This window comes from Phaseolus vulgaris, chromosome 5, assembly GCF_000499845.2.
Source record: "Phaseolus vulgaris cultivar G19833 chromosome 5, P. vulgaris v2.0, whole genome shotgun sequence".
Taxonomy (NCBI): Eukaryota; Viridiplantae; Streptophyta; class Magnoliopsida; order Fabales; family Fabaceae; genus Phaseolus; species Phaseolus vulgaris.
The window spans coordinates 32813317-32957495 of record NC_023755.2 but is presented as its reverse complement, the minus strand read 5'-3'; the positions used below and the strand labels follow the sequence as shown (position 1 = coordinate 32957495).

Here is a 144179-nt window from a genome sequence, read left to right as displayed (position 1 = left end):
TTCAGGGCTTGGCACTCTTCGGTAGAGTGGCCGGTATTCTTATGGTACCGGCATCTTTTGCTGCGGTCGGCATTTTCTGGGCTCAAGGCCCTTCGGAGCGGTGGTATTAGCTCGGCGCTCAGGGCCTCTTGCAAAATTTTGCTCCTTTCTGCGTTCAGAGGTGTGTAGCGGGAGAAGCGGGGTCCACGATTGTCCCTTTTCTGGTCCCGACCGGTTCGGGACCTTCCTTGCCGCTCCCTATCCTCCTTCTTTTCCCCGCTTGCCTCGGCTCGGGCGTTGTTTCTGAATTCACGAAGTTCCTCCAGCTGCATGAATTTCGCCGCTCGGCGTTTAAGATCGTCGAGGTTGGTAGCAGGCTGCATGCACATACTATCGGCGAATGGGCCGGGTCTGAGGGCGGTCAGCATGTGATGCATCGCCACCTCAGGGCTGAGGTTGTGAATGCTCATAGCGGTCTTGCTGAACCGGTCAATGAACGTTCTGAGGGACTCCTCCTTCTCTTGACGAATGCCGACCAGGGCTATGGATGTTAGATGGTGGGGGCGGCTTGTTGCGAACTGGACGTCGAACTTCGCTATCAAGGTTTCGAAACAATCTATAGAGTGTGCTGGGAGCTTGGTGAACCAGCTCAGAGCGCTGCCCTTTAGAGAGGTTGGGAAGACTCGGCAGAACACTGCGTCGTCCGTGGTGTACAGGCTCATGGGGGTCGTGTATGCGTCCACGTGTTCATCTGGGTCGGTCGTCCCATCGTACCGATCCCTGTTGAAGCCTTTCCATTTGTCCGGCAGAGGGGGTTTCCATGACATGGTCGGTGAAGGGATGGCGCCGGTCCGGACCCGCCGGAGCGGTAGTGTTGATTGTCTTGCTGGGATGGGACTCTCCATCCATTTCCAGAGTGAAGTCATTCTTGGTGTCTTTCTCGGCCTGGAGGCCGGCCCCGGTGGCGTGGGACCTGCCGGCCTGATTGGTCATGGCGAGGGACGACACCCCCTCGACCAGCTTCTTCATCCGCTTGTTCTCTTCTTGGAGGCTTTTGATTTCCTCCTCGTTCTTCTTAGCGGCTTCCTCGTGCGCCTTCCTCATCTCTGCTAGTTCCCTCTGAAGGGCCATCATCATTGCTGTCTGCTCTGCTTCGGTCATGCTTGCCATGCTGCGGGTTGATACCATCTACTGCTGTGGTTTCTGTTGGCTCTCCTCGGCCCCACGGTGGGCGCCAATTGTTCTCGAACTAGGTCGGGGACTGGGAGAACTATTGTCTTCGGATGTCACTCGGTCGGTCGTGTCTCACTTCCTCCTTCGGTCCTTCTCGTTGAACGACTCCTCAGGCTGGTGGGGTACCTGCAAATGGCACTCCAACACTCAAGTCAGTGGGGTATCGTATTCGGCTGGTTAGAATACTATAGATAATGACGTACCTTCTTCCTTGGAATGCGTGATATTTATATTACCTTGATGGGCCCTTGCTGTTGGGCCGGATTAGGGGGTTGTTTAGCAATTAGGGTTGGATTAGGTCATTCCCTAACCGTGGGTTGACCTTTGTTAATTGGGTCAACGGTTTGACTTGAGCACCTTATGTCGGTCGGCCACATATGACACGTGGTCGACCTCGTACCTTAAAGTATGGTCTTGACGCATGGGTTGACCGGGTCAATAGGTTGGTCGGTCATCCCGGTACAATTTGTAATTGAATATAATTTATTAATATAATTTAAATAAATATTCAATTATTTTAAGTAATTCAATATATTAACTTTAAATAGTCAAAATAAAAAAAACTATTTTATTGAAGTGAAGGTGGGCTGAGTGGACAAGTGAAGTGGCTGAGGTTCAAATTCAAATTCAACATATTCTTAATTTTTTATTGTCTTTTGTTTCTCAATTATTTTGTTTTCTAATTTTAATGAAATAACATAAATCACATTTAATTTTTTATGTTATTTATTTTTAAAATTCTTTATCTGGTTATTTTTAATTGAATATAATTTATTATTATAATTTAAATAAATATTTAATTACTTTAACTAATTAATTAATTAACTTTTAAATAATCAAAATAAAATATAAAATTAAATGAATATATGATGTAACACACGTTAAGATCACTTATATTTTTATTTCTATTTTCAATATTTTTTATTTTTTATTATTTTTTTTTCAATTTTATTGTTTCTTAATTTTAGTAAAATAACATAAAATACGTTAGCTCCTTATTTCTATTTTTTTAATTAACTAAATTTGTAATAGCTTACATACGGTAATCCGTATGTAAGAATTTCTATTTTCAATTAAATTTTAAATTTTAAATAACATACATACAGATAATCTTTTTTTAAAAAGAAATTTACATACGGATTAAATCCGTATGTAAATTTTAAAAAAAATGAAAATTTAAAAAAATAAAAAATTGTTACATACGGATTATATCCGTATGTAGTTATTTAAAAAAATAATATTTACATACGGATAAGGATTATATCCGTATGTAAGTTTTTTTTTAAAAAAATTGTTACATACGAATTCTATCTGTAGGTAATTTTTTTTTAAAAAAAAACTTTTCTAGTACATACGGATTATTATGCGTATGTAAAAATTTGTATGTAATACTTACGTTATATATGGATCAGTATCTGTATGTAAAAATCCGTATGTAATGTTGGAGTTACATACGGATCATAATCCATATGTAAAAATTCGTATGTAATGTAGGAGTTACATACGGATTAGAATCTGTATGTAAAATCCGTATGTAATGTCCATTTTACATACGGATCCAGATCTGTATGTAAAAAACTGTATGTAACTAGCAATTTTCTTGTAGTGATATAATCTGGTATTGTTTAATTAGTTTCTGGATTATATAATTCGATAGTTTTTTTTCAATCATTTTAGATTACGTATTATTACATAGTTTCGGGATTACTTAGGTTTCCAATTTATATAATTCGGGAGTGTCTCATTAATTTCTGGATTATATAATCTGGTAGGTTCTTTTTCAATTGTTTCAGATTATGTATTATTACATAGGTGCTAGATTACATGTTCCAGAAGTGTTGTTATTTAAGTATGTTTTGGATTAGGTAATCTGGTAGTAGTATTGTTTAGGGTGTTGAAGAAGAGCTTTGATAACTCCAAATCTCCATGGATTGCTTGAAGGCTGATTGTAACTTAGTTGTGTGTATTCTGGAATAGTTTGAATTTGTTAATTCACTCTTAGTTTGAATCCAAAACTAGTTTAATTCAAATCTTTTTTGAAAGAATGTTTTAGGAAGAAGCAGAAAAACAACTAGTATAAATTACTATTATTAATAATAATAATAATATGCATATATTATATTAATAATAATATGCATACATTATATTAATAATAATAAGTATAATAAAAATAATAATATGACCAAAGAACTTGTATGGTCTAGTGGTTAATGCTTCCTTGGTTACTGAAAGAATTTGGGTTTGAGTCTTACCAGCTAAAGTTTTATAAACAATTCACCTCCTTTTTGTTTAAGGCCATAAATTCTTACATAGGGTTCCAAATTAGGTAATCCAAAAGTGGCTTTTTTAGGAGTTCCGGCTTATGCAATCCAGATGTAGTTTTTTTTTTTGTTTCTTTATTCGTTAATGTTGAAGAACTTATTTTAGATTATGTACCATGGTTCAACTATGACATATATGGCTAAAACAAGGGGTGTTGGATCTCAGGGCCATGATCAGAAAAGACCGACGACATCAGTCCGTAAAAGAGATTGAGGTGTTGTCGAGGAAATAATTGGTATTGATGCTCATATTGATAATGACAATCAACAAGGATTACATGATGACGAGTAAGCGGACCAGGGAGAAGGTTTCCTGGAGGACCTTCTGATATGTCTTTGATGGTAAATGTTGCTGACCATGTTGTTGTTAAGCTCTGGGAGGGTGAGGTAAGAATGGAAAAACTTCAATTAAATTGTCTTTGTTAATTATTGTTTAAATTGATTTAATTATATTAAATATATACAAATTTTGTATTACAATCGGGGAGAACTTAAATTGGTATCCAACAGTAGAAAATTACGTAAATTTAGGATGCCTCATGCTGATATTGAACTTCTTATACAAAGTTCTGGATTGTTTAGTTTATGCAATATAAGCTATGAGGTGGGGGACAAGGGGTTGATTTCAGCCTTTGTCGAAAGGTGGCACAGGGAGACGAACTATTTACACCTTCCCATAGGTGAAATGACCATCACACTTGATGATGTGTCATCTCTTTTACACCTCTCAATTTCGGGTTCATTCCCTATGTATGTGCCCTTAGAGTACAATGGAGTTGCGACAATTTTAACTGAGTTACTAGGGGTGGAGGAGGCTCGTGGGAAGGTTGAGATAAGGCAGTGTTGAGGTGCTCACGTACGATTGAGATGACTTCAAGATATGTACGAGGGATGTTGCGCTCAGGATGCTTGAGAGTGTAGGTATCCCATGCTTGATAACATCCCAATATGAGCATAAGTCTCCCATGCTATTTTGTAATATTCGTTTCAAAGGCCAATGAGTTGATTCAACCATGTATAAGTATAAAACAAGTAAAAATTAGACGTTATACACGTTCTAAACAAAGTAAATGCATATTTTGATATACCTGTTTGATGTTGTATTGCCCAAATGCATTAACGAATTTGTTCAACACTTCACAAACTTTTCTTTGTGCAGAATCATACATGTGTTCTTCATACATTCAACAAGTAATGGCCACGGTGAACAAATAGTTTCAAATTTTTTAACAAATCCATCAAATTTAGCAATCTTTGTACAATCAATGATAGTCCTCCATGAATCCATCACAACTTGTCAAGCCTCAACAGAATCTACCAACATTTTACACTTTTCTTTAACATTCTTATTGATATGAAACCGACAAAGAAGATTTGTTGCTTTAGAAAACACAGTACTAATGGCATTCATCAAAGCAAGATCTTTATCAGAAACAATGACTTCAGGCCCCACATGTGATGTCAAAAGTGACCCTCTAATTTTTTGTAGTGCCCATATGTAGTTCTTTTCTTTCTCGCTAGTTAAGAACACAAAACCAGCAGAAAAAGATAAACATGTATAAGTCACACCAACAATCTCAAACAAAGGCAATCGATATTTGTTTGTTTTGTAAGTCATATCCATCAAGAATACAACGTTAAATGCATTCAAAAGTTTCACAGCATCAGGATGATTCCACAAAATATCACTAACAATATTGGAAGATGATGACTTTTTACGGCAAGTGTACCGCTTTGTCATAAGTAATAATTGTCCCTAAGGATAGATATCGATCCCACAAGGAACAGTGAATTATCAAGTACAATAATCGCTAAATATAAAACAAAACAATTAAAAGTGTATTGAAAGTGGTTGTGTTGGCGATGATCAATAAGAAAACAGACAAAGAATTGGTTGCTTCAAGTTGGAAAAATAGGGATTAGGTTTCATCTGTCTCACTCTCATATATTTTGATTAGCATGTCAATATTAAGTTATTTGATTGAAATTGATGCCCGTATAAAAATCATTTATATCGATTCCTCGCATATAAAATCCTTAAGAATGTTTCCTAACTATCGATCCCTCGCATAATTATAAGAACAACTTAGAACGAAGCTCAGACGTTAATAGTAATTAACATTTCAAGTCTATTCCTAACACTCAAATATGTTAAGTATTGTTGTTTAGGTCCGAACCCTAAAAATACCTCCTGGTCAGATTTAAGATTCTCAATTTGTCACGGAAAATTAAAAGTAAAACAACAATACCAATAATCAATCAAGAACTGAATATTAATATATAAAATATCACCTCAATACATAAGAGTTTGAGCAGATTACTCCAAATCCCAAAGGGTAGAATTAGTCACGCATACTTCTATCACCTTCCATTCTCTCAATTGGGTTACAATTCACTCTATGGTGTTTTCCTCTCAATCTGGCACACTACAATTGAGCCTCTAGCCCTCTATTTATCCTAGTTTTCTAGGGTTAGGTTGCTTCCTATGTCGCGCTAATGGGCTAAATGATAAAACATAAAAAAGGCTCAATCTTTCTTTGCATCTTTTTCCATTCTGGGACCTTCTATCTTTATCTTTTTAGCTCAAATCATTCATCTTAAATCCAAATCTCCAATCTTCCTTAGAAATCTGCAATTAACACCAAATTTGGAAATAAAATACCCTTATTCAAATAAAGATCATAAAAAATATAAAAGGGTATAAATTCATAAATTAGGGATTATTTTATATGTAAATTAGCAATAAATCATCATAAGTGCCTATATTTTAATATGAAATATTACTGAAATTAGACACTTATCAGAAGACTCATGACACGTACTCCAGTGAAGATAGTAGTCACAATCTAACAACATTATTAATTGTTGTAATTCAGTTCTTAGTCCTCTAACTGATCTCTTGTACAAGTATCTTGCATTGTATACTAGCTTTATTGTTGTCATATTATCCTCATTATTCTCCTTCAATGTACATAGTATGTTACCCGGCTTAACCGTGCTTTTAGTCATATGAACAAGCATTGAATGTTCATTCGCGTTTAATCTGTCTGCATATGGGTAACCAACTAATGTATCATACAAATTATGATTATGAGTACCACATATTACCTTAAGTACCCAATCTTGACCCTTTCCAATAGGTTTACCTCGCAATTTAAAGGGACATTGACATTTTCGAGTATCAGTTACAGTAACCTCCAAACCAACCTTGTACATTATGTAACTACCCCCCTTTCACAGCCTAACAATACATATGTCTTTCTCTCTTGTTTTCCATTTGTTATGTCAGACCTAATAATGATAATAACAAAACCAAGTCCATAACCAACCTTACGAACCCTCTCAAGTAAGTCTTTTCGCGAAGGAGACACCTACACAAAGTTATTCTAACAATATTACAAAATCACTTCTTCAAATTATATGCAATAAACATGAATTGAATGAAATTTTATTCACCTCATCTGTTGTAAAATGGGTACCATAATCCTCTTCAACTAATTCATGTTGATGCACATAATTCATTAATTCTTCCATACTACATATCATTTATACGTCATCCGATCTTTTTGTAATCAATCCAACCTCCATGTCCATACTTACACCTTCATTCATAAAACATAAATTTTCATTTTATTTTAATTTTCATAAATTCACACAAGTATGCAAAATAAAAACAACATTCAATTTCCCTTCCAGATTATGTAATCCATAACTCATTTAATAACTACAAATAATACCTTTCGGATTGGGTAATCTGTAATGCATTTCCCAACTTAAAATTGACTTATGGATTGTGTAATCCGTAAGTCAATTTTTAACAACAAAATGCATTTCGGATTATGTAATCCGTAAGACATATATGAAGTTCTAAAATGAATTTCAGATTATGTAATCCATAGTTCATTTAGTACTAGATTACACAATTCGAAAGTGTGAGTTTGGTTCGTTCCAGATTTGGTATACGTCCACATTATCTAATCCATAACAGTTTAATATTGTATTTCTCTACCAGATTACATAATACGAAACTTAGTTCCAGACCGAAAAAACATTCCAAATTACGATGATGCGACACATGATATTCTATTATGGATTGAATAATCCAAAATGTTATTCTGGATCCAAAATTGAGTTTTGTATTATGTAATCCAGGACATCATTTCTTCACATTAATCATTACTGATTATGTAATTCGTTGATCCGGCGGATTAACCAAAAAGAAAATAAGTATTTAAGGCACCGGATTGAAGACTTACCTAACAATGAAGAGCCAACTATGACTAACACCACCATAGCAACACTGTCGGCACCACCACTACAGTTACCACCGCCACTACAACCACAACGCACACTACAAAAAAATCATGAAATAGAAACCAATTTTAGAGACAAAAAATAATTAGTTGCTATAGTAACTAAATTAGAGACCATTTTAGAGACTAAATAAATGTTTGGTTTCTAAATTAGTTTCTATTATTGTTATATGGTTTCTAAATTGGTATCTAATTAGCAACCAAGGTTTTTGCTACCAAATTTAGGATCTAAATAATTGGTAGTTAAAACCTTGGTAGTTAATTAGATACCAATTTAGAAACGATTTAACAATAATAGAAACTAATTTAGAAACCAATTTATTTTTTTAGTTTCTAAAATGGTCTCTAATTTAGTTAATATTGCAACTAAGTATTTTAGTCTCTAAAAATTGGTTTTATTTGATGATTTTCTTGTAGTGACACCACCACAAGGAGCACTGCTACCACGATAACAACAAACACCAAACACCTTCTTTTTTTACTCTACGACAAAATGTTTCTATATTTATCTTTTTTACTGAAAAGTAATTTTGAAATTTTAAAAGTGTATGGAGGTGGCAAAAGAAATGATGGAGGTGAAGGAAAAAAACCATATATATATATATATATATATATATATATATATATTTGTCCCTTAAACAGTGTCTTGCTTTTTCGCTTGTTACAAAACACTTAAAAAAATTGGGAGATTTGCTAGACTAAATTATGAATAGAAAAATTATGAGAAACTATATTTAGGAATTATGAGTTAAACATCTTGTTGATAGAAACTTTTTTGAAAGCTTTGAGCTATTTAAAATTGACATATATGAAACCTAAAATTAGATAGTTATAAGAAAATATTTTGAAGATTTTCTGTATACCTTCTATGACAGAGCTAAAAGAATATTTAATTACATTATTAATCCCTAATAAGATTTGAACTAAATATATGTTTCTTTCTTTTTTCACTTATATTTTTTTGTCTTTTATTATATTTCTTTCCTAAGTTAAAGTACCCTATAAGTTAGGGGTGGGTGGCATTAAAAAAAAGAGTAAAGTTAGATTGAAACAAAATATTTGAAGTTATTTATTATATGTAGGAGTGAAACGTGGAGCTCTAGTCTCAGTCTTATCCACTGAGGAACAGAGAAGTGTTGTGTTTTGTCGTGTTCTTATCTTCACAGATATGCCCTTTGCTCCAATGCTTTAGGAGACAACGTGCCTTGTGTATTTAACAAACACAAACTCCTTACTTTATTTCACTTTTAGTACATTCCTCGTTTTTTTTATCTCTCAAATCCAGTAAAAGATTTTGTCTTTTAAGAAAATTTGACCACTCTATAAGCCTAAGATCAAATTAAACATAATTAATAAAAATGTTTAAATCACACTTAAAATATGAAAAAAGTGGATAGAAGTTATCCTTTTTAAGAAAAGACAACAGTTTTTTAATATTTTTTTATAAGAAAATAATTAAGGCACGAGAGTTACTCAGTTTATTCCTCTTTTCTTTTATATTTGTAAGGTTATTGCATGATGCTTAAAAAATATTTGATATTACTGATAAAATCATATATTTGATCTAAAAAACTTTATGTCATATATCTGAAGTTTTAATTATTACCTCTAATTACAAATACAAGAAAATGTGATGTCTATTTAAGTAAAAATATAAGAAAAAAATTGACAAAACTTGAAAATGGGAAAAGTTTTAAAAACAGAATTAAAAGGCTTAATCATCAAATTTTCACATGGAAGAAGTAAGAAAAGTTATAACAGAATAAAAAAATCTCAAAAGATAAAGACATAGCAGTATAGTACTTAATTTATTATCTTCTGTACAATTAGAGAATCTTAACTGGTCATAAATTTTTGCAGAGCCTAAACAACAACCAAAACATGACAAATGGAACATCTCATTTAGTAACTTAGTTATTGGCCTGAAAGATAGATGCAGCTTTATATTCAGAGTACTATTCTATGAGCCAATTAATGAGTGTGTTTTGAATATGGATTTTTATAATTGATTTTAAAAAAACATAACTAAATTGTGACCTCCATAATAAGTTTAATCTATTCATTCTACTAACTTTTTCTAATTTAAAATATAGTGATTTATTTAAACAACATTTTTTACATATAAATTTTGTTAAATAATTTTACTTAACTTGAAATTATGTTTATACTAGTAAGTTGTATTGAAAATAATGTGGATCATCAAAACATTTTTTTAAAATTTAATTTTTGTATATTTGGCAAATATAATTATGAAAATAACGTGGATCATCATAAACTGTTTTTGTACTTATTAAAAATTTATAAAAAATTAAAGGACCACCCTCCTTGTTGCTGTAATCCTGGTGAAGAAAAATAAACCAGCATTAAATTAGCTTAACCATAGGATTAGTTGGCATTGTTTAGATATCAATAACCCAGTATCAATATTACTTCCTGGAATATAATTAAACTCTTTCTTTTAAATAGATTTTTTTAATTTTACTTTTATAAATAAAATAAAGATTTAAATATACTTTTAATAATTATAAAATAAGCCAACTTTTTTATTTAATTTTTATTCATTTAAAAATATTTTTTTATTATATATAAAGTTTTTTAATTATTTATATATATATAAATATTATGTTATTCAAATTTAATTAGATATTAATGTTAAGTTTTTAATCAATATATGTAATAATTATTAAAAATTAACTTTAATTATAAATAGAATTCAAACAAAATTTAAAAATTTAAAAAATTATATTAAATATATATTATTTTATTATATTGTAAATTAAATTAAATATATCCATACTTGTTTTACTTGTTAACATTATTAACAAAGATATAAGTAACTTTATCGATTATGTATTAACAAATATATAAGTAAGTCTACGAAATATTCTCTTGTATCTCGCACGGTGGGAGACACGTCAGCATGTTGGTGCACGTGTGGGATGACGTGTGCCAAGGACAACTTATTGCATATTAAATAAGTGATGGTTACTTTTCTTTTGCTCAGCAAAGTGATGGTTACTTAGAGTGAAGGGTATTGCATATTAAATAAATTACAATAACTTAATTTTAATAATCAGCACTTAATTTTAATAATAGAATGGTCATGTATGAAAAGTATAAGATGTTTTGAGAAAGTATTTTAATTTTCATGAAACTTTGTTATGTTATATTTTTTATAAATATCAATTAAAAAATAAATATAATCACTACAACAAAATTATTAAATAAAAATCAATTTTAAAAATAAAAAATAATTAATTATTTTAAAAAAAAATTAATATTATTTTAAAAATTATGATTAGATACAAATGTTAAAGATAACAACTATTTTTAAATTCTTAGAAGTTGCTGTTGAAAACATTAATTACTAAGAAACTACTTTATAAATTTATAAATTACTTTAAATATTAATATTTTTTAATATATAAAATAATATTTAATTTAGTCAATATAATAACTAATTATTTTTTATCTCTAAAATTATTTTTATTTAATGATTTTTTAATAATAAGTTCATCAAATATTGTGAAATGATTTTTTAAAAATAATTGATAATTATTTGAAAACTATATAATTAAGCTAAACATTTTCAAAATAACGTGTTGAAAGGAAAAATAAATTATATAAATTTCTTTCCATAGTTACGTTTTCAAAAACAATTTTCTAACTATGATTAAAACAATATGAAATGTTTTTCTATAGTCTAATACTTTTTGTTTAGAATGTTTGTTCAAAATAAAACTCACAATATTAAGATATTTACATTATATCTTTTTAGTTTACACTTAAATGAAAATTTTATAATTCTATATAACATATGAAATTATTTAAAGTTTGATCTTTATCGAATTAACTCCTATTACATCACTTTAAAAATTATATTATATATATAATATTATTAAAATATATTTTTTTTAGGAGTTTTACCACAAGCAACAAATTATATTTTCGTATAATAAATCATCTTTAGATCCAAATCATACGATCACAAACATACAAATCATTACACACTATTTTTATTGTATTAAAAAGTAAAATATTTATAAATAATTCATGTTCAATATTATTCATTCGAGAAATACACTAACAAACATATATAAACACTTCATTTTACTTGTGAAAGATTTATGCATTGAATTTAGAGTTAAAGATTTGCATTTTTCATACTAGTTCACCTGATATCTCTCCACACAAGTATATCTATATATGAAAATCTGAATAAATAGACTTACATAACAGGATAAATCCATATGATCTTTCAAACACATACTCATTTATATGAATTTTCTTCGACTTTTACCACCTAATAATCTTCATCTATATTCGGATAGACTAGTCGGAAGTTAGAATATCTCCTGTCTCTAATTCAATGCAAAGTTCAAATTTTTAAATGAGTGAGTTGTGTGGCATCTTTTGTTCTTTATAGCAAGTTGTTTTCTTTCATCTTCATAGTCCGATCGAACCTAACCACTTCTAGCCTTCTTCTCGAGAAATCCATGAGTGAGGGAAGTGTGATGCTTTTGAAGTTGTTGCAGTTGATTGCAAGGTGCATCAGCATCAGGTGAGATATTCTCCTGTGTGGTTCCTAGCATGGAGGAAGAAATCAAAGATAGACCCACAAAAGACAACCTCGTAACTTCTCACAAAGGTGGCTCCTCAAGAATCCCAGCTCCCTCTAACTCAGAGACTCCTCTTGGTGTTAACAATGGTTTCGAGAATGTGCTTCATCAGGCAGCCAACAAGAACAGTAATGTCGATGCTGCTCACAGATTTAAAAAAGCTGAAGAATCTCTTCGAACTGTCATGTACTTGAGTTGTTGGGGTCCTAACTAAAGCCTCACAGCTTCATCAAATCCTCTAGAACAGTGAGTAGCAGTGACTGGCAGGTATGATATTTAGACTCTCTTTTGCACAAATTAAGAAAAAAATGAATGAAGAGATAAACTTCTTTCATGAGTTAATATTAATTTATTTATAAGATAGACCTTTTATGTGAATTAATTTGAACTCATGAGAGAATGTATTTTTTTTTTCCTGTGTGAAAATGTTATTCAAAATGGAGTCTTTTTATCATTACCACCACAACTAGTGTTTTCTTAATTAACTTTTCTGAAAAAGAATGCAGCAGCTGTAGTGTACATAGAGCTTTTTAAATGTCGAATTAAGACTCAATAATGGAGTCTCTATTATCTACTTTTGTTCTGTTATTACGAGAATGTTGGAGTGTTTATGTAAGGTTTGATATCTGTATGCGAAAAGTGATAGAATTATTGTAAATGGAGCGTGGAAAACTGGATTTGGAGTAGAATTCTTTAACATTTACCAAGAAAGTTGGTAATTTGTGATAGTGATTGGTGAGGAAAGAGTATACTAGTGGGGGATTCTACAGTAACATTTATCCAAAACAGTGCATAATGAATAATAAAATGGAGTAATGGCTAAACTTGACGGAGAAAACAAAGAACATCAAAGGTAAAAGAATAGCATAATTAAAAATGTCCAATTATCAAGGAACCATCCAATGAAATCAACAAAATTTTCAACTCTTCTCATCTTTCATTTTCACCTATTATGTGGTCGTTATTCATGGGTTCCACTACTCACTCATTCGAGACAATTGCTTCCTGGTGCGAAATTATAAATATCTTCTGTAGTTTTAAATAGGTATGAGAGTGCAGCTCAAAATGTATTCAGAATTTAATATTTTGGTATACATTTATGGATTTGAGTTCTCATAACACTTTCTTGCATTCAGGACTTTTTTTTTTCAAATATGTTTCCGGATTTTATTTTTCAAATTTCTTTTGTGAAATGCATTTTTGTATTTTAAATTTTTTTTTTTTCAAAATGAAATTTTAGATTTTCAATTCTATTATGAAATTTCATTTCAGGAATACAAAATTATATTATGAATTTTCTTTTCAAAATATATTTTTTAATTTCAAATTTTCAATTTTAAAATAAACACTAAAAAATATGTTTATTAGGATGACTCAAAAAGTAACACTAGCTATATATAACAGGCGAAAAAGTGTAACTATAGTGGACTTAACGTTTAATGAAATTTGGAACTAATATGTTTGACGTAAAAATAGTGACAGGTATGCGTGGTGTGTTTTTTGTATAAACCTAGCTACATGTTGTCCACACAAAAATTATATTTTTTATTTTTTATTTAAACAAGCGTGAATTTAGCTTACTACTCACTCAATTTTTAAACATGCATAGACTTAGTCTACATGTTGTCCACAAAAAAAATATATTTTATATTATTTATTTAAATAAGCATATGCTTAACCTACATGTTGACCACACAAAATTTTTAAGCAAATGTGGGCTTAGTTAGCCTATATGTTATCTGAACAAAATTATATTTTATATTGTTTATTTGTATATTGAATAAATTATCCTTTTAATGGTGATAATAAGAAGGTAAGAATCAATAATCATCGATAAAATTATAATAATACCTAGAAATTGTTGATGCAGACAAATATTCAAATATTGTAAAAATAATTAATGATATAAAATACAGTGAATTTTTAAATTTAATAAAAAATAGTCGTAAAAATGAAAATTTCTACTATAAGTAACATATTTGTAATGAAAAAATAATAATGATCTATCTATAAAATAGATAAAAATTGATTGAGAGATTATTAGTATCTTGCATATTTTTGTAAAATCACAGACTATTTTTTGTGTTTTTAGCATAATATATAGACAACAACAATTTCAAATTATTCAATCTCTATTACTCTTTCCTCCTCTACATTAAAGCCTTGATATTTCAACAAATCAAGCCTATAATGTCTAAACCTATGAATTCTTACCAAGCTACATAAATGCTTTTTCAATGTTGAAACTTGGTAGGAAAAGCTTTGCTGCTCTTAGTTCTACCCCAGGGGAGTCCAAATGGTGTAAAAAAACCCAAAAAAGAATTATTGTTCAATGTTTAATGAGTTATTCACCTTTTATTATTACAATAGTATCCCATAGCAAATCATCCAGAATTTTTCCCTGAAAATTACTTCTCAAATTTCTATAACAATTTCAGAAATTTCTGTAAAAAATATATTTTTATCTCTCTTGTCTCTCAACAAATTACAAATCAACAAAATATTATTTGATCTTAGGAAGTTTTACATGTAAATGATTTAACGTAAAAACAAACAAAACCCTAAATACTTCCATGGTTCATCCTAATATGCCAAAGATTGAAGAGACTTCCTATATTCATTTATAGGAAAAAGTAACTCCTGAAAGTAGATGGAAAGATAATTATCAAAATAGGATAATATTTAAGCTAGGTTAACTATTTTAAAACTTATTATTCTACAATGTATTAGTAGTTTGACTAAAGGGTTAGAAAGATCATACCCTCATCACAACTAAATTAGTGTCAATACTATCCATTTTAACACCATCAATTGTCGCTTGTGCATATATAACCTTCTATGATTGTTCTTAGATTCTTTAACCGCTATTTTCAGTTCATTTATTTTTCCCACAAATATTTCACCCACAACAATCCTAGTCTCATTTGAGTTGTTTAAACTTGCTCCAAACACAAATCCTAAGTTAGAAACCATGTCCAAGGTTATACAATGCGTTCCACTACCACCCTTGTTGAAATCATTCTCACGGTATGACTCTCTAATGTTTGACATATTTGCAAGGGTTTCTAATATCAAGTCTACACCTAGAAGCTGATAACATAAATTAAACATGATAAGAACATCATTTTTTATAAGAATCGGGGAACTAATACTTGAATAGGTTGTAAACACAAAATTCCTGAAACAACCTTCCAAAGTACTTCATCCAGTGCAACCCCTTTAATTTCATAATTGATTATGAATTTGTGAACATACATAATCTCTTGGATGATAACTAACCTTTGAAATAATATACATTTAGTTTAGTAAAAATTACAATTACACTTAATGAAAAGTAAATTCTTTATAGAAAATCGACAATGAAAAGGAAGAGAGATTACTAACGTAAGGAGAGAGATATAGAGGAACACGAGGAAAAGCTCCCAAAGACACACACATCCTTTCGTGGTTGTCAACGGAGATTTGTTTCTAAGTGTTAAAGAAACGTAACAAACTAATTTCACATAAAATCAATAATTTTAAGGTGTTTGTTAAAATTAGCACCCATTCTTATGCTCAGTTTTCATAGTGTCCCACAAATTTGCATCCACGCCCAGGCTCAGTTTTCAGTCTTTTCTCCAGCTGAGTAGTTTTCAAATAAATAAAAAAATTAATTATTTACATAAGTTTCACAATCTTATATCTATTTAAATTTAATTTGAAAATACATGGCTTAACCTTTAAAACTTTTTTTTTATTTATATTTTTAGTAGTGACTGTTTGACCAAAACTTAATTTTTTTTTAAAGTTTACGTGAGTATAACCCACACTTACCCACGTTTCATTTAATTATTTTAAGGTGATAATATTTTTACACCTTGCTCCACTTTACACACACAACAAAATATTAATATTTGTAATAAAAAAATTTAAAAAAAGAAAAAATCTCCTTAATGAAAATATAAACAAAATGTAAAATATTAAAATAACTTTTAAAATTAAAATGATTAAAATATTAATATTTATTGAGATGTAGGGTGGAATATGAGTGTCAAAAAATCATTTTCTTTTTTTAATAATAAAGGTTTTGTTGACACTATTTAGTGTTCATCACCGTCACTTTTTTTTACGGCTAATTCTACCTTTTAGCATATTGAAAGGATAATTTTATAATTTCAAAATTTGATTGGATGGCAAATTTAAAATCATTGGTCTAAAATAAAAAATCATTGGTCTAAAATCATTTATAATTTTAAAAATTGATTGGGTAGAAGTATAAAATCATTAGTATAAAATAAAAAATCATTGGTATAATATTAGAGTATTTCTTTCTACATTCTATCAAATTTCTTCCTGCATCTCAATCAGGTGAAATGGTCAAAATATTTTTCATAAAAAAATTCATGAATTCCAGAAGAGTGTTCTGAAAAAAAAAAATCTAGAAGTCATTTTCACAAATAGTAAAATAGTTTTTTTTTTTCAAAAAATGGGGTGCATGAACAAATTTGTTAGAAGTTATGGAATAAACACCCTAAAATCATTGGATGGAGAGTGCAATTGCCCTCATTTGAATATGATTTGGGTCTAGTTTGGATCCTACGACGAAGCACCATGGACCCTTATCTCATACGGTCATTAGGAAAAATTCTTCCTACACTCAACCTTTCTTAACCTGCACCCTACATATTTTTAAATTTCTAAAAATATCTTTCATTTCAAAAATAAAATTTAAAATTGGAAATACTACATTGTGGACAAACAGATTTGAAAGATATTATTTTGTTTTAGAAATAAAAATTCAGAATAAAATTTAGAAATCAAAATCCTATTTAAAAGAAAATCTACAATACAAAAAAATTGTTCTAGAAAAAATAATCTGAAAATATATTCTACAAAAATACATTCGAAATGTATTTTATTTGTTCCTTACTTTATTTAAAAATATTCACCGTGTATTGAAATTGGTGCAGTGATATGGTGCATGCAAGTCAATAGTGATGTTGACTGAGAGAATTTTAATTTTCCACCTGTATAATATTTTGCCTTATTTTATTTCTCCAATCCTAAGAATTTTAGAATATACAAACTATTTATTTTTAAGCTAATATATATATATATATATATATATATATATATAAGTCGCCTATTAACTGAACATTACATATCATTTGAATACTCATGCAACCTTTATTTAGATACACAAGTAATTAAACAGAAGACAAATATTAATGATTTCACGTTACGAGAATTGAATGATAAGCCCTTTCATTAATATCAAAACTAAGATTACTCATATACAATAATGAAAAACTCATTTAACTTTAATTATTAATAACTAACATAATTAACACATTGTTATACGCAAATTTTTTTATAACGTCTTTAAAACCTGACCTATTTAAACTATCATCATCAATAATAATAGTGATAAATAGATAAATGCAGGATGTGATAAATAAATTTAACTCTTAAAAATTAGTTATACACACTTTAAAGAAAAATAAACCAAAATAACGAATTTTTTGTCAATTTTTTAAATAAAACTAAAATAATTATTTTTTATCAAATTTTTATAAAAATATAGCTAATTAAATTTTAACTGAGTGTTTTAAAAAATGTATATCTATAGGTTATACGGTAATTTATTATGATATTTATGGTTTTTTAATAAATAATTACAATTTTATACTTTTGTTCTTCTTGGATTGGAAAGTACTTCACTTTTGCGGGATAATCTAGTTAAATATATTACAAGGTCTTTGATATTCGGTCGCTGAAGGTGGAGATATTTGTAAAAGATATTCTGATTCTATGTTAGAATTTGATATGAGGTAGGTGAAGATAATAAACATTGTTTAATGTGTATATTTACTTTAATTGGTGTGGAATATTTATAATTTTAATACTTTATAATTTTAATACTGCACCTAAATTAAGAAAGATTATCATATTAGTTAAAGTAACATTTCATATTGTAATTACATTAATTATATTATGTTAAAAAAATTGTTGGATATATGGAAATTATATGAGTAATATTACTCCTAAGGTATTTGGTCATGTTGATTTTAGAGTTTCATGTGGAATAAATTTATTTATTTGTAGAAAGATAAGAATTAAGAATATTGAAATTAAAATTTATAATGTATATAGAATAAGATAAGATGTAGAACTTTCTGGGCCCTTATGCTTCCTATGTATTAAAGACAAGTTTATTTAACAGTGTAAGTGGAGAATGTTAAATAAACATATATTATAATAGTGTTGGATTGGTATTTATATGCTCCCACCAAATCTTTATAATTGAATAAATAATAAAAATGTAACTTTTGATAACTATTGAAGGGTGTAAAGTCATCCGTTTATAATTGTAATTAATGAAAAGATATTTCTTTCTACAGTTGAAAGCATCGGCGCTAAAAAAGCACTCCCAAACTACGGGTCCAAAATTGTTATATTATGGGCTTCAAGCAAAACCATGTGCAAAAGCCTCTTAATAATGGAAGTTGCAGCCGCCACAAATAATTAGAATATGCATATTCAACCAAAGCTTCTCAGCTGTATGAAGACAAAAGAGAATCATTAAAGACACACAAGAGATGTGAATGTGGCAACTAAGATATGCAGAGTGAAGACAAAAACCACACAATTCAAACCACCTATTACAACCAAAATAGCAACCGGTTTTTCCCCTCCAAGCCTCCATCTTTAATCTATATAAGCACCAAATCACATTCACACTTAGTAACTTCAACTCATATCAGAATACACACTAAAGGATAACTTAACATGTGTGCAAATCGTGGAGCTTTGGTGGTTGTTGCAACCACTGTTGGAGTAGTGGAGACGTTGAAGGATCAAGGCTACTGCAAAATGAACAACACAATGAAATCTGTGGCTCAACATGCCAAGAACCAAATAGGGTCAGCAACTCAGGCCAAGAAACTGACTTTTCCTTCTTCTTCTTCTTCTTCTTCCTCTTCTTCAGCAATTTCAAATAAGCTGAGAGATGAGAAGAGAAGCAAGGCAGAGGAGTCTCTTAGAACAGTGATGTATTTGAGTACTTGGGGTCCCAATTCTTAGACTTTGAGCATTATATGATTCATATTACCACCAAGATATGATATGCCACTGATCAGTCACGTACGTCTATGAATTAATGGTGGCCTGATGCGTGTTCATAACATCCTGCTGTTGGTGAACTGATTTTGCAAAATTTTGATGGTTACAGTGGTTGGTGTGTGTTACGATTTTGTTGAGTACCAAGATAAGACCAATTGAATAGACATCATATTTAATAGGTGTGCTTAATTATTGTATCCTCTATAATTTTTATTTAAGATATTTTTCTATTTGTAATAAAATTCTAACCAATTGAGTGAAAATCTAATTATTATATATAAGTTTAAATTGTCACATAAAAAAACTTCCAAATTTGTGTGATTTCACTTTTTTAGACTCCTAAAGTTTTGGTACCTACAGAAATGTATATATTTCTTACAGTTTTTATTTCTAAAGCTTTCTTAAAGTGAGTCTCAAATCAAAATAAGATGTCAACACAATTTAATTTATTTAACCAACACTATCCTATGCTATATTCCTACGTAATTCCCAAGCAAAAGCCTATTATGGGTTAATATATTTTTACAAAATATAATCCTATCTTACTATGAAACCAATACATATATTTAAATCACACAGGTGTTCTTTATGGCACTAATCACTTGTGATAAGTGTGACATGATTTTTTTGGTAAGTAAAATGAAAAATAAGTTTCTTTTTACACTAGGGGTGTTGGGATAGAAGAGAAATATATTTTTTTTATCCAAAATAAACCCAAAAATTGATAGATGTAAAATGAGGTACTGAAAATGAAAAATAAATAATAAAGAAATGTAAATGAACATAAAGATTGAAAATAAAGAGTATCCTGTTGCCCACAATTTGTGTTTCTGTTTCTTTATCCAAGATAAGTATAAAATTAATTTGAAGTTTAGTTCATTATAGAAATCGATTTGCACATAACTCTTAAATCTGAGCACTTCAATTGAAACATCAGGAAGAAAAAAAAAAAGGCAAACAAGAGCTTATCTCACTCTCAAAACACTAAAACAAAGGTAAGGAAATGATATGGAGTAAAAAATTGTAAATACACTATTTTATTAAATTAAAGATAGAAATGATTAAATTTCTCTGAACACAAATTCTGATTCAACCTTTCATTCGTTCATGCAATACTCTGGATTTTATTACCACCAGACCATTTAACACAGTGCATGGATTTTCCTCATATTAGTGACCAAGAATCTCATGCAGCTAGTTTTCTTTATTTAATAGCACAATTAGGATTTCACTCTGAAAACAAAATGAACATTACATGTTAATAAGTTAATATGTGAGCACCAGTTTTTTTAATTTCTTATGAAATGGTTTATCTCTCGTATATATCTCTTATCCAGTTCTGATCCACTCGTACATTGCTAAGGTTAATCCATATGTGATAAGGTCCAGGTATTTTGGCCACACCAATTGATATGTATACCAGCTACTTTCATTCTCTCTAATGGTTTTTGGCTTCACCTGTTATCAAACTTATGTTCTGTACTGTACGATTCTCCTTATAAAAAACACAATGTACTCAGTTGTCTCAGTTGTCTGATAAACCACTCAAAAACACGTAAGCATTATCATCTTCTGTCCTTCACTAAAAAAAGCCATAGTCTTTTGTCGCTTCCAATGAGTAATAATCCAGCATTGGCAGGTGCAAGTTGAAGTTGTGTGGTCCTACAACATGATCCTTCCTTATATGATCTAACAACCAAAACACACACAACACACCTCACAAACCAAAACCGTGTGCCTTTTCACCTCTGGTTTTTCACACAAACTAAACTAGCGTCTGTGTTTCCACTGTCTATATAACAACAGTCTTCACCCACCCCATTCACTCATCTTCAGCCCATCAATATTCTCCATAAACAGATCAAACTTTCACACTACCTTGTTCTTACAATCCGCACACACACAAAAAAAAAAAAACACTTTAGCATCATCTGCTTTGTAGTTGTTCTAAGAGTCAAGAATGAGTTCTACAAGCCGTGCTTGGACTTGGACCGTGGCTGCAAGTGTTGGAGTGGTGGAGGCCTTGAAGGACCAGGGCATCTGCAGGTGGAACAGCGTGTTGAGATCAGCACAGCAACATGCTAAACATAATATGAGATCTTTGTCTCACACCAAGAAGCTTTCTTCTCAATCCTCTGCCATGGCTTCTGCAAAATTCAAAGATGAGAAAGCTAAGCAGTCAGAGGAGTCTTTGAGAACTGTCATGTACTTGAGTTGCTGGGGTCCCAACTAAACAAAGATTCATGGACTTTATGCAATGGACCATGATATTTTTCCTTCCTTCTTCTTTGATTATGAAGCCAAGAAAGATAAGGAAATGGAATATGCTGCTTGAACTGAGCATGTTAAGCTTGCCATTTAACTTGTTGCCTTGGAGAGAAACATGGATTGAATTTTGAAGAGTGAGGCAATGGCTTTTAATTCGTGGCAATAGCCTTAATTTGCTGGATTAAATAATCATTTACACTTGTGACAGAACTATATATGTATAGGTTTTTTTACATGATATTAAGAAATTTTCCTGTTATTTTTTAAGGCATCCCCGTCTTGTTATGAAAAAACTCAAAGGAAGATAATTGGAGGATATAAAAACTAGTAGGCTGTTTAATAAACATAAAGTAATTTTATCTATAACAAGATTTTACTATTTGTCTGGTTCCAAGCGATAGATTAGCTATTTCTCTAACTATTTGCTGAGATGTGATGTTCCTTTTTTTTGTAAAATTAAGTTGAAATGAGAAAGTTAACTCAAAACCTATGGCAAGTTATGTTTTAGATTGGAAGTTGTGTTAATTTGTAAGGACTTAGAACTTTTGTTGTTTCTCCTGAGTGTATTGGTGGAATTCTTGTAAGACCTTATGGAAACCCTTGATAGTAAAAAAAAAGCACAGAGAAGAAACATTTCACTGTATCAAATATTGATACAATAGAGATACCAAGGCCAAAGGAGCATTGTTAGGATTGAAAGAGTAGAATTCCAAAAAGAAAAATATCTCTTTAGCACTTTATATTTCACCTATATTTACTTAATATATAGAGTTGTAAGTTGAATGTGATAGAAAAGAGACAGAGTATCATCATCCTTTCAGAAAATAAATTATGGAAGAGGATAATGGTCTCACTGCAGAGGTAACATAAGTTGAAATTAAAAATATGTTTGAAGTGGTGATAGTTGTAAAAACTTCGGTGAGATGTGTTGAATTTTAGCTTTACTATGAATCAATGGAGTACTATCAACACTATCTAGTTTAGAAGAATGATACATACAATCTTATTTTAAATCTATACAACTCTATTTTTATTTAAATTTTTATAAAATAATAAAAATATCATTTTTTTATATTATCAATTAGATATCATATATCATTCCTTATCTAGTAAGGGCAATTCAGGAATTTCAGGTTTGTGATCAGATTGCTAAAGGATGTAATCCTCCTTTATTGCTACAATCTAAAAAGCTTATTTAGACCAATTAATATCCTAGTAGGTTGTTTTACAAGATTTTAGCAAATAGACAGATTGAAAGGTCTTACCAATTGATCAATCAAAATCAATCTTTTAAGAGGAGAAGTGATTACTAGATAATGTGGTCCTAATCGATGAGACACTTGAAGAGACAAAACAAACAGAAAAACATAATTGTAACTTTGAAATTTTTGTTTGGAGTATATGATGCAAAATCTAACTTTAGTAGCAAGTGAATTAGTTGGATTAAATTGTGCAAAAGTTAACTTTAGTAGCAAGTGAATTAGTTGGATAAACAATTTAATGCTCCAATTTTTTATTTTTTTTTATAAAAAAATTCATACAAATCCCTTACCCAAAATCATATAGGTCCATAGTATCTACTAAATTCAGCCCATATTGAACTTTCCTGAACAAAATCATTTGTAGACACCTTAATTAAGTCTACTTTACACACAGTGAAAGAAAATAAAATACTAAAAAATGTAGGTAATTACAAGAGATATATAGAAAAAAAAAATTAACTGTTAATGATGAAGTGATGAAATAAGTTAGTCTGCATATACTTTTATAAATCTTTCTTATCTTGGAAGTATTGTTTAGAGGTAGAGGTTGTCTATTTGTCCCAAGTAAGAATAGGGACAAGATATAATGTTGGTGTTTTATTCTAATCACTTTTAAGTACATAGAAAATTGCAACAGTCATTTATCATGGATAGTTAAATCTAGTTTTTATTTAAGATATAGTAGGCAACCCTAATTATTTAATGTTAATCTAAAATTCTAATAAAGTTGAAAGTAAAGATATATGAACACTTTTGTATATTATACATTCTATCAATATCTAATATTTTCTCTCTCTCTTTATATATATATATATATATATATATATACACATATATATATATGTATACACATATATATATATGTATATTGTGTAAAAAATAATTTTAATAATTTTGTTCATTCAAAATAGAAATATTCAGAGGGAAAAAACAATTTAACACTCTTAACTTTAGTCCTTTTATGAATTTATGACAAATAAATGTTTTTTTTCCTATTTTTTTAAAGTAAAATTGCTATTAAAAACTTTCATATACTCTTCTAACTTTATATTAAGAGAGATTGTTATTTAACTCTGTATTATCCAGTCTAGATGTGAGTCATTTAATTTAATTTTTCGGGATAAGAAATAAATGAATTAATTGGATCTGGATACTCTAATCCATATATAAAATTTAACAAGAGACAGTGACAAGTTCTTAAAATCGTGCTGTATACGCTGATACATGAACCATTCAAAATGATCTCTTATGATATTGAATTTTCATGCATCTTACCCACATGTATGGTAAAGTTAATTCATATATATATATATATATATATATATATATAAATTTATATCTATCAGTTATTTTCACCTCAGAAGTGGTTTCAAATAAGATTGTTGGCTTCATTAAACAATGTGCAGAATTAAAGTTATGTGGTCCTACAACAAGAGTGAAGTCCTTCATACAAACTGTAGATTCTTTATTGGATTAGATCTTCATAGTCTAACAAACAAAACACACCTATCACACCCGACAAACCAAAACCATGTACTTATTACTACCTCTTGTTTTGCACACAAACTAAACCACTGCCTGTATTTTCCACTACCGCCATATCTCACTATATGTCAACAACAACCTGCACTCCATTCATTCATCTTCAGATCGTCCATATTCTCCATAAACACATCAAACTACACACTTCATACTACCTTGTTCTTACATTCCACACACACAAGGAAAAACTTTTAGCATCATCTACTTTGTAGTTGTTCAAGAGTCAAGAATGAGTTCTACAAGCCGTGCTTGGACTTGGACCGTGGCTGCAAGTGTTGGAGTGGTGGAGGCCTTGAAGGACCAGGGCATCTGCAGGTGGAACAGCGTGTTGAGATCAGCACAGCAACATGCTAAACATAATATGAGGTCTTTGTCTCACACCAGTAAACTTTCTTCTCAGTCATCTGCCATGGCTTCGGCAAAATTCAAAGATGAAAAAGCTCAGCAGTCAGAGGAATCTTTGAGAACTGTTATGTACTTGAGTTGCTGGGGTCCCAACTAAACAAAGATCCATGCACAGATCTCATGGAATTCTCAACTTTCTTCATTTAGAATGTTATATTGAAGAAAGATGAGAAATTGAAGGTGCACCAATCAGAGAATGTGTCTCAACTCTCAACTAACATGTTACATGCATGCTGTTGATTGTATCCGACCGAATCAGAAGCTTAATTACTTGAGAAATAATCTGAGCCTGCATCTGGCTGCCTTGGAGAGACATGGATTGAATTTGGAAGACTGTTCGACATTGGAACATCATTGGACAGATGAAATCTGAGACAGATATTGCTATTTATGTATAGGAGTTTAATATGATGAGCAGGGTTACAAATCTTATATGTTGAATAATTTGTATGATATAATTTATAAGGCTGAACAATTCTTGAGAAAATACTTTTTGCTGTGAATTTTTCCAGTGTTATTCTTTGTGACATCTGCATTGTTATGAAAATAAAGTCAAAGGGAGTTCATTAAAGAAAACAAGACTTATGTCATTCATTAAACATCAAACTTTAGGATTTTCATGGTGTGCTGCAAGAGAGTATTGCAATTTTTTTAAAGTGATCAACTTATCTGCTCTTTCCTTATTCTGGATGTGGTGGAGTGCTCATCTGAACAAAGGGAAAGTATACAGTCACAATTTTATTTTTAATTGCAGTCTATTTTGGAACTGTTCGAACTCAGAGAAACAGAATTCCTAAACCTTTCCAAGAACCTGAGGAAGGTTACAGAACTGCAGTTTGTTTGATATAGCACTTCATGTAAAATTAACTCTATTCTGAATTTTTCTCTTATGAGCAAATGTAAAACTAAGGAGGTAAGAATACACAAGGCAAACAATAAGAGTATATTTATTATTAATTTAAATTAAAGTATTTCATAACTTTAGAAGGGATAAATCAGATTATTATTCTCATAAGAGAACTCAAAAATTGAAATTTGGACATAAATGTGAGCACAGAAAGATCCATTTACTTTGTTGATTACTTTACTATATAGAAGTATAGTGTGTTTTTTTTTATCAAAATCACTTTTTTTTACCACTTTAGTAATTAAAGAGAAAAATTAGGAGAAGGAAAATAGTTTTTTCTTTTAAAACTCTATTAGTAATTGGATAGAGAGAGGTATTGTAATAGTCTTTCCATTCATAAAATTACTTGAAGTTTTTTTAATCAATTCAGTAAGATGATATGTTACTAGTTAGAATCCAATCATGATATTTTGATTACTAGGCTCTTAAATAAAAGATTTTTGTTCTAATATTAGCTATAAATTTTTGTCTATAATGTGAATCATAACATATGATTTTGAGTCTTGTGTTCTTAAATAAAAAGACGTAAGTCATAATTATGTATTCATGTAATCTATAAACAATTTGAGGAACTTAAATACTTTTTTTTTTCATTAAAGACGGTAAGAATTGGTAGAAAATATTTTTGAAATATTTATATAATTTTAAAAATTAAAAGCAATATTTTGATTTTATTAAATTTTTTAACTAAATACGCATTGATGAAAAATAATATGGTGTTCTACCGTTAACACCTTAGGGCTTAGACTATTTTATTACTCTTACTTTTCTGTCTTTTTTGTTCCAAAATATAAGAAATATGATGGTTTAATGACATGTACCCAATTCCTATTTTAGTAAAATGAATTCTTCAACAATTTTGTTAAATCAAATCATAAGTAGAAGTTTGGTTGACAAACCAGACCACTAATGTTAAGAACATAACTCTTACAAAATTTAGGTTTTTAAAAAGTTCTATTGTTTTCAAACTTAGTTTTTTAACAAGTTCTCAAATATTCTTTAATTTTTATTTTTAAAAGATCATTATTAGTTAAAACTTGATGCCAAGCTCTAATAATTTTATTTCCTTTTTTTTTGGCAATAAAAAAATAAATAAATGTGAATCACTTCAAAGGTGGTTCAACCCTTATACAAACATAAAATACCTAAGACACTCCATCTCAATACTCATACCGCCAGACGCCTAGAATTACAAAACAATCCTAACTCAACCAAAAAAATATGAGCTAAAAGATAATTCGAGAAACCATCGTCATACAGACCAAAGGTTCGAGACACCACTCGGAAAAGGAGAACAAACTAAAGAGAGGCTTGGACGTAATCCAAGACCAAGTCTTCACTTGAACCAAGGCAACCACTTCTAAACCATTGACAACTCCCCCATTAAAGATTACATTGTTTCTATGCTTCCACAACTCACTTACCACTGCAGTCCAAATCACTCCCCACATCTCCTTTGCTAAAGCAACGCATTACAGAATAATTTTATTTCCTAACTAGTTCTCAAATTGTTTCCATTTTTTACATTTCAATGTAAATTTGACATAAAATTAATTTTCAAACTTATAATTTGTTATTCTTAATATTTTCGGAATTATATAAAAAATAAGGTATATTTGAAATTTTAATTATCTATAAAGTTGTTCATCAACTACATTTTTTTCTAGGCTAAAAATCTTTTAGTCAGACTCAATAAATCACATTGACTTGTGACCTTTCTAAAACTTTTCTTGTAACAACTCAATAAATCATTTTTAGCATCCTAAAGTCCAACCTCCAAGTCTTTTTACGAGAGTTAACAAATTTGTCAATCTCTTCTTGAAGCTTTAAAGTGTTCTCATTAATTATATTTTCTTGTTTTTTTCTCTTTGGCATTCAAAAGCTTTAAAACCTTTATTTTCTTTACATTCACTAGATGATGTTTCATCTCAACTTGATCTTCAAAACTTTTGGAACTCTTCTTTGGTTTTGTTAGCTCTTTTTTGACAATACTTCATTTTCTTTGATCTTTGATTAAAATTGCTTATTAGTTACAAGCTAGTTGGGAGTTCAACAATACATTTTGCTTCTTTAGTTTCCTAAATACTATTTCCAACTCCTTAGCCTTTCTATCCTCTTGGTTGTGCAACTCGGTCACCTTTGACTTCTAATTATGAATGATGATCTTGTGTGACATAAACATTACTTTGGTGGAATCAAAACTATATAGGGTTCCACATTGCATAATAGCTCCACATTAAGTAAAGCTAGAAACCCCCTTATTTAACCTTGTTTATGATTATATTCATATGGCACGATGATAACACACTTCAGAGTTGGTGGAAACATGCTCAACTCTAGGGACTTTCTTTACATTGAATCAACATTACTTCTTTTTCTTCTCAGATCTCGGTGATGACAATGTTTTTGTTGGTGGAGCTTGTATAGTTGTAGGAATCGTGGTGGTCCAAAATAAAATTTTGGTTAATCATCTATAAAACAAACTCTTAAGTTATTATTTGGTTATCTTATGTTTATTTTTTAGCAACACTTTTCAACTTCTTAAATGTTTTATTGAGCTTATTTTACTTATAGAGGATTTTTCAGAGGTAGTTACAACAACTGAGATAACTCCAACTTTGGCCTTCGGCTTGTTATAGTCAAAGTTTTAGCCCATAATTTTTGCAAAGTGCAACATAAATATGATTAACAAACATACAAATTCTTATCCTCAAACTTAGTTGCTTGATCTTTTGCATAAGGAATCAAAATGATGGTTTTATTATTCAAAGGAAGAAAAAAACACTTCAAAATTTCAATGTCTATTCTTTTTTTTTTTACAATTAACATTTGCTTGGTATGTGGTTTGAATTTTTCAAACTTATTTTATTAGTAAAGATGAAATCAAAGAATATGATCAAAGTAACAAAAGAAAGTTTTAACTAAATAAGGTTTTTGGATACTTCACATTGAATATACTTTAAATTTTAAAGCTTTTAAAAGAGGTGGTATAAATTGAAAAAGAAAATACCATTATATTAGATATCGTTAAAGGATGTTAGATGTTTTATTTTTTGAACAACACGTAACTCTTTATTTGTTTTTTATGTTTCAATTGTTGAATAAGTCTTTCTAAGTAATTGTTCCTAAACTTTATGCAAAAGCATTTCAATCAGTTACTGCAAGCACTATAAATGTATTGTTAGCAAAGATAATGAACATCATGCTCTATTTTATTTCACTTAGTATATTTTCTTCTTTTAGTATTTTATTTTGTTGTCCACCTTTTATTCTACAACAATTGGTATCAGACACTACAAGAAAATAACTATTTAGTCACAGGATTTAGCGACCGAAAATGAGTGGTCGCAATTTGCGACTGAAATAGCCACTGAATACCCTCAGTTTCAAATCTGCAATCGAAATAGCGACCGAATAAATTTTTGTGATGTTAGTTAGTTTAGCGACCGAATCAGCGACGAAACATGAGAGTGACAAAATCATCGGTCGCTAAAGTGGTGGTTGTTTTGAATAAATTTGAAAAAATATATCTGCAACCAAATTAGCGACCAAAAATATTTATTTTTTAGCCACCAATTTTTCTTCAATCGCTAAATGTAATTGCTTATTTCTGCCACCGAATCAGCCACCAAATATTTTATTTTTTAGCCACTGATTTTCTTTCGGTCGCTAAATGTAATTGCTTATTTCTGTCAGCAAATCAGTCACCAAATATGTTTAGTTTTTAGAAAATGTAATTCTTTAATAAAATAAAAATAAAAATAAATAAGAATAGAAATAATAATAAAAAGAACAAAATAATTATAATAACAAAATAAAAATAAAAATACTATAGTTATCTCCAGTTCTGCCTCTTCTTCAATTCTCATTACTCATCAACGCCGATAAACCAAAGACCAATGATACAACCCTACACAGACATAAATTAAACATACTGCTCAACATATTCGGTGGCTATTTAAAAAATAGAGAAAGAAAGGGTCCTACAATCTGGTTGTGATTTTCTTCTACTGCTCAACTCAACCTTTACGCGCTCTTACACAATTAACCCTAACTGACCTATTGGAGCTTCCCATAATTTTTTTCTAACATTCGATCTCCACGATCCGGTGCGATGACTCTCTCTGTTAGGGTTCAACCGCTTCATTCTCTCTCACTCAATTCCTTATTAGCAGGGTTTATGTTCGCGACACGCTCCACTTCTCCCGATTCAACTCAACAGTTAGGGTTTTGTTGTTTTGTGGTTCGCCTCTGCGGTTTCGCGTAGTTTGAAGCACAAATCGAGCAAGCACAATTCTCGGATGCTAGGGAACACTCCGACTCTGAGCAAGATTTTGATGCAAAGGATCGGAGGAGCAAGGAGGAGAGCGGTAAAGCGAAGGCGTCGAAGGATTCGGATTCCCGAGAGAAGTGGAGGCTGGATTCAAAGAAGGCGCAAGGAAATGGGGAGTACTTTGACGAGTACGCGTTGTCATCGAAGCGGCACAAGGAAAGCAGCGAGGGAGACAGGTGGAATGGCGGCGAGGAGGGAACGAAGAAGTCGAAGGCAACGGGTGTAAGGAAATTAGTATTGAGAACCCACCAATAGCACTAAGTTGTGAAGCTTTCATAATTTTAATTTAGTGGTAATGTAGTTGGAGCGGGCCATGATTTTGTCCTCAGAGTTCAATCGATGATCCACTATGAAGAATTGCTTGACACTTGATGCATCAACACATGATGTCTAAAGATGCACACTTTGATGAAAAATATATTGTGAGTGGTATTAAGGGATTAAAAAAAGTATTGCAAGATGTCTAAAGATGCTCTTAATTACCTACGTGGGTATTTTGACGTAGATGATTGAAGTATTTTAATATTTAAATTTCTTTATTCCTTTTTGCAAAATGGATTTCTTTACCGTGACGGTGAGGACAAAAGTATCACAGCATGGGATATAAGCCTGGAAAAGTTGCATTGCTTGGAAGACGCACATACTTCTCGTTACCAATTTTCAATATTTCTATGTTTCTTAGTATTTGACACTTGGATATTTTAGTTTGTATTAGTATTTGTCACTTTAGAAAACCATAAAAAATTGATTATTTTTTTAAGTAATACATCTATTTTTTGGTTTCTCATCTAAATTAAATGAATAAAATTATAGCCATTTTATCACAATATAGAAAATATTTTATTCTATAATTTGAAATTGGAACGAGACAATATTACATATAAAAAAAAATACCATTTTAAATAGGTATTAATAATAAATATAAAACATCCACTGAAATTGATTTGATGATTATATCTACAAAGCTGCTTAGCGACCGAAACACAATCGATCGCTGTAATTAAAAGAAATATTTAGTCACCGAAATAAAATTGGTCACTATAAGGGTCTTCATTTAGTCACCGAAATTAAATCAGTCGCTATAATGGTCTCCATTTAGTCACCGAATTAGTAACCACAAGTTTTTTTTAATTTATTAGTGACCGAAAATGGTGGTCACTATCACCTTCTATTTCAGCCAACGATTTAGCCACCGAAAATAGTGGTTGCTAATTTGGTTACTATATTTTGGTGACCAAATTTTTTGCAACTAATTTAGCCACTGAAATTTCGGTTGCAAATTTGCGACCACTTTATAATTCGGTCGCTAAATGCTTTGCGACTAGGGTTTTCGCTTCCATCTTTATTTGGTGGTTGTTTTGGTCGTAGATATGTTTAGTGACCAATTATAATGTTTTTAGCGACCGAATTTGGTGGTCGCTAAAAGTGATTTTTTTTGTAGTGAGAGTTTTCTTCTAGAGGGATCTATGAGGACACTGGAGTGCATAAATGGAAAGCGACTATTCCATCCAGGAGAATTCTGAAAGGCTTTTGGACATTACAAACAAAGTAAGATTGCTTGGATTTGATTTTAAAAACTCCCGTATTGTTGGAAAAATGTTGGTCATTGTTTTTGAAAGATTAAAGGCTACCATAACTACCTTGGAAAATATCAAGGATCTGTCCAGAATAACCTTGGTAGAGTTATTAAATTCTTTAAAAACACAAGAGCAAAGAAGGGCTATGAGGAAATCAGTTACTATTGATGAAGCTTTACCAGCCAAACATGAAGGTGGTTGGAGAAACAAGGGCAACAAGAACAAGCAAAACCAACAAGAAAATGGAGAAGTTGTTGCACACAATAACAACAAGAGTCAAAGAGAAGGTTCCAAAAGAAATTATCCTCCTTGTAAGCATTGCAACAAGTTAGGTCATCCACCGTTTAAGTGTTGGAGAAAACCTTATGCTAAGTGCAACAAGTGCAATAAACTTGGGCATGAAGCATTCATTTGTAGGAACCAAAGTCAGCAACAAGATGTAGATGCTCAAATTGCAAATGAAGAGGATGATGAACTTTTTGTTGGAACTTGTTTCTCCACTAATGTTTCAAGTGAATCTTGGCTAATTGATAGTGGATGCACAAATCACATGACTTATGACAAAGAACTTTTCAAGGAGTTGAAGCCTTCAAAAATTTCAAAGTTCAAGATAGGACATGGGGTCACATTCCAGTAAAAGGAATAGGAACCATAGTTGTAGCAACACATTCAGGTACTAAAACTATTACTGATGTGTTATATATACCTAACATAGACCAAATTTTATTGAATGTTGGTCAGTTGCTACAAAAAGGCTTCAAGGTGTTTTATGAAAATAACCACTGTTTGATTAAGGATGCTACAGGACAAGATTTGTTCAAGGTAAAAATGAGAGGCAAAAGTTTCTCATTAGATCCATTTCAGGAGAAGTAGACAATATTTTTAGCAAAGGAAAATACCATTGAGTTATGGCACAGAGGCTTGGTGATGAGACTCAAAAAGATGCTATAAATAGGAGGAATGTGCAAGGACCAAAATACTTAAAATTCTTCTTATTAGTATATAGAGGCCCAAGCCCAAAGCCCAAGCCCATGAAGCCCAAGCCTAAGCCCAAAGGATCACTAGGAGCATGGCTAGAGCATTGGGAAAAGAGAATCAAATAATGAATCTTCTTATTACTCTTGTATAGTTGTAGGTGGTGTGAATATTAAATAAAAAGTGTTAATAGTTAGGGGGTGTAGACGCATTTTAGGAGGTGCTGAAAATAGGAATTGGATCACACTTAGTTCATGACTAGGTGGCGCCAATTTGCATTTGAATTTGGAGGGAACTTTGACTTTCATTTGTGTTTCATTTCAGCCCTCTTCTATTATAAATAGAGAGGTTGGACTCTTGTAAATGCAGATTTGGATAATTGATATAGAGAAACTCTACTCATTTTGAGAGAGCATTTGTGAGATTTTGATCTCCTTACCATAGTCTCATCTTGTGTGCTTTTGGAGAGGTACAAGTGGCAACATTCCTTCACTCGTCTTGGAACTCCATCACCAAGTGGCGTGATCATTCTCCAATTCCATTCCAGCCGGTCTTCAACCATCTAAGTCACGTTCCTTTCATCTCCTTGTTGTTTTCATTCGGTAGTTTTAGTTCTTAAGCCTTGTTCTTCAATTTGTACCGTTTAGTTTTGTTCTTGTGTTGTTCTTGAGTTTTTAATCGGTTCATTGTGTTCTTTGGATGATTTTAATCGGTAGAATTGTTTCCTCTTTCAATTTTGTCCAGTTTTAGCAATTACATGTTTTCAATTATGTTCTATTCATGTTCTTGAAGTTGTTCTTGTTTTCCTTTCAATTTCGCCATATGTTTGTGTTAAGGACATGACACTCATTGTTCAAATGAGTTTGGCTTTTCATTTGGATGACATTATCCTCCATTGAAATGACCTTAAGCCTCCTTAAATGTTGTGTATCTTGTTTAGATTGCCATGCTTGTCAATATGAAAAACAAAGCAAAATTCCATTTCTAGTAACTACTTGGAGAGCAAAAAAGAAGCTACAAATGATTCATACTGACGTAGAAGGGCATCTTAGAACTCCTTCACTTAGGGTAGTCATTACTACATTATTTTTGTAGATGATTTAACTTGTATGTGCAGGATTTATGTTTTGAAGTTCAAGTCAGAGGTTGCAAGGATTTTTTGGAAATTCAAAGCAAAAGTGGAAAATGAATGTGACTGCAAAATTTAGACATTAAGGTCTGATAATGGAAAGGAGTATACTTCATATCAATTTAACTCATTTTGTGATGAAGCAGGAATAGAACATCAACTTACAGATCCTTATATTGCATAACAAAATGGAGTAAGTGAGAGAAAAAATAGATTTATTATGGAGATGACCAGATGCATGCTATATGAAAAGAATTTGCCAAAAAAAATTTGGGCCAAGGCAGCAAACACAACAATATTTCTACAAAATAGACTTCCCACAAAAGTAGTAAAAAATAAAACTCCTTTTGAAACATGGTATGGGTACAAACCTCCAATAAACTTTCTTAAAAATTTTGGGTGTCTTTGTTTCATCTATGTTCCACAGGTTAAAGGAGATAAGCTAGAGAAAAAAGCTATTGCTGAAATTTTCATTGGATATAGTATAGTTTCAAAGGCATATAAAGTCTTCCAACTAGAAATTGAAACTATAACTATTAGCATAGATGTGCATTTCATGGAAAATGAGAAATGGAATTGGGAAGACTCAAAGACTCCTATTGAAACAAAAAACCCATAGCTAGATGAAATGGAAGATGATCCACCAATTAGAGGCACTCGATTACTCTCTAACATATATCAGAGATGTAATGTTGCAATATGTGAACCTATTGATCACGAAGAAGCTATCAATGACCCAAAGTGGAAAAAGGAAATGAAGGAGGAGTTGTATATGTTTGAGAAGAACAAAACTTGGGAGCTTATTGACGTACCTCGAGATTGAAAGGTAATTAGGGTGAAATGGGTGTTTAGAACCAAGTTAAATATTGATGGTTCATTTAACAAACATAAAGCAAGGCTTGTTGTTAAGGGGTATGCACAATTTTGGGTGTTGATTATTTTGACACATTTGCACCTGTTTCTAGACTTGATACAATTCGTTTGCTTTTTGCTATTTCTGCACAATTTGGATGGAAGGTACATCGAATGGATGTCAAGTCAGCATTCCTAAATGGATATCTTGAAGAGGAAATTTATGTTGAGCAACCTAAAGGTTTCATTGTGGAAGGAAAAGAAGACAAAGTTTATAGGCTGTCTAAAGCTCTTTATGACTTAAAACAGGCTCCTAGAGCATGGTATAGCCGAATAGATGATTATCTCCTTAGTTTAGGCTTTGACAAAAGTCTTTTAGAATCTACACTTTATGTCAAATCTAAAGGTTCTAAAACTCTTGTTATTTCACTATATGTTGATGACCTTTTGATTACAGGGAGCAATGCAAAACTTATTGATGATTTCAAATTAAATATGATGCAAGCTTTCAAAATGACTGACTTTGGTTTAATGAACTTTTTTCCTTGGAATGGAGATTAAGCAAGACGAGGATGAGTTTTTTTTTGTCAAAAAAAATATGCTAGGGAGATTTAAAAAAAAATCATATTGGAAGATTGCAAGCACGTCAATAGTCCCTTGAATCATAAAGAAAAACTAAGCAAGGATGATGGAGCTGATGTAGTGAATGAAACACATTATAGAAGTCTTACTAGTTGTTTGATGTATCTTACAACAACAAGGCCATATATATTGTATGTTGTGAGTGTTCTATCTAGATTCATGCATTGTCCTTGTGAAGAACATCTGAAGGCTGCAAAGAGGGTTGTTAGGTACATAAAAAGAACTATAAACTATGAGATTAAGTTTCAGAAAAGTCAGAATTTACTGCTTGTTGGGTATTCTAACAATGATTGGGGTGGTTCTTTAGATGATAGGAAAAGTGCTTTAGGGTATTGTTTTAGTCTTGGCTTAGGAATTTTTTCATGGTGCTCAAAGAAACAAGAAACTATTGCGTAATCTACAACAAAAGCTGAATTTATTGTTGCTACAGCCGCAACCGCTGTTAACTAAGTCTTGTGGTTGAAGAAAATTTTAATTGATCTTAACATGGAGCAGAAGGGAAGTACTAAAGTTTTTGTTGACAATCAAGCTGCAATAGCTATTTCTCATAACCCTATCTTTCATGGAAAAACCAAGCATTTTAACATTAAGTTGTGGAGATATAAAAAGATGGAGTTGTTGTTCTTGTTTATTGCAAAATTGAAAACCAGGTTGCAGATTTGTTTACCAATCCACTTCCAACCAACAAGTTCGAGTTCTTAAGACAAAAGATTGGAATTTGCAGTTCAAAAATTAAGGAGGAGTGTTAGATATTTTGTTTGTTTGAAATGCATGTAACTCTTTTTTTTTCAATTATTGAATAAATCTTTATAAATAACTCTTCCTAAACTTTAAACAAAAAAATTCCAATCAATTACCGCAAACATTATAAATGTATTATTAACAAAGATAACAAATATCATCTATTTTATTTCACTTAATATATTTTTTTCTTTTAATATTTTTTCTTTTTATTTAGCTGTCCACCTTTTATTATACAATAACAAAACGGAAACCTACTCAATTTAAATTTGGTTTCAAGACTGTTTTAATTGATGTAAATACATTAATTTATTAGTGGTGAGAAAAATTTGAAGATGATGAAATAATATTTGAAAGACTTTGATGAATATTCAACTATTCAAACGGAGTTGAAAACATTCTTAACAACAATCAAAATGAACTTAGTTGCATCACAAATACTTATATCTCAGCAAAAATAATAAACAATTGCAGGAGTTAAAATCATAGAAGCATAATGACATATTTTCCCGAGTATCAAGTGTACTAGGTCGTGAAAATGAGAGAAAACTTATCATTACATTACTACTCGACCTACTTTGTTTTTTCTTTGGTTTTAGAAGGTTCCTATAAGAATGAAGAGTTTCACTTCCAGTGCTTTTGTAATGATAATAGGAGGATTTATTATGACTTACCCCAACTTTAATCTTGTCAACAACACTAATTTCATTATTAGAACTAAAAATTTCCTGAGAGTTATTTGAACTCTATTTACTTACTAATTTTAATATTAAAATTCTCTTAGTCAGTCAACTATGCGCTTATTAATACATTTTTCACAGAATAAAATGAAAACATTAAACATTAAAAAGTAAAAAAATGTTAATAAAAAGAGACATATATATACTTCCAACAAAAAAGAAAAATCAAATAAGTCTATAAAATCAAATTCTAAAGCAAAAAATCAAATTCATTTTCTACCATCATAATATTCCAAGTGTCGCTGGCCACACTAATCTTCCTAGCTTGATATTGCTTATATATCTTGTTAGCCAGATGCTTAGGCCATGTTTGGATTATTTAATTAGTTAATGCCCTGAACTAAGTAACTAGACAACAAGCGGATTCATTCCCTTCCCAGAAACCAGGGTCTTTCTAACGTTGATTGGTTTTATGAAATATGCTACGTTGTCTCTTTCTCTACCCAGAATATACACGTGTAACCTAATCCTTACTCTGCAATGCATATGCATGGGATCGTGGCACGTCTCTCACACAGACACGTGGCGCTGAAAACTGAAACAGGATGCTGAGCAATTAAAAATCATTTTTTTATTTTTAAAAATGGCATCTTCTTTCAGTCACCGACTTTTGCATCCCTATATATGACTACCCTTCACTCCAATGTTTCATCATTCAAATGCTTTTGCTTGTATTCTTCTGATACATACTCAGATACACTACTATCACCTTCAGGTGCTCAAAAATACTGAGAGGATCACTTTAACTACTAGTACTGCATTAGAGATGGGTTCATCTAAGAGAGCTTCTTGGACTGTGGTTGTTGGTGTTGGAGTTGTGGAGGCTTTGAAGGACCAGGGTCTCTGCAGATGGAATTCAGGTTTCAAGTCAGCTCAGCAAAGTGTGAAAAGCCATGTTAGATCGTTGTCACAGGCAAAGAAGCTTTCTTCTTCCTCTTCTGCTGTGGTTTCTAGCAAAATGCAAGGAGAGAAGGTGAAACAGTCAGAAGAATCCTTGAGGAGAGTCATGTACTTGAGTTGCTGGGGTCCCAGCTGAAGGAAAGAGAAAGACAATATGGAGAAAACAGTTCTGTTCTTTGAATGTAGCCATGAAAAGGTTGTGCCAGATCGAGAAGGAGATTTCTCTTGCTATGTTTCGCCTGCATTCATTTATGTATATTATTATTGTTATTTGTTCATTGTTGTAACAGTAATCACGATGAATATCAATTCAGTGAAATTTCAACAATCTTCGTAGTTTTCCTTCTACTAATATTGCTGATTTATATAGCATTATTTAGAAAGAGAAACAACCAATTAATAATTTGAAACTCTTGTAACTGAAGAGAAATACAAAAACTCAATTAGTACTTGTACTTATCCCCTCTAACTAAATATCAACCCATGTTATGTGTCCTTGCACGAGTCATGAATGATTCTGCAACAATACATACTTTATTAAATCAGTGATGATATAACATATTCTTTCTCAAAGGTAGTTAAAATATTATAGCTACTGCGGAGTGCATATACAAAAATTATATTATCATGTGTAATAGCTTAATATTACTTTTATTAGTTTATCACATTTTTACATAATTTATTATGTTACACAAAACTGTTGTACGACTAAATTTTCTCAGGTCAGCAATATGATTCTGCAAAAAATCGATTTGATTTGTAAGAACATTGTCAGTGTTGTATATAAAGGTCTCATTGTTATGTTACAGGATTCTACTGAAAGTAATGAAAACATCAAAGCTTTTTGGTGAAAAACTTAAAATTTAAACAGTACAAAGGTCTCATTGTTATGTTACAGGATTCTACTGAAAGTAATGAAAACATCAAAGCTTTTTGGTGAAAAACTTAAAATTTAAACAGTACAATGAATTGATTTAACTTTTCAGTCTTTTACCTGTATAAAATACATATTTTTGGTTATCAGATATATTTTATGTGAGTTTACTTAATAAAAATAAATTTAAATTATTGAACAAAAAACGAAGGAAAAAGTTACTTGATAAAAACTTACCTTGTAACCTCAATTATTAGATGCCAAAGGGGTAAGAGTGTCTTGATATGCCAAGCATGCATCATAGTGACACCAAAATATTTGATACTTAGAGTGAGTGCGACAATTGTGTGACAGGGACAGGTGGTCCTAAAACTACGGATTCATTAAACTTGGTTCCAAATCTTACGCAAAGCGAAAACCACTGGCTACCCCCAAAACCAGTTGCTAGCTAACCAAAACTTTTTGCCTATGGTTTTTCTAAATCTTTGGCCGTTTCCTCAGTTTAGCAATTTTGTCTGACATCACATGTCAAGTGCTTCTCCTCAATATAAAACCACCTTCATTTCAATACCTCTCAATCTAAAATCCTGCAAGATATTTCTTCCATTCACTCAAGTTACACTACAATTATCAAGTATCAATTGGGTTACTTTTGATTCTTTAAAAATCAAAGCAAGAGTTTCTTTGGAGAAGCCTTATAGAAGAAAATATGTGTTCAGCCGGCAGAACTTGGGCTGTGGCAGCCAGTGTTGGAGTTGTGGAGGCCTTGAAGGACCAGGGTCTATGCAGGTGGAATAATGCCTTAAGATCAGTTCAACATCAAGTCAAAAACCACGTGAGATCCTTATCTCAGGCAAAGAATCTTTCTTCCTCTTCTTCTGCTATGGTTTCTAGTATATTGAAGGAAGATGGGGCAAAGCAGTCAGAAGAATCCATGAGGACAATCATGTACTTAAGTTGTTGGGGTCCCAACTAGAGTCACAAGGGCAATTAAAAAACTGTGTCTAATTTGACTGAACCTTTGCCCTATAATATGGGGCAGGGATTTCGTGGTCATGTCCAAAAATTGCTATTGTATTGCGACAGATTTGGATGTAAATTTTGATGAATGAAAAATATCTGAATGTGTTAAACCATTTCAAAGTTTAACATTCTTCGCACTATAATATGGCTAATGCTTGCTACCTCTCAGGGGGCTAAACATAAGTTTGCACTTTCATTTCTCTATTGAAACTTACTAGATTTCAGAAGAAAAAAATAGAGAGGAAGGAATCACGAATTAGTGTTTAGAAACTTGATTAAACCAGAACTAAAGCAGGACTGTTTCTTTTGGCGTTTGAAAAATGCAACTTAATTTGGACATGCCTTTTTTTTCCTGATATAATAATAATAATAATACATAAATAAACTACTATTATACTCAGTAATTAAGTAAGAAACAATTTAGCTGAATTTAGATAAGGATCTGAAAAAGAAATTGTTATGATCCATATCTCCTTGATAATTACAACTCTCTCTGAGTAAGACAGTGCCACCACACCTGCCCTGGCAAAAACAATCCATGACCTGGTTGTTGATTATCATAATGTTAATCTTCAATCGGTAGTAGTCCAAAAGAAAAAGAGAGGATGATAGCTTTTAATTTTAAGTAATATAAAAATTAATTAGTAAACTATTATGAGACCTTTTAGCAACATTTTTTTTTAGAAGAAAGTAGCTTTTGGGCAAAGGTTGTTGGATTATTCCAAGCACATTACTAATGAAAATTATTGCCAATTCATGAACATAGGATATATTATTGTATAATTAGAAAAAGAAAACCATAACAGAGGGAAGGATCAGTGATTTTCGTGGTGTCATTCTTAATAAAATCACTTGCTAGTAATGTTCTACAACCATATGAAGTAATGGTGGCTAATAAAGAAGCTAGAAGTAGCTTTATTTTCTCTGTTCTTTTCAAGCAAAAGGATAAATAATAATAAATTAAAGGGAAGAGAACAAAGAGAAATATCAATTTGGTGAAAGGGCACATCCATTGCCAGATTTATTTCGACCCTTATGTGGTTAGGTATGAAGCCAACTTTATGTGGATTGCTGATTTTGTTTTTGTTCTTATCGAAATTGCCTTTTGCTTCAAAAGAGCAAAAAATACAGCTCTTCCATACCTTCTATGTTGTTACTGTGAGGTGTGAATGCTAAAAAAAACATGAAACGGCATGGCTTATGCATTTAGAGTTTCGTTTGTTACAACTTGTCAGAGAATTTTTTTTCCTCATTACAGTATTTTCGTTTTGGATTAAAGACTATTTTTGTTGTGATATTATAATCATGTTAAAAAGACTTTGATGAAATGGTTTCAGTGTTATAAAAATAATTGGAAATTTATATGATATGAAAAATAATTACTGAACTTTTTGAGAAATTACTATTACAGTGATGTCAAATGTTGATAAGAAGTAGGAAATGATTGCAGAGAGGGAAGAATCGCAGGAACTGTGTGACATAAGTGAAACGGACCTCAAACACAGAAATCAAATCTACAGAATTGGGTGCATTGAGTCCGAACCCAATTTTTCATTCCATCACAGTAAAATTGATGCCACCATCTCTGCTACCAAGTTGTCTCACTCATAGAGGTACTTACCAGTACGCGGTAACTACCACCCTTTTTGACAAAACAAGAAAAAAAAGTTGTAAATGAAACGCAGCACAGCCAGGGGTCACATTCGAAACCTCAGCCTTTTCTCGGACAGACTTTTTACGTTCCAGTGCTTCGACCAACAGACACAACCCACATAGTAATTCTGCCATTACTGCCAAATCAACCTTCGTGTTCCTCACTCACTGAACCCAAAGCTTGAAACTTTGCAGGCGTTTCTGTGACCCAGTTGCCGGAAGTGGCGGTTCCAGGTGGATTCCGGGTGGAATGGAGGTAGAGAGTGAAAAATCAGGGTCTGATGGGAAAGTTTGGAGTTTTTGTAGAATGCCATTTTGGCAAACAACTCACACTCCATCTTCTTCTTCTTCTTCATCTTCCATGTCTTACAACATGCACAATGTCCATCAGCAAAATCAGAATAATCTTCAATCTGTTGATAGATCCGGTCAGCATTCTTCAACCACAGTCTTATCTGTGGCAAAGTCTCTGCTCCCTACAAAGAGGAGGCTTCGTCTTGATCCTACCAACAAGCTTTACTTTCCATGTAGGTGTCTCTTGAAACTTGTTTATTTTGTAAAAAATAAGCAATGTTATACCTTCTGATACATCTTTTCAATATTTTATAACTATCAAATGAAAAAGGAAATATATTTAATATCTTCGACACATAAAAAAACTATTTAATACTTACCATACAAAGGAAGCAGAGGATTTCTATGAAGATATTATAAGAAGATTTAGAATTATTCCCTTGTGTGTGAGTGTGTTGAATTTCTTATGAAATTAATGTTTTGTTTCAATTGCTTGGTCTGGATTTTTTTTTTTTCATTCTACAGCCTTGTGAATGGGTTGCACTATTCATAGTTATCATGGCTAACGTTCACATTTGTCCATTCTGTTTTTTTACCTTGCTTTATTGTTTTGCTACACTTTAAGTTGACCCATCTTTTAATAGGAGAAAACAAGAATATGATGATGAGAACGGATTCATTGATTTGTTTGTAGTGGATGTTAGGTTTGTCTTCGCCTGATTCAATGTGACTTTGTTTTGATTTTGAAGATGAACCTGGTAAGCAAGTTAGGAGTGCAATCGCAATTGGAAACACTTGCAAGTCTCATGTAGCTTTCAAGGTGTGGTTTCTGTTTCTTTTTTTTTGCCATCATGTTACTCTATATCATAAATTGGCTAATAACTCTGTCATTCATGGTATTCAACATACGATGTAGAAAACTTTTAGTCTCTACACACGCATGAAAGTTAAGTTTTGGAAAATTACTACAGGAAACGTAATATGTTGATCTTGACCATCTTCATATACGGTTTCATGGCATATATCTATAGGATGATATGAACACTGATATTTTATACACTGCCTTTTTCTTTATTTTATCCACTATTTAGGTTACTACCAATGATGATGTTTTCGTTTTTTCTTAGTTTCAAACAACAGCACCCAAGAGTTGTTATATGCGTCCTCCAGGTGGTGTTCTTGCCCCTGGTGAAAGTATAATTGCTACTGGTAATTTGTGCTTTTAAACTCCTGTTTAAGTAACATGGCCAAATGCTTAGAAATTGCTGATTCCTCTTATCACATATTTACCAGTATTCAAGTTTGTGGAGCCACCAGAGAACAATGAGAAACCAATTGATCAAAAAAGCAAGGTTAAGTTTAAAATCATGAGCCTAAAAGTGCAAGGTGAAATCGACTATGTACCGGAACTGGTAATTTATTATTGCTCCTTTTGATGATATCTGGCATCATCATCATCGAGTTTTTCATTTATATCTTAGCTTGTTTATGTAAGATGAAATTCAAACCTTCTTTCTGTTCGTGAAACAATTAAGATTTCTTGATGGTCTATATGTCTTAAAATCAATTTTTCTTTTAGCGTGGGGAAAAACTGAAGATGTTAGTTTAACCAAAGATGTTGTTCAAGAAATTTGTATCCCATGTGAGTACTGTTGAATTTTTTAAGATAGTTTTTGCTTATAAAGAGTTCAAAGAGATTCCATGTTGTACGAATGGGAGTTTGGCATGTGGTAGTTATTGGAAATAAAGGTGGTTCTGGAACCTTTGTGCTGTATCCATGTGAGTACTGTTTAATTTCTTAAGATAACTTTTGCCTATAAACAGTTCTAAGAGATTCTAGTTGGTGCCAATGGGAATTTGGCATGTCTTAGTATTGGAAAAGAGGTTCTGGGACCTTTGTGCATAATCATGACCTGATTTTACTTTCTTTCTGGAGACTTGAGTTGTTGTAGCTTATTTATTTTCTGTCTCCACATCGACTTGTGACATATATCATACTTGAATATCCATATGCATGATTGTTTCATGATTCTCTTCACACAAGTGATGCCAGAACTGAATTTTATATGAAATGCCTTCTCCGGTATATCACTCTTAATGCATTTTATTAAGGTGAGTACACAAGGTTTTGTAAGTAAATATATTGTGGAACACTGTTTGTTGCTAGCATTGCAACTTTGATTATATTGTACACAACCTACTTACACTGTAATTGTCAAATTAAAGATAAGTAACACAAAGAATGCATTTAAAATGCCTTAAGCTGATTGCAAGTATTCACAAATCATTTTTCATAATTCATCTTTTGCAGGTGTGACTCGCAAGTCTTGGACTTATTCCTGTATTGATAAATAAGCCAAGTCTATTACGTTACTTTGAAAATTTAAATCGAAGTGCTTTGGTTTCTTGAATAAGTAGGCATGCATTCTGTACACAGAGCAAATTGGAATTTAACATGTAAATGTTACATAATTTTTTCCTGCAGTTTGATGAGCAAAGAGATCAAGTGGCAATAGAGCAAATTCTACGGGTTATTTTTGTGGACCTTGAACGGCCTAGTCCTGTAAGACTGCATATCTCAAACATGACAAAAAATCTCAACCATTTTATTATTTGCAGTTATAATTGAAAGCTGTTATTTATGTAAGGCACTGGATAAGCTCAAACGGATGTTGGCCGAGGCTGATGCAGCTCTTGAAGTGCGACAGAAACCGCCGGAGGAGAAAGGTCCTCGAGTAGCCGGTGAAGGCCTTGTTATAGATGAATGGGTTAGACACTCTTCTTTGCCACATTCTTTTGTCTGAGTAAATAATATGTGCACACTCACTTACAAAGTTACAATGACTATTTCAAAAGTCATTCTGCCATGACTTCTGATTAGTTGAGAATGTAAAATTGTTTATACTAATAATGCATAAATATCAACTCTTTATTTATATTGATTATTCTCCTTCCATTTTCTCATATTCTGCATCCTTTCTCCTTGTGTAGAAAGAAAGAAGAGAAAGATACTTGGCCCAACAGCAGGTCGAAGGTGTTGATTCAGTGTAAAGTGTTTCTTTCCTCTTTTTCTTGGGTCAAGCCCTTAATGTTCTTTCATTGTATGCCCTGAAATTGAATTCCAGACTCACTGATCTGATATGTCATACGCGATTGAGTTGCCTAGAAAATTGCTATAAAGCAATAATGAAATCCTTTCTCTTTTCTTTTTCAACAATGTTTGTGATGTTATGTGCGAGATAGCTGGTTTGTTTGAGAAGTATATATGGATTATTCCTGTCTTTAACATGTTTTTTCTATATGAACGATGGATCAATACAATTGATTATATTAAAGTAGTATTGATGTTGATAAGCCATTAGTTGTTTATAGTTATTTATCAGGTGAGAGAAAACAAAGTTGGTAGCAGATTCATGGCGGCTATAATAACTAGCAAGATTATAATCTCCTTATTCTTATTCTAGTTGGTCCAAAATAGTAAGGCTTCTTCTTTTAGTATTATTTTCATCAGTTGGAGATCAAATGAAATCAGAGATCTTATACTTATTTTTTGTTAAAAAAAGAGGTTAGTGGATTGAAGCAATCAGTAAAATTAATCAATAGATAATTAGTTAGCAATCACGATCTTTGGATATCTTTTTTAAGGGCATGTCACTATATTAGTTGGGGACAGTGGAATACGCATTTGAAATGATCTCCTATTTCTCCTTTGATTTGGTTACACTTTTTTGGTACATGATCATGTTATACTAATATTACAACATTCCAGAAATAGAAAGGCTTTGCATTTTACCAGAATGTTTGCTTTTACATTTGAATCCAAAGGGATCCACTCAAGCAGCTTCTGTATATTGTAGATGTTCTACATGGTGATGGAGTTATTTGATTCACATCTATTAATTATTTGTCAAACACATTATTACTGTTGTTATTATTAGTACTATATTATTATTATTAATCAATGTATATAAACCTTCACCTTCACCACTTGGAGATTAAGTCAAGTCAGAGATTCTATATACTCTTTATTTTTTTCTGGAAAGAGGTTAATTAGTGTCTTGAATAAGCCAGGAAAATTGGTATGACTAGATAATTAGCTATCAGTCACTGTCATTTTATTTATTTTTTTAGGGCATGTCTTTGTATATCTTTAATATAGTATACAGATGCTGATTTAACATAAAAAAACAAAGTGGGTAGGTCCACTTTAAAAAATAAATGAGCATATCTCCTTTTTGTAAAGTGCAAGATATAATTGGCTATTATTAGAGGGTATCATGATGTTAATCCTGGGGTCTGTCACTGATGATGGAGCAGCTGCTATGACATGTGAAGATTAAAAATTATTGATGTGTTGCTCTTAAACAATTTAGTTATTAATTTTAATTGCTTTGGCTCGTCGCATACATTCCAATACATAACCAAAATTATTGGTCAGTTTAGACCTTAAATGAGAATATTGTGGGCAAAAAATATTATTGATATGAAAAGTTCTTGTTGATAAAGGTTATTTGTCAATACTATGTGACTAAGATGATAAAAAAGAAACATTGCAGTAAATAATGGGGAGGATGGTGTATATTGAATGAATTCTTGTATTATTAAATGTGAAAATCTATTAAACTAATGAAAATAATATGATAACAATTTCATAAATTTTTTTATGGTGAAGATGAAAAAAAAAATACTATAAATTGTGACCAAGCGAAGGCTGCAGGTTTTGGAGTAATGGTAATAAGAACATGGAATTGATTCCTTCTGAAATCATAAATGGTGAATGTTGAAATTCAGAGTACAAGAAACAGACCAAGTTCATCCTCTAAAAACAAAACAACGTGCCTCTATCTCAACGTCTTTATCCAAGTACAAACAAAACTAGCTACTTTTACAAGACTATGTTGTTGCATTGTAAGAAAATTCAGTGAAAACATCTTTCACTGTCTGTAAGAGATTGTTCAGTAAAAATAGTTTTATTATTTGTATTGTATGAGAGACAATTTTATTACTTAAAGTAAAAAAACAACAAAATTCTTCTGTCGAATATGGTTATTACTATGTATACAATATGACTCAAACTATAATCCAAGGATGGTGAAAAGTGGAAAGTGTAAAGTGTAAAGGTTGTTTTTTTAATCTTAAAAGAGAGAATAGAAAAATGACACGTGTAATGCGGTGGCGGTGAGAGAGAGAGGATGGAGCCTGCGCAGTCACGTGATTGCTGCCCTCGGCCCATAACCAATGGATCATCGTACTGCAGGCCCATCATCCGAGAAAGCCTCAAACACCAACGTGTCATTGCGACAGTTCCAGACTTAACACGTATACATCAAAGGAATAAGAAAAGGTCGAAAAAGAATGGGCCTCTGTGGAAGGACAAAAGTACCCCTTCACAAAACAACAATGTTCCAAAACCAGAGTTTAGGAAACAGACAAAGGGAGGGTGGGAGCCACGAGGGGTGAAGAATTGAAGAGAGAGAAATAAAGATAGAATAAGAAAGTGACATTAATGTGGGGAAGGAAAAGGTGAGTCATAGGTGACAATTATGTCTCTTTCGGATAAGTCTACCACCTGTTTCCTGGAACCACCACTCTTGTCACCATTGAATGCATCTCTTAAACTTAATTAAGCTTTATAAAATGCTACTGTTAGTAATGGTTTTTGAACACAAAACAAAATTATTAATTTTTTGAAAGGAATGGTGTATAGTGTCACGCAATCTAAATCCTTGTATAAAATACTGGTATTAAAGAACACTTCAAAATGATTCACCAAATCTCTAATACTGTGTTAATCTATATGTTTAGGTGGAGAATGGGCCCCACCTGTAATGAGTATTTTACACTAAATCATATCCCAAATGCTTCCAGTTTCTTCTATAAATTCTCTATTCCTCTTCCCTTTCATTTCACTACTAACGTTTCTCTCACCTCTGTTCTGCTGTGTTGTGTTGGGAAGTGAAAACACAAGGAAAAGAAAAAACCTTTTAAGAGAAGGATGAGTTACTTGAACCGTGTTTGGATGGCGGCCACCGTGGCTGTAGCGCAGGGTCACACCGATCCCGGCTACAAGTGCAAGACGGCGCTCAACTCCATCCACCACAACCGTAGCCGCCTCTTCTCAGGTGGGGCCCTGTCGGATCTTCGCCCCTTGTCCGGGGTCGTGGGATCTGACGGCGCCGGCGCCGTGACGGGGAGCTCCGACGTGGAGAAAAAGGTGACCCAAGCCGACGAGTCTTTGAGGAAAGTGATGTACTTGAGTTGCTGGGGCCAGGGCTGAACCACGGGTGGCCTTGACAACGGTGGAGATTGAAGTGGTCGCTGGAAATGGTGGCCTGGGCCTTGTTTTTGAGTTGGGTTCGGTTCTGAGTTGACCTGACCGAGTCATGGGGGATGACTCGGTTGGAGAGAAGAACTTGGAATGATGTGATGTTGTAAATCAAGTAGCGATGTATGTATGTACAGAAGATAATGGGTTTTTCCCACTCTCAAGAGTGGATGGTGATGATGAGATCTGAACTTAATAAATAAGAATACCTAAAATTATTCAAACTCTTCTTCCCTTTTATCATCATCAACTTTTATGTTAATAATTCAACAAAATATCTCTTAATTTTGATGTTTTAACAATAATTGAACAAACTCTAAAACAGACACAACCTGAAAAGTTAAGGATTGAATTTTTTAAGTGTTCTACTTTTTGTTCTGAAAGTATATTTTTATTTCCAAAGGAAAGTGATTAAGTTGAAGAAAATTTAGCAAAAATTGAACACGCATCTGCTCCTAGAATCTCGAGTTGTTTAGACCTGTACCACCTTAAGTTCTATCAGTCCATGTGATAACACAAGTTTCCAAGAGAACAGAAAAATTGATACATGATTCATGATTGTAAATTGTAGCCAAAAACGTAAGATTCGGCGAAGACGGTGTTCTAATTCTTGTATCCTTTGAAACAAAGGTAAACAAGTTAATGATGATTTGATCTCTTGGTATTTGGATGGCAGATGCTGTCAGGGTCTGAATTACTTGTTTTGGTAAAGAGAAAGTGAGTACAAATAAAAGGGTGCTTTTGATCTTGTTCTTTTATTAAAATTGAAGTTATATCTTAATGATTTGTTTAATAAAAGCTTACGTGAGAGTAACAGGTTATTAAGGCGAAATTTTACTTTAATTGAAGAATAGTACCAAGAATATATAAAGAATACGTTTAGCTTGTATTATGTAATGAAGGGAAAAGAACTCTATTTAAGAAGTTGAAGGAACTTTCGAGAATGCCTTCTATTCAGAAAAGTGGATGCAACCGTGAGTTACAATAAGGTACAGGGATTACACTTTACACGGGAGTGGGGTAAACTTGTTTTGGCAATCAGAAAATTAGAGAGCCAATAGCATAACAAAATGGAAACGGAATGAAAACTAAAAAAAGAATATGGATTCAAACATTCACAACCACACATATTGCAAGGAACTGGGACAATCGATCGTCCTCTAGTGAATAGCAATGTCATTCACACAGACCAAGCATATTACAACTCATGTAGATACAGGTAACGACATATTTCTCTGGTTCTGGTTTCCAGCGCTTGGTTTTATCTCCCATGATAGTAGCAGATGTCGCTCTTCCTCGGGATGGATAAAAGGCAAAGAAATCTCACGGATCATCAGGTCACCACAAAATGGGCATTCACTAGCTATAGCATCATCCAGTTGTGACCGGAGCTGCACATAATTTGACACCAGTACATAAGAGTTATTCGGCGTGGTTCAACTCCATCAAAGTACAAGCATTTAACACCCCAATGTAAAGTTCACCAATATGCTAACACAAGTTTTTTTTTTCATGGCTAATGCTTAAAGAGAAATTCCATACGTCAAAGGCCTCTAGTAATGGTAGAAAAAGAAAAGAAAGTTGAAACTTAAATTTCAATGCAAGAAAAGTGTAATGTTGAGCAATGAATTTCTGCCGTCAACTACAAATACATGTTACAAGGTGCATGAAAGAAAGTTATGGGCAAACCTTGTCTACAGTGCTCATGCTAGGAATAGACTCCTCTGCAGAAAGGGTGCCATTGGATTCTCTCTTTGTTTCACTGCCCATCAAAGTAAGTTGCTTCTGCAGATCCAGTATATACTCAGCCTGCAACATTTTCCCAATAGATTTAGTCTGAATGACGGCATTTGCAGTAATGAGTATATTCTGGTTTGAGGTGGGTGGGGGCAACATTTTGATGCCATACAAACAAGGTTATGACAATTTTGTAACAAAACTTCAGAACAAAATTAATGAATACAATTTGTCAATTTATGCCACTGTATTAACCCATGTTTAAGGGTCCAAACCAAAAAGCATTTGTCTGCTCCATTACAGTGTATTTCCGCCATTTTAATTAACTTGTGAAACAATGACGGAGTTTTGGATATCCCATCTCAAAACTATCCATTTTTTAATGTTAAACAGTTAAAGATCAGATCACTGTGTCCTTCCAACTTTGTTATATCGCTTTTCACATTCACATCAGGTTCCGACTAATATAAAACAACAAACTTTCAGGTACCATAACATAATGTGTAGTCGCAATGAGATGACAGTTATGAGATGAAGGTATTGTATTTACCTGGGAATCAACTGTACAACGAGTCACATGGGCAATCAGGCACTGTGCGTGGAAGGCATGTCCACACGGAAAGATATAAAAGGGAGCCATTTGTCCTACTAATGTATAACCTCGACCCATGCCGAACTCCCTCCCTACAGTTAGAATTTTTCGCCGACAAACCTATAGGGAGTCACAATAAAATTATTTCAACTTAGGAAATTAGTTTAGCAAACTGAATCTGAAAAAACAAAAGCAGATTGATCTGAATGTATCAGGAAGAGCAATACCCCGCATTCCCCATCTCGATCAATAATAGTGCATCTTTGAGCAAGTGCACTGATATCATTTCTGATGTTGTCAGCACCGCGGGTTGCATCATTCATCTCTTCTTTCAGCTGTTCAATTTGCTTATTGTAATCCTCCAATGATGAGCATATAGCCTCCTGCATGATTTAGATAAATTCACCAACGGAAGTTTAAGAAAACCAATTGCAATTATCTAAGACATGTAGCTCACATATCACATTCTTTAGTTAATTTTCACAAAAGAAGCTACTATATTACATGCAAATGTCAACAGAGAATAAAAATAAAATAAAGAAACTTAGCTAGTATGTATCACTAGATAAATTGATCATATTTGAAAATTGTCAATCAAGATGACAAAATCAGAACAAAAATAACTGTACCTTGAAGTCATCAATCAGGGCAAAATCTGGAAAGAATGGTAATATGTCCTCAATCTTTAGCAGGCCATCAGTTTCTTTAAGAAATGCAATCGCCTTCCTAATGTTTTCCCTCTTAGTTCCTTTTTCTTGTTCAACAACATGCTTAGCAATCATAAGCCAGAGTTTCTTTCTCAAATCTTCATCATCTTCAACCTTGTCAGCTTCAGCCATAGCAAGCTCTGAATCAACCTGGTATAGGAAAGTCAGTTAGCACAAAAGAATGACTTCTGAAAACTGAATAAGTAAAATGTCTTCAAAATATTCAAAGGCTTTTTCTTATTTTTTGCTAGGATGTAAAAAAATTGAAAATTTAAAAAACTTCTAACGGGATATGTTGAACTACTTTTACAAAACCTGGCTCTGAGAGAACTATATATTCTTGAAGACCGCTAACTTATTCCAGCCAAATGGAGAAGGGCAATAAAAGAAGAAACCCCCCCCACTGGAAGGCACTTCATAAGTGAATTATTCCTTATATCAAGATTTATAATGCATAAAGAATAAAACATCTGTTACAATTGGTAGCTCTTGCAGAATCCCCAAAAGATATAACTACAAGTGAAAATATCACCAATGAAGAACATTTGCAATGCAGTCAGGCAGATATTTATAATTAAGCTGCACCATTTTTGTATTAAAGCAATGGTGAAGTTGAAACTTAACAATCATTATATGACAAATTCTAACAACAAACTCTCAAACACACTTTTTTAAGTACATTCTCTACTACTGACTTAAGTTTATTGGAAAACACATTTTTTTGTGGGTTCCACTTCCCACTAATGATTCTTGTCGTGATTTTATAATTTTTAACAAATTATAATTTATAACCAATAATAGAGAGTATATTAGAAGGAGTGCGTTAACACTCCATATCATCATATTAGTCTCACCTGCAGGGCAAGAGCAACGGCTTCTTCATGCATAGACATCATGCTATATATATGAACACATGCACGCATTCGTTTCTCCTTTAGGCAAAGACGCAAGGCATACTTAGGATCATAGAAGAACTCAGGACCATTTTCCGGTCCTTTCCCAAATTTGCATTGTAGGAAACGTAGAAGTGAACTATCATCTTCCTGAGTAGACAAAAAAAAAAACAAATACATAAATTGGCACAATTGTCAACACTAGATAGATCCAAGAAGTTGTAAATTCCTTTAAATCTTATCAAGATAAACCACTCTTTCCATGTATCAGCTGCAAGAGATGAGATATGTTTAAGACTCTGTCAATCCTCAATTGATTAATTCCAAGTTATATTTTTATACAGAAAAAGGCACATATTAGAATTTCCATTAAATATTTCCGTGAAGGATCTTGATCAACTTATATTTACAATTGCAATCCCAATCATGTCCTGTGAGTGTTAATGAACATACAATAAAGAATATGATTGCAATCGTCTTATCTTAATGGAAAAACAAGCAATTTGATTTGATCTTTAGGAGATTTTAATGGGCTTAAATTGCAGTACGAATAAAATATGATTAAATAGCACTATGAACTTTCATTTCAGTTTAATGAATGGCATTGGCATCACACAGTAAAGAGTAGGTTTTGTTTACGTACATGAGAAGTGAAAACCCACGTAAATTAATGTTAAATAGTTTAAAGGTGTAAGGTGCATAGCATAAACTATGCAGAGACTACCAACTCCTTATGAAAATTGCACAGTCATGGATGATTGTAGCATCCATTTGTTCATTTGCACACACATATATGTTCATCTATATATAAATATAGATGATATAAAAATACAATAGGAATCTGAAACACATCAGAAGTACACGGATCATGGATGTAAAAGCAAGTCACCCAACCTGTTTTGCATACAAAGAAAGTAGCAGGTTATGAACTCCAGGGTCTTCATTATGTAATCGATGAACACAGTATTCAAGATATTTAATGACTTCATGTGTCTCATTCCTGCATGTAAAAATAGTTTATATAAACGAACTTAAAATTCCAAAATTAATATCAATAAATTTAGGAAATCTGTCAGAAGAAAGACACAGAACACAAAGAAAAAATAAATTGATGAACATGTTATGACTGAAACATTTAACTGAATAAAAATGCAAACACAAATATGCAGTACTTTGCATGCGGTTCGCTTGAATAGCGCATCATTGCAGGAATCAGTTTCCTTGGGTTCAGATTCTTTGTAGCCATCCATGATTCCACAGTTTCATATGCATCAAGGGCAATAAGGTCTGGAGCAAATTTATACTGCATAGGACAGTCAATATTGTTCATAATTTGTTATATTTCTGAAAAGAAATTGAGAGGCTACAGTTCCAATTAAAAGTAATAGCTGAAATAGCCCGGGAAGAATGGGACAAAATAGAGACAAATAGATTTTCACACCCCATATCCTAAAAGGTGAACCATACCTGCAGATCTATAGGCACAGCAGGTTTCTGAAGCACTTCCAATGCTTTCTTTGATTCTCCTTGCTGGAAAAAGAAACAAAAGCAGAAAGTAAGAACAAATAAAAGGAAATATAATCAATGAGATTGTATACTTCTATAAAGCAATAGAGATCTGGATTCTGGAAAATGGAGATCTTTAGTAATGACAGGAAACATATTTGGAATTAGGGCACCTGAATGTAATGGTGAACTACAATCTCATACTGTCCTTCTAAGCTCGCAAAATATACCAATTCTTCAACCCTTCCATAACTGTAGAAAATTGCAAAAGCAAAATTATATAAGATTAATGGTTGTATAATTATTATAATATATAACTAACTTTGGTCAATGTTATAAATGACAAGGAAATAAACCACTAAATAAATTGGAGACTTATATTCGGATTGATATGATAAACAATAAAAGATTATGTTATTGTGATAGGGATTTGGGTATCATGGGGTGTTTAAGCTCCACATCGAGTGGTAATAGGATGCTCAGTGGAGTACTTAAGTGATTTGGTTTTCCACCTGAAAAGCTAACATTTAAGGAAGAGTTCCTCGAGTGTTTAGATTAATTGGTTACAAAGTTTTCACGTAAGTAAAATGTTGTAGAGTGCAGCCCCGCTAGGACATAAACTCTTAGGAGCAGAGCTATAATGGTGACTTGGACATTATGGGGTGCATAAGTCTCACATTGAGTAGTATGGGGTATTATATGATGAATTGACAATTGAAAAGCTGCAATACCAGATCCAAGGGAGAATGCCAGAAGGATGGAGTCACCAGTTATCATCACTGAACCAAAATAGCTAATAATTCATATATTAATACCCTTTATTTTCAAACTAAGATATGCAAAGGCATCACTGTATAACTTGCAATCCCAATTAAGTTGGTTCCCAAGTTATATCAATCATCTATAACATACCCAAAATAGCATTAAAAATAAAATAAAAGATACAAAATAGTGGGGGGACTGTACCACCATATACCACACTGTGTTCTAACCCCAAAATGTCTTCATATATTAATACTGAAGTCTTGTCATACATTAAAAAAAACCTTGTTATCTTCAATCTCTCGTAGAGACAAAGGGTGTCCACATTTTAGAAATTGAATAGTTTATCTTGAATAATTATTTATGATAACTAAATTTTAAAAAACTCTGAAAATTATAAACTAATTAAATCAAACAAACATGGAACTGAATGCTCCCACGCCTTTAAAAAAACATCCTTTTTCTTTCCTGCATCTTTTTGTTGAATTAAATCCTAAATGAAATAACTTGTAGTTGAGAGAATTTTAAATATATAAACTACCAGAACTTTATAAATAAAATTGAAGAAAACAGATATGTAGCAAGAATTAATGTCCAGCCAAAAACATTCAGCGGGCATATCAAGTATCAAATAATACCTTTCTAAAAGTTTCATTGTAGTTGTTTCATCCAATACATCCTTGCTGTCACTGAGAAAAGCGCGGAACTCTTTAATAATTGATTGGTACTCTAAATTGCTATTCTCTGATGCAGAGTCATCTTCCAAGAGCAGTCGGTTTATCTATAAGATCAAATGATATGGAACCCAAATTAATTTGCATGCAAAAAATATCTATAAACTCACAAGATAAAGATTAAAGAATACAACTGAAGGAGTAACTTAATTGCCTAAAGCCATAGTAGAGTATCAAAAATTGCTTCACAGCCAGCTCTAGCCATTTTTTCAACAAAAAAACCTTTAGCATAAATCTCTCAATTTCCGTAATTCAGCTCTGATACTTTCAAATTCAATTTGCATTCACAACAATGGGAATTGCCTAAAGCCATAGTAGAGTATCAAAAATTGCTTCACAGCCAGCTCTAGCCATTTTTTCAACAAAAAAACCTTTAGCATAAATCTCTCAATTTCCGTAATTCAGCTCTGATACTTTCAAATTCAATTTGCATTCACAACAATGGGAATTGCCTAAAGCCATAGTAGAGTATCAAAAATTGCTTCACAGCCAGCTCTAGCCATTTTTTCAACAAAAAAACCTTTAGCATAAATCTCTCAATTTCCGTAATTCAGCTCTGATACTTTCAAATTCAATTTGCATTCACAACAATGGGAATTGTTTCTTTTTCCTATCACTCATTCTTCATGCCTCATGTACAAGTAAGTGAAACAATAAGGAGTTTGTGGAAAACAGATGGAATTTCAGGACATATTATACAGAATTAAGTCTCATTCTAGTTTAAATTTGGATACCCTATCAGGTTTTGTTATGCCATTGTTCATAGAAAATGCAATAAAGGAATCATCCTTCCAAATGTCAAGAATGTAGAACCTTGTCCAAGTACAATTCAGTTGCCCAAGTGGATATCATTGTTATTTGGCATTTGTCACTCTTTTCCAAATTATCAAGCTTCCGCAATAAGAAAGTTCTCAAAGCATCCTACATTAAACAAAGAAACCAGTGAATTTGTACAAGCATGAGTCAAACTTCAAATCCGAGAATTTAAAAATTAAATTCATGATAAACCAATTCAAACCAGTTTGCATATGACCACATAGGAAAGCAGTAACTGTAGAGATTAAATGCATATAAGAAAATACAATTACGCAACATAAAATTACAATTTATTAAACTTAATACACTCATGTATTAGAAGCAGGCTGAATGAAATAATAGTATAATAAAAAAGACTTTCTTACTGAAAGACAAAATTACAAAGTAAACTTTTCTAAAAATACACACATTGAAGAAGAATGCAGCCACAGCATAATTCATATTTAAAGGCCAGCAACATGTTTAGTACCTGTTCACCTGCACTAATGAACTTCAAAGTGACCTCTTCAAATGATAAAATATAATTGATCTGCAAATAATAGTCCTGTCAGATCTCTTTTTTCTTTCGGATTATCAAAACAAAGTCCCAGGTGTTACTACGAAAGCATGAATAGGCACATTGCTTTGGTACAAAAAAATCACAATTATAACCAAAATATCATAATAGAGCACTGTATGGAAAGATGATGCTGCCAAAAAATTCTACACCTCCAAACTTAATTTATGAACAGAGCTCATAAAATATTCAGAGGGCTATCTTTAGGGAATGATGCTTCTTAAATAAAAAATAAAAATAAAGGTCACAACAGTTTTAAACTATTACATGTGGATCTCCGTGTTTGATGAATACAATTCATTGGGAAAAGGTGTAAAACGATATATATGTGATGACTTGGAAACTTTTTGGTAGCCTTGAAAGTATATAGGTACGAGAATATATCAAAGGGCAGCACCATTATTTTTAAGTAATCAAAGGGTCATGAAAGCAAAGGAAGCTCCCGCATTAATATAACAAACTAAATATAGCAAAATAATGAACTCAAAAGGGATTTACTTTGGCATAGAAAGATGCAGCTCTAAAATAATCTCTAGAAGAAAACGCAGCTTCAGCCTGCACCACAAATTATTGCAATCAAACTCCAAACTATCCTGTGGCAAAAATTTATAATGAATTCAGACAAACTATTTCTTGGGCAGCACAATAAAAGTAAGTGAACAGTACCTGCACTAGATATACTTGGTCTCTTTGAAAAGGGTCACGGCAATTGGCTAAAGCAGCAGTATATTCGTTCATGTCAAGATATACTTTCCACATATCTCGGCCTTCATCATTGATTGACACCTACTAAATTATCAAATACAGCAGCAATTACAACCAAGGCAGTTAGATCCAAAATTCAGAAGGCTACAGTATTCAGAGAACACAAACCTGAAAAATGGAGTTTTGATCGTATGCATAAAACAAACCAGCTGTAGCATCACTACACAATCCTATAATACCCTTTGATGCTGAATCGGAAGTTTGATCAAATTGAAGTTCCTCAATGATGTTCTCACTAATTCTGTTTACAACCTACAAATGTTCAAATAATTTAGCAAGCATGTATAAAACTCTTTAAATTGGAATTGAGGGCATGGGAACTTTGATGTAAACAAAACCATGATACGAAAGTGCATACACACCTTAACCTTATTCCCTAGAAGCAATAAGAAATGGAATTCAGACAACGCCATTGAACTTGGTTTAACTACTTCAGCTCCTTCAGACAATTTGGAGTAGTCCAAAAGAGCCTTGTTCTCAACAAAATTTTCATTTCCACTGGAAGAGCTATCAAAAAGTGAGAGAAAGGTGAACAAGTTCCTAAAAGAACAAGATGTAACGATTTGCAATAACAACCTTTCATGAAGCACCAGTAGCATGTTCTGAAATGAGGTTTGCAGAATCATGACCCACATAGTGAACATGTTCAAAATCAATATTGATTAAAGATGAAACTGACAACAAAATCAAGTCATTCTATACTACCTCTGTTGTCCTCCAAAATTTAAGCCACCATGGTAAATACCAGCTCCAGAAAGCCATGCAAAATGTACAGCTCTCCGTTGCTTAATGAAAAAATGCAACTCACTGGAAGATAATAAATAGAAGAAGTCTTAGAAATGATATATCATATACAAACAAGACATATGAAACTATGTAAAAGTAAAGTAATTTTCTTCATTTAGACCACTTAAATTTTATGTTGAATGCTCCCATGATATAACAATAGTATTATGTTTTTAGAGAAAGAGGGAGAGAGAGACCACTTGCCTGTTTGGTATGTCACCAGGAAGTTCCATAAAATGCACAGTACGATCTAAATAACCTAAAAAAACAGCCTACATTTGTATAACAATCAGTAAAATTGAACTTTGAAATATAATGGAGGGTATAATGAAAAAGGATAGCCCAAGATGAAAAATCATTGTCATCATAAATTACTTTCTGTTATTTAGATATAGAAATAACACAATCAATCTCACTACTTTTTAAAACAATTCATAAAGAGAACAATTTCCCTCTTTGGTTTATGAAGAGACCATATTTTTATATTTCTATATTACACATGCTTCTTATCTGTTTGTTGTAGTTGTATTGAACATAAATGCTTTGAAAGCTTGGACACTTCACCCATATATATTGGTAAAGTATACAAAAGTATCAATATCAGATACGTGAACAGATAAAGTTATTAGTATTTCATAGGTTTAGATACTTTATCAATAAATATTAGTGAAGTATCATAAAGTATCAATATCGGCTACGTGCCAGACAGGGATACATGAAGCAAATTGAAGTATCCGTACTTCATAGGATAGATTACTCAGGTAAATAAAAAAAAATGGAAATTTATAGTATTTGACTTACTTCCAGTGACCCAAAGCCAGTGTAAGAGTAAAGACGAGTAGGAGTAACTGCCATCACATAATATCTAGTCCCATTAATTATGCTAGCTGTTTCCATCTGATAAAAAAGGACAAGAACCAGAACATAAACTGAATGCCTTAGCCACATTTGGGGGGAAAAAACAGACTCTAAAGTTCATAAAGATGAGATGAAACCATATATAATATCTTGAAAAAGGAACCTATAACAGTAAACAGGAAAAAGACATACCTGTAAGCCCATAAAAGCTTCAGGTTGTTCTTTTAACTCAAAGAGAAACTTGATATACTTCTCTTTCTTATCCTTCTCATCCACATACAGCTCATGAAGTTGACCATTTTCTGTAGCAAGAATAACTTCCTTCGTGGAAACTGTGTTTAAAAAGTTTAATCAAAACCTCAAGCACAAATGAATATCTGAAAGTCTTTGTAGTAAATAAATCTACAAGCAATGGGCATAAGTCAAATAAGTGACCAATTAACTACCTTCAGTTATCTGTTGCTTGTTCCATGCAACAGCATTTACAACAAGACCTTTCAGCTTTGTCAAAATTCGTGGCTTGTTCCATTTGGCATGAGTATAGAAAGTTTCAGCTCCTCCAGGACCAACAACAGTGGCAATACAGTGACTCCCTCCAGGATCAACAAAAACCCTGTGGATTGACTGGTCCCCAGGACGACCCACAGTGAGATCAATCTCTACACTCCAAACAGACAGCAATATATCAGACACTCATCAATCCTACTCAAGAAGCAGGATATTAAAGAACAATATACAACTCCAAATTCCAGTATAAGCTCAAGTACTCGCCAGTGGCCACTATCAAGAACGCTAAAACAAATCATTCAAAGAGTGATCCCTATTCTATATCTATGTTGATTCACAAATTAAAATTAAACCCTCAAATTTGACATTCAAAATGTAAAGGTTACTGAATTTGAAACACCCATTTCAATGGGATGTCAAATACCAATTCATTTCAACTATATAAAAATTAATAAAAATGGGTATCCAAGGAATAGAAAGCTCAAAATTGAAACTTCACCAGATGAATTGCCAAGCCCAAAATCATGCCTGATGACCCATCCTCTGCTGGTTCCAATCACAATGACATCATTTCCAGCAGCCATGCAAGTGATAACTCCGTGACCTTTTGCAGCATATCGCTCGAGAAGGTCCACTGTGAATACCTGCCTCCCTTGATCCATCTATCATTTTTTATGTGAAGAAAATAATATCACTGGACAGAAATTAAGATAAATAAAACAGTCTCGAAAAAGGAGCACACTTGGTTATTGAACAGTGGTTCAAGACACTATTCACAGAGGTTTCTTCCATCAGTCCCATACACTAAACAGGATTGAATAAGGGGAGCACACTAACAGATGATTTGTCCAAGCAACCATTGTTCTTACCCTCAAAAGAAAAAAATTGTTGTTTCCATGCAATTTACTACATTGATGATTAATGGTCTACTGATTTTTCTGATCTGATTCTGTTTTGCACAAAATTATCAAAATTTCACGTAAAGTTTTAATTGTATAAAATAAAATGAAGATAAAGTTTTTGTACAGAAAATGTATTTTTCGCAACATGCTTTGTTATTAAACTTAGTCTGGTGATTGACTGAGTCGGGATAATGGCTCACTGGTCAGTCAAAATATGATAACACAAGCTAAAAAAATTATAACATCCTGTATGTTTAACTCAGCTAGAGAAGCGAGGACAAATATTAACATAAAAAATCTTGGCATTCAGGAATCAATGGTACTAGATCAAGGAACAAATTGGGAATGGATAAACAACGGTACTATACCAAAGGCAATCATCCAAAGCCCCAAAGCCCTATCCCACTAGTGAGATCAAATACATGGATCACTTGACACTATTTGGCTCAGTCAAAAACCAAAGCTTTGGAATTCCAACCATCCGAATTAATTTCCATTAGTGCACTAGAACTGAAATCTGTAAACGAACCTGACACAAGGTCAGATTCAGGTTAACTCAAGTTTCATTAGTCAATTAAGATATTAGCTTGGCCTGTTATTGAAATGTATTTATCAAAAAAACTATACTGATGATCTGTATCCCTTTTCAAGAAAAACCCAGAAAAAATGTGAAATTGATTAACTTTAATGGTTCGAAAGGTGATATTCCATCACTTCAGTTCGCAAACAGTCTTATTCTATACGGTGAAGTTGTGAAAAACGTGAGAGTGAAGTGCCCTTCAGCACTCTTGTTTGGGATCTGCTGATACTAGAAATCGGACATAAATTTTGTGTTGAAAGGCACACTGAATTGTCAGATAGATTTGTGGAAGTTCTGTATGAGTGAGACATCATAGGGTTACCGTTGGACAAACAAAATCTCCATTCTCAATACATCAATTGTGAATGCAGAACAGAAACCAAAAGAAAAGAAAAGGTTTACCGTTGAACATACCAGAACGTCGTGCTTTGTCGCCGGAAAAACGATGATGAATTCCCGTTGGCACTGAACGTGCTCTTCTCCACACCCAAATTGCGCAGAAATGGCACCTATCAAAATTATATACAGGGGCTGTTTTGCAAAAACTTAAGTTTTGAGGTCTCTATTGTGAAACCCGTCTCATATTGGCATGAACATTCACTGAAAGTACGAGAATTTAAGTTTAACTCCTAAAATCTATAATTTATCTAAAATTGAGTTAACATTACATTATTAGGACGGAATTTATCTTTTTTAACTTAATATTATAATATTTTGAGTATAAATATATTTTCAAGTTTACTCTTTTATGACTTCATTTATTTATTGTGGTTCGTATTGAGTATTTGTAAAATATAACAAATGGAGACTAACATTTTCTGTGAAATAACGAAAGAAAAACTACCATTTAAAAAATTTATCTTAGATAAATATTTGACTTACTTTGAAAATTTATAATTTACAATAAAAAAATTCCAATGTATTCTTATAACAATATAATAAGTATAATAATTGTATGACAAAATTACATTGTGTATTTTAAGTGTTGGTTTTATTATTATTTCATTATATTTGAAATTTTATTTCACTAAATAGCAAAAGTTTACATTATTGGATCATGTAGTTATTGAAATAACACTCAAAATACTATATATAAGTTTTATCTATGATCTATTAAAAAATCTTTCTATAATTTTAATTTCTTTTTTTACTTAACTAAAACTTGCCAACGAATGGGACCTCTTTGCAAAAAGAACTTTTGAGGTCTTAAATGTGAAACCGATTACAGGGACTAAACAGCAGTATTTGTAATTGTAGCATGTTTGGGCACCCTAAAATGTGAAAAAACAACATGAACGCAAACGTGGAAATCTCATTTCAGCTGCGAAGGATGTTAGGAGGAGCAACAGCAAGAGGCTTTTCACGGATTAAACTTCCTCTGTTCCGCTTTCGCTTCAATCTCTTCTTTCCTCTTTCAACAATCATTCGGTACCCCTCCAAAGCCAATTTTTTTCACCCAAATTTTTAATTTTTTTTAAAATTCTCTTACTGTTTTGAATGAAAGTGTAATTCTCTTCGTTGTGGAAAGTAAAATTTCATTGGTGGGTGGCTCTCAGAACCTCCACTCATATGTCATGATTCTCAATATACTACTGCCTTTTTAATCTGTTATGCCATAATAAACTTGGGTTTTACTGTAAGTTGATTGATTATTATTGTTGTTGTTGTTGAAGTTCAAACTTTTTATCATGAGGTGGTGAGGGCTGAGAAGCATTGAGAATGTTGTATCATATGTTAAGGAGTGCAAGATTGTCTCCTTTGTCACTGAAGTGCACAAGTAATTATATATGACTTTGAATTTTAGTGGGCCATGAGCACATTTTGTTTTAAATAAAATCTAGGGTTGATGCCCTTTACTTGTGGACTTTTAGAGACAAACCACTTCAGAGGAGTTTATTCCTCGTGAAGATTATGCAAGGATGAGTTCACTCATATTTGCTGACGGCAACATCTTGCCCTTTCATGGTGGAAGTGGTTTGGAGTTAGATCAAACTGTCACACTTGAACAAATGAAATTTAGTTGAACAAGTTGTGTGTGATTATTGTCTATTAGCTATAACTTATTCCTGGCGGGAGTTACGTGATCCACTAAGATTAGTCCATCATCAAACTTCTCATTACTTAAGTTTTTTAATAGTTTTGTATAGATTTGCATGTTTTGATTGAGTAAGGCCTATGAAGTGCTAGTGTGCTTGGCTCATTCTTAGATACTTGTTCTTTGAGATGATAGATATGTACATGCCTGCCATATATGAATGAATTTTGATATGCAGCATATTTCATGTTCATACCTAGTTCTATTCCAAAGCAACTTATCTTAGTTTAGCTTTAGTTCCTAAATAGTTGTCCATATATTCGACTTACTTTTTTCTGGTCCTACTACAGTTTTTGTTTGTTAAGCATTTGGCTGCAAAATAAACGTGAATTTCGATTGAATAAGCAGTTTTCAATTTCATGAACCTAAAGATGATTCTTGTTACAATATCAAACTGTTACAATATCGAGCTGTGTCATTCCCATCACAACCAAACTATTTTGTATCTGTATGTTTTTATACCAGTAATAGTTAATTCCATGGCACTTTGCAGTTTTCCAGTTTATTCAACCGAGGCATCTCCTGACATAAAGGAAGTCCTGAAAGAATTTCTTGCCACAGTTAAAAATACACCAGCATCCAGTGGGAATGCCAACTGCACATATACTGATAAAATGCTACAAATTTTAAACGATAAAAACATTGTTGTTTCCCTTGATGCCTATAATCTCATATTAGAGGAGGTAAGCCATGACATAGACCTTAGTTGTCAAGTTTTCAAGACATTATTGTTGTCCTGTAAATCCCCAAGTGCAACCTCATGCCTTAAGTTTGCCCAGGCTTTCACAAAAGAAAATGATTGTGTGCAGCTACTCAGATTTCTTGAGGAAATATCAGAGTTAATGTCTTCTAGCACATCATCATCCTTCATCAACAAGATCATTTTTGCCTTTGCCAAATGTGGACAAAAAGATAAGTCCTTGGTAATATTTGATCATCTTAGAAGACAGAGCTATGGTATAGATTTGGTCACATATAATATTGTTCTAAATATCTTGGGTCACATGGGCCGTGTGGATGAAATGCTTGATGTGTTTGCATCCATAAAGGATACTGGTCTCATCCCAGATACTGTTTCTTACAATACTCTAATGAACTGCTTGCGGAAGGTTGGAAGATTTGATATGTGCTTTGTGTATTATAAGGAAATGACCGAAAATGGGATTGAACCAGATCTGCTTACGTATACTGCACTAATTGAGATTTTTGGCCGGTCAGGAAATGTCGAGGATTCTTTGAAATGCTTCAGGGAGATGAAACTGAAGGGGATTCTTCCTTCAATTTATATCTATAGATCACTAATCCAGAATTTAAATAAAACAGGGAAGGTTGAGTTGGCAACAGAACTTTTAGAGGAGTTGAGTTCATCATCAACTTGTCTAGCTGGTCCAGAAGATTTCAAGAAGAAAACTAGGCAAAGAAACAGTTTAAAAGTTTAAGTTTTTTAGTTTCACTCGTCTGAGGTATGCAAGTTCGCGAATATCAGTCTCTGCAATGTCTTAGGTGGAGATGTGAAGTCGATCATCGCGTGTATATGCCATTGTTAATGTTAGAGACATGCAAGGGAAGAATATGTATGATATTGGTTAGTTCAACTCTTCATTACTTATTCCTGGCTATATAGGAATGATTAACTAATTTGTTGAGGCATTTTTTGAATTTTATCATCAAATAGAGACTGTTCAATTATGTAATTTTTGTCATTATGAGCGTCTTGTGGGACAATGCATATATTGGTAATTTCTCATCTAAAATTCATTACTGAAACCAACTACTTTGTAAAATTCCACTGTTTATCATTCCGTGATGCCAACTTAAACATTACGGGTATACTTGGTTGTGTAACTGACATTTGGAAAGTGGATTTCAGTCCTGAGTTTTATCATGTCATTTTCCTTTTTTATGATTTTTTTTTTTTTTTGCAAAACAATTGTAAGCAGTTTTTCTTCTAAATTTTCCACCTTCAAACTTTACACCTACTTATCCTGCTTCAATCAAACACTTTTCTGATGAAACCGGTGCTTTCTTTATTTCAGCATTAAAAAAATTCTCCTTGATCAGCTTTTTACCTCCAGCCATCTATCACAAGTTCACAAAGTGTATAAAGCTAGTTATTAAATTTGATATAACTCCAAACAGAAATAGCTTTAAATTTTATAGCTTTTTTGTATGTAATCTATGTTGAACTGCCAATGGATACTTCACTTCCATAAATAGTATTGACACTGCAAGATTTTCAAGTTTCAATTGGGTAGTTGCATTTTTTACAAATTAAAACATAAAAAAGTGAATGTGCGACTGAAAAGTTGTGTAGTGTTACTTCTTTTGGATGTTGACTACTTATTTTCATAATTCACAAGAAATCCAGCGCGTTCTATCGAAGTACCTTGCTGGAAAATGGCAACTGTAACAAAATCATGCTTGTTCATTAGATCACAATCCTCAAACTGTCTCCAATAGAAGGAGAGGCAAAGAGATGTAACTTCAAAACATCAAAATACTACATAATGGATAACAGTTACAATAAATAACAAAAAAAAGTAGCAACACAAAATATAAAAATGTAATCCAATTATGAGGACTTAAATGTGATATATGTGTAGAATCTAAAATAATGAAGAAAACATATTATTTTGTAGAATGTCAAACTGAATTTTTGGTTTAATTCATATTAATCTTGTTGAATTAAAACAAACCATGTCTAGAGGTGGTAAAAGTTATTTTGTAAAATTTATAGATGATTTATCTAGATACTTGTATTTATTTAAACATTAGGCCGAAGCTTTTTATATGTTATTAACTTATAAGACAAAAGTAGAAAATCAATTAAATAGGAAAATTAAAAGGATTAGGTCAGATAAAGGTGGTGAATATGTTTTGTTTAATGATTATTGTGTTAAAGAAAGTATTATTCATGAAGTAACCACACCGTATTCATCTGAATCTAATGGAGTAGTTAAAAGGAAGAATAAGACTCTTAAAGAAAAGATGCAAGTTATGCTTATTAGTTTTAATGCTTCTGATAATCTTTGGAGGTGAATTTCTGTTTACAACATTTTTCTGCAAAATATGATACCACATAAGAAAATTGGTAAAACTCCTTATCAGTTGTGGAAAGGTTATCAACCTAATATGAAATACCGAAGAGTGTGGGAGTGTTTAGCTAAAGTGATGTTACTCGATCCTTAGAAAAGGAAAATAAGTTCTAAAACCTATGATTGTATGTTCTTAGGCTATGTGGAACATAGTGTTGCCTATAGGTTTCTTGTTCTTAATAGTGTTATGATTGAACATAACACTATAGTAAAGACGAAAAATGTTGAGTTCTTTGAACATATATTTCCTTTAAAGAGTAGTAGTACATTTGAACAACCTATAGATAATACTAATGATGCCATGAGTGAGGATGTTAGGATAAGTAAAAGACAAAGAAAAAAAAACCTCGTTTGGAGATGACTTTTATACTTATTTAGTTGAAAATGATCCAATAAGTTTTTTAGAAGCTATTAGTGCTCTTGAAGCAACACTTTGGAATAACGCCATTAGGAGTGAGATTGATTCAATTAAGAAAAATAATATTTGGACTTTAGTATATCGGCCTAAAGGAGCAAAATTCATTGGTTCTAAGTGGATCTTTAAGAAAAAAGTATCATCTTGATGGAGAGAAATATAAGTCAAGATTAGTACTAAAAAACTTAACATATATTATTTGGATACCTTTGCCCTAGTTACTAGGATTCCCTCTATCTGAGTGTTGCTAGCCCTAACATTTATCCACAAGTTAGTCATTCACCAAATGGATATTAAAATAGCTTTTCTAAATGGTGAACTAGAAGAGAAAATTTATATGACTCAACCTTAAGGATGTGTAGTTTCAAGTCAAGAGGAAAAAGTGTGCAAACTTTTAAAATCTTTGTATGGTTTGAAACAAGCACCAAAATAATGTTATGCAAAACTTGATAATGTTTTACTTTGTGAAGGTTTTTCTACCAACGATGTTGATAAATGTTTGTATTATAGATTTCAAAAGGATGAATGTGTCATTATATGTTTATATGTGGATGACATGCTAGTTTTTGGTATAGCGATGATATTGCTTTTAAAACAAAACTTTTTCTTGGATATAAGTTTGAGATGATATTGCTAAAAGGGTACAATGATGCTAACTAGATCTACAATTCAGATGGGACAATATCTACTAATGGTTATGTGTTTACACTTGGGGGTGGTGCAATTACATGAAGATCAATCAGACAAACAATTATTGCAAGATCATCAATGGAATTTTGAGTTTATTGCTCTCGAAATGACTAGTAGTGAAGTCGAGTGATTGAAAAAATTCTTAGCAAACATTCCATTAGGAATGAAACCAACTTCATATGTATCAATGCATTATGATTACAAATTATAAATAAAAATAAAACTTATAATGGAAATAACAAACATATACAAAGACATAATTTGGTAAAACAGTCGCTAAAGAGTGGAACGATTTCCATTGATTATGTCAAGTCAGAATAAAATTTGGCAGATCTTCTAACAAAACCCCTGAGAGAAAATTGATTTTAGAAACATTAAGGGGAATGGGATTTAAGCCACTTGCAAACAAACAAGTGATGGAAACCCAACCTTTGTGATTGGAGATCCCATGAATAAGGTTCATATGGATAAAAACAAGTCACTTGTTAGTTTTGCTAGCACTAAATTGATTTAAAATCAAATTTATCCATTATTGTGGTGTGTGAAAGTGCTGGATACAACATTATCGATAGGGTAAACTTTGTGGTATAAGAGTTTTAAACGACTAAACAATTTTTTTAATGATTTCCATATCCCTTATGGGTGGTGTATGGTTTGCAACATACACTTGATGAAATCACCTATATGAGTGTCAAGTGGGGCACTTGCATGATATACTAGCAAGATCTCTAAAACACTCGTGAATATCAAGCAAGCGCATGACCTAGTAAGCAGAACACAACGACAACAACAAGAATTATGGGGGTGTATTGTGATTGATAAATCACTAACACATATTAAGCGTGTCTTGGTTCACATAGCTTGTTATACCAATTACACTATGTATTAAGTTCATCAATCTAAGACTGATTCATATAGCTTGTTATACCAGCTTTGATGCATTACATCTTATATGAACCCGTGATTTTCTTCTTTCCTTCCTTTTATCTTTCCTTTTGCAGTATGTGGGAGATTGTTGTGAAAAAAGGAATATCGCAAAATGCACAACCTTCTGAAGTTGTTGCAAAGGAGATAGAAGAGGATGGCACGCATATATCTTCAAGATTGGTTCCCAACCTCCTGCCTCCTTCGAATGCCTCCAGGTGGTAACACCTACCTTTAAGTGTTGAATCAAGTGTGATCAAAAGCTTTGAAAAATCCAAATCCTAGCGTTTGTTGGAAGGCTGAAGTTGCTTGGAGTTGTTGCTGTGTTTTTAGAGTAGGATCTGGGTAGTTATCTTTGTAATCCACTCTTTGTTGAATCTAAAGCTTAAGTGTTTTCAAACCTTTTAAGTTTAAAATGTTTTTCAAACTAAGTGAAAAACAACCGATTGTTTTACACTTATGTGTTTTTGAAAAGGTTGAAAACTGTTTTGGTTGGTTGACTTGCTGTCAAACCAAAACAATCGATTGTTTCGTGAAATCAATCGATTGTTTGTTTGAAAATCTTAACAAAATCTGTTTTGTTAGTTAAGTGTGCTTTAAATGATTTTCAAACTGAATGCACTCCCGTTTTAAATGCTTTGACCGAAATTTGAAAGCTATAAATAGTTTATTAATGTTTTATAACAAACAAGAAATTAAAAAAACAAACAGATTTGAGTTTTTCAGAGATTGCTTTCAAGATTTGAGTTTTCACCTTTGAGCTTTGGTTCTCTCAAGAGAGAATGAAATAGGATTAGATCTGTATTGATTTTAGTTCATTCTGTAACAAGTGTAATTCGTTATGAAAACTTTGTACATTCTCGTGTTGTAAAGCCAAGAAGGGTTGTGTGCTCTTGAGGTTGTCAAGATCAACATTCTTGGTGGGTGTGTTGAGCCAAAGGAAGTGTGTTTCTTGAGGGGATCAATGTCACTTCTTTGGTGGTGTTTGTGTGTAATCTGTAATTGATTGCTTAGTGGATTGCCCAGTGGATTCTGGGGACTGGATGTAGCTCTTGGTTTAAGAGTGAACCAGTATAAACTGTTTGTGTATCTCTTTCTTCCCTTAAACTCTTTTAAATTCAGTTGTTATTGTTTTACTGGTATAAACAACCGATTGTTTCGCAGAAACAACCGATTGTTTTTATGGTGCTTTGCTGTTTTGAGCTTTGTTTCTTGGCTAACTGAATTCCTAATGTGGTTTCTTGCAAAGAATTTCATTATAGCTTAAAGAGTTTTCGAAAACCCCCTTTAAACAATTCACCCCCCTCTCGTTTAAGGCCATACATTCTAACATTAAGAAGCTACCCTCAGACGTGCTCTCACTTGATCTAGATCTCCTTCGCACTCTTTAGGCAACAACCTTGATTGCGGAAGAGGTTTCGCTCACGAAGGAGGATGTTGCATTTTTTCCATCTATAAATACGTGTCTTCTTCTTTGCTCTATAAGAACACATCTCACTCACGACTTCATCTCTTCTTTTTCACTCCTTTTTTCTTTTCTTTTTCTTTCTAATATTTTCGATGTTCTGGGTTCTTACTCTAGAGGAGTTTACTTGCTAGTTCTGATCCTCGATATTTTTTGAGAAGTTCTTGTTGTATCTTGGGGGACTTGTGCAAACGCTAGGACAAAGCTGTTGTCGAGTGAGGATTGTCCGAGGTGAGTGCCATCATGTAACCAGGTACAAATAAGCCAGTGAAATAGGACTAGGAACTGTACAACGAAGCACTCGTAGTACGTAAGTGAATTCAAATCACATGGATTTGTACTGATCCGCTTTTCGAGTTATCAAGTGAGATTGCTCCATCTATGAAGAAAGGAAAAGGGGGTCTCTCTTATTAAATTAAAAGGAGGTACTCTCTTATCTGATGTGCATTATATTATTGTGTTTTATTTTTGAATTACAGGTGGTAATGATTACCACGTCTCAAGAAATCAATATTTTTGTGTTTTTAACTTTAATTTTCTATAGTTTTTGTGTTACTATTTAAATTACATTGGTTTAGACAAACTATGAAAGTTATTACGATAACTTTCACGTAAAATTGAAAGTGGAAAAACACACTACAAGAAGTGAAAGTGATAAAATATAACATAAACAACAACGCATAAAATATAGAAGTTCTTTCCTATAATTGTTTCAATGTGAGTATTAAATACATAAATAATTAAGTCAACACATATAAAAAAAACTGGACATCACTTAAAAAATAAAATTATTCTCTAGTAAAAAATTAATGAGTGAAAACATGTATAAAAATATATAAATACTACAATAATTCATAATGAAATAAATTGGTAAAACTTAATCATTCAAAAAGCAAAAACTTGTGTTATATTCAAACTTTACCGAAATGCCCGAAACTTGTGCTATAGATTTATGGATTAAATAAAAAAATAAAATATAAACATATTTTTCCCAAACGGTCAAATGAAACACACCGTATTATTCTCAAGCGTTGGAGTCTAAGAGAGAGAGAAAATTAGGGTTTGGTGCGCCTATAAATATAACGCCATATGCTGGTTCAATTTATTCGTAGTGCAGGGTTCGGCAATGGCCGCTACTGATTAAGGTTTTAGATTTAAAAGTAGAGTTTTAGGTTTAAAATTCCTTCTGTGCTGTTTCATTCTCCGCACGATGTCTCCCGGGCTTCTCTGATTAATGCATGACGTGAAAGCCCCAATACATGTGCCAAATCGGCGCCGTTCGTGTTGCAGTTTTGCTTCATTTTTTTGGCTAATCTGTGTCTAAACAACGGCAAAATTTCGTATATTTGAACTTGCAATTCTCCTTGTTTTCGATTCCTTGTGTTAAATTGGCGCCTCACTACACCTTTAGCTTGTTTTCGAAGTATGCAGTGGAAATAAAGCTAGTCATAGAGGCGCAAATTGAATTGGCGGTGTTTCACGTGGGGGCTTTTACTTTCAATGTTTTTGCCTCTAAAGATGTCCTCTACATTAGGGTTTCAATTTTTAGATTTTCATGTTTTTTTTGCACAGTTTTTTGTTGTCTTGTTCGTCGGCGATGATTACAAATTATCCGCGCTTCTGAGTTTGATCAATGAAGCATAATGGATTAAATGGTTGAATTTCTTGATATGAGCCGAAATTTAATTTTCATTTTTTGTTGTTTCGTTTATTTAAACTTCTCTTGTGATATTGGCTATGAAGATTACCGTTCAGCTTTAAATGCCAGTTCTGCTTCTGAGAAATCGTGATTGATAGAGCTGTAATATGTTCTGAGCCGTTCTGTTTATGAATCTGCGTCTAGATATTTATCTCTTGTTTTGCTGATGAATTTTTCGTTGTTATTTAATTTCTTTGAAATATTGCATAGCTCATAGTATAATGTCTGTCTTAAATTGGTTTTATAACTAAATAGGTTGTTCTTTGACTCATTTAAATCTCAAATTGTTATTTTTGTGTCCTTGTTTATGTTCATTCATGTGAATTATTTTGTTGTGTTCCAAAACTGCTTTCTGCACAATTAAATTTGAAATCAATGTTGTCTATCTAATTCTTCTTTTGGTTCCCAAGCTTTGATGATGTTTCAATCCAACTTGTCTGTTGATCCAAGTCCCTTTTTCAACGGAGAGAAAATCATCGGTTAAATTTGTGTCATTAACCCATGTTTTTGGTCATAGAGTTTATATATGATGTCGTAATATGTAATTCTCTTTAAATTTTCATAATTTCCAAGTAATTTATGGATGCTGAATTCAATGAAGTACTGTTTTTAGCAAGTAGCAGTTCTTTTATATAACTTCTGTTATGGGACTCTAGAATCAATTTTTTGGAATACTCTTATTGATCATGAAAATTTCAGCGTAATTATCCACATCTACATTACAACGAAATGTTTATGAAAAAACCTCCCCTGCACTAATAACACGTCGTAATTATAATCTAAAAAACTAGTAAAATTGCTTAAACGGTAAAATGGTTTCCTTTAATACTAAAACGATTAATAATAATATAAATTTGTCTAAATCTTTACACTAAAGGTATTTAAAATAAATTAATAAAAAAGCTAATAAATAATAATATTAATTAAAATAAATTTATTAAATAATGATAATAAATATAAATTAATAATAATCTTAATTGTTACTAATTATTTTAATTTAATTAAATTTGTATCAAATATTAACTAATTATAATTAATAATAACAAAGATGAAATTATAATATAAGTGTAGTTATTTAAAAAATATTTTAGTAACATAATATATGAGAAATAAATATATAAATTAATTAATTAGTTTATTTAGATATAAAAATAAAATTATAATGTAACCTTTTAATTAAAAAAAATTAAATAATGTATAAAGTTTTATTTAACTTAAATTTACACAAAATTATTTTATTATTTAAATATTTTATATTATTTAAATTTATTTTTCTCTTGACTATATTCGCAAATTTTTAGTACGTTTTTTGCACACATCTATTCTTAATTTAACATATTTTAATCTAAATAAACTTCCTTTCTTTTTCCAAATCCTCACTTTTTCTTCTCAATCCAAATACATTCTTCATATATGTTTTCAAATTGAACCAATGGAGAGGGTGGAAACTAAATTGTAAAGAAAGATAGGAAAATTTTGGTTTGAGTTGAACAATTGCAAATTAACCATTGATTTAAAGAATTAGTATGTTTATGATCATAGTTGTTTCTATTGAATAAAGTGAATTATTTTTATTATGGGATTATGACACAAGCTTAGATATAAAATGTGTTAATCATTGTCATTATATTGTTAATTTCATATTAACTTATCATCAACAAAGTAATTGATATTAACTAAAACATTAATAAGGATGACGAGGTATAATACATTTGTATGAATTTTTAAGTTACTTGAATGCTTAAGAAATCTGAATTATATCTTTTAATTTACATTTAAGTTATGTTGATTTTTTTTTACGTGCTGAATAACGTTGAGTATTGTTTTGTTTGTATCTATTGATGTATGAAAAAAGCAATTATCTATGTTTTGACAATTTTACTAAATAATTTTTATGTAATGAAAATAATGTTTTAATTATAAATAATTGAAGGTATATTATTTTTAATTTTTAATTATTATTATTATTATTTTTTTCTTGATTCATATGATTTTTTTGAAAGTTTCACTCGAGATTTAGGAGATTGTTTTGATCTTGTGAGATTGTTTTGATCTTGTGCATGTTTTAACTAGTTAGTTGTCTTCACTTAATTATTTTTTTAATCCATTTTTTCATCCTAGAACATAGATCTCAAATTGACATTTTGTAAGAAAGATTTAAGTAACATGACTATTGAGCTTCTTATTTGAAAAAGAATTCTAGAAGTAACTTACTTGTTTGACCCTAATTAATTTAGGACATTGCATTAGTTGCAAATTTAATGAGAAAATTCTTTTAATACTCCATACATAAGTCAATGAGTCGTTTTTTTGTAGCAAATCATCTTATTCATGTATATCCTTCAAAGAGGGCATATTAGCAAAAATAACATTCTGAGATCTTGAACCAACCCTTTATATCTTTAGTAGATTTCTTAAGCTTTTAATCAACAAGAGATCCATCCTCCACTTGACCAATAACTTCAAAATGGTCATAAAGATCAATAATAGTTCCCTCAACTTCCATTACACTAGCATTGGTACATAATATATTTGTATTTTTATTGCAAAATTTAGTTTCTTTGTAACACCAACCACTTCCTTGTGAGGGGCATCATTAGTTTTCTTTGTTTGCATTTAGAAATATCATTTTTCTGAAAAATGAAGGAAACTTCTTAAATTTAATATTTTCAATAAAAGCAAAAGTAAGTCTTTTCACCAAAGCAAATAGCATCTAGTAAAATAAAAAATCATTGTGCATTCATCAAGATAAAGAGGAGTACTAATTCCTCACTATAGAAAAAAAATGCTCTTGGTTGTCAATATTTAATAGGAAGATAGTGGATGTTGGCCCAACATTAAGATTTGGTGGGCTTCATGGAAGATGACACAAAGTCTTTAATCCAAGTAAAAACTCTAAGATATCCGAATTGGGTTTTCCAAGATCCCATAACTAGGATTCTTCTCATGTATGTCTTCAAAGGAAGAAAAACACAAATTCATAAAGCCCTTCTCCTAAAGGAATAACTTTCCAAGATCTTAGAGATTTCCAAATACGATCCAACCTTTTGCACATGTCCATATGAGTAAGATGTTTGTCACCTTTGGATAGTATTATTCTTTCATGAAGGTGATTTTACAGTCTTCAAGACTTTCGAGATACACATCTTCATCAATTTGAACAAATATAAAAGCAACTGTGAAAGAGGGATATCACAAGCATTATTTAAGGTTTGTGCAAAAGTTTTCTTTTGTGCTTGAGCCACATAAAATGATTTGACTTGTGAAGAACAACCTTGCTCCTTAAGACACCTCAAAGAATTTGAAGATCGGAAGAATCCATCCCTATCCCACCAAAGGGAACCAACGCTTCAAACGTGCCACAAATTTAGTCAGTAAGAACAAGACAATGACCATTGACTAGCAAGAACGATGGCAAATGAAACGTTGATAAGAGGACCAACGTTGCAAACCAAACTGTAGTGAGAAATCAAGGAGAAAAACCAACAAAACATAACTGCAACTACAAAAAATTACACCACCGAAAGATGATAAAATCCTAGTCGTTAACCATAGAACACCTACTATCTTGTGTGCAATGGTGAGCTTCAAGTGGCGGCACTCCTTCACTTATCTTGGATCAAGGCTCCAAGTGGCGTGAATTGTTCTTCCAAGTCTCAAATCCAGCAAGTTCTCTTCTATAAGTGCTCCTTCTTCCTTTTCTTCAATTTCCATTCGGTAGTTTTAATTTCTAGTGTTTAACTTGCTTTTCTACCGTTTGAATTTCCGTTTCCAGCTTTGTTTCCAATTGTTCTGTTTGGTGCAGTAGCTTAATCTTTCATTTCTGTCCAGCTTTCATTTCTTGTTCTTCATTATTGTTGTTTGATTCCATTTGACAATATATGGACCTCCATATGAACTTTGGTTTGGTGCAAAGTCTTGGTGAGTTCTTGAATTAGAACATTGATCCAATTCTAAGTAAAGTGCCATTTCATGACCAACTCAAGTTGCTCCTAAGATTGTCAAAGAATCATGTATTTTTGTTATTGCATTCACATCAAAACCCTAACCACCACACCCTCTCTCCAAAGCTATGGAAGAGTTGTAATTTGTTTAATCATATATAATTTTTTATAAACTTTTATGATGTTAAATTTTTTTCAATAAAGTTTCATTTACTAAAGCAAGTGAAGTGAAATATAGAACTTAAAAAGAAGCATGTGGTTTAATTATTCAATTTTTACACTTATCTTTTCTATTGTAGAACTTTGTTTAGAAGTTATAATAATATAAGGGTATATTATATTAAATTAAATTCATTAATCTACGTTCAGGATGCACATTTTTCTTTTAGGTGATAATAAATCCCACGTACAATTCATCCCAAAATTAATCTAGCTGTGGGACATATGAGTGATCAATTGATGTAGTTTCTAATAATTTTGTGTTGAAGGTGGGAATCGTGTATCGAATTTAGGTGAGAAATTGAAGAAATTTGGTGCAAGGAATGATTCCTTTACGATATTGACAAGGAGGAAAAAAACAAGTTATTTTACCTTATAAGTTATGGTAATTTTTTGCAGTTATCTATGGCCAAAAGCTATTGGTCTATCTAAAAAAAGCTTCTACAAATACTTTTACATAGCTTTTTGAATCATCCCCTCAAAGTAAGTGTATTAAAAAAATGGGCAAGTGAGACTCGTCTTTTTAACTTTTGACATTCAAAAAAAAATAAAAAATAACTCCTTTATATTATTATATTAAATATTTAAAAATAATATAACATGATTTTCTTAAGATAAATATATGACCAGAATTTACCCTTGTATATATGTTGTTTTTTATAAAAGCTTTCATGTTATGTATAACTATGTTATGTATAACTATGTTATGTATAACTATGTTATGTATAACTATGTTATGTATAACTATGTTATGTATAACTATGTTATGTATAACTATGTTATGTATAACTATGTAACTTGACATCTCAGTTAGACTTACACTTTAAGTAACAACAATCATCTGTCATCACATGAAAAAAAAATATTATTAAAAAAAGAAAAAAAGAAAGAAAATACAAAAATATGGAGGGACTAGACCAAAACCCATATGTTAACAAAAACGATAATAGGTAGACTATACCTATTCATAAAGAATTCTAAGAACATATTAGATGAAAGTTTATTATACCAATGAAATGATCTCTATGAATAAATCCTAAATGAGTCAACTTATCAGCACACGCATTCCCTTCACGAAAAATATGAGTAACCCTAAATATGATTTCCCACTGTAATTAAGACAAATATTCCATCGATTACGAAACATCCACAGAATATTAGTCCTAGCAGTAAACACAGCACAAACCAATACATAATCACATTCAATTCAGACATTAATAAACCCCATCTTTAGAGCTTATCCACAACACGTATAACTCCACAAAACTCAGCAACCATAGTAGTCTGAACTTCAAGAAACACAAAGAAAACACCAATAAACTCCCCCATACTCCCACGAAAAATACCTCCACAAGTAGCAAGACCAGGATACCCCTAGCAGCCTCATCAATGTTAATTTTAACATAGCCTAGTGAAGGAAAGTCCCATCTAACAGATAACTTTGCAATATTTGCTAAGGAAGTAGTAGAACACCATTTATCATTCTAGAAATTAATAAAAGAACTTATACCAAGAGTCCAAGAAGTATAATTAAGTATAGTAGAATAAAATTGTTTAATTCCAAGCCAAAGTGATGAAAATCTATAAATAATTCTAAACTCATATTTTGATTTAAGAACCCTGTGCTTCAAGAGAAAAGACCAAGGCCTATTGCTATAAGAAAAGTTCCAAGCAAGCTAAAGAAGATATGCATTATTTTCATGACGAAGATTAATAATCTTCAAACCTCCATTCTCAAGAGGAGAACAAATTGTATCCCAATTCACGGTGACTATGCATTTTTTCAGAATATCACCAGTATAAATAAAGTTTTGAAATCACTGCTTTAAGAAGTGAAATAGGCCATTTATACATATTAAAGCTATAAGCTAGAAATCCAATAATCACCATATTGACCAACTGAATCCGACCCATCATGCTAAGAGATTTACCTTTCCAAGATGCTTGCTTCAATTTGACTTTATCTGTTAAAGGTTGAAAAAATCGACACTTTGGAGCACCAACAAAGATAGACACTCCTAAATAATTGAAAGACAAACAAACATGACTACAAGAAATAATACGTTGAATTTTGGTGACAAATCTTGCAGAATTATCTATGGTGGAAAAACTACTTTTAGTGTTATTAACATATTGATTAGAAAAATCACCATATGTTTTAAGAAAAATACTCAAATTTCTAAGAGATTTAATATCTCCCCTATAGAAAACAAATATGTCATCAACATATAAAATATGAGAGGGGTGAAAACCAAAGTGTGTCAAAACTAATAATAAGAACTTCCAACTCAGAGAGTCAAAGCCTTTATGAATATCAACTTTGTAAGCCACATTACCTCCTCTAACCTTTTTAGAAAGCATGTTAATAGCTTCAGAAGCAATTCCAATGCAATCCTAAATCTGTCTACCCTGCACAAACCCATATTGATGATGATAAATGATTCTAACAGCCACAAGTGCAAGCCTATCCGCTATCTTGGAAATAATCTTAAATTTGAAATTAACAATAACAATTGGCCTGCAATCTTTAATGGAGTCAGCACCTTGAATCTTAGGAATAAGAGATACGACATTAATGTTCATTCCCGGGAGAACCCAATTTTGTTAAAAAACTGTTGAACAATATTGCAAACATCTGTCTCAATAATATCGCACCAAGAATGATAGAAAACACCACCAAACCCATCAGGACCATGAGCACTATTACCATTAAGATTAAAAACAACAGTCTTGATTTCCAAAAAATCAGGACATTTAATCAACATCACATTCTCCTAAGAGGAAACTAGCTCAGGAATATAAGAACCAATAAAATCCTCCATATTACTCCATATTACTTGTATCCGGTACATTAGAAATAAACTCAGCATAAATATTTTTATAAAAATCCAAAATATGATCCTCAATGAGTTTAGTATCCTTAGTAACCTCATTATCAATTCGTAGACGATGAATCCCACTAGAATTATTTCTCCTTTTGACCACAACATGGAAAAAAGTCGTATTTCATTCTCCATCTTTGAACCGTAACATATATTGACAGTGAAGAACATGATCAAACTCCTCCTTAACAATCTTTTCTTGACAGAGAAGCCCATCAATATCAGACAAACTAGCAGTCTCTAAGTTTTGTTGAATATCTAGGAGTAGATCCTGCTTAAGAGGAATTGCATTGTGAACATTACCAAAAGAATTTTTATTCAAGTCTTGGAGTTCAATTTTCAACCTTTTTAACTTATGTTGCAAAATAAACATAGGACAACCAACAACCTTATTAGCCCAAGAATCATGAATAAGCTTAAGACATGAAGTGTTATGAAGCTACATAGAAAAGAAACAAAAACTGCTAACATTCCTCAAAGAATTACTAGCAAGACTAGCAATAAGAGGGGAATGATCAGAACAATTTTTAACAAGAACCTGATAAGTACAAGAATCTCATTCATCCAGACACACTCCATTACATAAAGTCTTATCCAGTCTTTTATGAAATCTATGCTACCCTCTCCTTCCATTACACCAATTATATCAAGATCTAGTAAAAGACATACAAGAAAGATCATTAGTATTAATCCAATCAAGGAATTCATTACAAGAAACCTGATTAAGAGCCACCCCCCCTTTACAGTCATCCATCGAGAGCACAACATTAAAATCTCCCATAATACACCAAGGCCTTGTGAAGGAACTAAGATCCCTTCATAAAAATCGTCTAACCAAGTATGTGTTAGCACCATAAACACCTGCAAAGCTAAAACATTTATCATGAAGAAGACAAGTTACAGAAATAAACTGATCATTGACTAATAAACTTTGGACAAGATTAGGAACCGAAAAACACCAAAGCTTAGCAACTTTATTAACAATAGGAGACGTAGCCACCAAATACATATTAACAGATTTGAAAAGAACGTTGAAAGCATCAGTGTACGACATCATAGGTTCAACAAGAAAAAATAGGAGGGGTTTATGTAGTTTAAGTAAACTAATAAACATCTCCACAATTTTGTGGTTTCCCAAGTCCTCTAACATTCCAGAAAAATGAAGAGACCTTCATTGCGACGTTTTAGAGAGAACTACCTTAGCCATTTTTTTAGATTTACCAGTCCCCTTACGTGGTCTCACTGGTTTTCTTTTAGTGCAAACTATTTCCTCCCAGTATCATTGGCATCCTCCTCCATCTCGTTAGAATCAACCCAAAATTTTGAAACAACATCTGTAGTTTCCAAACCATCAAGAGAGAAAAAATGATTTTGTAGGACCAATGATAGTGCTTTAACATCCCCAAGAGATTTAGCCTTTCGAGGGGAGGTATGAGGTGACGAAGATGGTACAGTCACAATAGTAGAGACCTCCATATGATGACCATCAATTGGAGTATTAATTGGTGCTTTAGAATCTGCAGGTGATTTAGCCCTCCGAGGAGAGGTAAAACGCAACGGAGATGGTATAGCCACATGAACATAGACCTCCACATGATGATCATCAATAAGAGTCGTAATTGAACGTGACTTTGAGCCCTTGGCTTGCATAACGACAGGTGAATTCCTTAGCATCATCGGTTCTGGGAAATCCGAAGTGGGAGTGAACAACCCCTGCCTGGATGGGGACCTATCATGATTCGAGGCATCCTCGAGAAGAGGCATGTTTGCAAAATCATCCTCCACTTCACTTGTTTTATTAGAAGCAAGGTTACCCAAGAGTGACCCTGTGTTAGCCCTGCCAGAAGCATCAATGTTCAATTTATCAGTGGGCCTTCCACGAGCTTTGGCTGCGAATCTTTCTTCTGGTACTCTTTACGTTGTTTAGGAACCGCGATCCTCCCCTGTTCCCATTCATCAGAAGTTGTCTTCTGAGAAGGTTTATGTTGAGGCTTAGGAACACGACCATGATCATGAATCACCCGGCACTGAGCAAGCTCATGCCCAATCATCTTACACTGAGAGAAAAATGGAGGGAGCCATTCATATTTCACATTAGCTACAAAAGAAAAATCTGAATGTTCAATCAATAGGTGATCGAGAAAAAGGGACAACAAACTAATATCCACCAACACTCGAGCAAACATACCCCTGGTCTTTATCATAATATGCACATTCAAAGACAAAGGAGTACCAAGACCTCTGATGATGGAAAATATCACCCTTGGTCTCCAATACTCTAAAGGCAATTTGTAGATTCTAATCCAGGCCTGAGTTTTGGTACTCTTCATGGTAGCTGGAACAAAGTCTTTTGTCCAGGCAAACAATCTCAGGAAACTAGGAGTAACTTTAAGGAACCCATCTCGAGGATCCATCGCATGTCTTCTAAAGAAGCGAACTCAAACTCATAGAAACCATTCCCAAGAGGAATTACTTTCCACGGTCCAAGAATCTTCCGCACCGGCTGCAACTTTTTAGTTAATTCCAAGTGTGTGAGAGATTTATCCCCGTTAGATAGAATAATCCGACCATGAAGATAGGTCTTACAATCCTCAAGACCAACCAAGTAATTTGCCTCATCAATCCGAACAACAATCATGTCTCCCTTAATACAAGGAGTAGGTAGCTGGGACAAAAGAATGTTTCCCAAAGCCTGAGCAAAACTCTTCCTTTGTCCTGTCATAACATACGTTTTTTTTATTAGGGAACACTTCTCGATCCATCAAACAAGCCCATGGGATGAGGAAACCCGTAGAGTCCTCCGTCATTCTCAAAGGCTAAACCGTTGCCGACCAACCCACACCAGCCGCCACCATCCCACTGGCTGCACCACCTAAAAATCTTGACTCTACCACAAATTAGAACCGTCTACATGAAAAAGGTGGCAACTTTGGTTGTGTGTAATAGAATTTTCAAGAAGACATTTAAGGAAAAAATACACCCTGGATGCAGACAAAGAGAGCCGCCGTGCCACCACCAGCATCTCGACAGACTGCTACGTCGCCACCGACCAGCACCCATGACCCCTGTGCCACCACCGTTCACCATCAAGTTGGAGAATGAACAACCACCCACACAAATTCTAATCGCACCAAAACCCTTCAAAGGATAAAGAACTGAGAAAAATATTATCTTCAAAGAGATTTATTTCTCCGTTTATCTTTATTTTCCCTTGTATATATGTTGTAAGTCTCTAATAATTTGCTCAAAGTTGGCTTATAATTACTATTTTTTATTCTGATCGCAACCATTTCTATAAATAATCTGGGTTTTGATAATTATTGACGGAGAGATTCCAAATACAAATAAATGGTCAATGTTATTACTAAATTTTTACATTCTTTATCTAATGATAATTTTTCTATTAAACATTTAATTATGAGATTACATACAATTTCCATAAACTGGCATTGAGAAGAGAATGATTTTTCACCTTCAAGTTCTACAAGACAAAAGCATTACATTTTTCAACATAGATTCACTCCTTCTGCTGATAAATAAGCTGCTACAAACTTACCTGAGGGATTTTCGTTAAAAATTTTGCAACTCACACATCAAATGTAAGTTAAGTGTGAACAATAAATTGCCAAATCCCCCTATATTGCCACAATTATGATGGAAGAACCAAACCAAGTAAATTTACTAAAACAAAGATAGAGATGTTGGCACACAAAAACTTTACATACACAATTTTTGCACTTATCTTTTCCTTTATCTTTGGATTTAAAATAAGCAATACTTTCTAAAATAATTTTAGAAAAATTCAATTAATTTAATGAAGTTTTTAAAAGTTAAAACTGTAAAACTAGAAAAATATTTTATATTCTACAATTCTATCTTTGGGAAGTAAGTGGTAGATTCTGATTTTATTGCAGTTTGAGAAGAGAAGGCAAAATTGATAACCGACCATTACTGATTGGACTTAAATGGGTAATCGAAATCAAATCTCATAATTGAAAGTTGACATGGCACGATCAGGACCGTTTGTCACTGTCCCTGAAAATGAAATGCCAAAGCATCATCATGCCATGAAACCACTTCCATCTTCTTTTTTCTCTTTCTATTATTTTCCTCTTTGTGCTCACTGCAGTGCCCAGAAGCACTACCATCGCAAGACCAGATATTTCTCTCAAATCTGAATCTTTCACTTCTATTTTTCCAAATCCGGAGATTCCAGATCTTGGGTATAGCTGCTGATCTGAAAATCTTTGTTTTTCCCCCCTGAACATTACTTTCCCGGAAAACGGTTTCCGGGGAAAAAAAGTGAAAGAAGGTGCAATTGGGGTTTGGAGAAAGTTGTAAGATGCGGCGAAGAGCGACGGATTTTCGCAGGCCAGTGCGTAGGAAGGTTCCAGATGCTTTTTGGTGGGCATTGTGCTGTGCAGTGATTCTTCTCTTTGTGTATATTCTGAGCAAAGGGAACAAAATTGAGTCCAGACCCGCTTTGTCCAAGGTAATGATTTTTTCTCAATTGGCTTTGTTTTCATTTATGAAAATGTTTTTGAATTTTTAGCTTAGGCTTCTGAGGATTCAACTTCTGTTAAGTTGATTTGATTTTGGTAGGGAGGGTTGGGTGGTATATGAACGTGATTTGTGTGCTTTGGTTTTTTTTTATGTGATGCTGGGGACTGATTTTGTGCTTTGCATGTATGTAATTAGGAGATTGTGTGAATTGGCTTTTTCCACTGTTTTGCTTTGGATTTTTTCCCTCACGGGAGTAAAAAGGGGCTTGTTTCATAGTACGGTTGTTTGCATTTTTTTTTTATACTTTTTTTTACATCACTCGGAGCTTGAATGCTTAATAATTTGGAATAGCACTTGCAGTAACATGCTAGATCTGGTGTTTTAAAATGCTGATTTGATTAAAAATCAACAAATTCAACACTTGCACGACTCATCTTTATTTAGTCTAAGATGACTCTCTGCTTGATTTTTTTGCGAGTTCATTGGATTCTAATCCATACCATGATGTTTCTACATGCTCTCAAATGATTACAATTGTATGGAGAACTGGAATCTTTTTTTTTTTTGCAGCAGGGATAATATTAAGTTCTCCAGATATTGCTGTTGTAAGTTTTATAACATACATTCATGTCCTCTTATAGAGAAAAACCACTATTCCTATTCACTCTCGCCACGAAAAGTGACAAGTGCGTTATAGGTTTTTTACACAGACCAAGAAAAACTAGTATCAAATTTACAAAATTAACTTTATTATCATTAATTCTTTACACTATCTACCACCTTCATTAATATTATAAGGGTATAACTTAAAAAGTTAATTAATATTATATTGAAAAACCAAAATGATACTTGCTGTAAGATAGATGGAAGATTATAATTTTTTCTAAATTTGGAACTATAACTGAATGGTCAATTTTTTCCTCAAAGGATCATGCATGGATCATAAAAACAATACTTGACATGGTTACATGTCTTGCTTAATTTGGTATTATAATATTATTGCACTGGGTAGGATAGGTATAAATTAGTTTCTTGTTATCTTCTTTTAGCTAATAGCTTTGAATCCTGATGTACAGAAAACTTACAAGCATGATAAGATTATGGAAGGCCTTAATATTACTGAAGAGATGTTGAACTCTAACTCGGTTGCGAGACAACTCAATGATCAGATATCTCTGGCAAAAGCTTTTGTAGTAATTGCCAAAGAAAGTAACAACCTCCAATTTGCATGGGAATTAAGTGCCCAGATCCACAATTCACAGATGCTCCTCTCAAATGCTGCCACTAGGCGTGTTCCTTTGACAACCAGGGAAACAGAAAGGGCTATCCGTGATATGGCATTATTGTTATACCAAGCCCAGCAGCTCCATTATGATAGTGCAACCATGATCATGAGATTCAAAGCAAAAATTCAAGCTCTTGAGGAACAGATGAATTCTGTTACTGAAAAGAGTTCGAAATATGGACAAATAGCTGCTGAAGAAGTCCCAAAAAGTCTTTACTGCCTTGGTGTTCGGTTGACAAGAGAATGGTTCAGAAACTTTAATTTGCAAAAGAAATTGAAGGACGATAGACAAATGGAGATGAAGCTCAAGGATAACAATCTTTACCACTTTTGTGTTTTCTCTGATAACATTCTTGCTACTTCAGTTGTGGTCAATTCAACTGCAGTGAATTCTAAAAATCCCAATATGGTTGTTTTTCACCTTGTCACTGATGAAATAAACTATGCTGCGATGAAGGCATGGTTTGCCGTGAATGATTTCCATGGGGTGACTGTGGAAGTTCAGAAGTTTGAAGACTTTACTTGGTTAAATGCATCATATGTTCCTGTTCTCAAGCAACTTCAAGACTCTGAAATACAGAGCTACTACTTTTCTGGCAACAGTGATGATGGAAGAACACCTATCAAGTTTCGTAACCCTAAATATCTATCCATGCTTAATCACCTTAGGTTCTACATACCTGAAGTTTTTCCTGCACTAAAGAAGGTGGTGTTCTTGGATGATGATGTTGTGGTTCAGAAGGATCTTTCTGGTCTTTTTTCCATCGATTTGAAGGGTAATGTAAATGGAGCTGTTGAAACATGCATGGAGACATTTCACAGATACCATAAATATTTGAACTACTCTCATCCTCTTATACGTGCACAATTTGACCCTGATGCTTGTGGATGGGCATTTGGGATGAATGTATTTGATTTGGTTGAATGGAGGAAAAAGAACGTAACTGGCATTTACCACCACTGGCAGGAAAAGAATGTTGACCGAACATTGTGGAAACTTGGTACCTTGCCGCCTGGACTGTTGACATTTTATGGATTAACTCAGCCCTTAGATCCATCGTGGCACGTTTTGGGTTTTGGCTACACCAATGTTGATCCTCAGTTGATAGAGAGGGGAGCTGTGCTACATTTCAATGGGAATTCCAAACCATGGTTGAAGATTGGGATAGAGAAGTACAAGCCCCTATGGGAAAAATATGTTGAATACTCTCATCCTTTATTGCAGCAGTGTAACTTCCACTGATTTTGGATTGTGTTTAAATTGATACTTCAGACCTTGGTGGAAGTTGGTGGGGTACGAAATTATATCATTGGCTTTTTGTGGAACTGGTAGGCTGGGAGATGCTTACTGGATTACCGGATTCAGGTCTTAATTTGTTGTCAGAAATGTTTGTACAATTTTGAAAGGTCAAACATTTCTGGTGGCTTTAACATGGTGTCTTCATTGAATCTGGATCTTCTATTGTAGCATATACACGTTCATCTGTCAAATATTAAGACTAAATCAGTTCAGTTTCTAATTGTAGTCAAGGATGAGATCAGTTGCAAACTTTTTATGTTCACTACTGTTCCTGGCAAGACCAGATGTTCTTTCCTGTGGCATTCATTTGCTGAAACTTTATTCGTTATTTTCGATGCCACTTTTGCAGAAGAAATTACTGTGATTTAGAGTTATCAACTTCCCATGTGTAGCAAAACTATCTATTTTATTTATTTCAGAAGCAGATATTCCAGCTGCATTTTTTGTTGTGAGTGAAGAATGTTTCTCACATAACCATTTCTTGTTTACAATTGTGTTGTATAGTTTGTACCTTGTATCTCAATAATCTAAGGAATATCTAAAGTTAAATGAGAAAAAAGGTACAAAATTTGCAGTAGACAAAAAGAAATTGGTATATTTCTGTCTAAATAAAAAGAAATAACCACACTCTCACGAAGATACGAAATTTTAACTACTTAAGACATCTTAAAAGAAAAAAAGAATCTCTTTTAATTTTTCTCAAAGTAAAGAAATAAAACAAAAAAGAAAAAAGAGAGTCGTGTGGTGAAATTTCGCCCATGTGGGACTTTCATTTCTACTAAGTTCTAACAAAATGCTTCCTTCTCATCCATCTGTATTGCTTCAGCATTGCATGACGTAACTAAACTATTTTAATAATGGTAACTGTTTTTACTTTTTAAATTTTTGGTTGACAGGATATTAATTTATGACCATACCAATGAAAAATATCTTAATAAAAAGTAATATATTTCATGTGTTTAATTATGAAGAAAACTTATTTAGAAATGAAATAGTTGACTGAAGGAATAGTGATGCATAGCATCAGCTACTCTTTTGTGAATTAAAATTACGTTTTGCCATGGTTTCATTTATCTCGCATTCATTAATATTTTTAGTCCATTTCATATTTAGTTTAAGGGACAGCAAAGTTATAAGCAAAAACTAGCCATGAAAGAACAACAAAATTGCTTCCTTGGCTTATGGATTTTATATTTGGTCAAAGGGAATAAATTTGCACTGTATTTATTTCCCAGTAATTTTAAACGCAGGATTGGACCGATCCGTGTGTGTGTATATATATATATATAACTTTGTTCTTATCTACATCTTCAAAGGTGACTACCATTTCCAACATTTCTCTCAAACTCAACTTCTATCGGAAAGAAATGAAGTGTCACAAGTTTTTAAAATATGATTGTATTATTCTATAAACGTGCTCACATCACACAAACTTTGCTAACAAAAAAATAAAATCAGTTTCGCATGTAGTAACAAATTAAATTAAAAAATAGTGCACTCCAGCCAAACAGAAAGTGTGAGAAAATAAAGGCCATTTCAACTTTGAAGAAATTTCGAACATGTGGCACTAATACAGAGATTCTTCACCCCTCACTGAAACAGGAAAAACCGAATTCTCGGCAATGATTTTCAACTTCCATTCCTGTCTCCACCTGCCACGTAAACCAACACTAGCAACCACAAGGGCATGCAAGTAATTCATCCATGCCGGCGCAACGTGATTAATATTTCACGGCGCCATTCTCTAGTGTCAACTCTTACGTACTTACATACAACAAGCAAAAGAAAAAAAAAACACGCGCAGAGGTTTTTACTTCCAACATCCTCTGTCCCATGAAAACGCCGAACGGTTCACCGGTTTCTAGTCCATCTCCGAAACCTCGTCGACTCCGACACAGCGAATCAAGTTCACGGTTTCTCCCTTCACCTCCCAACTCAACCACACACTCCGCTGAATGCCACTCCCCGGTCCGCCGCAAATCCTCGAGCCCAAACCGGCGCAACGCCATCCCGGAGGACACGGGTCCCACGCGCCACCAACTATGGCCTTCCTCTACGGTGGCGAAGAGAAACTCCGGTACCCTCGCCGATCACATCACCGAAGACAGAATCATAGAGGGCACAACTAATACACCCATCATCACTGGTGGCTCCGCGAGACACGTGGCGAAATTAGTAACACCCTCAGAATCACCATCTTCTAAGAGACCGGTTTATAGCAACATGGCTCCTGGAAGATTGTTGCTGGACGAGAACGCCAAGTCCTTCTCTTCGCGGAGACACTCTGGTTCTTCCAGAAACACTCTCGATTCGGAACCTGATGTGGAGGTTGGACCTTCGAGTGTTGCAACAACAGCGTTGAGAAGGTCTCGAAGGGGAACTTCGGATTCCAATATTGCGAACTTGAACAGTGAGTCCTCGGTTGTGAAACGGTTCACGTTGAAAACGGCTATTAGGAGGGCTAATTCGCTTGCTGGATCGTACAAGAGTTCGAACTCTTCGTGGGCTTTGTCTCCTGGGAGAGCGGAGTCGCCGGCTATGTCGGTTGAGAGCATGGATAAACCGATGTCGTTTTCGGGCTTCAAGCACCATGCCACTAGTCCTACTACCAAGGTGAAAGGGGTGGAGAAGTTGCTCAACATGGGTTTTGATCTCTTTAAGAGTAAGAAAAGTGGTGGGTTTGGGTCTCTTTCGCCGATTGGTTTTGGTGTTAACTCGGAGGTAGTTCTTAAGCTTCGTTTGTTTGATAATCGGTTGATGCAATGGCGGTTTGCGAATGCTAGAGCTCAGGTTGTTAATGGAACCATTTCTCACAAGGCTGAGGTATGTATGTATGCATGTGTAAAATGTTTGATAGTAGATACCTACATAGAATAGAGAGAAATGCAAACTTACAGAAGATGTTTAGATTACTGTGTGGAGTTTCTAGAACTATGTTTTGGACAAAAAGATACATTTTTATTCTTTTAAAAGAGTATGTTCATATATGATACGATATGATAAAGTATCAAGTTACGTGTTTCTGTATATCAAAGATGAACTCTTCTATGCGTCTACGTGTATGCCTCACTCTACTCTTTAATTTCTCTTAATATATTGTCTCACAACTAACGAATGAGAAAGGATGAACTGATGACATCTTCATTTGTTGTGTTTAGAGCAATTTGATATGTGTTTGGGATGCTCTCACAAAGTTACAACGTTCTGTTCTGAAAAAGAAGATACAATTTGTCAGAGAAAAACTTGAAATGAAGATCGCTTTTGTTCTGTATTCTCAGGTCAGAGTAAATCTCACTTTATCAAGATTTGTTAAACTATGTGGAATTTCTAAGGTTTCTTTTTCCAACTGATATTTTGATGTTTACTGCAGATGAAGCCATTGGAATCTTGGGTAGGTATGGAAAGACAACACTTGCAAGCAATTACAGCCATCAAAGAGTGTCTGCATTCGGTTGTTTGCAGAGTTCCTCTTTTGGAAGGTGCTAGGGTACGTAACTAGGTACAGTGGAAAGTAGAAAACGTTACATATCAGAAGTGATGGGAAAAGTGTATTGACTGAATTAAATCTTATTCTGACAGGTGAACATGCAATCAACATCTATTGCTCTACGGCATGCAGCTGATCTCACGGCTCGCATCAAGTCAACTTTAACTACTTTATCATCTTCCGTATGTTTATAATTTGTAAACACTGTGCTACTTAGTTCTGTTATTATCTCTGAGCAAGTAAATTGAAATCAAATATTGCTTCATCAGGAGGTTGATAAGATTGCTGCAATGCTATCAGAATTAGCAAAAGTTGTAGCACAAGAGAAACAGTTCTTAGAAGAGTTCTATGATCTTTTCCAGGCCATATATGTGTTTGAGGTAACTAATTTTGAAACACGACTAACAGACGAGAAAGTGAAGCTTTCATAGTTCCATTTAAGTGCACAAAAAGAGTTCAAATTTTGTTATAGTCTATAGCTAAAAACTCATCGTCTCATGCTTGTAGTACGAATTCACATTTCATCCTTGTACAATAACATCATGTTAAAAATTAGCATATAACCAAATTTTCTATCACCAAGCCAATCCATTTTTTGGTTTCTTAATCGTTAAATTTATCTAATATATGTGTTGGCAGGTTCAAGAAAGAAGTGTAAAGTGCAATCTCGTTCAACTAGAAGGTTGGCAACAAAATTATGAACTGCAACGACCACTACCGCAGATCACTTCGTAGATCTCTAAGTTTTGATTGAAATAATTTGCTGATAGTACAACTTTTCACATGGTCCACCACTATAACTGTTACTCTTTAAACCAGCATGCACGATTAGTTTACATGTAACAGTGTTCCTTCATAGCAGCAAATACCAAATTAATAATACATTTCTGAAAATTATATTTTCTCCATTATTTCTCTTAGTCTACACTTATCTTGTCATACTTTCTATCTCTTTTTTCTTTTTAAAATGTGTTGTGAGACAACACTATTTTACTGTCTCTGCATTTTATCTCTACGTCTCTCTGCAGAAATGTGATTTCTTAAAACTTCATTTTCTTTTATCTCTTTTCCATTTTCTTTCTTTTCCTTAGTTAGTGCGAAATGTGGCCTTTTTGCAAAGATAATTTTATTAATTTCACTTAGAATTTGGTTGAGTACGTCTTCATTTGAAATCGTATGCTGGGGACTTTCCTAAAGAAACTACGTTTTATCTTCAGCATAGAGGCAGGAAAGCAAAATAGAAAGGTATTAAATGAAGAAAATTCAAAGCAATATTAATAATGATTTATTATTGACTGATAGTGTAACTTTTTTATAACATAAAAAAATGAATAGAGTTTAAAAACTATTGTTAATAATAACGTTTCGGTTAAAATGATTATACAGGCCAAAAATTATAATTTAACGAGGATTATTGAAACGCAAAGAAAAATGGGAAAAAGGAGTATAAATAAAAAAATGATATATTTCCATTCCTTGTGTAGATATTTACTACGAAGTAGATTTCAAAATAATTTAAACTGTTCATCCTTCTATTTGGAATGATAAATTCTCCCTAATCCAATATTCAAAATAAATAAAAAAATGAATTGTGGAAAGGCCATTCCAATGCATCTGACATAGTTCTCACGGAGCCTGGCTTGAGTGTGATTGTTAATGATGGGTTGAGAAGCAGAACCATCTTCCAAAAGAATGAAGAATTACACGATATATGTTGTTTCTATTACCATTGGAGTGGTGTTAGGGTTTTTGGTGCTTGCTCTAATATGGAAGTTTGACTTCTGAGCCTTTGTGGTTCTGATCATTGCCATTCTGAATGATGGGACCATCATGACCATTTTGCAAAGACAGGGTGAAGCCATCTCCACTGCCAGATTTCTGGAAGTTCAGAGAGACTTTTATTACTGCCATTGTTCTCGGTGCCTGCCTAGCTGTGATGACCCTTGTCTTCTTCTGGGCTGCTCCTGCATCTAATTTTTTCTCGGTTTTTTTATTTTATTTAAATACCGACTTGTACAGTTCCATAGTTTAAATCGATTCGGATTTATATTATGAATTGTAAAATCTGCTTTGTAAATGATAAAAATAGATCAGTTTAGTTTGTATAATTCAACATATAATTCTGGATCAAGTTTTAACTAAATGATGATATAAATTTGATGGAAGAGGTCCAACACCAATTCCTTAAAAGCTTACCAAAATGTTAAATTGAGGCAACCATTAGAGTTATAGTTAAAGAAGGGTCAAGAGGACGCATTCTACATGTCATAAACTTTAGTGTAGAATAATTTTTACATTTTTTCGTCAAAAGTAACATAATTTAATTCTTTTGTATTTTTGTTGAAACATGCAAAGTGGTACCTAAAATGCTAACCTAAGTTTAATTAGAGTTTCCTACTCCTAATTAAACTAAGGTCCAGCCCACATTTAGCCTAAGTGAAGCATAAGGTTCTAGAACTCCTAGCACATGGAAGAATTCTAGAACCTACCTCACATGTGCTGAATTTAGGAGCCAGCTTCCCATGTGCCAACATTTGAATTTTCCTCCAATTCTCCCACTCTTGCTATATATAGAGGAGCTTGGGTCATGTAAATGCAAGATTAATACATGAGTGAATTGCTGCCAAAATTTTGCCAATATCACTCTTTGCCCAAAACCTCCTAGGTTAGGCTCTTAATCTTCCTAAACCATCCCCTTCCAAGTAGAGTTGGTCTCACCACTCTCAAATTCTACTTTTCATGCACCTTCAAGGTCACCACCACTCTTAAGAGGATCTTGTTCCATCTCCAATCTGTGTAGCTTCCGCATTCCATCAACAATTCCGAAAATATGAAGACACAAATCCATCAAAATTGGTATTCAAAATAAAAAAAGAGTGTTTGGATTGACCCATCTGATATATTGTTAAAGGTATATTTGGTTTTTCAAAATTATATGAAAGTACACGAAGAAGCAGTGGACGTGGAGGGGAGAATTTGTCATTTGGAATTCGGTGTGGCAGCAGATCTTAGTCCATTGGGTTGTGATTAGTGCTTAACAAGTTGGGCTATTTTCTACATGCTTTTCTTCGTTAATTTATTGATAAATGTCATATTGTATTAATATTTCATATTAAAATACAGATATTTATAAATATTAATTGATAAAATAATTATAATATAACCCCTAATTTATGAATTTAAACATTTTTACATATTTTGTGATTATAATTTGAATAAGAATGATTTATTCCCAAATTTTTTGTTAATTTCAGAATTCTATGGAAGAATGGAGATGTAAGGACAAAAGGAGAATAAAAAAAGTCTAAGAAGGAAAAATTGAACGCTCCAACACTCACCCAAGCCAGAAGCTCCTAGAGGATCTTGCCTTGGCGAGATCACTCTAGTGACGTTGGGCCTGTTTTCGTCCAACACGCCCATGCAAGTCCAATCATGCCCAAGGGAGAAGTCACTTATCTCAAGCCCAACCAGGTTAAATATGGGGTGTGAGGCACAACCCTAAACATCAATTGGGAGAATAGGAGGTGATAAAAAATCCTAGAGGAGACAGTCGTCAAGGAGAAACATCTAGATCTTATTTTCTTGTTTTTCATGCTTGTAATGGTTAACATGAATGACTAATTCTACCTTCGAGATTGAGAGTAATATGTTCAAACTCTTATCTATTAAGGTGATATTTAAATATAATATTCTGTTATTGATTGATGATTGATATTGTCATTTTATTTGTAATGCTTGTCTACCATCACCAAGATCCTTAGATTTGATTGGAAAGTACTTCTAAGCTTTTGACCCAAATGATAATGCTTAACATACTTGAATGTTAGGAATAAATTTGAAATATTAATTGCTATCTACATGTAATCATAATGATAAGAAGTTTTTATAAATATGTGAGGAATCAATATTTAGGAAACTGTCTTAATAATTTTATATGCGAGAAATCGATATAAATGACTTTTATACGGGCATCAAAATAATCAAATGATAGATATTACCATGCCATTCAAAGTACAAAAGAGTAAGAAGGATGAACCCTATCCCAATCGAACAAACTCTTTGACTTACTTTCTTTTTAATTATTGCAATCATAACAAATTTCCAACCAACAAACTTTGTATATTTTTTTTTCTATTCAGTGAATCTTTTATTTGATAATTAAATTGTTCCTTGTGGGTTCGATATTCGTCATTAGGAACAAATTATTACTTTCTTTTGCCGTAAAATCTCCACTTTCTTCTTTCGGTTTAAAGTTTTTTCCACAATTTAAAATCTTAAAAAGTTAAAGTGTCTTCCACAATTACACTTGAAATTCATTTTTTTTTCATAATTTTTTTTTAGATTAAAAAATCTAGAAAATATTTTTAACTTCTTAATTACAAAATCTAGAAATAATTTTTTTTGCATAAAAAAAAAATCCTAAATTACATAATTCAAACATTACTTTTTATATAAAAAATTTAAATTGTATAATCTTGAAAGTATTTTTCAGATCGTCCAATTGAAAAATCATTTTTGACTTCTAAATTATATAATCTGTGGGTTTTTTTTTGCATAAAAAAAGTTTGTGGATTACATATTTTGAAAGTCATGTTGTTAAGAGCGTAATGCATGAGAATACAAAGAGAGAGAAAAGGGAAACATATGATATTATTATTGTATCTAAGAGTACATTGCAAGTGTATATAAAAAGTGCAGACAATATGAATGTGGTCATCAACGAAATGAAGGTCCAACTCAAAGTGTTTAAATTTTTAGTGTAGAATGGCATTTGCAGAGAGTAAAACAACTCCAAGATCATTAGAGAAAATTTTGGGAACAAAAGTGGAGATGTGAAGCTTTGAGAGTAAAGATTGAAGTAAGATGAGATCAGTGAGAATTGTTGCAATCCCACGATATTCAGCCTCCGTGCTGCTTCAAGAAACAACCTTCTATTTGTGGGATGACCATGAGATGATGTTGGAACCAAAATAGATATAGTAACCAGTGGTGGATTTTGTATCATCAATATCATTTCCCTAGTCTGAGTCACAAAATCCCATAAGATTGGTGTTGTTACTGCATTTGATGAGAAGACCATGATGCATAGTACCTTTGAGATATCTTAGGATATGCTTGACAACTTTCTAGTGATGCTCTTGAGAGCTATGCATGAATTGAGAAACCTTATTGATCGAGTAGGTAAGCTTAGGACGAATGATAAAAACATACTGAAGGGCACCAACAACAAATCTAAGCAAATCAGGATCTGGAACAACTGTAGTAACATCTTTTGGAAGTTTTAAGGATGTGATCATGGGTGTAGGCTGTGGGTTAGAGGCAATCATGTTGGTGCAGTGTAATAAATTCTGAATGTAACATCGTTGAGATAGGTGTAATTGGCTAGACTTGAGAGTAGAGACTTCTATACCCAGGAAATGATGCAGGGGACCGAGATCTTTGAGAGAAAAGTTGGAATTGAGAGTAGTGATGAGAGACTTGATAACAGTAGATGATGATCCAATAATGACAATGTCATCCACATATATATCAAGACAAACAATGTAGATGAGTTAGTGAAGCGAACAAATAAAGACGGATCAATAATTGTGGAATTAAAACCAATATTGTGAAGAGTTTGACTTAGCTTTTGGAACCAAGCACGAAGTGCCTATTTGAGACCATATATGGCCTTATGAAGCTTGCATACAAGATTAGGATTGGGAGCAATGAATCCCGAAGGTTGCTGCATGTACACGTGTTCGTTGAGATCACCATTAAGAAATGCATTGTTGATATCTATTTGATGAATGTGTTAGTGAGACGACACAACATGAGCCATCACAACTCTAATGGTGGTGGGTTTAATTACTGGATTGAATGTTGCAGAATAGTCAAAACCCTCAGTTTAGCTGTAACCATTTGCCCCCAACCGTGCTTTGTGTCTCCTAAAAGAGCCATCTGCATTGTATTTATGCTTAAAAATCCATTTGCAGCCAACTATGTTTGAACTCGGTGGTAGAGAAGTAAGTGTCCATGTACCATTGTTGATAAAAGAGCACGATACTCATCAATCATGGCTCAAGTTCACAAGGGAGATGCTAAAGCAGCAGTTACAGTAGTGGGTTCAGAAGAAACAACATATGGTTTCAGAATAAATTTTGGGTTTAACAATACTTGCCTTAGCTCTAGTAGTTATGGGGTGAATATTGTGAGTGGGTGATGAATTGCTTGTGTTGTGATTAGTGGAACAGGATGAAGAACATTGGACGTGTGTGGGTGAGTCCGGCAAAGTAGTAGAAGTATCAATAGAAAAATGAATAGGAGAATTTAAGACAATTAAAGTGGGTAGCATAGAGGAGAGATATTATTGGTGGCCAAATTAGGTAAAAAACCATATTGAGAGTTAGAGTATGGAAAAATATCTTCATTAAAAACCACATGCCTAGAGATATAAGTTTTACTAGAAGAAGATAAACAAATGTAACCTTTGTTATGAAACTATATCCAAGAAATAAGCAACATGAAGAACAAAAATCAAGTTTGTGTTTATTATTGGGACATAACATAGGGTAGCACGCACATTCAAAGGATTGAATTTTGTATAGTCCGGTTTAGTTTTGAGCAATAGTTCATAGGGAGTTTTACATTTTAAAATAGTGGAAGGAAGGACATTTATTATATGAGTGGCAATGATAAAAGTTTCAACACAAAATTTGGTTGGAAGAGAAGCAACAACAAGCATGGATAAGCCCCTGTCTGTAATATGGCAATGCTTTCTCTCTATAGCACTGTTCTTTTAATGTGTGTGAGGGCATACGAAACGATGTTGGATACCATGTTTGTGTAAAAAGGAGTTAAAAACAAAAAATTATTTTGCATTATCGGTTTGAACAGTTTTGATTTTGAAACCAGTTTGATTCTTAGTGAAGAGTTTAAAATGTTCAAAGGCAACAAAAGCTTGAGATTTAGCATGTAAGAGATAAATCCACGTATATTTGGAATAAGCATTAAGAAAAGAGATATAGTATGATGCACCATTAGTAGCACAAACAATAGAAGGTCCCCATATATCATTATATATCAATTCTAAAGGTTGATGATACACAGTAGTAGATAAAGAAAAAGGCAATTGATGGGCTTTGACCGTAACACATGCATCATAGAAAAACAGTTTGTCATTACAAAAAATTGCACAATGGTTTAGAGCATCTTTGATCACGGAAAAACTACAATGCCAAAGTCTATTATGCCATAAGTGAAGAGGAGATTTTTTCAGACTTAAAAGAGGTGTAGTTAGCAGAAAAAACGGATGATCTTAGATCAGGAAAGACATATAGATCATCTTTAATGGTTCCTTGTAGAAGAATATGTTTGGTTACGTGGTGTTTAACATAGCAAGAATGAGGGTGAAATTCAAAGAACACATTGTTGTCACGACCAAACTTTGAAACACTTAGCAAATTCTTATTAATATGAGAAACATGTAAAATATCATATAGAGAAAAACAAGTACAAGATGTAGATGATACACAAGAAGCATAACCAATGTGGGAGATTGTCATACCTGCAACATTACCAAGCTTAACGTTTGCATTGCCATGATAAAGTTGTCAATCATTGAATAGAGTATGGTTGTTTGTTATATGGTGAGAGGCGCCGCTATTTAGATACCATAATGGATCTTCTAAAGATGAGGGTGTACCAAGTAGAGAGGAGGAACAATCATCACTCGGAGGTGTAGACAAATGAGATGTGTTTGCAGAAAAGGTTGGTGGTGTATTACAATCATACCAGTTCCAACAATGAAGAACAATGTGTCCAAGTTTCGAGCATATTTGGCACCATATGTTGTTTCTTTTCCATGAAGAAAACGTAGTAGAGTTCCAAGAATTGTAATGTGAAGGTCTGGATTTGTCGTGATTGAAACGATTATATTTTGATGAGGGATTATAACCACGACCACCACAGGATGAGTTTGGAAAGGTAGGGCGGGACTGTGAATGATGTGGAGAAGAGGCAAAAGTGATATTAGCTTGAAATAAACTTGATTGATAAAGTTTATACCTGATGAAGCGTTCTTCTTGGGCAAATAGAATAGCCTCAATTTCAGTGATCATATAAGGATCAGTGCGGGATGATCCTTTAACTGCAACTTAAGTTTCTAAACCTTGGCTCTTGTATGGGATGAAAACTAGGTTTCAAGACGGTGCCAAATATCTGCAGTTGTATCAAGACCCACTACATTTGTAAGAATTGGCATAATCATCGAGGCAAGTAACCAAGCTATGATGAGTTGATCATGCTGTTGATAGTGTAAGAAATCTTCAGAGAGTTGGGGACTTGCATCAACGGTGGATGAAGTGGTTCTTGATGGAACACTAGTGCCTTCAAGAAAACGAACCAGTTTTAGCCCGCGAATGGAGGCAAACACCTGATGTTTCCAGAGAAGATAATTATCTTCATCTAGTTTAAGGGTGATGGGTGTTGTGAACGGATGAATAGAAGGCATGGCCAGAGGTAAAGAGAAAGAAGAAGAAGGCGTAGAAGATGAAGAAGAGTAGAAGGAGGCAGTCATGATGGAGGAGAAAAAAATGACTCATGATACCATGTTGTGAAGAGCGTAATGCATGAGAATACAAAGAGAGAGAAAAGGGAAACATATGATATTATCATTGTATCTAAGAGTACATTGCAAGTGTAGCAAGTGTATATTGTATGAGTCACTTACACACTTATATTATGGTTAACAAGTCATTGTTTCATAATTTTTTTTCTAGATTGTGTAATCCAAGAGTATCTTACAAATTAATTGAAAATAAGCGTTTACTTCCGTTTAACACCATACATAGGTATTTTTTTTGCATAAAAAATAATTTTGAAATTGTAAAATACAAGTAATCTTTTCATTAAATAAAGTTTTTGAATTGTTTAATTTGGAAGTATTTTCAGTCCAGAAGTTATTTGGCAAGAAAAAAAAGCTTCCATATTTTGAGGACCGAAAATACCAAAATGCAATGTGATATGTTGGAATTTTTTAAGTGGAAAAAGTGTTACAGGTAAAAAAATGTAGAACCAGATGAATACACTATCAAAGGGATGAGGAGCGTGAAATGACTAGTAAAGATGAAGTAGAAGAATACGACAGAGACTAAGGGTGTTTTTGTCTTTTAAGCATCATAGAAGTGCAGAAAGAAACCATGGAGCTGCAAAAAGAAATCTCCTTTTCTGTTATTATTAGTCCACAGCCACTTGCTCCCAAATTCTACAAGAACAAACATTTATTTGGTTTTAAAATGGCCGAAAGAAAAGTGAAAATTCTTCATTTCTTTGGTTAATAATACGGAGAACTGAAACTCGATGTTCCTTTGTTTGGTTCCAGACTTGAACTGAAAACGGGTATTTTAACTTTTTGTTTTTGTTAGTGCATTTCTCCTTGTTTTTTACGCTTCCCTTTCATGATATCTAACTTTTTTGATCAGTAAAACACTAAATCTCAATCAAATGCCATTTGGGTGTACCATCTTGTAACTCTCACGGATTTTGGCATTTTCTGTGCGGGGGATTAACATATCCACCAAAATTACCTTCTATACGTGTCTTTAATCTTCAATCTCTTAACTCATGTTTAAAAAATATTTGAGATAAGGTTTTGTTTTTGTTATTGGGCTTGTGGTCGAAAATGGATTGTGGGAACATGTTTTAAGGTAAGTGATTTTTGCCGTTTCACTCACTCACTCACACCACCTAAGTGATGAATGTTGATTGTGAAGAAACATGTTGAAGTCCATTGTGGGTTGCTGCAAGGTGTACATATCAGAGAGCAGGAACAGAATTGCATTGGAATCAATAGAAGGAGCTTCGAAGCTTTTCCCTTTGGCTCCCATAATCAACAAGTTCGAGGATGTGGCCTACAACAGAGTTGGCTACACTCTTGTCTCTGAATTGGATCTTTCAGGGCCATCTCACCTGGCAAATGCTGTGTTGGCAATGGTGAAGGCTTCCTTTGACACCATTGACTTTGAGGTGCACTCTGGGACTCATCCTCGACTTGGTGTTGTGGACCACATTTGTTTTCACCCCTTGCTTGATGCTTCCTTGGATCAAGCAGCTACCACTGCTAGGTGTTTAGCCATGGACATGGGTTCTAATCTTCAAGGTTAGTAGCGTATAATGTATGGGTTGAGGGTCTTCAATTTTGATTACCTTGTGTTATGCTGAATCAGAAGTTTGTTTGTATACACTACTGGCATTTTAAAAGATTAAAAGGTAATGTGTAGATGCTTAAGAGGATTATGTTAGATGTTGAACAACATTTACTTAATTTAGAGTGCAAGAAATAACGTGCAACAGATATAAAAAAGAAAAAAGAATGAACACATTGAAAATCCTTAACAGGAACTAAAACAATTATAGCAGAAGAGAAGCAAATTCACTCGAATTTGAGAGACTGATTAAACTAGATTGATTAACTATGAATCAATTGATTCACGCACTGAATGGTAGGTTGTAGGGTCTAACTCACTATTGAAGAACTCACCAGCAGTTATATTTTTGCATAAAGAAACTTTGCCCAAAATATATAAAAGTCCACCACACCTCAAACGCCATATGTGCCGGGTTCTGGTAGCTTATCAGCTCTAGACTTCTGCTATCACTTTAGACATCCAAACATTTCTCAAAGATATTTCTTTACTAAATTGGTGCGCTTTTCAGGCTGTGCCGAATATTGGGATAACCAACTTTAGCATAGAGTTAATCTTCAAGATTTCTATACATGGGAAAATCAAATAACCTCTTCGGTTTTATGCAGAAATAAGCTTCCTGAACCCCATTCTGTTTTAGTGTTTCTTAAGAATCATGCCTTCATGGTTAACTCTTCTTAGCTCCCAAGTTTCATTTTGTTTTGATGTTTCCTTGGTTGTACGATTAGTTTGATAAGTACTAATTTACATGCTGATAAGGTGACTATAGAACTTCCAATCATCTTTTTAAATTTATATGTTTGCATGTCAATGGCCGTTAAATGCAGTTCCCACATATCTATATGGAGCAGCTCATGAAGAGGGGAGGACACTTGATTCAATCAGAAGAGTATTTGGTTATTTTAAGCCAAATTCTAGCGAAAACCAGTGGATTGGGGGGCTAAAATCAGACTCTTTACCACTGAATCCTGATAGTGGTCCCTCTCAAGTTACACCAGCAAAAGGTGTTGCTGTCATTGGAGCCACCAATTGGGTTGATAACTACAATATCCCTCTATTGTCATCTGATATTAATGCTGCTCGGAGAATTGCAAAACGGCTTAGTGGAAGAGGTGGTGGACTTCCCTCTGTACAGACCATGGCACTTGCACATGGTGAAGGTGTCGTCGAGGTAGCCTGTAATTTGTTGGATCCAAATAAAGTTGGTGGTGAAAGAGTACAAGAAGAAGCTGAGAGCCTAGCAAGGGAAGAAGGTATTTCAGTGGGAAGGGGATACTACACAGACTTTTCACAGGATCAAATAATTGCAAGTTACTTGAAGTTGTTTGAAAACAGAATTTGAGGTCATTCAATCCTGTTTTTTGGCATATAAAATTATTCTCCCCAGGGAAAGTTAATTTCTCATGCACTAGCGGCTAGTGCATCTCCTTCATTAGTCCAAGTTGAATTGGTGTTTCTATAAAAATGGATGAATTTTTCAGGCAATTGTTCATCCTTGATTTTTTTTCATTTGTTTTCAAAATATACTAAACCAAAGCGGATATCAGGCTTGCCGTGGAACACGAGCAGAATTGATTTTGGCATTATTAAAGTACTGTTTGGCCAGATTTTTGTATAGCGAACGAAAAAAAATGAAAAAAATGTTATTTTGAAAACTGCAAATTAAAAAGTATCAAATTATAACTCTGATTTGGTTAATATGTGTACTGGTCGGATCCATACGATAGTTGGACGCCTCAACATCCGGTTAGGACCGACTGATGCAACCAAATTTATTACATCTAAATAGAATATTAACAAAAGTAATAAGTAGTCAAACATTAGATAATACACTTTTAATCATAATTCAAAATTTTAATCTGGTCCAATAACAGAGTCCATGATAACCCTATAAATAGGTACAAATTTTGAGAACTAGGTACGTCATCAATCAGTACTAATAGTACTGAATACCGAGATCTCACTTGAGCATCAAAATGCCTTTTGCAGATACCATTTGAGTTTGGAGTTCACGAAGACGAAAAGTGAAAAAGTGATAGGAGAGTGCGGAGACTCTTTCGAGAAGAAGGAAGGAGAGACAAACCGACCAAAAAGAAAGATGGTCGTTCTTTTAGTTCCAACTCCGTTCGAGAAGAGTATCATCTTGAAATTGTTCAATTTCATCAATAAATTGTTTCTCGATTGTAATTTAGTGCACTCTAATCAAGATATCATCACTAAAAAAGTTATGAAGTTGAGAACTGAAATGAAATATCATCACTCAAAAAAAGTTATGAAGTTGAGAAATGAAATGAAAGGATAGGTGAGCCCTATCCTATTATATTATTCTCATTGTCTGTTTGTTACCTGTTTTTATCCTCTTTTTCTCGTTTATCTTTTGTTATTTTTCTTTGTCTTTCTTGATTCCTCAATTTTAATTACATAATTATCAAAAGCTAACCATAATTCAAAAGATAAAAGCTCTACTAATTAAAAAATAAAGTAATAAATATCATAACTTTAAATCTCATTATGAATATCATACACAGAAAAATTAGAAATATTCAAAACTTAACCTAGCTTTAATTTGACTTGGGGTATAAATCAACAAAAAAAATTAACCCCATAATGAAAAACATTTCAAAATTTAATAACCTTTTTCAAAGATCATAGCAAATATTGCACTATCGCTCACATCTTCAACATTACTAGTATATTTAACAAAAGAATATATTTTTTATTAATAATTTTTTGATAATTAATTATTAATCTATTGTAAGATTAATAACCGCTTTTGTTTAAGATTTTCTACTTTTAGATATAACCGTCCTCATTTAAACAATGTCCAGTATGTTATCCGCACAATAAATATCCACCTAACACTTCTTTATAGTATATTATGCTTTAGAAAAAAAATAATCATTAAACTTTGACTATCTTACGACTTGATTAGTTGGAATAATTATTAAATATATTTTTTTTATATATAAAAAGCTTTTATGTTAGGCATCATTATGCTACTTGACATCTCAGCTAGGCTGTCACTTCAAGTAACAACAATCATTTGTCATCACATGAAAAAGTATTATTAAAAAAAGAAAAAGAAAGAAAATACAAAAATATGGAGGGACTAGACCAAAACTCATATGTTAACAAAAACGATACATAGGTAGACTATACCTATTGATAAAGAATTCTAAGAACAGACTAGATGAAAGTCTATTATACCAATGAAAGGATTCTTTATAAATAAATCATAAATTAGTCAACTTATCAGCACATGCATTCCCTTCACGAAAAATATGAGTAACCCTAAACCTGATTTTTCCACAGTAATTAAGACAAGTATTCCATCGATTACGAAGCATCCAAGGAACATTTGTCCTAGCAGTAAACACAACACAAACCAATGCAGAGTCACATTCCAGCCAGACATTAGTAAGACCCAACTTTTGAGCTTCCTCCAAAGTATATAACTCCATAAAATTCAGCAACCAAAGCAGTCTGAACGTCAAGAAACGCAGAGAAAGCTCCAATAAACTCCCCCATACTCCCACGGAAAATACTTCCACAAGCGGCAAGACCTGGATAACCCCTAGCAGCCCTATCAGTGTTAATTTTAACCCAGCCTGGTTCATGGAGATCAAGTAAGAGAGGATTTCACTAATGGAAGAAGAGGCCATCCACCCAAACATTTAAAGTTCTTCCTTCTAGTCTTCTAAAAAATTAAAGAAGAATTAAATAAAGAGAGGACCAAGCCTAAAGCCAACAAGAAGACTACAAGCATTCAAGAATGGGCTCCAATTAATATCTCTCTTTATAGTTTCTTTTGTATAAATTTGTAAATAATATAAAATAGCTTTAAGATGTGCTAAAGAGGGAAACCTTAAAGACACCTCCATTGTATAGCACTTTAGGCGCTAGTTTTAGGAAAAATCTAGAAAGTTGTCTCTTCACACTCCTTTAGGTGCTAGAATAGAAGGAGTTAAAAGGTGACCTTTCAAAAGCTTCTCTTGTAAGCTTCTCTTGTACTTTGTGACCAACCCTCTCTATTATAAAAGGGGTGCTTAGGTCTTTGAAATAATAAGATTGATTTTGAGAGTAAAGAACCTCTACCAAATTGGTGAGTAAGTGAGAGAGACTTGTGTCTTCTTCTCTTCTAGTCTTATCTTAAGTGAATTCTTGGACTCTCAAGTGGCGACAACAACATTCATCTTGAAGCCAACCATCCTTCAAGTGGCGTGCACATTCCAAGAACTTCATCCACATAAGTCCATTTTCCCTTCATTCCAAATTACCCATTTTTGTTCTACTTGTTTGTTTTTACTTTCAATCGGTGCAATCTCTTCCTTATGATGTCCTCTTTCATTTGCTGCACTTATATTCAATTTTAATCGGTGCAAATTGGTTGTTCTTGCTGTTTTGGTCACATCTTGCATGGGTATAAATGTTATATGTTGTGTTCTTGAGTTTCTATCCATGGGTTTGTTGTTCAAAATGAGTTTCTATGTGAGTTTGGCTTGGTTTTTGTGTTCTGGTAAGTTCTTGAATGTTTAAGAACATTGATCCAATTCTTAAAAAGTGCCTAATCATATTCCAACTCTTGTTGAATCCATAACATGTTCATATTATATCTCCATCATGTTATTGGAATCATATCACTGGTGAAGGGAACTCTCATCTAACAGGAAGAGGACGTAGAACTTTATCAGTACGAGTGTTAATACCAACAAACTTGAGCACATTGAAATCGAACATATCATTTTTCATTGAAGCTTTAGACGAATTACCCACTAGACAAGTTAAATCTTTAATAACCAAAATAGCCATAAAAACCTCAATCTTATCCTGAAAGCGAGCATAATTCCTCATACGCCATATCATCAAAATAGAAAAAGTTATCACAACTAGCTTAACCAATTTAACCAACGGACTACCATCACTCTTAATAAAAGAAAGAAGATCATCCTTATTAGAGAAATCATAAGTAGGAAAAATGTGTCGAACCCAATTCCAAATACGCAAAGCATTAGCACATTCAAAAAATAAATGTTGAATAGATTCCTCGTGCTTTTCAAAGGACAAGAGTTTTGGAAGGCGGAATATATGAAGACCAAATAAATTTACCCCAACCACAGGAAACCCCTGGTTCCGAGAAAAAAGTCCTAGCTGATTTAAGAGTGAGACGACCAGACTCATCTAGAATCCAATTAGGAATATCCTGATCCGCCCTAACCATGATATGATATGACTAAAAAGATGAGACATCTACTGTAAAGACAATGGAATATTCCAATCACCACCTGTCCAAAACTGAGACATCTACTGTAAAGAAGTAGGAGCACACCATTTATCATTCCAGAAATTAATAAAAGAACCTGTACCAACAGTCCAAGATATACCTTTTTTCAGAATATCGCCAGTCCAGATAAAATTTCGACACCACTGCTCAACTTGCTTAAGAAGAGAAATAGGCCATTTATACAAATTAAAACTATAAGCTAGAAGACCCGTAATCACCGTATTAAATAGAATTTATTTTATTTTTATTATCTTTGATTAGATGAGATATATAACTTGAATATCTTAAATGTGATTCCAATATTATTATATTTATTATTAGTGAAATTGAATTTGATTAGATACAAAAATAAATTGATAAAAATAATTGATTAAATATAATTGAATCAGTTATAATTATATATGACTAAATTGAATTTGATTAGGTAAGATATGATTTGAAATTTTGTTACCAAACTCTTTCATTATTCTCCAATATCCCTACAAGAAAATCATAAAAAACCAATTTTAAGATTAAAAATAATTAGTTGTTATAGTGACTAAATTAGAGATCATTTTAAAAACTAAAAAGCTTTGGTTTTTAAATTAGTTTCTATTATTGTTAAATAGTTTCTAAATTGGTATCTAATTAGCTACCAAAGTTTTAACTACCAATTATTTAGATTCTAAATTTTGTAGCAAAAACCTAGGTAGCTAATTAGATACCAATTTAAAAACCATTTAACAATAATAGAAACTAATTTAGAAACCAAAAAATTTTTTAGTCTCCAAAATAGTCTTTAATTTAGTCACTATAGCAACTACTTATTTTTTGTCTCTAAAATTAGTTTTTATTTTATGATTTTCTTGTAGTGTATATGAAATATGCAGTTTCATATGTTCTACATTTATGAGAAATCATTTTTGGCTAACTCTACTCTTTTGAACTTAGTTACTTTTGTTTTGATACTGTTAATATATAGTTTCACATCGTTTATGAGGTCAATGATCGTTTAAGAGTCGATGTTAAGGGTAGTTTAAATACACCTTTCTCACTTAATCCACCGAAGTGTCTTTTAAGGACAAAACGTGACGGAGCTCAAAAACTCTAAAGCAGACAATAACTCGGATGCAGTGATTGATCATAGGGAGGCTATCTCAAAGGACTTGAGCTCAGAACAACTTTTTTTTTTTAAATAAAAACTTTCATGTTAGGCATCACTGGGCAACTTGACATCTCAAGTAACAACAATCATTTGTCATCACATGAAAAAAAAATATTATTAAGAAAAAGAAAAAAAGAAAGAAAATACAAAAATATGGGAGTATTAGACCAAAACCCATATATGTTAACAAAAACGATACATAGGTAAACTATATCTATTCATAAAGAATTTTAAGAACAAACTAGATGGTAGTCTATTATACCAATGAAAAAATTCTCTATGAATAAATCCTAAATTAGCCAACTTATCAGCACACGTATTTCCTTCACGAAAAAGGGCTTGAGCTTGGAACAATTTTATTTCAATATTTCATTCTTTAATCTTATCTTCAAATTTCACAAATAATTCAACCTACTCATTTGTTTAGTTTAAACTAATATCATGGTTTATCACTGCCACTTAAATAATAACAATATTGTAAAATAAAAAATTTAATTGATTTAAAAAATTGGAAATATCTTGAAAAGTTATTAAGATTTTATTATTTATTTAACCATCTTTAATTTAAAGTAATTTTATAAAATTAAAGTGATTAATAAACAATTTAAATATTTTTTCTCAAAAGATGAAATATAATTTTGTTTAGTTGTGTTATGTTTAAAAATAGGGACGGCTATAAAATATAACTATTTCCTTTTTAACATTGAAAAGGATGACATTTCTTTATTTCAGGAAAGGAATATTTTATTTTTTTCCTACAGGTTTTTTATTGTTTTTGTTTAAAGAATTATAAAGATATAACCAAAAATTTCCTTAAAAAAAAATATAATTTCACTTTATTCTCAAACTAGATACATCTCTCAAAAAATAAAAATAAAAATCAAATTCTAAAAAAGATTTTGAAACTTTGGTGTTCACTTAAAATTCAAACTTATTTATACTTCACACTACTTTTGAATTTTTTTTTCAGTATAAAAATTCTCTGAAATTGAAAAAATATCATCTCTTTGTATTGTGTTAATGAGTTTAAGGAGACATCACCAACAAGTGATGATAAGACTTGTATAAAATAATCAATTATATGTAAATATAGAATAATATTTTTTTAATAAACAAAAAATAATATTAAACATAAAGTACAAAAGTGGTGTTTTAACCCATTATAAGAAGAGGTCCAAACTATTTACATAAAATTAGTTATCAAAGTACCATATGCAACATATATTCTTTAAAGACAAACAACCTCTAATAATACATTGTCCAAACATATTATATCAAACAATACATATGGACCTATCACACAAAAGGATAAAAATCATCTACAATGAAAGCAATAGATATTAGAATGTTGGTTACTACAAAGAACCTAAGACAAGATTTTCAAGGTCTATTGTAGCCATCAGTATTCAAAGCAACATAAATTACCCTTTCATTTCTGTTAATCTATTGTAGCCATCAGTATTCAAAGCAACATAAATTACCCTTTCATTTTTGTTAATCTATGCCCTATGCATTTTGGTGATAAGAGGTCAAAACTGGATACCTATAAGATAATCTTTGGCATAATGTGGTGCATTTCTACACCTACCTTTTGTAAGCGGCAACACACTCACATTGTTCTTAAAACCTTGCCACATCTTAAACTTATTTCAACAATGATAAGCATATGACAAAATTCAGACACCAATCTGAATAAGAAAACTACAGTTTTGTGTATTTAGTTGTTATCCACCCCCAAGCCCCAAGTTTTTAATTTCACTATAGTACAAATCTCAACTACATTTGTTATTTCCCTTCTATATGTTATGTTGTTTCTCTGGTTTTAGATTCCCCACACTATTGCAATCCACACAGACCTTCAAACAACATTTTGTACCAAAGTGCTGAATGGAGGGCAGAGCCTGGACCTCTCAAAATTTTCTAAATACCCCATCTCGCCCGCCCCCTCCCCCTTTCCATAGTTCATATCCACATATCCCTTTTTCATCATTTAGATTATGGCCCTGAATAGTGTCCAACAAACTTGTTAGCTGTGGTATTTCTCACTCAAACTAACCCTTTCTCCATTCCCAAGCCCCATTATTCATTCTCACAACCTCACCAATTGTTGTAGATTTTTGTTTGGATGTTATATAACCTTAGGTACTTTTGAAATAAAGGTTATCCTCCAACCTAATTGTCATTAAAAAACTGGATCTTATCACATTTTCCTACTTTCCATACTACATTTTGCTCAAACGAGTAATCTCACACCACTTCATTTGTAGCCTTACTAATGTCTCTCCACCACCATGATTCCTTAGTAGGATTATTCCTAACATTGATTTCTCTCCAAGTACCATACTTGGACTCAACTATCTCCTTCCACAACCCCTCCCTCTCCATTTTTCTAATAAAGTTATATTAAAAAAATTAATATCTCTTTCCCCTAGGCCTCCCAATTCTTTAGGTTTATACATTGTATAACCTAGGACATCTTTCTCCCTTCATGTCCCCAACCGCATCAAAGATTTATTTGCATTTTCATCAACTCTCTTTCAACCCTTACATGCATCTTAAAAAAAGACATAAAAAAGAGGAGAAAGACAGTGAACGCATAATTGAGTAAGCATGCTCTTCCTGCACAAAAGAGATATTTGCCTTTCCAACTTTCTAATATTTTCCTTACCTTTTCTACCACATGAAACCAAGTCTAATTTTCTAGGGTTTGCATAAATTGACATGCCCAACTAAGTAAAAGGAATTCTCATTATATTACAATTCATCATCTCTACATGCCTTAGAATGTCATTATGTTCAACTCCCACTCTTCTTATTTTATTTTAAAAAAATTTGACTTTTAAGCCTAAAGCCAATTCAAAGCATCTTAAAATGCTTTTTAAAGACCAAAAAATTTTCTGTGTTTGAATCTACAAAAAGTAATGTATCATCTGATACCTTTATCCATTTCCTTCCCACTATAATTTCATTCAATATATTCTTCTTTAAATTTTGACTAACCAAACTAGCCCAACCTTCTGCCATGATAAGGTATAGAAAAGGTCTCCCTGTGTAAGGCCCTTAAAAGGAAAGAACTCCTTAGTTTGAATTCCTTTTACCAACATTGAGATAAAGGAAGACTTTAAAATCCCATTTACCCATTAATCCATTTTTCACAAAAATCTAGACTTTCCATCACATATAACAAAAAATCCCACCTAACTGAGTCGAATGCCTTCTCAAAGTCAACCTTAAGGATTGCCATCTTCCTTTAATTTATCCTACCTTCATCAATAATCTCATTAGTTACCACTAAACTATCTAACAACCATTTCCCTTTCAAGAACGTTGTTAGAATATGTGGCCTTAAACGAGAGGGGGTGAATTGTTTAAAGTGGGTTTTCGAAAAAATTTTAAGCTAGAACAAAATCCTTTGAATGAAACTCAATCATAAATTCAGTTAGCCAAGATATAAAGCATAAAACAGCAAAGCACCAGAAAAACAATTGGTTGTTTATACCAGCAAGGCAATAACAACTGAATTTAAATGAGTTTAAGGGAAGAAAGAGATACACAAACAGTTTATACTGGTTCACTCTTAAACCAAGAGCTACATCCAGTCCCCAGAATCCACTGGGCAATCCACTAAGCAATCAAATACAGATTACACACAAAACCACCAAAGAAGTGACCTTGAACCCTTCAAGAAACACACTTCCTTTGGCACAACACACACCAAGAATGTTGATCTTGACAACCTCAAAAGCACACAACACTCCTTGGCTTACAACACCAGAAAGTACAAAGTACTCAGAAGAAATTACACTTGTTTACAGAATGAACTGAAATCAATACAAATGTAATCATATTCCACTCTCTCTTGAGAAAACCAAAGCTGAATAGTGAATGTTCAAATCTTGAAAGCAATCTCTCACAATTGAAAAACTTAAATCTGTTTTTCTTGTTTGTTATAAAACATAAACAAACTATTTAAAGCTTTCAAAGATTGGTCAAAGCATTTAATACAGGAGCGTATTCAGTTAACAAAACATTTAAAGCATACTCAACTAACAAAACAAAATTTTGTTAGGATTTTCAAACAAACAATCGATTGAAAGCACGAAACAATCGATTGTTTTGGTTTGACAGCAAGTCAACCAACCAAAATAGTTTTCAACCTTTTCAAAAACACATAAGAGTAAAACAATTAGTTGTTTCGACAAAACAATAGGTTGTTTTTCACTTAGTTTGAAAAACACTTTAATCTTAAAAGATTTAAAAACACTTTAGCTTTAGATTCAACAAAGAGTGGATTACACAGATAAACTATCCAGATCCTATCCTAAACACAACAACAACTTCAGGCTTCCATCAAACACTTGGATTTGGATTCTTCAAAGCTTTTGATCACACTTGATTCAACAAACGAAGTGAGAGATATACTTTATACAAAATATTTTTCATCCTTAAGGACAAAATTTTGCAATAATTTTATACATGCAACCCACTAGAGAGATAGGCTTATATTCCTCCAACCTCTGTAAATTTTCACACTTAGGTAAAAGAGCTATAAAAGAGGCATTGCATCCCTTTGGTCAATTTCCTGTATAAAAATGATTTACTCCTTGTACAAGATCTCCCTTAATCATCCCTAAATACATTGTAAAGGTGCATTATTTACCTTATTACTATGAACTGTCATGTAATTTTTTTAACTCTTTGAATCATTAATTTGTATTAACATGTGAAACATTTGATAGAAGGACAATATAAGACTATTACAAGATTAATTTGGTGGAGACCTCCTTTGAGGGACTTGTTAAGATTAATTGTAATAGAGCATTCACAATCCATGGAAACAAAGCAGGTGCATGAGGGGTTATGAGAGATTGGGAAGGAAAATTTATCTTTGGTATTATTGGCTTGACAAATTCTTCAGTGTTAATAGTTGAACTAAATGCAAGATTGAAATTGAAACAACAATATCAAAGAAATACAAAAATGTAATTATTGAAAGTGATTCTAAAATTGCTTTTATTTAATTTCTTACAAATTCATACAAAAACAACCTTTCAAACAAATTTTTACATATTGTCTTATATTTAGTGAATATTATACTTGAGATTTTAGAATTGTTCCTTGTGGGTTCGATATTCGTCCGTAGGGACAATTTATTACTTCTGACTTAGTACACTTGTTGTAAAATAGTCATCATTCAGTTGATAGGTGATCAAGCCTGTAATGGGTTTACAAGATTGAGTGTTTTATCGCTCAAAAGATTTATACTGAACTAAGGTGGAGATTTATGAAGATTGGTTCAGTCAAAATCTATGTTCAAAGGTTCTTAGACCGTTTCGGAGGTAGTAGACTGTCTAGAGGTGTTAGACCATCTAATGGTTCGAAGACCTTCTATCTGAACCAAAGCTTCTGTTTAGACTGTTTACCACTTTTGTTTATCTTCTAGAGCTTCATTTCATGTTTCATTTTCCTCTCAACTGATCCACTGTACATGTGAACCTTTTTTTTTTGTTGAGGAATGTTTTCTGTTGGAAGTTAGTTAGACATATTTGTTTGGTTATATTAGGACCATGTACTGAAGTGTTTTACTTTAAATTTTGAGTTCAGAGTTCACTGTTTGACTTGAGAGAAACTTCATAATCTCATATTCTTTTCACAATGAATATTTTCTATGTGATTCTTCGTTTCTCTGTTCTACCCTATTTTTCATTAACGTTCCCAATTCATGTGTTTTCTCTATTACTTTGTTGTGTTTGTAAGTTTTTTTTTTTTTTTTGGTCAGCAAAGAATAAAATTTAAATTTAACGGGACATTTTAGGGATGTCCCAACCCTTATACAAACCATGCACCAGATGTTGATATAACCACACGTGGATCATAGTTAAAGATCACCAGGGAAACATCAAACAACAGAACAAGGATACTAAAAACTTCAAAGGAATGTAGAATCATGCAACAGAAGAAGCAAGAAAAAACGTCCCAGCAAGCTACACCACACGGCTGCTGTGTTTGTAAGTTTATGAATTTGTGGGTTTGCTTAACATATTGTATGAGAATGTTAAAATTTGTATAAAATTGAGGTCATATATTTGGTAATGTATGAAACATTGTTTGATTTGTGGATTAAGTATTGTCACTTATGTTTTAACATATATCCTCTAGTTCTGGCATGTAAAAGCATTTGATTTGAACCCAGAAAGAACCATGACTGCATTAACTATTCTGTTGCATGTTCAACACCCACTGTTTCTATGGCAATTTGTGGTCCTTTGTTATCTACACCACACTACTATTTCACACCTCATGCATGGTTGTCTTGCTCTCGACACCGTTGGTATATGCATTTAAAGTTGAAATTCTCATCCACTTGCCTCAACTTGACCAGTGTGGTCAAGGGAACAAAATTAGAAAAATAGTTGCATATGTATCAAATATTCCACCCAAAATATGTATACTATAACTATGTGTTTTTCCCATACATGATTGTCATATATTAGGGATCATTTGTTTAATATTCATGTGAATAAAGTCAACATTTTGAACTGTAAAATGCAGGGCAAGTGTGAGCATGGTACTAAATTATCTGCAATTCATTACTATGTTTTTTAGTACATTGCATAGTGCCAACTCACATGAGTTGAGTTACTTTCTCAACTAAAAAATATAAAATATGAATTTTATTATCTCACATCAACATTAACTACTTCACTTCTAATTTTATTTTAATAGAAAAACTTCAAGAAACTCTATACAACTCATTATTTTATATATTTTTTTATTTAAATTTAATTACAATATATATTATTAATATTTAATAAAAATGTAATTAATTTTTATGATAAAAATAAATATTTTTTTATCAAAAATTAATTAATCTAAATTTGAAATGGAAGCATTAAAAATTCTTATAATTAAGACCTTCTAGATTTATTTTGTGATTTTTTAATTATATGACTTTCTGATTTTTTATATATTTTTTTCATTTTTCTTGTATTTTTTTCTCTGTTATTTTTTTCCCATTTATTCTTATTCTCCATGAGATACACCACTAAAATAACATTTTCTATTTGTAAGTCAGGGTTCAACTCAAATTTTTCAAAGTAATTTTCATTACCATATTAACAAGGTTCAATGATAACTGTTTGAAACAATTATAAGAAGCGTCTTCCAGATGCTCTTGAAAATTTACCCTATTATTATATTGGTGCACTTAAACAGCTGCACAGAGCAAAAATAAGTTTTCATAATAACTAATGGATACAAATAAATATACATACTTATTCTTATCTAATAAGAATTAATAATGTGTTGAAACTTTACTGATTTAATTAAGTTAGGCAAATTAATTAACTTTCATAGGCTAAAGTGTTCACTCAATTTAAATTTTGATAGAATTAATTTTAAATGTTAAAATTGAGGTTTTTATATAAATAGATATTAGAGCGGACAAAAGAATGTGTACACTGATATAATTTATTCTCTCCTGATTAATTATTATACGAAACTTATCATACACTTATTTGTAATATAGTTTAATATTTAAAAATATTAATAATTATTTTACAAATAAAATGATTTATTATAATTATTTATCTATTATAAGGATTTAGAAAAGTTTGAAGGTGAAAATCAATTTTGTATTATAGTGAGATGAAAAATATATTTAGTTTTACTTTTAAAAAAAACATATTTATTATTAATTTTTAACATAAAATGTGTTTCAGTTTCGGTTAATATGTATGAATTTGATTTTATTCCTTAGTATTTTAACATTTAATTTATAAAAATAAATCATTCTTATGATCACTCATTGATGAATACCATTCATCTAGACAGGTTACATCATGTTAAGATGTAATTTTTAATATAATATATTTAGATATATATGTAATTATTATTATTAAATAAATGTTTTGAATAGTTTAACTCGATATCATAAGTTTAAATCTCATTGTCGATATCATATACCAGAAAATTATTAATAGTTTTTAAATGACTATAACTAAATTCAACTATAAACTAAAAAGGTATTTAATTTTTAAAACTTGTGTGAATTGATTTTTTTAATAATTTATAATGACAATATTTAAGGAATAAGTATTTTTTTATAATAAAAACATAGCATTTAATATCATCAATGTATCTGTACCGTATTTTAAAAAAAAATACATATTTATTGCTTCTATAACCTGTCATGTGTAAATATGCATTAACACTGTGTCACACTACTGTGGTGTAGCTGCTACTCTATTTTCAAGACTCTATTGCCATAACTAGGGTAGTGTACCAGCTGCTACTCTCTTAATTTCCTTCATTTATTTGTTTGTCTTTCGTCTTCTTCTTTTTTTTCTTATCAAAGCCTATTTCCCTCCTATTACCTTTCTTTTTACTCCATAGATATGCATAACATAATAAATCGAAGAAGTATAACTAAATACATAATCCATTTAAATGTATTATAATGAATAGGATAAATAATCAAATTATTATAATAACATATTTCATTTTTAATATAACAACATTTCCTCTGTCACTCCACTTCACATGAATTCCATGACAGCACCTCTTAACAAAATCACAGCTACCTAACCAAATATTCACGCTTCTGTTACAAATTAAGTTGGATTCCACCTCTACAAATCTTAAGCGCACATAGTGATGGAATTACAAATTAGACACGGCATTAGAAGAAATTGTTCATGATATTATGAAGCTAGGCGAATTATACAAAATAAGAGAGTTCTAATTAGGAAAAAATGGACAAGGAAACTAGCTAGCAAACTTGAATAAAACGAATACATAATAATAATTAGAAAGGTTTGGAAATTAGAATGAATGCAGTACTGCTACTAGCACCTCATGTGTTAGAAAATAATAGTTTGATATGAATGGATGAATTGTTGAATGAAGAATTCAGTGTTGGTAAGAGCGAAGAACGGCTCCACAGAAAGTGCAAACAATGGCTCTCCACGATTTCCAATAGAAAGGAACACGGCAGAACCTGGTGGCAGTCTTCATTTCGGCGACACTGGCTCCGCCTCCGCACCGGGAGCAGATCCCGGCCGCCGGCTTGCTCCGCTGCATCTCCCGCCGCTGGTCCACCAGAAAGCAGAAGCACACCATCTCTGTTCTGAGGGCAATTTGTTGGTTAGTTGAATGGGTGATTGTTGTATGTATTATAGGAAAAAAAGGTAGCTGTGGTTTTTGAGGATGGTTAAAGATGGTTTGATCTGGACCGTTGATAGTTGCTAGATGTTTAGTGAAGCAACATTTTAAAGCATTAGGTAATCCTAATAAATGAAAAGGTGGGTTGGATATATTGGTGGCAGTTGGTAGGTCCTTTCTTTCTGTTTTGCTTCAATTCCCATTTTCAATGCTTTTATTTAATAATTAATCCAATCTTTTAAAAGAAAATAAATTAAGTACTTCTAATATATCATGCTCCTTTTAATCTTTGACAACACATAATGAATTCTTGATAATTAACTATTTCTCATAAATGATATAATAATTTAGAACCATTGGATATTTTTTTAGAAATAATTATACTAAAAAAAATGTTAAATATAAATGCTTCGGCTAACAAAAATTTGACCTTATTTGAGAATGGAAAAGTTGGAAGTCTCACTGTACTTGCAGAAATAGGCAGTCACGTCACGGTAAGGAATCAATTTTCAGGACCAGCTGGACCCCGATAAATGCTGCATCTTGGAAAAATATTTTGGAGATATCAAAATGATTAAATTTATTATATATTTTCCTATTTTATTTTAGGTGTCATTTAATATTTAAATAACTAAATTTTTTAATTATTGTTTTCATTTCTGCATTATATATGTCTGTAAATTAATTAGGTAAAAGATAAAAATGTAAATGATAAAAGAGTAATTAATCGTGTTTTAAACTTTACATGTTATAGTTAACTAAAAATTAAAATCTTTAAAAAAATGTGATATTTGAAAATAAATTGAGGAAATAAAATTAAATGTAGTAATTTTCATATATATATAAGAATAATTTTAATAAAAAGGTATTAATACAAATATTGTTTTTAAAACTTATTAATTTAAAAAATCTATATTTATTAGACTACATTAAAATATTAATTTTATTGATAAAAAATAGTATTTAATATTCATAAGTAAATTTAAGATTTTGATTATACGAATTCAAATTCCTTATAAAAATAATTGTACAACAATATGAAGTATTATTTTTCAAACAAATTTAAGAAACATTATTTTTGTTGTTGTTAAGATTACATCAAATCTTACAAAAGAATTTGCATGCAATAAAAATTTGTAGGTTTAAGTTATATTATAATATTTCGGGTGCAAAATAAAATATAAAAGTCATAGAAAATGAGTTTGTTTGATAAAAATAATAACTTTATTTTATGGAAAGGCAATTAGTGAATGAAAAATATAAATAATGATTAAAGAAATCATAAATATTGATGTTAGCAAAAGCAAAAACTTAAAGTGTAAAATTTAAAATAAATTTGTCTATAAAATAATCAAAGATTCCTTTCAATTAAAGTGATATTATATACTTATTTAATGAGTTACAATAATTAAAAATAAATAACTTTATGTTAGAAAAAAATCACTATAAGAATATTCAAAAATATCATGAAAAATCTATTAAAAACCAGTACAATGTATAATTAGCATTAAAAAGTTTGTGGGTGATGACCCCATTATGGTCTAAAGAAGTTCATCCCTAATTATGATACATTTCCTTTCATATTAAGTTTTGACAGTATTTTTCTAAAGTTAGCATTTTAATAACTTGTGTTTGAATAACAAACAATCAATTAGATCTAACAAATCATACTTTACATAAATTCATTCGTATTTTACTTAAAGGAGTAATGTTTAACCATTTTAAGAAAAGAAAAAATTGTTTGTTTTAACCATATTTTACTATAATTCATTACTGAGGGCTTGAGAGGAAAGTTAAAGGTTTTCTTTCACTGTTCCATAAATAAATGTAAGTTTCTTCAAGTTCTTATATGTATCAGACATTTCTTCCTTCTCTCATGTATTATCCTTCAAATAGTTTATCAAATACACTATTGTTTTTTTCATGACAATGTGCAATATTAAGCTGTATGACAAGAACTGGGTTGTATTATCGTGAATTAATAAATTGAAAACAAAGTTAAGATGTTTGTTTTATTACTATTTCAGCAGTCAGATTCAAGAAGAATTGTAACAACACTCTCTCTTATTTATTTCTTAAAATTTATTAGAAACATTTCTTATAATTTATTGAATAGAATTCGATTTGAGATTCATGACTTTTGGTGATTTTCATCAATTACATACAAGATATAATATTTTCAAAAGGGTGTATTCATAGGATTTAAAGTTTAAAAGACCTTAAATCTTTGACCTTACAAAAGTCACTTGAAGCAACAAAGATTGAAAATAAAAAGTGGGTGGTCGACATCAGCTGCATGATAACATTTATTGCATCCAGACATCGAATACTTACTTGGATCACCTTTTACAAGAGTTCTCTCGACCAAAAATCAAATCAAAATTTTTGAACAACGAAAGAAAATAGAACCAGAACCACCGTAAGAAGAGATTAAATTATTCAATCGATGAATACTATTGAACTTTGAAGAAGAAAAAAACTGTCATGGAAACTATTATGGTAATTCAGAGTATTTATTTGATAACAGACTTTTTTTAATGAGTTCTGTACAATTATAATGTTTTCTTGGTCCACAAATTTGATGTAGAAACGTAGGGTCAGAAGAACATGGATTAATGGTGTCGCTTTTGAACCTGTCCACCTGCCTTCTCCTCGTAGTCGATTTGCATGTGCCAGCAAAGAAGGTGTTGGTCGCATGTACTGGAAAGACTTGTGTTGTATGTTTCAGTATTCACACACTTGCAATAACATATGTATCAAATGGGTTGTAAATGATGTGATTTATACAGGGTGTTGTCTCCTCTATTTTCATATCTCTATATTTTCTATCAACACGATTTTAATATTCCATGAATTGGGATGTTATATAATAGTTTCTATTCAACTTTACATTTTACAAAAAAGAGAAACTCCTACTTTATATAAGATTGAATTCAATAAATCTAGAATATTTATAGAGATGGAAATGGAATAGAAACTAAGAAAAGAGTTTGTGGTAAATTTGATTGATGTGATAAAATAGATTTAGATCTAAATTTTATTTATAGAATAATTTATAAAATATTTGTTTTAAATTATTGTATAAAGTAAAATTTAAAAATGTAATTTAAGTTAAAAATAAATTTAAAATAAAATACAAAATTATAATAAAAAAATTAATAAAAAAATATATTTCACAATAAAATATATTAAAACAAATTATCAAGATTTAAATGAATATATTTAATTTTATTTATTATTTTAATATTTCTATTTTAATTCTTTTAATATAAAAAGTATATTAATAAAATATTAAATTTTTTTTTAAATAAAAGTTTTCATGTTAAGCATCACTATGCAACTTGACATCTCAGCTATGCTGACACCTCAAGTAACAACAATCATTTTCCATCACATGAAAAAAATTGTATTATTAAAAAAAGAAAAAAAATACAAAAATAAGGAGGAACTAGACTAAAAACCATATGTTAACAAAAACTATACATAGATAAACTATATCTATTCATAAAGAATTCTAAAAACATACTAAATGGTAGCCTACTATACCAATGAAAAGATTTTCTATGAATAAATCCTAAATTAGTCAACTTATCAACACACATTTTCCTTCACGAAAAATATGAGTAACCCTAACCTGAAATAAAATGATAATACCAATCATCAATAAAAAAACTGAAATATTATAGATAAATATCACCTCAATACATAAGAGTTTGAATAGATTTCCCCAAATCCCAAAGGAAAGAATTATCCACTCATGGTGACTATTACAAGCATGGACAACAAGAAAAGAAGATCCAGAGCCTTTCTTCTTTACGGTTGTCTCCTTTAGGGTTTCCTTCCTTTGGTTTCTCCCAATGATGTCTAGGGTTATGCCTCACGTCTTCTATTTAATCTAATTGGGCTTGAGTTAAGTGACATATTTATTCATAATATATCATTTTGTTTCATCTCTCCTTAAATTCCCGAAAATAACACAAAATTGGGAATAAATCGTTCTTGTTCATCTCATAATAAAAAAATATGTAAAAAGGTTCAAATTCCTAAATTAGAGGTTGAATTATAAATATTTTATCAATTAAAGTCCATAAGTGCCTATCTTTTTGTATGAAATATTACTGAATTATTGGCATTTATTAGTTCCAATGCAAATTGTTTGATGTATGATGCCTAAACTAACATAAAAATTAGTTCATGAAAACTCATTTCCAATATCTCTTAGTATAGTTTTAACAGTGACATAAATTGATTATGAATTAGTATAAAAAACCTACACAAGGCTTCTTTTGTTTCATATTTAGTTTTCATCAAATAGTAAAAAAAAGCTTATGTGCTTGCATAGAAATAACACTAAACGATCTCTAAATATCCATATAATTCATGTCAAAGATCTTTTTTTCACTAGTATTAATATAAGTGAATGAAATTTTATGTTGCTTAGCATAATGGCAAATATCACAAGGTTTATTTTCTTTGCACCGAATGTTAGAAAAGTTATAACGAATGTACTGCAGGACTTTATCAAATGGATATCCAAGGTGCTAAATGTTTTCGACTTCTTTTTCATTTTTAGCATGTATTCTTGTTACATTTATCATGGTTTCTCGTTCTAGAGTTTCCATCAAATATAACTCATTGTATGCCTATCATGTTGATGTGAGTTGATTTTAAGATTGCACATTTTATTGGTTGTTCTTTGTTTATGATTTTTGATTTAGCAATTATGGTGAGAACCCCTAAGAATATTCCCATTGGACACGAACTTAACCAAGTGGTTAAGTAAGTGTGAAGGTTCACTTCAGAAGGGCAAAGAGAAAAAGACAATTATAAGGCGACAAATGATGCAACGAAAATTAAGACAAGGAATAAGTAAAGAAGAAAAAAAAAACAAAGAACAAATTAAAGATTAGAAAAAGACATATATGGAATGGAATGAGGCGTAAATAAAAGATAAAAGAGAAAGGGATGAAGAGATCTTATGAGAAGAAAGGAAGTCACGCCACTTAGAGCATAGGGACTCCAAGATGAGTGATGCAAGAGTCGCCACTTGAGATATTACCCACCCAAGATAAGACCCAACATGAGAGCTCACAAGTTTCACAAAATCACTCCTGCAGAGTTTCTTTACTATTCAAAATCAAGTTGTAAATACATGAGGCAAGACACCCTGTTTATTGGAAGGGATGCGTTAGTGGGCAAGATGAGTGAAGGGTAGAAATGGCAAGGGAGAAGGGTTGCCTAGGGTGTTGACCGTGGTCAAAACTGCACCTTTAGGCATAACTTTTATGCTATGTGAACCTACTCTAGCCTCTTTTGCTATTTGGAGCCCAAAAGTGAGTCCAAATTATTTACAAACATGTTTTTGTCTTTTAAAAAGACTAGAAGAAAGAACAGTTGATGTTCTAGTCTATGCCAAGTTCTTCTTCTAGTGAGGTATGTCTGATATTTGCATCCCAAAACTTCTTTGTCCAATATGTCAAGTATTTAGATTTATTAGGTAATGAAAAAGATAAGAAAGAAGAACACCTTGGAGGTGCAGTTTGTGTTCCGGCATAGGTCAACATGATTTTTTTGCAACGTAAGGTGAGAGATATATTGACCCGGTTTATCTTTTCTTTCTTTATTTTTTTCATTTTCTCTTTTGTTTTTCATTTTTATTTGGTCCTCATGAACTTCTTTGGGAGAGAGGGGTTTTGAGATAACCTTATGCCCTTGGAAGTTGAAAGACATTTTATTGGTATGGTCATCATGTAAAACTTGTCTATCATATTGCCAAGGCCTTCCCAATAGAATATGTGTTGCTTCCATTGACACAACATCACATAGAACCTCATCTTTATACTTTCCTATAACAAAATTTACGATGACTTGTTTAGTAACCATGATTTCACCTTCAGCACTAAGCCATTGTAGTTTATAGGGCTTTGTATGAGAGATAGTGGGTGATCTAGGCTTCTCCACTTCTCTTGTACTTGCCACATTAGCATAACTACCCACATCTATTATCATGGAACATAACTTGTTGTTGATAAGGCAGTGGGTGTGGAAAATATTTTCTCTTTGGGTGTCATCCAATTTTCTAAAGATGTATACTCATAAATTTCTACAACATTTTGAATTTCTCTTCTTAATCCACTCACAAATCTAGCAATCTTTGACTCTTCAGTTTCATGCATATTAATCTTGGTCAAAGTTACTTCTAAATCTTTGAAGTATTCATCTACACTCCTAGGTCCTTGATGAAGCCATTAGAGCTTCAACAAGAGTTTCTTCCTATAATGAGGAGGAACAAACCGCGCACGCATGCATTCCTTTAAATAATACCAAGAGACCACGACTGGCCTCTTGTTCCATTACAACTTGATGTCACCACTGCATGGAATTATCTAAAAATTCTAGGGAAGTTAACTTAACTTTTTGGTCCTCTTCTACCTCATACACATTAAAGATTTGTTCTACTTTAACTTCCAATCCTAAATATACATTTGGGTCATTATCCCCACTTAAACAAGGTAACTTTACAAATGGAAAAGAAGTCTTTGGTGGTTGGTGTTGATGGCGCCTTTCTTCAAGTTGTGCACTCTCCTATCTTGTTCTTCTTTTTGACTTCCATGGTGCATGCAATTTCTAATAACTCTTCTAGACTCCCATCTCCTTTCTCTAACTTGTCTCTTTTCTCTAGCCTTTGTATTCTTTCCACTAGTTTTCGCATTTCCTCTTCTTTGTGGGCCAAGCTCCTCTTGGCATCCTCAAGCTCTCCCAAAAGACGTTCCTTTTGAGGAGATTGTGGTTTAGAATATTCCCTTGAAGATAAATGATACATGATATTGCACAAAAGAAAGCAAACAATTAGTGAAAATAACAATTAATGCACTCACTCATGTGTATCACTAGGCTTTTTAGTAACGGAGGGAAGAATTGTAATACACTCAAGAAAGATTTGCACTCTAAACCAAAGGTCTACACTTGGTAGCAACACCTCAAATGAAAGATGACAAAGCTCTTACACTTTCTCACTAGAGATCCCCACAACAAAACTTAATAAAATTTGAAAGAAAAGCAAGAAAAACTTAAAAGAAAGAAAACTAAACCAAATGGAAAAAAGATAGTGATAAAACTTTGAGAAGACAAACAAGAAAAGCACAAATGAAGACTCAAGCAAACTTACTTAAACTTTTAATTGTGAAATTTTAATTTTCTTAGAAATTGTAAAAGTAAAAAGGATAAAATTTCGCAAATATGAATACAATTTGCCACATAAAAGGAATCCTCTTTTTAGTAATTTTGAACTTTAAAAGTGAATTGCACAAACTTTTGTTTGTTTTTGATTTTGTTTTATGGATTTAAAATGTCCATAATCTTGGCATGCATATTTTAATTGACTTTCAATTTTCACAAATAGATTATGACTTTTTACGGCAAGTGCGCCGCGTTTGTCAGAAGTAATAATTGTCCCTAAGGACGGATATCGATCCCACAAGGAACAGTGAATTATCAAGTACAATAATCGCTAAATATAGAACAAAACAATTAAAAGTGTATTGAGAGTGGTTGTGTTGGCTATGATCAATAAGAAAACAGACAAAGAATTAATTGTTTCAATTGGAAAAATAGGGATTAGGTTTCATTTCTCTCACTCTCATGTATTTTGATTAACATGTCAATATTAAGTTATTTAATTGAAATTGATGCCCGTATAAAAATCATTTATATCGATTCCTCGCATATAAAATCCTTAAGAATGTTCCCTAACTATCGATCCCTCGCATAATTATAAGAACAACTTAGAACGAAGCTCAGACGTTTAATAGCAATTAACATTTCAAGTCTATTCCTAGCACTCAAATATGTTAAGTATTGTTGTTTAGGTCCGAACCCTAAAAATACCTCCCGGTCAGATTTAAGATTCTCAATTTGTCACGGAAAATTAAAAGTAAAACAACAATACCAATAATCAATCAAGAATTGAATATTAATATATAAAATATCACCTCAATACATAAGAGTTTGAGCAGATTACTCCCAATCCCAAAGGGCAGAATTAGCCACACATACTTCTATCACCTTCCATTCTCCCAATTGGGTTAAAATTCACTCTATGGTGTTTTCCTCTCAATCTGGCACACTAAGGTTGAGCCTCTAGCCCTCTATTTATCCTAGTTTTCTAGGGTTAGGTTGTTTCCTATGTCGCGCTAATGGGCTAAATGATAAAACATAAAAAAGACCCAATCTTTCTTTGCATCTTTTTCCATTCTGGGACCTTCTATCTTTATCTTTTTAGCTCAAATCATTCATCTTTAATCCAAATCTCCAATCTTCCTTAGAAATCTGCAATTAACACCAAATTTGAGAATAAAATACTCTTATTCAAATAAAGATAAAAAAAAATGTAAAGAGGTATAAATTCATAAATTAGGAATTATTTTATATGTAAATTAACAATAAATCCTCATAAGTGCCTATATTTTAATATGAAATATTACTGAAATTAGACACTTATCAATAGATTGAGATTCAATTCATATGATCACTTGAATTCTTTGTTTGGAACTAAATCAACTTCTACCTAAAAAAATTTCTAGTTGCTTTTAGTTCTTCACAATTAAAAGCAAAATAAATAGAAAGGATTTAAAGACTCCTAGAACACTAAAAACATAAGACTCAAGCAAAAGAGGCAAGGAAACAAAAAAAATGACACCAAAAAAATTAAAAAGCAGAATTTAAAGTGCTTAATCAATAAAAAGTGGAATTGTAAATGACAAGGAATTAAAAGGTGGAAAAGAAAGATGTTGAATCGTAAAGCGGAAATTAAATTGCTTGAAGGTAAAAGCAAGAATTGAAATGTGCTGAAAAATTAAAGGCAGAAATCAACTCAACAAAGATAAGCAAAATTAAAACCATGCTCTGATTACCACATTGATGGAAGAGGGTCAAGCAGCACCTTACATGAAGGGCGACCACAAGGGCGTCTAGGACCACAAGAGCATCTAGGACCACATGAGCGTCTAGGACCACAAGAAAGTCTAGGACCACATGAGCGTCTAGGACCACAAGAGCGTCTAGGACCAACCACAAGGTCCATGACCAAGAGAGTGAATGAATATTAGGACAAGGCTACGGATGGAAGGGAAACATATCTATACATGTTCCAAGAAGCCCATCAAGCGTAGCATAGTTTTGTTTGTGGTGCAAATAGCATAGCATTGTGAACCTTGTTTAAATTTCAAATTAGGATTACCTAGATTAGTTTACGGTTTCTAGAACCTACTAAACTAATCTAGGCCGGCCATGTGAAGGCAAGGTGTCCCATGTGCTCCATGTGCTTCCATGTGTTTACATTTGCATGTAATTTGGCTTGCATTTGCTTTAACATTTACGGTCCTCCTAGACTATTTAAGGAGGAGCCTACCTCATGTAAATCCAAGATTAATTTGAGTATTGTTATGTTGCCAAACTTGAGCCATACATACTCCCTTTGCCTACAATCTCTCTAGATTTAGGTTATTGATCTTCAACCCATTCACCTACCAAAGAGGGCTGACCGAACCTCCCTCACCTCCCTACTCTTCCTGCACCTACAAGGCGACCACACCTCCTAGGAGGGCCTTGATCCACCACCAATCTGTCCAAGCTTCTGCCATCACCCAAAAATCACAAAAGAGAAAAGCTCAATGTCATCATTTGGTATCTAGAGCTATGGTCTTCAAGAGATAAGTGTCTCTTTATATTTTTCTGCTTGAGTTCTTCCTATCTTCATGTTGTTCATCTTTTGTTCAAGTTGTCTTGCTGTTTTACATTTTTAATTGGAGTTGGATGCTATTCTAAGCATTTCAATCAGTAGAATTGTTCAATTTGTGCTTGAGCATCTTATTTGCAATTTTGTGTAGGATTCTATGGTGAATTGTGTTGCTTTTTTTATTTTAGGATATTTGAGTCTTGCTTGAATTTCTATTTGGTTCATATGATGTGTTTGAGTCATTTTATTTTCTGAATCTATAGGTTTTGTCTAGTCATGTGATTCCAAATTTGTCAACAAATCTTAGTAGTACTTTTCTTGATTTATTTGTTTCTTGTTTTGATTTGAGTATTAATCTGAATTCTGAATTGATTTGATCCTTTGGTGCATTTTTCCTTTTAGTTTGAGTTCATATTTGTATGCTAGATCCATACAAATTCCATCACATTCATTCCATTGTGTTTTTGAAGTATCTCATTCTGTTTTTAATTCCAGATTTAGAATCCTCTGTTTTTAACAAATTCTGTTCTGGCTGTTTTGTTTTATGAAAATTAAATATGTCAAAAGAAAATTATGAGATTCTGGATTTCAGTGGTTTGAAGTGTTAGCAAAAGAGGACAAAAAGAATCAGTTGAAAAAAATAAATAGAAAAAAAAAGATAAATCACACAAAAAAAGTGTGCATTCTGGCGCTGGAACTAACGGTAATTGGGCACTGATTTTAGAAAAATTATCACAATTAATTGGTGCATGTTCTTGGAGTGAAACCAACGCCAAAAGTTTTTTAAGACAATGAATTGTTTGTGTTTAAATTTTCAGAAGCAAATACAAAATAACCAGCTCAGCATAAATCTTTAAAGTCAGGCTTTCTGGATCACAATATTTTCAGTAGTGCTGTTTTGGTTTTTCAAATCAAATCTAGTGCCAATCTTTAGGTTCCTTTTGTGTGCCAACCTTTATTGAGTGCCTATTTTTATTTGCTTGTCCAAATTCATTCTGAACTCTTTCTAGTTGTGTCACATTATTAAATCCAATTGCAGTGGTGCCGTTTTAATTGTTTCTTGCTTTCTTTCTTGACCTCTAAAAATTGTTGGTGGATAAATATCAATTGGTACTTGTTGAGTGGGATTTGACTTGAGGAGAGTGTAGCTCTACTTGGTAGGTACTGTTTTGAAGAATTTATTTGCTTAAATCAAAGAGGATCAAGGCAAGGGCAGTCACAAATACAAATACCAAAATACACCATACACCTTGGAGGGCACAACAAAGAAGAGCAACAAAAAGTCAAGGGAGTGCTTTTTAACTTGTGCAACCTAATTTCTTTGCATTTTACTCTTGTTAATTAGTAGCTTAATCACGTAATTAGACGGTGAGTGTGTCTTCAAAGGCTCAAAGTGTCTAAGAAGCCTCACCTAGGAACGACTAGTTTAAGCTTTCTAGTTTATCCTTTGTTAATTGTTTTTCCTTACATCAATTTTGCTTAGTTTCGCTTAATTGCTTATGCTTATCCTTGTATAAAGCTTTGATAAATTGCTTTAGTTGTTAGATATCTTTGCATTGTTTTCTTGCATAAAATTTTATTTCTCCATCTTCATTGTGTTCTAAGTGGTTTACCTAAAGAAAGGATTGTGTGAACTTGAGGGATAGTTTTTGGCTAAGGCAAGACTTGGTATTTAAGTAGTCCATAGTGACTCACATCTCTTACCTGGAAAACTACCTTCATTAACTTTCCTCTTCTTTCTTAAAAGTAAAGCATTTCTACACACAAAGTTTTAGTCATGTCTTCTCACTCCTCTAAATCTATTGAAAGTGATGTGAAGTCCTTAAAATCTCCTTTGAAACAACTTGCAAAGGACGTTCAATTAATTTCATATAGACAATTGGAGAATGAGTCCAAAATTAATGAATTGACTAAAGCAAAGGATGAGAATTCTCAAAAGTCAAAAAAATCACATACTCGTGCATCTAACTCCAAAGATCATGATTCTCTAGGGGAAGAAAGTCTTAGAATCAATGATTACTATCAACCCACCCCTAGAAGAAATAGAAGAAACGAGCAAGAAGGCCCAATGAAGGTTAGGGTAGACCTACCTCATTTCCATGGTAAAGAGAATGTAGAAGTATACCTAGATTGGGAGATGGAGGTAGAGCAACTCTTTGCTTGCCATAGGGTGAGTGAAGAAAGGAAAGTGCCCTTAGCTTTCAAGGAAATGCCATGTATTGGTGGACCTCTCTAGAGAGAGATAGACGTCTTCATAGGGAACCTCCCATTGAATATTGGAATGACCTTAGGGGAGCCCTAATACGTCGCCACATACCCTCCTACTACCATAGGGAGTTAATGGACAAGCTCCAAAGACTCCAACAAAAAAATATGAGTGTAGAAGAGTATAGGCAAAAAATGGAGCTTTACATGATGAGAGCATCTATTAGAGAGGAAGAGGACACCACCATAGCAAGATTCCTAAGTGGGCTCTCACTTGAGATAAGAGATAGGGTTGAACTTCTCCCCTACCAAGACTTGAATGATTTGGTTCAACTTTGCATTAAAGTTGAACAACAAAATTTGCGCAAAACTTCAAGTCAAAGGGTAGGTTCATATTCTAACTTTTATCCCAAGAGAGATTATAAAAGGGAAGGTAGTTCATCTAGAGAGAAACCAAAAGAAACTACCAAACCTTTAGCAAAGGATACCTCCACCCCACCCATCCGAGCTAGGGACACCAATTGCTTTAAGTGCTTTGGAAGAGGACATGTGCAAGCACAGTGTCCAAACCAAAGATCTTTGTTCTTAAAGGGTGTAGATGAGTACACTAGTGGTGAGGATGAGCCTAGTGAAAAAGAAGAGGAAGGGGGAGTGATGAGAGGGTAAATCCTTTAGAGGGAGAGCTTTTAATGATTAGGAGAACCCTCAACAATCAACCTAGTGCATCCATAGAAACACAAAGGGAGAACATCTTTCACACAAGATGTAATGTTTTAGAAAATATATGCTCTCTCATTGTGGATAGTGGATCAAGCTGCAATTGTTGTAGCGCTAGGATGGTTGAGAAGCTCAATCTACAAGTAGTTCCTCATCCCAAACCTTACAAATTACAATGGATCAATGAGAATGGGGAATTAAGTGTAGATAAGCAAGTGGAAATCAAGTTCTCTATAGGTAACTACAAAGACAAAGTTTTATGTGATGTAGTACCTATGGAAGCTTGCCATATCTTATTAGGTAGACCATGGCAATTTGATAAGAAAACCTTGCATGATGGTCTAACTAACGAGATTTCCTTCACCCATAGGCATAAAAAGTTTGTACTTAATTCTTTACCACACTCCCAAGTGGTGAAAGATCAAATACAAATGAAACAAAAGAGGGATGAGGAAAAAAAAAGAGATAGAAAAAGAGAAAATCCTTAGGGATAGAAAGGCGTGGGAGAAGAGTGTTCCTTCCCACAAGGTTATTTAACAAGACAAACCTTTTGAAAACACCTTGGAAAATTTGCTTCTTGTTGAACAACCTGGCCTAATCTTTTGTAAGGGAACACTTACATGCACTGCCACAAATCTTGAACCCAAAAGTCTACCTCCTCTAATTAAAACTCTTTTAAGTGAATTTGAAGATATATTCTCTAATGAGGGACCAAAAGGACTTCCTCCCATTAGAGGTATAGAACATCAAATTGACTTGATTCCGGGGGCAAGCCTACCAAATAGGCTAGCATATAGAACAAACCCGAGGAAACAAAGGAGATAGAGTCTCAAGTTCAAGACTTGTTGGAGAAGGGTTGGGTTCAAAAGAGCCTAAGCCCTTGTGTTGTACCTATCTTGTTGGTGCCAAAAAAAGATGGAAAATGGAGAATGTGTTGTGATTGTCGAGCAATCAACAACATCACCATCAAGTATAGGCATCAAATCCCAAGGCTTGATGACATGCTTGATGAGTTACATGGGTCAATTATGTTTTCTAAAATTGATCTTAAAAGTGGATATCACCAAATTCGAATCAAAGAGGGTGATGAGTGGAAAACTGCTTTTAAGACCAAGTTTGGATTATATGAATGGTTGGTGATGCCTTTTGGTCTCACTAACGCACCTAGTACATTCATGAGGCTCATGAATCATGCCTTGCGAGATTGTATAGGTAAATATGTAGTAGTTTACTTTGATGATATCTTAGTGTATAGCAAAAACCTAGAAGACCATCTAAGTCACCTTAGGGAAGTTCTTCTAGTGCTTCGGAAAAGTAGTTTGTTTGCCAATAGTGATAAATGTACCTTTTGTGTAGATAGCATAGTTTTTCTAGGCTTTATAGTTAACAAAAAGGGGGTGCATGTTGACCCCGAGAAAATCAAAGCCATCCAAGAGTGGCCAACTCCACAAAATGTAAGTGATGTGAGAAGCTTTCATGGTTTAACTAGCTTTTATAGACACTTTGTGCCCAATTTTTCAAGCTTAGCTTCACCTCTCAATGAGCTTGTAAAAAAAGATGTTGCATTTTGTTGTAATGAAAAGCATGAGCAAGCCTTTCAAAGGCTAAAGGCTCAACTTACCAATGCACCCATTCTAGCTCTACCAAATTTTGCAAAAACTTTTGAGATAGAATGTGATGCATCGGGGGTTGGCATAGGTGCGGTTTTGTTACAAGGTGGACACCCCATTGCTTATTTTAGTGAAAAACTCCATGGTGCCACCCTTAACTATCCCACCTATGACAAAGAGCTCTATGCACTTATGAGGGCCTTAAAGACTTGGGAACACTATCTTGTTTCAAAATAATTTGTTATCCATAGTGATCACGAGTCTTTAAAATATTTAAAAGGACAACACAAGCTCAATAAGAGACATGAAAAATGGATGGAATTTCTTGAAAAATTTCCTTATGTGATCAAATACAAGAAAGGAAGCACAAACATAGTGGCGAATGCTCTCTCAAGGAGACATGTGCTCTTTTCAAAACTTGGTGGCCAAATTCTTGGATTTGATCACATAAAAGAACTTTATCAAGAAGATCAAGACTTTGCATCCATCTATGCTAAGTGTGCACAAAGAGCACAAGAAGGTTACTATGTGACCGAGGGATATCTATTTAAAGAAGGCAAACTTTGTATTCCTCAATGTACACATAGGAAGCTTCTTGTAAAGGAATCACATGAGGGGGGTCTCATGGGCCATTTTGGAGTTGACAAGACTCTTGATCTTTTGAAAGGAAAATTTTATTGGTCACACATGAGAAAGGATGTCCAAAGACATTGTTCTAGATGCATTTCATGTTTAAAAGCAAAATCTAGAACAATGCCTCATGGACTATATACCCCTTTATCGATTGCAAATGCTCCTTGGGAAGACATTAGCATGGATTTCATTTTAGGACTTCCTAGGACTGCAAGAGGTCATGACTCTATCTTTGTGGTAGTGGATTGTTTTAGCAAAATGTCCCATTTTATTCCTTGCCACAAAGTAGATGATGCTCAAAATATTTCTAGACTCTTCTTTAGAGAACTGGTGAGACTTCATGGTCTACCAAGAAGTATAGTATCCGATAGAGATCCCAAGTTCATAAGCCATTTTTGGAAAACTCTTTGGGCAAACTTGGCACAAGACTACAATTTTCAACATCTTGTCATCCTCAAACGGATGGCCAAACCGAAGTAGTCAATAGATCTCTTGGTACTATGCTTAGGGCTATCATGAAGGGAAACCACAAATCTTGGGATGAGTACCTTCCCCACATTGAATTTGCTTACAATAGAGTAGTTCACAAAATTACTAATGCTTCTCCTTTTGAAGTTGTATATGGATTTAACCCCATTACACCCTTGGATTTTTTACCTCTTCCTAATCCACAAGAATTTGTACATAAGGAAGGAGTTATCAAAGCCAACTTTGTTAAAAAACTCCATGAGAAGGTTAAACTCCAAATACAACAACAAAATGAAAAGTATGCAAAATACAACAATAAAGGGAAGAGAGAAATAATTTTTGAGGAAGGAGACTTAGTTTGGCTTCATCTTAGAAAAGATATATTTCCCACTAAAAGAAAGTTCAAACTAAGTCCCCGAGGTGATGGACCCTTTCAAGTCCTCAAGAAAGTCAACAACAATGCTTACAAATTAGATTTGCCTATTGAATATGGAGTACATGATACTTTTAATGTAATTGATTTATCTCCATTTGTAGGTACCAGTGAAGACAAGGACGATTTGGATTTGAGGACAAATCCTTTCCAAGGGGGAGGGGATGATGGAAGAGGGCCAAGCACCACCTTACAGGAAGGGCAACCACAAGGGCGTCTAGGACCACAAGAGCGTCTAGGACCACATGAGCGTCTAGGACCACAAGAGCGTCTAGGACCAACCACAAGGTCCATGACCAAGAGAGTGAATGAAGATTGGGACAAGGCTACAGATGGAAGGGAAACATATCTATACATGTTCCAAGAAGCCCATCAAGAGTAACATAGTTTTGTTTGTGGTGCAAATAGCATAGCATTGTGAACCTTGTTTAAATTGAAAATTAGGATTAAGTTAGAATTACCTAGATTAGTTTACGGTTTCTAGAACCTACTAAACTAATCTAGGCCGGCCATGTGAAGGCAAGGTGTCCCATGTGTCAGGTGCTCCATGTGCTTCCATGTGCTCACATTTACATGTAATTTGGCTTGCATTTGCTTTTCATTTGCTTTAACCTTTACGGTCCTCCTAGGCTATTTAAGGAGGAGCCTACCTCATGTAAATCCAAGATTAATTTGAGTATTGTTATGCTGCCAAACTTGAGCCATACATACTCCCTTTGCCTACAATCTCTCTAGATTTAGGTTATTGATCTTCAACCCATTCACCTACCAAAGAGGGCTGGCCGAACCTCCCTCACATCCCTACTCTTGCTGCACCTACAAGGCCACCACACCTCTTAGGAGGGCCTTGATCCACCACCAATCCGTCCAAGCTTCCGCCATCACCCAAAAATCACAAAAGAGAAGAGCTCAATGTCATCACACATGATGTGAGTTGATTTTAGGATTGCACATTTTATTGGTTTCTCTTTGTTATGATTTTTTATTTAGGAATTATAGTGAGAACCCTAAGAAGATTCTCACTAGACACGAACTTAACCAAGTGGTTAAGTAAGTGTGAAGGTTCACTTCAGAATGGCAAAAAGAAAAAGACAATTATAAGGTGACAAGTGATGTAGCAGAAATTAAGAGAAGGAAAAAGTAAAGAAGAAGAACAAAGCAAAAAACAAATTAAAGATTAGAAAAAGACATGTATGGAATGGAAGGAGGCATAAATAAAAGATAAAAGAGGAAGGGATGAAGAGATCTTATGGAAGAAAGGAAGTCACGCCACTTGGAGTAGAGGGACTCTAAGATGAGTGATGCAAGAGCCACCACTTGAGATATTACCCACTCAAGATAAGACCCAGATAACTTGAGTCGCCACTTAAGATATTACTCACCCAAGATAAAACCCAACATGAAAACTCACAAGTTTCACAAAATCAATCCTGTAGAGTTTCTTTACTATTCAAAATCAAGTTGTAAATACATGAGGCAAGACACCCTATTTATAGGAAAGGGTGCCTTAGTGGGCAAGATGGGTGGAGGGTAGAAATGGCAATGGAGAAGGGCTGCCTAGGGTGTTGACCATGATCAAAATCGCACCTTTAGGCATAGCTTCTCGAAGGTAGGTTAAAAACCCTAATTCTAGGTGCCTTATCTTGAAAAAGTGGGCTTGGTATAAGCCCATTTTGCTAAGTACACTCCCTTTTATGCTATGTGAACCTACTTTAACCTATTTTACTATTTGGACCCTAAAAGTGAGCCCAAATTATTTACAAACATGTTTTTGTCTTTTAAGAAGACCAGAAGAAAGAACAGTTGATGTTCTGGTTTATGCCAAGTTCTTCTAGTGAGGTCCGTTTGATATTTGGTGGGGCTTTGACTTGATTGCTGATACGACTGCTCATAGTGTGAATTGTCTCTTGAGTCCTTGGTCATCTTCTTGGATACTTGAATTGTATCACATGTCCAATCATCTTTAATGAAAGTGCATCTTGAATTTGACAAAACTCGAAGGAGAAAACCAATTTACAGTTATATGATTTAACAATTGTTTGTATGCATGCAAGATTGAACAAAAAGTTTGGTATGTATAACATGATATACATAAAAAATTACAAACACTTTCACAGTTCATCATGGTGACATATGGTCCATTTAGCAATTTAACACGTATTGGGTCTATCTTTCGAAAAATTGTGAAATTATTTTTAGAAAAAGTTACACGATATGTTGCCCCTATATCTAGAATTCTAGAATTTTCATTTTTTTTTACCTTTCATAGTATTCTCATTTAAATACTCACCAACAAAATTGTTCACCTCATTTTTGGAATCAACATTTGTTTCTTAATAATCTATATAATTTGATGTACCTGACCTTGTGTAAAATGATTTCCTTCAATTGTAGTAATTTGTTGATCTTCCTAACATCTTCTTCACCTTTTTGGTTTTGACCACAATGGTGTTGTTGATGACTCTCTTGATTCTTTCAATTTTTTTATTTATATACCATGGAAGAAATTCATGTTTGAAGTAACACTCGTCAACTGTGTGATAGAGTTTGTGACAATAGGTATATTGCTTACCATTTTTTGGTTTCGATTACTTAATAGCAAGATAGAAAACAATGCTCGGTATGTAACAGCATGAGCAAAATATGTGATTTTATAATGTCATAGTTATAGTTCAAGTCTTTCAAGAAAAATAACATATTCTAATTCTTTGTATTTGACAATATTCTTGACCAAGACACAAACTACATTTGATCTCACACATAGTCAGGAGTTGATCTCAAAGATTCAATTCTTCCCCCATTAAGTTTTTAAATCGGTGAAAAATTTAATAACTTTCTGAAAACGAAAAACCAACCAAATAATACTATTATTATTATACATCATGCATCAGATATATATAGTGCATGAAGAAAAAAAAGTAAATAAAACAAATAAAAAACCTTTTAAATATGAAAAAATTAAAATGAAAATTGGAGATGCGGGGATCAAACCCTGTACCTCTCACATGCAAAGGCGAGCGCTCTACCATTTGAGCTACATCCCCTTATTTGTAAGTATTAAACAAGACATAATAATTTTTAAATTGATTAAAGAAATTATTATTCGCTCCAGATAAAATATTTCATGTTCATTAAAAAAATATTCAACCATTGCTTATACTATATTTATCATGTTTGAATGAGTGTTGTTCTGATCTAAATATAAAAAGTATTGTATTTATATTTTATTTACATAAATCTTAAATGGTTAGACTGAATCTTAACATCTTTATAATGACAAAATTTATTATGATAAAATAATATAATGATTAAAAATAAAATATTATATTTAATTATTTTAGACTTTAAATTTGACTCTCGCCAATAATAAAAACCATAGTCAACTAAATCCTAAATCACATCTATTTCACTTACATCTTCAAGATTAGCATATTTAACAAAATAATCTATTTTTTATATGCAATAATGTGTTTAATTTTCTCTTTTAAGGAAAATAATGATAAATTTTTAAATATAATTAGGTAATACAGTTATGATTTAAATATTTTATTTTTATTATTAATTAAAATGAATTTAATTGGATAAATGAAATATAATTAATTAAATTTGATAAGATAAGATTTGAATTTGTATTATAAGTAAAAGTATTTGGTTTCATATATGCTGTACAAACACTGGTCAAATTATTATTCTCTCCATCAATCATTCGGTGAGTAAAAGATTCTATCACTACAAGAAAAAATGGTTTTAACAGGGGTTTATTTTTACATTAGCAAGGGTTAAAACCTCTGTTAAGTCATTTACCCAGGGTTGTTGTTTTCCCCGCTAAACCATCCCTGGGTAACGTGTTCCCTGAGGTTTTTTTAAACCTCAGGAAAAGCCTTTCAAAACCTCCGTTAAATAGCATGGACTTAAGAACCTCCGTAAAATACCATGGGTTTTAAAACCTCTGTAAAATACCATAGATTTTAAAACTTTTGCAAAATGTCATAGGTTTCAAAACCTTCATAAAATACCATAGGTTTCGAAACCTCCGTAAACTACCATACATTATCCCATAAAATATCATAGATTTTAAAACTAAAAACATTTGATTTTTAACTCATTTTATCATTTAAGCATTCAACCTCATTTTATTTTACCATTCATGTGCTTTTTCTTTTAGTTATAAACTTTTCATAAGAAATTAAACTTCTACTTGATCGAAGTAAAACTTATGATTAAGTTCATATATTCATTTTTATTTTGTTTTTATTTTTTCTTAAAAATATTTATATAGAATTTATAACAACAATATACGATCACACCAATCCATGGATAATTTTATTGCATAATATAATAATAATATTGTCTTACATATGCATATAGTAATATACCATTACAAAGTAGTTTGATGGAACAAACTTTTGGAATCTGGACCATGATATTTTTAAAAGCCAGCATATATGATATACATTGTAAACTGTGCTACAGTGAAGCTAGCCATATATTAATTATTAACACTATCACAGATCATGTACTCATTCCAGAAGAGAATGGCACCCTTGTAGCCGGAATCCACCTTTCTCCTTGCAGAAACTGGCTCACTGTTATTGCCATTGGATGCGTCATTGCCACCTGTAAAGTGAAACTTGAGAAATTATTACCTTGTTCAAGGTACGGACAACGACAAATCTCAAGACTGGCTTAGAAGAACTTAAAAATAGATGAAGAACTGTAATTGTTGGAGTTAATTCTCAATTTTTTACACCATTGAGCTTTGTTCTTGCTCTAGCAGCTTCAAAAATCACCATCTCTAACTTGTGACAAAGGCAACTGTCAAGATAATCACGTTCCCTACCTGTGTATTACTGCCTGATTCATAAATAACCTACATAGGTGATGGAAGAAAAAGATTATGAAAATAAATACCATCCCAATAACAATGTACATATGGAAGGAAACACACCTAGTATAACGGATCAAAAGGCACCATGATAAAGGTGAGCGAATAGTCCCCTTGTCAAACTGGTAACCCAGCTTGCCAACTGCCAAATGATCATTTTGTCGTATCTGCAATGGTTCAATTCACCATGTACAACTAACTCTCTTTAGATTTTATAAGTAATTTTCTAATCTCAAGTATCAATAAGATATTATTTTATTCTTTTTTTTAATGTCTTTTCTTACCCATACGACTCATTAAATTTATATTTAAATGGAAATATTATTTTATTCTTTTTTTTAATGTCTTTTCTTACCCATAGGACTCATTACATTTATATTTAAATGGAAATATTATTTTATTCTTTTTTTAATAATGTCTTTTCTTAGAAAAAATAAAAAATACAAGAAAAAATAATTAAAGTTATTTGTATTTCATTTGTTGAGAAGTTTAAAAATTGTTTTTTATTATAGAAATTATCCGTTTATTTTCTGAAAATTTTTACAATCTTTTATATTATAGAAATTATCTTTTTTCTTGGCTCATTTTCTGTGCATATATGGTTGCATGAAACACATTAGCATAAATGAAACATACCAAATATTAAATAAATGGAGGCATGTCAAAAGTGTTGTTTAAGGATTTCAAGAACACTTATTATTTGAAATTGTAACTTCTCGGTAGATGAGAATGATTATTTGTTAAAAACAGATGCGAAGAGGGAATGTGGTGGTAATAGTTGAATTAGAAGCAATATAGTAAAGTTTTATTTATGGGCTTAGCATTACGTCCTTTCTATTTTTTGTAACTCATCTTATATACAGTTAAATTGTCGTCTAATCGTGGTCGTCGATGTCGGTTTTAGTTGTGTTTGAACAGCTTCCATATAAGTTGTCTACTTGATAGTTGGTAGTCTTATACGGGTCGTCCAAGAGGTAGACGAACCTTAGTGGTATGTAAATTTTTTGCATATATGGCCTTTAATTCATTTGTGTTTGGTACCTCCACAAATTATGGTTCCTCCTGCGGCCAAAACACAAGGTCGACCCGCCATAACGGCTCGACTAAGTGTGGAAGCAGGGTCATCCACCAGGCAGCCGTCTATGCTGAATCCCCAGTTGGAGGTGGCACCGGGCATTCAGATTGAGTCGAATCCGGAATTTGAGGGTGTACTAACAGTCGTTCCCACCAACAACTTGGTCGCATAATGGTCAGAGCTGCAGATCCGATCGCTGGTGGTGGGCTGAACTCTTGGTGAAGAGCTAGAAAGATCCCTTGCCATAGTGACCAAGCAAAAGAAGGAACTGGTCGAGTCTGCTAATGCACATAAGGCAACCTTAGAGGCAGATAAGGCTCTTAAGGAAAAAATTCTTGAAGATAATGTTGCCGCAAAGAAGGCTCAACAAGCTTTAAAGGATCAGGTGGCGACGGTGGAGGCAGAGAAAGCGGACCTTGCTAAGGAGAAAGTCGCAGTCGAGGAAAGGGAAAAGGCACTCTTGACCGAGGTGGAGAAGTGCCATGCATTTATGCTGCATATTAGTGAAAATTGCTTTCACCAGGGTCTACGACAAGCGGCCTTCTACCATGGAGTATCGGCCGAAGACCCTTGCTACGACTTAGATAAGGACGTGGTCGATGGCAAGTTGGTGCCAATCGGCGGGAATGTCGATACTCCCATGGAGGATGTGGGTTGAGAGAATGTTGTCACTGCTCAAGCCGAACCTGAGCCATCCTTTGAAGAAATACTGGATCCACTTTAAGTGGTTTTATTCTGGACCCATGATGTGGGTTTTGAACAATTTTATTTTTTATGCATCATCTATGTGAACATTTTATCGACCGATTGGTCGGTCTTTCAAAACTACGTAACTTGGTGAACTTAATGTGTATGTATTTTTGAGCAATTTTTTATCCACATAGACCGTCACGATATCACCATCTATGGATGGGAATTTCATCGCCAAGTGGGGGGTGGAGACGATCGCTCTTAAACGGTTAATGGACGAACGTCCGAGTAGTACATTATATGAAGTATGTGCATTAACCAATAAATACCTGATTTTTATGGTTTTGCTGAGGAATTCCTCTTCGCCAAACGTAATATATAATTCAATATATCCTCTAGTATCCACTCGCTCTCCTGAGAATCCAACAATCTGCTCATCATATGGCTGAATGTCTTCATCTGGGATCCTAATTTTCTTAAAGGTTTTGCAATAAAGAATGTCCACCGAACTGCCTTGATCTACTAGCACTTTGGTAATTGCGAACTTATCTATCTCCATAGTGATCACCATAGGATCGTTTTGTGTTGGATCTATCACTGTGAAATCATCATCAGTGAAAGTGATTGGGGGTATCTGTGGTCGTCTTTGGGTTGACATGGAATGAACTAATTGAATGGCCTGGGGTGTTTCTTTCTAGCTGAGTTGGAGCATTCGCTACCAGCGAAACCTCCAGCTATGTAATTCACTTCTCGTTCAGGGACACTGAGTGACATCGGGTCGGCAATAGTGTTGATGACTTCTTGGACTCTACATCTGGTTCGATTGCTCTCTCAGGGCTTTCACACCGGGGTCGGGTCCTCCTGACCAGGGTTTCACTTCGTCTTTGCCTTGGCAGTCGCTGATTGTCATCACGGAAACGGGAATCTCCACATCCGGGTCGCTCAAATTGTCCTCTGGGAGATACCGATTTCTCTGTGGTGATCGGTGTGTAGTGGTGTCCGTCTTGATGAATCTGCGGAAGTGGCCTGCTTGGATAAGCTCTTCGATTTTATCTTTTAATGCCTGACAGCTTTCGGTCGTGTGGTCGTAATTGCGATGATACTGATAGTGTTTGGATGAATCGACATTTCGAGGTGTTTGTGATTGCTTTAAAGCCAAAATTAGTTCGGCTTGTAATGCTTCATTTAAAACTCTTCCTCTTGGGATTGTTAGAGGTGTGTAGCTAAGAAATCGGGGGTCCCGATTTTCTCTGAATCGGTCAGTCCGACCTTGTCCCATTCGATTGCTTCTATCTTGTTCTTTTTCTTTTCCCTTTTCGGCACCTTAGATTGATCACTTATATGGTAATCGACATGCTCTTCAATCTGCATGAATTTGGTGGCTCAGGTTCTCAACTCATCCATATTCTTGGACGGTCTCTTGATTAAGCTTTTTGTGAATCGTCTCTGGTGAAGGGTTCCGACCAAATGATGCATGGCAATCTCAGGCATCAAGTTTCTGATACCCATGCATACCTTACTGAATCTATCCATGAATGCTCGTAAAGACTCACATTTTTTCTTGCTTCACATTAAGGAGGGACATACAAGAAGTATGATGTAGGCGACTCGTTGTGTACTGTGTCATGAACTTTGTTGTTAAAACTTTGAAGTTCCCCACGGAATTCGTAGGGAGACTAATGAACCAACCAAGTGGAGAAGTAAGGATGACCTTACACCATACTTCGTTGTTGGTGGTATATAAGGTCATCTGTGTTTTAAAAATATTCAGGTGCTCGTCCGGATCGGTGGAGCCATCATAGGGTTTGATAGTTAACCTTTTCCACTTAGGAGGAAGTGGTGTGTCAATAATTTCATCTGTGAAAGGGTGCCCTCTCGGATCCTCTTCATTATCTATAGGAATATTGTTTCTGGAACTTTGGTGGGTTTGTTGAGTTTGGAAGTTATGAAGAGTTTGATGAGTTGGTGGGTTCGATGGTGGTGCTCTGGATTGATGGGTTGGAGGATTTGGCGGTTAAGATTTATGGGTTTGTTCCTCCTGTCCATGGCCCTCAATCCGCTATAGAAGGTTTTTGTTTTGTTCCTTCAAGAAAAACATCTCTTCCTGCCAATGTCAATCCTCGTCATTTTTAAATTGATCCGCCATGTTTTTTTTCTTCGAATCTCCTCCATTTGTGCTCGTCTGCCATTCGGTCGTTATTAGTGTTGTTCCTTGTGCACACCATTGTGGTTGGATGCGGCTTGTTGCTGAAGATTGAATACTACCTCGGCCCCACGGTGGGCGCCAATTGTACTTGTATGAGCTAAGGGTCCCAGATAGTACCTGTGGTTGGATGCACAATTGTTGACGTGTCAATGATCTCTAGATCCCTTTAAATCTCCTTCCTTCAATTCTGATGTTCGGTCGACTGGGGAGTACCTGCAATTGCACTCCGACGCTCAAGATAATGTCCTGATCTAGGTATATTATAATGAATGGGCAAAACGTATCTTACTAATTCACAGAAGGTTCTATTTATAGTGCTTGGTTCATGAAATGGATCCTTGTGGACTTGATCAGTTGTTAACTGACGCGAATGACGGTTCCCTCATATCTGATGTGTATCTTTCAGTTTATTTTGTTATATAAGATTGAATTCAATAAATCTAGAATATTTATAAAGACAGAAAGGGAATAGAAGTAAGAAAAAAAATTAAATTAATATATTTAGAGAATGATTTATAAAATATATTTTGTTTAAAAATAATGTAAAAGTTAAATTTTTAAAAATTTCAATTTATGTTAAAATTGTATTTTAAAATAAAATACAAAATTATTTCAAAAATTAATAAATTACATTAAAAATAAATTATCAAAATTTAAATGAATAAAGTTCTTTTATTATTTCAAAATAATATATATTAATAAAATATTAAATTTATTTATTTTATTATAGTAATAAAATATATTTATAAATATTTAATTATTTATTTTATTTATTTATTTAAATATAATTAATTAAATTGATATATATATATATATTCATATAATCAATTTTAATTTACATATCAATTACTTATTTAAAGATAATTGATTATGATTGAAAACATATATTTTAGTATGATTGTACATTGGAGATATAAGATGATTAGTTTTTCTTAATTAAAGCAAAGATGGAGCATAAGCGGTAGTCACACCAATTCAATAGTGGATTTCCACTTGTACTATTTTTTTTACATTTTTTTATTCCCTTCTTCATTGTTTCACTTCCTTTGGCCACTGAGTTATTTTTAATTTGAAGCAAATGTTTCTTGTAATTTCTTGGGCATATTTTAGAAAAAGGCCTTTGGTCAGTACTTTAATAAGTTTAATGTAGTGATTATTTTGTTTTTTTGTCTACTTGATATTTTTTTTTTGTTTCTTTATTCAGGATGAAGTTGAAGATCATACGGAGAAGAGAATTCACAAAATGTAGAAATAAATCAAACACTTTTGTTTGATATAAGTTGTAATTTCTTTTAATTTTGAAAGTGTACTAGACGACGTTAAATCATATTTTTTAATGTTTTCATCTATCTAATTATGTTTTCATATATACATTATATGTTAGTTGCATATTTAATTATATTTCTAAATATTATAAATTTTATTTGTTATCAATTGTCTTCAATAGATTAATTAATTTATTTTGTAAAAATTAAATAAATAGTTTGACTTATTATATTTTTACTTTAAAATAATAAATACATTAGTGACTTAATGCATTCATAGTTTATTCAGAAATATTTTAAATAATTTTACCATAATTATTTAAACGCAATTGTTACATTCAAATAAATATTGTTTAAACAAAATTGCAACATTTAAAAAAGTGTTGTCTAAACATTATCAAGAAAAACGTTGCCTAAATATTCTCTCAATATAGTACATTTAAATAAGTGTTGTCTTTACGAATGACAACATTTTACAAAAACGTTGCATAAACAATAGGCAACATTGAAAATGTGTTGCCTAAACATTATGAGAAAAAACGTTGCCTAAAAGTTATCCCCCTATTCTACCAATATAAGGCAACGGCTGCAAAAAAGCGTTGCCTAAACCTAAGCCCACGGCTGCATATTCCACAGTTGGAAAAGCGTTGTCAAAGCGTTGCCTAAAGTTAAGACAACGTTTTTCCTACTTTAGGCAACGCTTTTTAGGTGCTGTCTAAAGTCAAAAATGGTGTAGTGTAATTTAAATAAAAATAGAGTAAATTATTATAAAAATTCAATTGATAAGATTGGGATTGAAGTTAATCCTTTTCACTCGTCTGTATTTTGGATAAATAAACACATACAATATTCTGACCTAATTTGATATTGATGCAACAAAGAGAGTCATTCACATTGATTCCTCAGATATGAAATTATTAAAATCTTCTCCTAAACATTGATTCCTCAACTATTTAGAAAAAGTTCATATCATTAAGAAAATATGTTATAAAGCATTTGTTATATCACAACTTATTCCTAGTATAATCATTTATCAAATATTTTCATTTAGGTCAGATCATCATAAATACTTCCCATTCAATTCAAAAAATATAAATCAAGAATAAAAATTCAAACTTTAACCATAAAATTAAAATACCAATATCAAATAAGAATAAAACACTATAAATATATATCACCTCAATACATAGGAGTTTGAAAATATTACATTCAATTCCAACGATAGGAAGACTAGCCACTCATGTGTTAACCAAGAAGATTTTGCTATGATGAATCCAATCTGTCATGAAGATTTATAACTTATGTGTGTGCTTAGGTAGATTTTGTTGTATCTCTTTATAATACATTATGGTCCAAGTTATTTTCAAAAGCTTTCTCGATGAAATATTTTGTTTTCTAAATCTGTTGTATTTTTTAATCAGTTGATTCATGTTTTTAATCGGTTAAAATTACTTCAACTAAAGTATTCTGACTATAGTAAGTATTTTTAACAAATTGAGGTAGATTTTGTTGTATCTCTTTATAATACATTATGGTCCAAGTTATTTTCAAAAGCTTTCTCGATGAAAGATTTTGTTTTCTAAATCTGCTGTATTTTTTAATCAGTTGATTCATGTTTTTAATCGGTTAAAATTACTTCGACTAAAGTATTCTGACTATAGTAAGTATTTTTAACAGATTGAGTTATCGTATCAACAGGTTGAAAACCTAAAAACATGAGTGGCTAATTCTAGAGGAGGTGATAGAAAACCTTAGAGGAGGCAGTCATCAAGGAGAAATATCTTGGATCTTCTTTTCTTGCTTCCTATGCTTGTAATGGCCATTATAAGTGGCTAATTCTACCCTTTGGGATTAAGAGTAATTTGTTCAAACTCTTATATTTTGAGGTGATATTTAAATATAATATTTTGTTCTTGATTGATAATTGGTACTGTCATTTTATTCGTAATGTTTACCATGATTTTGATCCTTAGATTTGAATGAAAAGTACTTCTAAGTTACTGACCTAAATGATAATGCTTAACATATTTGAATGCTAGGAATAGATTTGAAATGTTAATTTCTATCAACATTAATCATAACGATTTTTATAAATATTCGAGTAATTGATATTTAGGAGACTATTTTAATAGTTGTATATGCGAGAAATCGATATAAATGAATTTTATATGGGCATCAATATCAATCAAAGTATATAATATTAATATGTTCTTCAAAATAAAAAAGAGTGCGAAAGATGAATCTCAATCCCAATTTTCCCAATTGAATCAACAACTCTTTACTTTGCTTTATTTACATTTTTACAATTATACACAACACACATCCTACAAACTTTTACTTATTGTTTTCTATTTAGTGAATCTTATATTTGATAATTTTAATTGTTCCTTGTGAGTTCGATATCCATCCTTAGGGACAAATTATTACTTTTGACACGGTACACTTGCCGTAAAATAACCATCAATAACCATGGTCTTCTTACTGAAGAAGAATTGATCCTAGTCTATTGTATCATAGAACAAATCAAAGTAAATCGGATTTATATCATCAAGGAAGACATATTGAAATTTATCAGGCTAAGTGATTAAAAGTTTCCTTATGTAATTCTTCTTTCTAAATTTCTTTAATTTTTTAAATTAATCTTGATGAAGAATTGACTTAGGTGGTGAAGTCATCTCATGAGATTAATAATGGTTCTCTAGTAAAGATGGGATTTTTAAGGTCAATGGTATATGGGTAAGAAAAGATGATAACAACTTTGTTGGTGTTGCAGTTGGATCGAGTGGATATGTTGATGATGACTGCAGCAAGCAAACCTTGGTTGCATATGAACCACATGTCTCTAATTCTTGTCATGAACATTTGGAAGCTATGCGTGTGTCTAGATAAATTTTGTTGTATCTCTTTGCAATACATTATGGACCAAGTTATTTTTAAAATTTATCTCCATGAAAGTTATTTTTTCTAAATCTGTTGTATTTTTATTCATGTTTTTAATCGTTTAAAAATTACTTCTATTAAAGTCTTCTAACTATAGTAATTATTTTTAACAAATTGATTTATCATGTCAACAAGTTAAAAATACTTAATTTTTTAAAGATTTGAGGAAAAAAAATCTATTTTTTCTTTTCTGTTTAATGAAATCAACAAGTTATTTCGATAAAATAATCGATTTAAAAACTTTTGATTTCTTCTGATAAATGAAAACAGATAGTTATTTCAAAAAACCAATTAAATGTTTTTAAACATTTTTATTTACTATAACTAATCAAATTTAATTTGATACAGTTGTTTTCATTTAATGATCAAACTGTATTTGCAATCATTAAAACCTTATAAAAGGAGATAATCTAATCATTTTAAAAAGAGAATTTTTGTAAGAGAGAAAAATATAAAGTTTTGAAATCATTCTTGGAGATTATTTTTTCTTTTTGGATCATTCTTGTGTTGCGAAGAAGGTTTTCAGGGTTTGAATTTTTTTTGTGTGCTTAATCTATAAAATCCCAAGTGTTCTCAAACCTTATTTCTTTCTTTGTATTTTGTTGAAACAGATTCATATAGGGTTTCTGAATTTATGCTGAGTGGTTAAGAGTGTGTGTTCTTGTAGGGTTCAAGATTTATACCCTTGATTGTATCTTCTGTAAACTTTTTGCTTGGTTTTGTATTCTCGGTTGTTTTTTTGAGGACTGGATGTAGCTCTTGGTATACGAGTGAAACAGTATAAATAATTTGTGCAAATCTTTCTTTCTCTCTCTTTATTGCTTTATCTGTTG

At 32.6% G+C, this 144179-nt stretch overlaps 13 protein-coding genes and 3 non-coding genes across 20 annotated transcripts in view; 12 read left to right on the top strand and 4 right to left on the bottom strand.

The window, feature by feature from the left end:
- Positions 1-701, bottom strand: part of LOC137834340 (uncharacterized) — a 1071-nt gene extending 370 nt beyond the window's left edge. The window contains exon 1 of the mRNA XM_068642398.1: positions 1-701. This exon is cut by the window's left edge and continues 370 nt beyond it. Within this exon, the coding sequence (XP_068498499.1) occupies positions 1-701 (701 nt within the window).
- Positions 702-4830: 4129 nt separating this feature from the next.
- On the bottom strand, positions 4831-6749 carry LOC137834339 (protein FAR-RED ELONGATED HYPOCOTYL 3-like). The gene is made up of 2 exons (XM_068642397.1): positions 6426-6749; positions 4831-5289 (listed from the first exon to the last, which is right to left on the bottom strand). Exons 1-2 carry the CDS (start codon positions 6747-6749, stop codon positions 4831-4833), a joined length of 783 nt encoding a protein of 260 aa, XP_068498498.1.
- A 14534-nt stretch (positions 6750-21283) lies between these two features.
- On the top strand, positions 21284-22105 carry LOC137835494 (uncharacterized). The gene has a single exon (XM_068644027.1). The coding sequence runs from the start codon at positions 21527-21529 to the stop codon at positions 21797-21799; it is 273 nt and encodes a 90-aa protein (XP_068500128.1). The 5' UTR covers positions 21284-21526; the 3' UTR covers positions 21800-22105.
- Positions 22106-24725: 2620 nt separating this feature from the next.
- On the top strand, positions 24726-25546 carry LOC137835493 (uncharacterized). The gene has a single exon (XM_068644026.1). It carries the CDS (start codon positions 24868-24870, stop codon positions 25138-25140), a length of 273 nt encoding a protein of 90 aa, XP_068500127.1. The 5' UTR covers positions 24726-24867; the 3' UTR covers positions 25141-25546.
- A 12040-nt stretch (positions 25547-37586) lies between these two features.
- On the top strand, positions 37587-38167 carry LOC137834498 (uncharacterized). Its single transcript, XM_068642531.1, has one exon. It carries the CDS (start codon positions 37706-37708, stop codon positions 37973-37975), a length of 270 nt encoding a protein of 89 aa, XP_068498632.1. The 5' UTR covers positions 37587-37705; the 3' UTR covers positions 37976-38167.
- A 1112-nt stretch (positions 38168-39279) lies between these two features.
- Positions 39280-39879, top strand: LOC137835492 (uncharacterized). The gene has a single exon (XM_068644025.1). The coding sequence runs from the start codon at positions 39423-39425 to the stop codon at positions 39687-39689; it is 267 nt and encodes an 88-aa protein (XP_068500126.1). The 5' UTR covers positions 39280-39422; the 3' UTR covers positions 39690-39879.
- A 1307-nt stretch (positions 39880-41186) lies between these two features.
- Positions 41187-44900, top strand: LOC137835491 (vesicle-associated protein 4-2-like). 2 transcript variants are annotated; one of them, XM_068644024.1, is made up of 8 exons: positions 41187-41349; positions 41585-41916; positions 42433-42503; positions 42811-42892; positions 42977-43095; positions 44169-44246; positions 44332-44451; positions 44675-44900. In XM_068644024.1, exons 2-8 carry the CDS (start codon positions 41640-41642, stop codon positions 44732-44734), a joined length of 807 nt encoding a protein of 268 aa, XP_068500125.1. In that variant the 5' UTR covers positions 41187-41349; positions 41585-41639; the 3' UTR covers positions 44735-44900. The 2 variants fall into 2 exon arrangements, with proteins under 2 accessions (XP_068500125.1, XP_068500124.1); XM_068644023.1 differs by having other exon boundaries at positions 41190-41511.
- Positions 44901-48933: 4033 nt separating this feature from the next.
- Positions 48934-61295, bottom strand: LOC137835490 (vacuolar sorting protein 18). Of its 4 annotated transcripts, none has more exons than XM_068644018.1 (24): positions 61124-61295; positions 59727-59889; positions 59167-59379; positions 58913-59052; positions 58664-58759; positions 58067-58134; positions 57782-57883; positions 57439-57583; positions 57185-57328; positions 56978-57097; positions 56810-56866; positions 56225-56284; positions 55753-55860; positions 54844-54986; positions 53617-53695; positions 53405-53467; positions 53110-53240; positions 52832-52937; positions 51899-52087; positions 50967-51194; positions 50565-50720; positions 50296-50457; positions 49698-49817; positions 48934-49399 (listed from the first exon to the last, which is right to left on the bottom strand). In XM_068644018.1, the coding sequence occupies exons 2-24, from the start codon at positions 59887-59889 to the stop codon at positions 49214-49216; spliced, it is 2979 nt and encodes a 992-aa protein (XP_068500119.1). In that variant the 5' UTR covers positions 61124-61295; the 3' UTR covers positions 48934-49213. The 4 variants fall into 4 exon arrangements, with proteins under 4 accessions (XP_068500119.1, XP_068500121.1, XP_068500120.1 ...); XM_068644020.1 differs by having other exon boundaries at positions 57439-57574; XM_068644019.1 differs by having other exon boundaries at positions 61112-61239.
- Positions 61296-61981: 686 nt separating this feature from the next.
- LOC137835489 (pentatricopeptide repeat-containing protein At1g11900) lies at positions 61982-64571 on the top strand. Its single transcript, XM_068644017.1, has 2 exons — positions 61982-62137; positions 63298-64571. The coding sequence occupies exons 1-2, from the start codon at positions 62001-62003 to the stop codon at positions 64241-64243; spliced, it is 1083 nt and encodes a 360-aa protein (XP_068500118.1). The 5' UTR covers positions 61982-62000; the 3' UTR covers positions 64244-64571.
- Positions 64572-70596: 6025 nt separating this feature from the next.
- Positions 70597-70732, top strand: LOC137836244 (small nucleolar RNA snoR134). Its single transcript, XR_011085223.1, has one exon. It is a non-coding gene; the product is annotated as a small nucleolar RNA snoR134 (small nucleolar RNA).
- Positions 70733-70985: 253 nt separating this feature from the next.
- LOC137836242 (small nucleolar RNA U36a) lies at positions 70986-71071 on the top strand. Its single transcript, XR_011085221.1, has one exon. It is a non-coding gene; the product is annotated as a small nucleolar RNA U36a (small nucleolar RNA).
- A 51-nt stretch (positions 71072-71122) lies between these two features.
- Positions 71123-71215, top strand: LOC137836290 (small nucleolar RNA Z223). Its single transcript, XR_011085241.1, has one exon. It is a non-coding gene; the product is annotated as a small nucleolar RNA Z223 (small nucleolar RNA).
- A 10910-nt stretch (positions 71216-82125) lies between these two features.
- On the top strand, positions 82126-85664 carry LOC137835487 (probable galacturonosyltransferase 10). The gene is made up of 2 exons (XM_068644016.1): positions 82126-82629; positions 83717-85664. The coding sequence occupies exons 1-2, from the start codon at positions 82480-82482 to the stop codon at positions 85166-85168; spliced, it is 1602 nt and encodes a 533-aa protein (XP_068500117.1). The 5' UTR covers positions 82126-82479; the 3' UTR covers positions 85169-85664.
- A 1146-nt stretch (positions 85665-86810) lies between these two features.
- Positions 86811-89631, top strand: LOC137835485 (QWRF motif-containing protein 3-like). The gene is made up of 6 exons (XM_068644014.1): positions 86811-88048; positions 88384-88503; positions 88596-88712; positions 88805-88894; positions 88982-89092; positions 89352-89631. The coding sequence occupies exons 1-6, from the start codon at positions 87059-87061 to the stop codon at positions 89445-89447; spliced, it is 1524 nt and encodes a 507-aa protein (XP_068500115.1). The 5' UTR covers positions 86811-87058; the 3' UTR covers positions 89448-89631.
- Positions 89632-97951: 8320 nt separating this feature from the next.
- Positions 97952-100381, top strand: LOC137835486 (formiminotransferase cyclodeaminase-like protein). The gene is made up of 3 exons (XM_068644015.1): positions 97952-98090; positions 98465-98850; positions 99724-100381. Exons 2-3 carry the CDS (start codon positions 98469-98471, stop codon positions 100236-100238), a joined length of 897 nt encoding a protein of 298 aa, XP_068500116.1. The 5' UTR covers positions 97952-98090; positions 98465-98468; the 3' UTR covers positions 100239-100381.
- A 13620-nt stretch (positions 100382-114001) lies between these two features.
- Positions 114002-114482, bottom strand: LOC137834497 (uncharacterized). Its single transcript, XM_068642530.1, has one exon. The coding sequence runs from the start codon at positions 114439-114441 to the stop codon at positions 114232-114234; it is 210 nt and encodes a 69-aa protein (XP_068498631.1). The 5' UTR covers positions 114442-114482; the 3' UTR covers positions 114002-114231.
- Between the last annotated feature and the right edge of the window lie 29697 nt (positions 114483-144179).

Excerpts from the sequence above, each read along its gene's own strand:
- LOC137834339 (XM_068642397.1), bottom strand. The coding sequence starts at position 6,749 with ATGTACAAGGTTGGTTTGGAGGTTACTGTAACTGATACTCGAAAATGT. Across the intron at positions 5,290-6,425 it reads GATACTTGTACAAGAGATCA|GGACAATTATTACTTATGAC; the intron begins GTTAGAGGACTA and ends ATCTATCCTTAG.
- LOC137835494 (XM_068644027.1), top strand. The coding sequence starts at position 21,527 with ATGAGTTCTACAAGCCGTGCTTGGACTTGGACCGTGGCTGCAAGTGTT.
- LOC137835493 (XM_068644026.1), top strand. The coding sequence starts at position 24,868 with ATGAGTTCTACAAGCCGTGCTTGGACTTGGACCGTGGCTGCAAGTGTT.
- LOC137834498 (XM_068642531.1), top strand. The coding sequence starts at position 37,706 with ATGGGTTCATCTAAGAGAGCTTCTTGGACTGTGGTTGTTGGTGTTGGA.
- LOC137835492 (XM_068644025.1), top strand. The coding sequence starts at position 39,423 with ATGTGTTCAGCCGGCAGAACTTGGGCTGTGGCAGCCAGTGTTGGAGTT.
- LOC137835491 (XM_068644024.1), top strand. The coding sequence starts at position 41,640 with ATGGAGGTAGAGAGTGAAAAATCAGGGTCTGATGGGAAAGTTTGGAGT. Across the intron at positions 42,893-42,976 it reads TGAAAGTATAATTGCTACTG|TATTCAAGTTTGTGGAGCCA; the intron begins GTAATTTGTGCT and ends CATATTTACCAG. Across the intron at positions 44,247-44,331 it reads ACCTTGAACGGCCTAGTCCT|GCACTGGATAAGCTCAAACG; the intron begins GTAAGACTGCAT and ends TATTTATGTAAG.
- LOC137835490 (XM_068644018.1), bottom strand. The coding sequence starts at position 59,889 with ATGGATCAAGGGAGGCAGGTATTCACAGTGGACCTTCTCGAGCGATAT. Across the intron at positions 57,584-57,781 it reads AATTTTGGAGGACAACAGAG|CTCTTCCAGTGGAAATGAAA; the intron begins GTAGTATAGAAT and ends ACTTTTTGATAG. Across the intron at positions 52,088-52,831 it reads TTTCTTTGTATGCAAAACAG|GAAGATGATAGTTCACTTCT; the intron begins GTTGGGTGACTT and ends TTGTCTACTCAG.
- LOC137835489 (XM_068644017.1), top strand. The coding sequence starts at position 62,001 with ATGAACGCAAACGTGGAAATCTCATTTCAGCTGCGAAGGATGTTAGGA. Across the intron at positions 62,138-63,297 it reads CCTCTTTCAACAATCATTCG|TTTTCCAGTTTATTCAACCG; the intron begins GTACCCCTCCAA and ends GGCACTTTGCAG.
- LOC137835487 (XM_068644016.1), top strand. The coding sequence starts at position 82,480 with ATGCGGCGAAGAGCGACGGATTTTCGCAGGCCAGTGCGTAGGAAGGTT. Across the intron at positions 82,630-83,716 it reads CCAGACCCGCTTTGTCCAAG|AAAACTTACAAGCATGATAA; the intron begins GTAATGATTTTT and ends CCTGATGTACAG.
- LOC137835485 (XM_068644014.1), top strand. The coding sequence starts at position 87,059 with ATGAAAACGCCGAACGGTTCACCGGTTTCTAGTCCATCTCCGAAACCT. Across the intron at positions 88,049-88,383 it reads CCATTTCTCACAAGGCTGAG|AGCAATTTGATATGTGTTTG; the intron begins GTATGTATGTAT and ends TGTTGTGTTTAG. Across the intron at positions 88,504-88,595 it reads CTTTTGTTCTGTATTCTCAG|ATGAAGCCATTGGAATCTTG; the intron begins GTCAGAGTAAAT and ends TGTTTACTGCAG.
- LOC137835486 (XM_068644015.1), top strand. The coding sequence starts at position 98,469 with ATGTTGAAGTCCATTGTGGGTTGCTGCAAGGTGTACATATCAGAGAGC. Across the intron at positions 98,851-99,723 it reads CATGGGTTCTAATCTTCAAG|TTCCCACATATCTATATGGA; the intron begins GTTAGTAGCGTA and ends CGTTAAATGCAG.
- LOC137834497 (XM_068642530.1), bottom strand. The coding sequence starts at position 114,441 with ATGGTGTGCTTCTGCTTTCTGGTGGACCAGCGGCGGGAGATGCAGCGG.